We start from the raw sequence: 144,179 nt of genomic DNA on the forward strand, positions 1-144,179 counted from the left end.
GTTTACCATCATTATCAGAGATGATCAATTGAAGTTAATGGGATTTCTGAATAATAAATAATTCCTAAAAGACCAAGTAAAATAAAAAATAAAAAATTACATGTCCTGTTTCTATCTAGTCATTACATTTTGGCTGTTGTTAATTTCCACTGGGTTATTTTGTACTTTTTATTTATGTTATTTTTTAATTTTACTTTTCCTTCTTGTGCTTTTGAATTTATTAAATATTAAATTATTTAATTTTACTCTTGTACTAGTCTTAACATTTTTATTCAATTTGCTATTCCTTGTATATCTTTGAAATTTTAGTAAGCATTTTAAGCATAGTTTAAAGTTAATGTTTTTATCATCCTCCTGAAAAATACAAAGACCTTTGAATTTTTTAACTCCAACATCCCTCCCAACTTGCATGAAAATATTTTACTCTTTTAGCTCTATTTATTAGTTTTAACAACAGAAGTAAAAATTATTTTTGCTTTTTGCCATCAGTGTTTTTTAACTTTATCCTGTTAATCACAGATTTATAGTTTTGTTTTGTTTTTTGTCTCAACATTCCTTTCTGCATCTTAGGACTTTCTGATGAAATAATTTTTCTTCTTTTTGAAGTATATCTTTTAGACATTTCTTTGTGAGAATATGTTGGTAATAAAATATCTCTGTTTTTGTTTATATGAAAAGTTTTTAATTTGCTCTTTATTCTCAATGATTGTTTTCCTGTGTATAAAATATCTGTTTAACAGGCATTTTCTTGTAATATTTTCATTATTGCTGTTATATTCAAATTGCTGTTTCTCTTTCTTTTCTTTTTACTTTGAAGATTTTCTCTTGAGCTTTGTTGCTGTGAAGTTTATTAAGATGTGCCTGAGTATGGCTCTCTTTTGTTTATCCCGATTAGGTATTTTTGTGATACCTGAATGATAGGATTTTTGTCCATTTATCAATAGTGAAACATTCTTAGTCATTATGCAATCATATATTGGATTCCTTTATACTTGAATTTTCCTTTTGGAATTACGTTATACCTTTTCACAACTTGCTTAATTTCTCTTAAGGTTTTTTATATGTTTTATATCTTTGCCTCTGCTGTTTTGTTTGTGATGTTTTTTCAGATTCTAATTCACTATTTTTCTTAAAGAATTCCATGTAAATTGCCATTTAAATCTTCTATTTTGTTTTAGTTTCAATTATTGTATTCCTTATTTCTAGAAGTGGTATAATATTCTTCAAGTATGTCTCATAATTTTTACCTCTCATTATTTATGTTTTAATTCCTCTTTTATTTTTTAATACTATTAAACTTACCTATATCTCATGTCTGAAGACTGTGGATATGTTTTTCCTTCTCTCACTCTGCAGTTTTCTTTTCTTATTGTTTACTTTTTTATTTCTCTTATTATGAGTTCATGTTTCTCAGACTTTATTTATGGTATATCTTTGAGGCCTGGACTGAGCTGTGGTCTTTCAGGAAGGATTTCAGTTCATTTCTACCAGGATCCTTGAACCACTAGCAACTTATGTCTATTTTAAATTGAATGTTTGCCTTGCAGTATTTTGTACTAGGCTGAAAATATAAATTTGGGCCAAGTACAGGTGAATTCTGGGACTACGGCTATGAATTTTAAAAGATTTTTGTCCCCCATAAACCTAGAGCTAAGACAAGACACAGAAGTTTGCTTGCCAAGTTGCCTTTCTATCTGCTTTTGCAAGGTTAGTTTTTTAAAATGTTTTCAGTGTGTAGCGTTTTTGTTGGTCTTGAACTTATTCAAGATTTCAAACACTAATTGGATGCAAATACAGTATTTGTCTTCTATTCCCTGTACACAGGTAATTAAAACCAAGCTATAGTCCCTGGGATCCATAGAAACCCTAATTGCTCAGTGTGCTTGCTTACCTCTCTCTAACAGCCCTAGGGAATGTCCCTTGCTTTCTTGTAAACTCAACCACAGATTAAAGTGGTCTCTTAAAAATATGTTATTGTTTTTATATATTTTGTGATAGGAATATTTTAAGATAGTTGTCTAAAGTGTACTCATAAATTATCAAATGTGCAGAATATCAACATGATTAAGGTACTGAAATCTATGTTTTTAACCACGCAAGATATTTCTGATAGAAAACAACTCAATAATACTATTCTTTCACCAAGAGAATTAATGAAATGAAGTTTTTGTTTTAGTAGTTTCTATTAGGCAATAGATACTTGTAAACCACAGATAAAGGGTAGTATTTCCAATATATTTGTATATTGTAAACTAACTGTAAAGGTGGATTATGTGAATTTAGATGCCAATAAATTTGAGAGTCATTCGCAGTTTGGACTGAAAAAAATGTACCAGTATTATTGTTTGGCACTTAAATATTTTTGTGTGTTTGTGCAAAAATCAATTATACTACTAATATATCTGAATACTGATAGTTACTGATGTTCTGCTAGTCACTGCTGATAAAGGGCAGAAGGGTAAAAAGAATTAATGAGATGTGCCCCATACCTTGGATATATACAATCTATCAGAAGAGATAAATGGAAAGGAGGTAATACAGCATGTTATGATACACTACATCATTGATGCACATTAGGAAGTTTGAGGAGAAATGATATATTCTGCCTGGGGAAATCTGAGGAAGGTTCCTAAAAGATGCTATTTGAGCCGGTTTTGAAAGTCATTTGAGCAGTAGGAGGAAAAAGGAGAGGGGGAAAAAGGAGAGGGAGAGACACTTCAGGCAAAGAGAATAGCATGTGCCGAGACAGGAGAGATATCAAAACATTGTGTAATGTGACTCCATGGGGGGAGAGAGTGTGAGTTGTGGAGTGGTGGCCAGTGATAGATCATAGTAGTGGGATATGTGAGAGGCAGGTTATCCAGAGCATTTTTTGTTACTCCATCATAACAAGGGAAAACTGATCTCTCGGTAATGGGGTGCTATCTGGCTTAGAAGGTTTCAGATATCTAATTCCGTATGTTGACTGGCAGAATTACAGAGGACAGAGAGATTCTGGAGAGTAGAGGAGATGTACTGCCCACAAAGGTAGGAGTGAGTAACAACAAATGTTTGGATGCATCAAATCATTAATGCTTTTCTCTGTGAAAAGAATAAAACATTTTAGATCTTGTAAGAGAAAGATGTGCATTTTTATTCTTTTAAAAAAGAATTTATTTATTTATTTTTAGAGAGAGGGGAAGGGAGGGAGAAAGAGAGGGAGAGAAGCATCAATGTGTGGTTCCCTCTCACACACCCTCCAATGGGGACCTGGCCTGAAACCCAAGCCTGTGCCCTGACTAGAAATCAAACTGGTGACCCTTTGGTTCACAGGCCAGAGCTCAAGCCACTGAGACACACCAGCTAGTGCAGCATTTTTTATTCTTTTGTGATTAACAGTGTGCTTGTTTAGGAATACAAAACTTAAGCTCAACTTCTTCAAGTTTTGTGACAAACATTAATTAATGATCTAGAAGTAACTTGGTTCCAGATGATTTTAGAAGTTACTAATGATATCTTTGTTTTAATCTCTTTGATTATATATCAGGTGTTATCTTTTAGAAATCTGTAAGGTCACAAAAAAGAAATCATAGCCATCTTTTGAATCATTTGAAACATTCTTCAACTTTGTGCTATAAAATATATGAGGTCAAGAAGACTTTTAATGAGGCTAAAGTCAAGGCCAAATGTGTTTTTGTCTATTTAAAGTTATCTGAGTAATGTTTGAAAATGTATATTGACTCTTCAGACTATTTTGGAAGATGATCATTTAGATCTAATTCATATCAATTAATAGGTTGCTTGGCTAACGATTACAAAATAGGATGCACAAAAATGTTAAGGATTTCTCAAAGTAATACTTAAGTTCTGTGTGTCATTGGCAAGATCTGAAAATTGAACAGAAAGAAGCCAATGAATTTCAGTTGTCTCCTGATGTCATTTACGTTGGGGTTAGGGTTAAATAGGAAATACATACTTAGATCCAATTCATCTTCAAAAAATATACATTACAACTGAAGTGTTCCATTGAGGTTAAATGTTTGGTTTTGACATAACATTAATCCAAGGGACCTGAAAAAAAAATTTAATATAAATCCTCAATCAACTGCATCATTAATACTTTACCTCTAAATAGGAGTTCGTAAAATGCATTTAAAAACAAAGAGTATAAGATTTATCAACTACCAAGAAATTTAGAGATGGTATCAGTTACATGGAGAGGATTTGAGATTAAAACACTTTTAGCCAAGGGTATTAATTGGAGTTGATAATCATTATAGAGGGTTACTATTACTGTTATGGTACCTAAGCTAGAACATGGGGGTTGGATCCTTTGCACACAAACAGTTCACAAAACTGCTTTTAATAGTCCTTATTCTGCAGGACTGCTTGGTGGATCATGCAGTATGTTGTTATAAAATTTATGTGAACTTTTAGGTATACAGATATCAGATCAAGTACAGGTTTTATTAATGAGGCGTATTTTAAACTTCCAACAATGAAAAAAGAGGCCAAGAAATTAAATACAATAAAAAATGAAATATTTATTCTTTTGGCTCAATAATGACGTAGCTCACCATTCTTTTTAGTAATAGCAATTCCCTGCATGCAGCTCATCAGAACACTACAAGTAAATAGTTTTGTAAAATGAGTTAACATTAAATTTTTGGTTTGTGCAAAAAAAAATGATATCCTTTTAGGTAATTGCACAACTTTGCCACTTTTTTATGGCTAGAAAAGACACAACCCAAGTTATATCTCTAATAGCTTTAGTGCAGCAGGAATTAAAAAAATAAGACTAGTCTGCATAAGCAAATACTACAAAAGTTGAGTAAAAAAAACCTTCCATGAGTAAAGGGTTATATATTGAGCAACCATAATTGGTAGAAAATGATCTAGGATTGAGTTTTTGACCAATGTATCTACTATTGGTATGATAGAAAATATATTATAACAAAGAAATTCACAAAACCCAGTGTCTAACTTTTATTTTAGGAAATTATCCTTTGAAAAGCCTTATGAATTCAAAAGTTTGGAGTTGTGATTAAAAATAAAAAGCAAAAGCATAAAGTGAAATAAATTGCCATGTCATCAACCTGAAAATAATTTTCTTATGTACAAAATGCAACAAATAAAATTGATCATATTTTTACATTATTTATATTTAAACAAGTTTTGGACATATTTTTAGCAAAATATGAAATATAGGTTTTGACAATAGGCAGTATGTCGTGTGTTTCCTTGAAATCTAGAGAGGCACCACACAACACTCAAGTTAAATTAAAAATGCAAAAGTAAAAGTGCTTTTAAATAACTGTAAGCTATTCTGCTTGACACACTAGACAGAGAGCTGGTTGAATTCACTCTACCACTGACATGTGACTTCTTACCAAGACTTACGAAGAGTGGATTGAGTAAAATAGAGTAGCATAAGCAATATTAACATGCATCAGTGATAGTCTTCAAACTATTTATGTTTAATGAATGGTACAGAATACATCCCTGTTGGAAGCTCGCAAAAGACACATACACTGTGGTACATATTTGATTTAATAGAAGATTTTTTATCAGGCTGTATATATACTTATATATATATATATTTGCCCAAACATGCACCACAGGAAAAAAAAACTATTTACATAACAGAGGGTGTTTAATTGACATAAAATGTTAGCTTTGCTAAGAGCAGAAGATGGCAAAGCAATACTTCAGCAGAAAGTGGAACAACTATCCTAAAGCAATACTTTAGATATTCTATACCTTTCTAGAACAGATTATTAGATTACTTTTTCTTTGAAAGCATTTAACCAAAATTAAATATAGAGCTCTGGAACTTGGAATAAAATTTGCACTTGCTGAAACAGAATACTTTACCTAAAAATAATCCTTTAAAATTAGGAGATTTTACAGGCACATAACTGTTCAAATATAAATGAACATAGGCTGAAACACTTTCAAAATTAGTCATCTAGAAAATAATAGAGTACCTGAAATTGTTGACATTAGAATTTTGTTTCTGGTTTTGAGCTAGAATTTCATTTCTTGGACAAAACAATTTTGTCTGATTATTTGAGAAACTTTTGGGATAGGAACACAGGGATCATATACTTTCTTCTCAACTTAAACCTCATTTACAAAAATAGCGACAGAGTATTATGAATAAACTATGAATTAGGTACCAGGGACAAATTTTGTAAAAATATGGCAGATATGGAGGTTAAAAATAGAGTGGATGCAAGTACTGTACTAAAGGTGTTTGGTGTAGTTACAATGATCACTTTGCACAGCTATCACTACAGTCTAGGTAGCCATTGAGTTTCTCCTCAGCAGTGTCAGCTGGTAATGAGAACAGTAACCTTTTGTCAATGCTGACACCCTGACTCACAGAGTTGTAGTGACAGAGCGGCCACTGTCTTGTTATAGGCACTGACCATGAGTATTTGTTGAAAGTCAGTTTGGCATAGACCTCCTCTGGGAGTGCAGTTGACACGTAGACTTTACCTTCATAGGCTGTAAACAATTGATTACAAAGATAATTCTGTGTTTCTTTTTACTTTTGATTTTCCCTGACCTCTCTCCCTTTGCTTTCTTTTTCTGGTTTATCTTTCTCGAACTTTTCTTTGTCTGGCTTTGTTACACTATCATAGGAAGGAGGAGAGGTGGTAGAGGAACTTCCATCTGTTTTTTCTGGGGTGGAGTTCCCATTTAATTTATCCATAATCATGTCTTCTTTTATAGGTAAGTCAACCCTCCCTTTGATTGCCTCTTTATTGTATTTACTTGATACGTTTTTTAACCTTTGCTTTAAAAGATAACATCTGAAATTATGCTGAATGATAGCAGCAGACACCTCCTCTTGTTTGCGTTTCAAAGTGGTTGTGATAGGCTCATAGGAGACTTTGGAAGGGTTCGATGCCATGAACCGGTCTTCCATCTGTATTCGAAGGGCATCCATCTCTCCGCTCTCACCCAAAACGCGCTTTGTAAAGGCAAATAAAATGTCGAGGCAGTGGATCCGGTCTCCACTGACCATGGGCAGATCCATGGCAATGAGCTGGACTTTGTTTGGTTTTGCTATGAGAAGTGGAGGATCCAGAGCAGCTGCGAAATCAGAGAGCTTAGAGAACTCTATAAACTGGGTGGCATCAGGATCAAACTTCTCCCAAACCTCGTAGAACATCTCAAAGTCGTCCTCACTCAGGGGCTCTGCACTCTCTTCAGTAGCAACACTGAAGTTCTCCAGGATGACAGCGATGTACATGTTCACCACCACCAGAAAGGAGATGATGATGTAACTGACAAAGAAGAAAATCCCAACAGATGGGTTCCCACAGTCTCCTTTGACTGAGCTTCCAGGGTGAATTGTGTCAGGGTCACAGTCAGGGGGTGCACTGTTGAGAATAGGCGCTAACAAACCATCCCAGCCAGCAGAGGTGGTAATCTGGAACAGGCAGATCATACTGTTGCCAAAGGTTTCAAAGTTGAACATGTCATCAATCCCAGCTTCCTTTTTAACATAGGCAAAGTTGGACATTCCGAAGATGGCGTAGATGAACATGACCAGGAAGAGCAGGAGGCCGATGTTGAACAGCGCAGGGAGGGACATCATCAGAGCAAAGAGCAGCGTGCGGATCCCCTTTGCCCCTTTGATCAGCCGTAGGATTCGGCCGATCCTGGCAAGGCGGATCACTCGGAACAGGGTCGGGGACACAAAGTATTTTTCTATCATCTCAGCCAGAAACATGCCTATGGAAAAACACAGAAAACAGCTAAACAGTGAATATCTTATGCTTACATGAATACTTCATCTTGGCAAGGTCTATGAAAACACCAAATTTGTTATTAATATAAACCTTTGCTAAATATTTGGATCTATTCTCTAATTTAGCAATTAAAGATTATAGTTTTATACAACTTTTCCAAAATGTCATAAGCCAATATAGAGTTTTGCAAAATGCAACAAATTAAATAATCTCAGGTAGTGATATGGCAATTGAAGTTTATACACATTTAATTGCTGTGAACAGGTATCCTCACATATGAAATGTGCCAGTTAAAAACAAAGATTGTTTCGGAAATCTCCAAATACATTGTTTTCTATTTTTGAATGCCAATATTTTTTAGTTAGAGGAAAATGAACGAGATTATTAAACTTTAGATCAAAACACATTATGATTCTCAGATCTGATTTCCATATTACACAGCGCTCAGGCCTTGAGGGACCATCCTACAACTGCATCCTCTTTGTAATGAAAACGTTCTTACCTACAATGGAGAGAATAACCACCACAAAGTCAAAGATGTTCCAGCCTATGGTGAAGTAGTAGTATCTGAGGGAGATAAGCTTTAGCACAAATTCTCCAGTGAACAGGATAATGAACACAAGGTTGATCCGGGACAAAACCTGCGTCATGTGTTTGCTCTGGTCGTCAGTCTCCACCATCATGGTGACCATGTTCAGGCAGATGAGGATCATGATGCTGATGTCAAAGACTTGTCTGGTTACAAAGTCAAAGACCATCCCTTGGAATTTGTTCTGGAAAAAGAGAGCGGCAAGAGGAGGTTAACATGCATATTTCAAAAATAACGATCCAGTAAAATTGCAGTGGAAGTTCTTCCACAGGTGGCCACGAGATGTGTACACTTCTCACATACCCCAAACAATTCTGTGTGCTCTGTTTCTCCTCACATTTGAAAAAGAGAAAGAAACAAAACAATTTCATATGACAAGAACACACCATAATGGGTTTGTTTAGGTTCTATGGGAAAATAAAACTGAATAAGGCATAAATTGGTAGCAGTTCACAGATAATATGTATGGGCTTTGCTTGACTTTAAGAACTATGATTGTTTTTACAAATAATAATGGTAACTAGTAATCATGATTTACAAAGTAGATTAATATAGACAGACTTATAAATGAATGAACACCGCAATTCATTTTTCAGTACTTTAGGACTGATAGTATCTTCTTTCCATCTCTCTCTCTCTTTAATTTTCTGTTTAATTCTGCCTCTTTTAACTGTTACATTTAAATGACCTTTGGTAAAGCAGGATCATGCCCTTTTGTATACCCTGTACCTCCTCCTTTCATCTCCTACCCAGCTATAACTTCTCTTAAATATGTGAAGTGAAGTCATTTATAGGATTCACAAGACCTTGTCAAGTTCTAGCAATGACAGGTTTTATGATTTGGATATGATATTTACCTTCTTTGTGCCTCAGTTTTCCTATAACTTACTCATCTAAGAGGATGGATGAGTTAGAGTACATGTCTGTGAACACAATACATCATTATTATGCCTTCCTATAATTATGAAGCTCTACAAACTATGTATTCAAATATGTCCTTTTTTGTGTATTTCATGAAACTATATTGATGACATCCTATTCCTTTCCAAAAAGGTTAAGTATTTTTTAGTCATAAAAATACAGAGAACAAGCAGCATAGAGAAAGGCCATGGGTGTTGGCTGGGAAATCTGAAAAACTCCATCTACTTAAAAGGCCAAGAAGGCGCCTATAACAAGGTCGGAGGAGTAGGAATTGGCACTTTGTTGGCAGCGGTAGGGGTCACAGGGGCATTAATTAGCCTGCTTGGAAAAGTAGTTATCAGGAACCCTTAGTAAGTGGCTTTCAACTGACAGACTGTAGAGAACATTCCTCTATTTTATAGAATTTAGTAATTCTTATTGAGTATCTTATTGAATGTAGCAGTTGTGAATTGTGTTACACAATATGGACTTTACAATTAGGCCATATTATGTATTGGTGATATCACACAATATGTTCTCATCCAGAGCACTGGCCAGGTTCATCATACAGACATAAGGCTTTGGAATGTTAAAGAAAATGAGTCATTCTTACTGCTGGCCGAGGTATGGGTTTTTGAGGTTTCTTAGACCCAAGTTTCTTCATTGCATTGTAGTATTTTTTCTGTTCCTCTGTCATAAAAATGTCCTGACCTCCAAAGTAAAGACATAGAATAAAATTGGTTACAATCTCAACATGTGTTACAACACACTTTTATGAAAATATTCCTGGGTCTTTCCTTTAATCCTTAGTTTTTTAAACGGATTATTACCTTGTTTCATACCGATTTATTCTACTTTTTCCACTTACATGAAATTCTGAGTACTTTAATATTTTGTAAAACCCATAATCACATAAAACTCTGGTTAGTATAGGATCTTAATTTGATTATATTATACTTGGAAGGATGATCAGAGATCTCCAATATACTTTCATGAAGAAAAATGTTTTCTTAGACTATTTCACTGTTGACAGTTTTACTTCTTTATTCAACAGTTTTTGAGCACCTCGTGTGCACTAGACAATGTACCTGGTACCAGAATTACGTAGCCAGGTGAGCCCCTGTGTCTGTGTGCAGAAAAAGCAGTGCAGGCACTACAGAGATAATAAATCCAAGGCTCAGAAGTGGACTTTATGTAGGAGGCTACCATCAAGCTAGACCTTAAAGGATGGTTGAGGGTTCACTAAACAAAGCATTCCAGGAAGAGAATATATGCTGTGTAAAGTCAGGAAGGTAGAAGAACGTGGCTTGCTCAGAAAAGGGCAGAAAACCCATGGAGCGGCCGTGTGTGGAGCAGGAGATAATGTTGACAGTGGGTGGACAGTGACTGAAGAGTAGGAAAGTGGATATAGAAAATGTGTTATGGGAGTAAAGGAAGCTGAAAAGCTAGGTGGAGATAGTTCCTGAAAGGCTCCATAAGCACGGGTAATGCAATGGAGGCCCACTGGAGGTTTGGAAGCTGTGGTCACATTTTTTGGGTCAGAAAGACACTATAACAGATTTGCAGAGGATGAACCTAGAGAGAAGGCACTGATTGGAGCTGGAATCCTTTGCAGCTGAACTGACAGTATAGTGAATGGAAAAGAATATCAAAATGACCAACGACTATCATGACTCTGAGTCCGAGTGTCCACATGTAACAGAACCTTAGACTGGAGAAAGGTGAGAGTTGAGGAATACTCATCTTCTTTTTCTGTTGGTTGAAGTTATCTATGATGACACCAATGAATAGATTCAGAGTGAAGAAAGACCCAAAGATGATAAAGATGACAAAGTATAAATACATATACAGATTTTCTTCATATACAGGCTGAAGTTGAACCTAAATAATATGGAAAATATTAAATATTTAAAAACACAAAAAGTAATTAAATTAACAATTTAGTGAGTAGTATTATTTAATATAGAGCTACTTTTGCCTTGCCTTCAGAGAGTATTCTGCAAAAAAATTTCTTTTTTTCAAATTGGCATGACGTAGCATAATGAAAGTTTGTAATTTTTTCATTGTTCTTGTATCTGCTTCCCCATTGTGGCTTATTTGTACATATTATTTGGAGTAAATAACAGTGATATCAACAAGGAAAACATTTTGAGTCTACTATTAGTTATATATATATTTTGCCGTATTTTGAATTTAGGTTTGGAAATGCCGGCTCTTGGAGATACAGCTTTAGTAACAGAACATCAACTTTTATCATGAAAATACAGCATAAACAGATATGTTCTGAGTAATTATTTTTATTCCTATTTTTAAAATTGAGTTTCCTTGAAACTTGTCTGCTTTTATCATGGTGGTTTTGGAAGCTGCTTCCCAGGCCCTGGTTTATCATACTCCCCAGGGACAGGGAGAGACAAGTTGCTACCCCACTGAGCATCTTTCTTACTCTTAAGAGTCTCATTTACTGAATCAATATTATGTCTTCTAATTCATGCAATTAGATAACTTTTCATGTTAGATATATATTATATAATAAACATGTCAACCAAAAAATTACCTATATTAAAGTGTATTATCTTATGAAAATCATTTCTACATACAATTTTAAACATTCTGATAACATTTAATATAAAATTCTGGACTTTTCAGTTAAATTAGCACAAATATTCACCATGAAAAATCTAGTAGCTATGAATAGTATTTGAGTGATACTTACATCTCGTGAATCAACAGCTGCATACATAATGTCCATCCAGCCTTTAAATGTGGCCTGTGGACAACACATATTTGAATTCTGTATAAAAACCTAATCTAAGAATATGCATTTTACTATATGAAAATATGATAGTGTTATTATAATAACTTTTTGTACAATATTATGAAATGTTCTATAAAGAGATTAAAGTGAATTGAATCAAAAATGAAACTGAAATAGAACAAGATTTTATTTTGAGTCTGGAACTGTTTTCATTGTTTTTCTTGGAAGGTTTTCCTTTTTTTTTCTATGCTAAAATTGAACTAGATGCTTGATTCATAAAACTCCCATTTCAGTCTCAAATCCCTTTCATGCCAAAAGTCAAGATCTATGATTCAAACCTATGGGATGTTTAAACACAACTCAGTCATTTTCATGAATAATTATTGATTAGTTAATATACTGTCAATTAAATCAAAGTTATTAAACATTCTACATTTCAAAATTTATTCCATAAAATTCACATTTCCACACATTTTAGAACTATACTCTTTAGATGTTGGTATAATTAATTACATGGTTAATAATGCATTTATTTAATTATTACAATATATACATTATTATTTTAATACATTAAATTGTTCCTTTGGCAATGATTGCTGCAAAAAACTAGAAATGCATTAATAGCATAGTATTGCTCAATAATATAACAAAAAAACCCCTCAAGAAGCAGAAATATAAAATCACATTAAAACATACTAAAAGCTGAACACTAGGGAAAATACATTATAACATAACTGCACCAAAAACCTGCTCGACCTAATAAATGAATTTGGCAAAACAGCGGGATACAAAGTCAATATTCAGAAATCATAAGCATTTTTGTATACCAACAATGAAAGATCAGAAACAGAAATTAAAAAAAATACCATTTGTTATAGCAATGAGAAAAATAAAATACCTAGGAATAAACCTAACCAAGGAGGTAAAAGACCTGTACTCAGAAAACTACAGAACACTGAAGAAAGAAATTAAGGAAGATACAAACAAATGGACATGAAATATATACCGTGTTCATGGACTGGAAGAATTAACATCATCAAAATGTCCATACTACCCAAAGAAATTTATAGATTCAATGCAATGACATATTTCACAGATTTAGAATAAACATTTCAGAAATTTATATGGAACCATAAATGATGCTGAATAGCTGTAGGAATTTTGAGAAAGAAGAACAAAGCAGGAGGGATCACAATACCTGATATCAAACTGTATTACAAGGGCATTGTAATCAAAACAGCCTGGTACTGGCATAAGAACAGACACATGGACCAACGGAACAGAATAGAGAGCCCAGAAATAAACTCAAGTCTTTACGGTCAATTAATATTTGACAAAGGAGGCAGGAGCATAAAATGGAGCAAAAACAGCCTCTTCAACAGATGGTGTTGGGAGATCTGGACAGCTATGTGCAAAAAAATGAAACTCGATCACCAACTTACACCATACACAAAAATAAATTCAAGGTGGATAAAAGATTTAAATGTAGGTTGTGACACCATTAAAGTCCTAGAGGAGAACATAGGCAGGAAAATCTCAGACACTCCACGCAGTAATATTTTCACTGATATGTCCCCTAGAGCAAGGGACATAAAGGAAAGAATAAACAAATGAGACTTCATTAAAATAAAAAGCTTCTGCACAGCTAAAGAAAACCACATTAAAATGAAAAGAGAATCAACCATATGTGAAAATATATTTGCCAATGATACCTCGGACAACAGTTTGATCTCCAAAATATATAAAGAACTCACATGACTCCACTCTAAGAAGACAAGCAACCCAATTAAAAAATGGGCAAAGGACTTGAACAGACACTTCTCCAAGGAGGACATACAGAGGGTCCAGAGACATATGAAAGGATGCTCAATGTCACTAGTCATCAGAGATGCAAATTAAAACCACAATGAGATACCACTTCACACCGGTCAGAATGGCCATCATAAACAAAGCAACAAACAACAAGTGTTGGAGAGGTTGTGGAGAAAAGGAACCCCTAGTGCATTGTTGGTGGGAATGCAGACTGGTGCAGTCACTGTGGAAAACAGTATGGAATTTCCTCAGAAAGCTAAAAATGGAACTGCCTCTTGACCCGGCAATTCCACTGCTGGGATTATACCCTAAGAAGCCTGAAACACCAATTCAAAAGAACCTACGCACCCTAATGTTCACAGCAGCACAATTTACAACAGCCAAGTGCTGGAAGCAACCTAAGTGTCCACCAGTAAATGAATGGATCAAAACACTATGGTACATTTACACAATGGAATGCTGCACAGCAGAAAGAAGGAGCTTATACCCTTTGCAACAGCATGGATGGAACTGGAAAGCATTATGCTAAGTGAAATAAGCCAGGCAGTAAAGGACAAATACCATATGATCTCACCTTTAACAGGAATCTGATCAACAAAATGAACGAGCAAGCAAAATATAACCAAAGACATTGAAGCTGAGAACAGGCTGACAGTGACCAGAGGGGAGAGGGGAGAGAACAAATGGGGAAAGGGGTAAGGGGTTTGCAGAAGCAATTATAAAGGACACATGGATGCTAACAAGGGGGGGTGGAGGCAGGGGAAGGAGGTAGGGAAGGTTGGGTTGGTGGGGAGGGATGGGGGAAAAGGCAGAAAACTATTCTTGAATAACAATAAAATATGTTTAAAAAATAACATAACTGCAAAACATCTTCCTTACAGTTAAATCAAGCTTATGGTATAGGTGTTATCAACCACTTTTGTCAGATATTAATCATTCAAACAGAAGAACATCAGAGAATGATCTTACTTGAAACATTTTGAAAATGTTTTCAAAACTCACACAGTAGCCACTTACCACTTGAAGCAATGCAAGATATCCAGCACCAACATTATCAAAGTTTACTTTGACATTTTTCCACCGAGCATGTTTGCCGAGAGCCTGACAATCGCTCAAATTGTTGACCTCGCTAATTTCAAACATGTTACCCGTAGTTGTGTTAACACAATGGTAGAACTTGCCAGCAAACAAATTCACACCCATTATGCTAAAGATCAGCCAGAAGATGAGACAAACCAACAGCACGTTCATGATGGAGGGAATTGCTCCAACAAGAGCGTTCACAACCACCTGGAAGAGGAAATGAGGATAAGGAAGCTTACAAATCGTTAAAGTGGAAACCAGTCCTTTCATTTATTTAAGACTAAAATGGGTGTGAAAAGAGTTAAATAAAAATCTAGGTGGACAAGTTGTTTCCTCTGATATATTCTAGGACATATGTGTAGGGGAACACAAACAGTCGCACAACAAAAAAGCTAAAGGATTTTAAAAGGCAAAAGCTAAAAGCAAAATATGTCAAAGCATGAAAAGAAAGAAACAAAACCTGATAAAGTAAGATGGAGTCAGAAAATGTTTGTATGCTGGGGAAAAAAAGAAAAAAAAAGATACATTAAATATCAACAGAAGAAATAATCATCATTCAACAATACATTTTAATTGTCAAGAGTGTTAATGAGTGATTGATGATTTGAAAATGTGATTAAATAAACCCTTTACAAATAAGCAAAGTATTAATAATGCATTATCTGTATCCTCAAGTAAGTTGTTTTCATGGCTATGAGAAAAGGATTAGGAGTTTGCAAGGTCCTTTTTGGCCCCTATTGGTAACTCTCAATTTAAAAAGTGTATTGAATTAGGAAATGATATGGAATTTGTCTCTGGACATAAAATTACTGAATGTGTGCCCATTATTGCTATTCTAACTCTCTAAAATGTTCACTTTGGGGCACATGTTACTTCAGGAGGCCCACCTATTTCATTAAGGAGAAATTAAGTCACATTTCCTTTCATTAAGTTCAGAAGAGATTAAGATGTATTTTGAAATATCTAGGGCTGTCAGCAGTATCTTTTCTTATCTAATTGAATTTAGCTTATATTGAACTATTTTGTCAAGAATGTATATTAAATGAAACTATTAATTTTAAAATATTACAAATATCATTTTAGAAATCAACACCAAGGAATTTTAAATTGAAATCATAACCTTAAATCTAAAATGGTAATAATTTCATAGGCTACTTAAATTTTATTTCTTTTAGAAATTAAGTCAAATACACTTAAGTCAGGTTTTTTGCTACTAAATTTTTTAAAAGATTTAATTTATTTATTTTAGAGAGACAGGAAGGGAGGGTAAAAAAGAGGGAGGGAGCAAGAGAGGGAGAGAAACATCAATGTGTGAGGTATATTGGTTGCCTCTCACACACCCCCAGCCAGGGACCTGGCCCACAACCCAGGCATGTGCCCTGCATGGGAAGCGAACCGGTGACCTTTGGTCGGCAAGCCAGCACTCAAGCCACTGAGCCACACCAGCCAGGGTGCTACTATACTAAAATTTTTGTAAAATGACCGCCACAAGTTCTCTTGACGTCAAATAAATTCATAACATATTTTACCATATTTTATAGTTGAAATGTTAATTCTGCCATATGACTGAATTGAAAATGACAGAATATTTTTTCGGATTAGAGCAAATACATGTCTTTTGTTTTGTTTCATTGATGTATCCCCTCAAAAATAAATTATTAACGTGAAACCATACAACCAGATGATGGCTTAAGTAATGTCAGTAATGGTAAAAATGTGGAGTGAAAAGAACCTGAAATTTTTAACTTTATACATTTCATCTGGTGACATTATCAAGTCTCAGTAGAATAAAATTATAACGAAAAACCAAGTATTTCTTTCTTGCAGTGATCTGAAAGTCTGGAGAGCAGATTCATTCTCCCCCATGAGTGAGTCTCGAAGCCAAGGCTGAAGTGTTTTTATTGCCCAAAGAAACCACCCCTTAAGATAAAAGAAAGCTCTATGACCTCCAACAAATTCCATAGCCACGTGTCTTTGCAATCTGGATTCAACGAAGCTGACCTTTGTGCTAAACAGTATTTTGAGGGCCATTGCGAGTCAATATGTATACAATTGTGTACTTTATGTTTAGATGCATAAAATACACACTAAGGAAGGGGCCTGGAGAGGAAAATAGAAGTGCTACAGAAAAAGTCAACCTCATTCAGAATGCTCACTTAAAAGGAGATCTATAAAACAAACCCCAGGGGTTGCCTGCAGTGTTTAATTATCTTAACCCCCTTTGCTTAAGAAATATAGATTTGGTCAGAGGCTACAATTTAGTGCTGTTTTCTTGTACAACAGTTATTTTTATCACTGGCATTAATTGAAGAAGTAAAAGCACACAAATACCATTTTACCTTTCATTCATGACCAGTAATTTTTGAGGGATCGAACTACCTATTGAAGAAGAAAAACAGCCTCTAGGGTGCATGTCAGTAGTAAATAGTCATTTCAAAGTGTATAAGCAATGAAAACAAAGAAACAGGGTCACACGGTTTATGGATGTTGTTGAAACATCCTTGAACGTTCATCAGAAAACCTGGACTCTAGTCGTCATTCTGGCACAGACAACTTTTCGAATGCCTGTTTCAATTTCAGGAGTCTAGGTTTAGTGACCTCTATGAGTCCTGCTGTGAAATTTTGTAATCCTATGAAATAAATTTCAAAAGAGTATGGCACCCCTCTGTATCTAAATCATTACCTGCATTTAATTTTGATATGAATTATCAGAAAGCTTTTATTCTTCTTACCCTCATGCCTTCAAACCGGGATAAAGCTCTTAGAGGTCTTAAAGCTCTTAATGTCCGGAGGGATTTGATGGCGCCGAGTTCTGAGTAGCCGAGAGCATTGGCTACCAAGCTAACCAAAGAAACCTACAAAAAGAAAAATTATTCATCAGTCTAACAAGAAATAAACTGTTGGCTGAAGGCATAGCACATGCTGTTTACTCTTTAATGACAACCATATAAAACTCCAGACATCTCTAGGCAGCTTTTATCTTCCACATGGTGGGATCATCTCACATGGTGAGCCTCATCTCATACTATTGCTTTTCTTCCCCATGAAACAGGAACGCTTGCCCATTTTCATAAACATTTGTAAACTCCTCCAGGTAGATATTTCACCCATGCAGACCTTTTTAATATTTATATTAGGGGTATGTATATCAGGATTTGGTACAAAAGCCATATCCTCCAGGTGCCATAGATCTGTGCTTAATATCATTGAGTTTAAATCATGCTTCTCTCCTGAATTTATGCAGTATCTTGGCTTTTCATGGTGGAGGCATTTGCCATGTAATAGAGTCAGTACATCCAATGGATGGGTTAAGGGCTTCATTTCTTCAGAAAAGGGCTGTTGGAAGGGGATCTACATGAACCCTCCCTAACAATGTTTTGAGGGCAGATGAAAATAATGGACTGCTCAAGAGCACATGGTCTAAAGGGTGACACCAGAACCAGAACTGAGGCTCCAAAGGCAATTAGAGCCACTGTCCCCTCATTGTTTAATTTAGCATTCATCTCATTTACTGGGCTATTCATTTCTGTCTAGTGTTTTCTGTCACGGAAGACTGGGAAGATAGGAAAGGTTATTAGAGAACACACAGGCTTCTCTATTCTGGGCTCCTCGCCTCAGGAGGCATTGACAGCTTTTTTATGTTTCTGAAGACTTTCCTCATCCTCACAACCAGTTCCTTTATTTAAAGATAAATGGCTGCAAATTTTTCAAGACCCTGAAATAAGGAAGTTAATGCTTTGAAAGGGAAAGACAAAGGCAATGGCCAGAACCCGAAGGTACTGGCCGGTTAGGAAGTTGTGGGTTCAAAGGCTGGGAGGCACCTATCACTTGCATATAACCACCTCAAACTGATGTCTGTGTGTGTTGCTAGAGAAGCTGTGCATTCCTACTGAGTACCCTTCTTGTGGTAGACCTCACGTCATTTTGTGTAGCACAAAAACTCATGTTATTGAGTCAACTATTGTGAAAAACAGATTATGCTTTAAAGGCAATTTTGAAGTAAATAATTTTAATGATTTGCAATGTAATTAAAATTTGAAAATCATGTCCTCTATGGATAGGCTGCTTTACATCTTGCAATGATCTTCTTTAGTCATTATCTCTGTCTCAAAGTTGTCAGATGACTACTCCAAGGAAAGGTAGCAAGAGGCAAGTTGATAACTGGAATTTAGGTCTTTCATTTTCAAGTTCAGTGTTTTCCACATCAACAAACTTGTACCCAACTCTTTAATATGTAATATTTTAATCTTCATCTCTTTTGTGTCAATCACAAAAGGTACTCTTGGTAATATATACAAACAAAATCCCTATGCCCAAAACCGAGTTTTTAGTATAAATTTACATGGCTCTAGGTACCTCACCACACAGAAAATGCTATATGAAAAAACTGTCTGTGCTAGGTGTCCCCAGGGTGGGTTAGCTGACATCCACATTTTTCCACATTCCAATGGCAGCTAAGCTGAGAAGGATAGGAAAAATGCAGGAGGGATTGATGGTTCTGAAGAAGACACTGCAAGATTTGTGACTGGTTAATGAAACAAGTGATATGAATTTATTTCCCTTAAAATGGCTAAAGATAATTTTTAAGGTTAATATAAGTTAAGAGATCAAAAACATATGATTACTTCCATATAGTCAGATAATACATTCAAAATCAAGAAGCATTCCCATTAAAAAACAAATAAAAGAATATGCCCACTATCAACATTATTATTTAACACTTTCTTGGAAAAGAAATAGAAGCTATAAGAGTTAGAAAAAATGGAAAATTCATTATTCACAGATAGATTTTTGTTGATCTCAAAAAACAAAAACAGAAATAATGGAATAAAGTGAAAACTATTATAAACAAAAAAACAATAATAAAATTATTTTAGGTACTAATATATTATTTATTTTTACAGTCTGTGTATCTTTTGGAACTATTCAAACTTCAAAATATTAAAAAAAGAATAAGTCATCTAAAATATTATTTTAAGATGAAGAACATGTGAACAGGAAAAATTTCTTCCTATACTAAAACCAATTACAAATCTGCAATAATTAATGCTGTCATATTAGTAGGCAAATAAATTAATGAAACAAATTAAAACTAAATTAGACCTAAGATATACCAAGATTTAGCATGTAGATAAGAATAACATTTTCAGTGAGAAGTAAAAACAACTTAAATGGGAAACCATTTTGAGGAAAACAGTATTGGCGCCTCACCTCACACTAAAATAAGTACCAGACTGATCAAAAATTAAAACAAAATTGGCCCTGGCCGGGTAGCTCAGTTTGTTAAAGCATTGTCCTGATACACCAAGATTACAGGTTCGGTCCCCAATTAGGGCACACATGAGAAGCAACAATGAAAGCACAAATAAGTGGAACAACAAATTGATGTCTCTCTCTCTCTCTCTCTCTCCTTCTCTCTCTCTCCCCATCCACTTCCTCTCTGTCTATGTAAAATCAATAAATAAAATTAAAAAAATAAAATAAAAATGGATGAAGAAACAAAACTCAAACTATAAAACTGGAAAGAAATAAGAAAAATATTTTAATGATCTTGAGAGGAAATAGTCTTCAAGAACATGAGAAAAACCAAGAAAAAAAAAGACTGATAAATTTGACTCAATCAATATGAAAAATTTATACATGACAAAAAACAAAATCAAGAGACAAAAGCCCAAATAGGAAAAATACTCATACCACATGTGACCAAAAGTAAATTTTCTTAATATAAAAAGAACTCTTATGAATCAGTGACCAAAAGTCATTAAACAAATAGTAAACTTGCAGATTTTTTTAGACTTTCATTTTAATCTATGTTTGAACAATGCATTTAAACTCCCTATTGAAATTCAACTTGAAAGAACACAAAGTAATACAAAGAATGTGAGAACAAAGAGGAGAGTTAAAAATTATGGATATTAATGTCCAAAATACATTAAGAACTCATACAACTCAACACCAAGCAAATAATAATCTGATTAAAAAATGGGCAGAGGACCTGAACAGACATGTCTCTCAAGAAGGCATACAAATGGCCAGTAAGTATATGAAAAGATGCTCAACTTCACTAGCTAGTAGGGAAATGCATATCAAAACTACATTGAGATACCACCTCACACTTGTTACAATGGCTTTACTCAACAAGACAAGTAACAAATGTTGGAGAGGTTGTGGAGCTGGTGGGAATGTAAACTGGTAGAGCCACTATGGAAAACATTATAGAGGATTCTCAAAGAATTACCAATAGAGTTACCACATGATCCAGCAATCCTTTTTCTGGGTATTTACCAGAAAATTTGAAAACATTTATTCGCAAAGACATATGCACTCCTGTGTTCACAGAAGCGTTGTTCACAGTGGCCAAGACATGGAAACAACCCAAGTGTCTTTTGATAGAGGATTGGATAAAGATGTGGTACACTTACACAGTGGAATATTACTCAGCCATAGAAAAGAGGAAATACTGCCATTTGCGACAGCAGGATGGACCTTGAGGATATCATGCTAAGCAAAATAAGTCAGTCAGAAAAAGCTAAGAACCATATGATTTCACTCATATGCGTTATAAAAAACTGAAACTCATGGACACAGATCACAGTGTGGTGGCTACCATACGGAGGGGGTGTGGGGAGGTAGTAAGGGTAAGAGGGGGTCGGATATATGGTGACAGAGGATAATTTGACTTCAGGTGGTGGGTGCACAATGCAGTATACAGATCATGTATTATAGAAATGTACACTTGAAACCCATTCAGTCTTATTAATGTCACCCCAATAAATTAAATATGATAAAAATAACAAATCTGGACTATGGAGAGCACAGGAATGCTCACTTTCTCAACCACACAGAAACCCAAGTGCCTTCAGAAGCCAAAGGGCGCTAATGAACTCTTCAAAGGGCTCTGGACCTGGAGGCACCAGGTTCCTCTCATGTAGGAAGCAAATGGATGGCACTGAAAACAATTGATTGAAAGTCTCTCTGCAGGAAAGCTGGACACTCTTGAGTCCCCTCATCCACCTCTCTTTAGCTCTGCCTGAGAGCAGAATGGAACAATATACTTCCACAATTTACAGAGTAAAGTCTGTATTTGCAGTAGAAGTCAGAACATAAAAGCAAGAATCTACACTGTGATACCACAAAAGCCTCTTCAATACATAGTGAAATTGAGGGGTTTCTTTTATTAATAGTGCCATAGGGTTTAAATCGCACATGGACTAACTCAATATTTCTTAGAGCAAGGGCACCTAGGACTTGAGATTGCTAGATGCACACCTCCTCCCTTCCACTCCAGAATGCTCCTGTTTCCTATCTGCCAGGCAGCTGCTGAAATGGGGCTCAGATAGTGGTGAGGGCCAGGTACAAAGCTGCCATTGAAGTGGTGGCAAAGGGCTGCTGGTGAGGACGGGAGGTGGGGGTTTCTGGAGATGGTGGGATTTGGACGGCTGGGATGGGTAAGGTTTATGGCAGGAATGGAGTGAAGGATATCCAGTGTCTGTGAGAAGGAAAGAACAGTTCCTGTGCAAAGTCAGTCAGGAATGAGAGGTCATTTTTATGTAAGGGGAGTTTGTAACTCAGGGGCTGCCTCTTTCGACTTCTACTTCTATCTTCAGCTTTTACAGTTTATTTATCTGTCTCTAACTCTGCATAATTGGAAAATCCCCAATGCTCACAACCTATATAAAAAGAAATATCTTGGTCATTATGCATTTTTGTTTGTTTTTTGTTTGTTTGTTTGTTTTGTGGGAGTGGGAAGCTGGAGATAATCTACACGTTCATCCTGGGGAAAGATGAGTGAATTCTGGAGGTGCAGTACTGTGGACTGCTAAATGATGCTCAGGGACATGGGTTCTACAAGGATTTCATTTAAACATTGCAAACACAATTATTTTAAAAATGAGGATGTTCTAAGTTTACTTCCTTGTCTGAAGTTCTATAATTCAGTAATTTCAAGATGATTAGTTCAAAATAACACTATATCGTATTTTTTGGACTATAAGATGCACTGGACCATAAGACACACCTAGGTTTTAGAGCAGGAAAATAGGAAAAAAACCCTGCTCCACCACTGCCCCACCCCCCAACCCCAGCCAGCCAGGTAAGCTACATTCGGACTATAAGACGCACCCTCATTTTCCTCCCAAATTTGGGCGGGAAAAGTGCGTCTTATAGTCTGAAAAATACGGTATGTTATTCATGCTGAAAAGACAAATCACAGTACTTTTATTTATGAATGCGTTATCCTTAATCAAATACAGTACTGGGAAATACTTCTATTTATGGGGTATGTAACTATGACTCTAACCTCAGGTTTAATAATTTGGGGAAGGATAAGAATAGTTTTTGTCATTTTACGTAGTGATTTTCTTCATCTACAAAATTGGGATCATAACAGTGGATGCCTCAGTGGTGGCTGTGAAGTTTAAATGAATTAAGACAAAGGTTAGTTGTTATTAGGATCATACAAGAGAGCCCGTATCTGCTGTGAATGTCACTGTTTAGAATCCTAGCTGGCGAGCTTGTGTGGTATCCCTTAGGAAGGGCTTTAAGAAGAGCAAGAGCAGTAGACATCTTTTTTTTTCTTTCTTTTTGTTCTCACCTGAAGACTATTTTTTCCATTGCTTTTAGAGAGAAGAAGGGAGAGAGAGAGAAACATCAATGTGAGAGAGAAACGTTGGCTGGTTGCCTCCCATATGTGCCAGGACTGGGGATCATGCATGCTCTGACTGGGGATCGAACCTGCAACCTTTCCGTTATGGGAGGATGCTCCATCCAACTAAGGCACACAGGCCAGGGCACCATGGGCACCCTACTACAGGAGGTCTTTGATGAAATTATAACTGGAGGTAGGAAGAACATTTAATAAGCCATTGCTTGGTCCAGTTAGTCATAATGGTGTTAGTATTAAAGGGGGGGGGCAGATCCCCAATTCATATTTTAGCTAGTAACATGGAGAATTTGCTAATTGATTGGTTGTGAGGAGTGACAGAGAAGGAAAAGTTGAAGATGGCATTTGGTTTAGTTTTATGGATATACCACCACCAGATAAACAGGGAATTCAGGGGAAAATACAATCATGAAAATACATGATTGGAGGGGGAAGATAATGAAGGGGAAAAAGTAGGCATCATCTGGGGAGCATTCAGAAATGTGGGTGGTGGATTTAGGAAAGACTACAATTAAAAACTTAAAATCCCTGTGCTAAAAGTCATGATCTTTTAAAGAATGGAATATAGAATTTTATACTGTTAATAGGATTATCTATTTAAACCTGGTCAGTGAGAAAGATATTTTTTTTAAATTAATGATGTTAAAAAAGAATTAAATCCTTCCAAAAAAAAGAAACAAAGCTAATCATTCCCACTAGAAGACATTTACAGTAAAAGCCAAAACACATATAGACTGTTTACACAGAAGTACGTCTGGAGAGAGATTAGAAGTTGATAGGAAATGCCAATAATTTATAGTTATTCTGTTCCTTTGGGAGATTTTTAAGATAATCTAATTCCATTCACCAAAGCTCCAGCTGAACAAGAGAGGTATGCAGATAAGCAGGCATTTTACTGTTTTCGCTCCCCACTGTGGCGTGTAGGGTGGGAGCTCTCTGTCTCGTGCACAGCCGTGCTGCAAACAGCTGTGCCCCACTGCCAGACAGGGGGTGGGGAGCACGGTGCGAGAGAGGTAGCTCGGCCGCTACCAGATGTGTGACATCTCTAAACCTCACTTTTTCAGTAGCAGAATAGAGATAATGAGGCTTACATCACAGGATTGCTTAGAGGATTAATAAATAAGTTATAATTCAAAAGAGATACTGATAATACATTTTGTATTACAGGGGTTAGGAACACAGTCATTTAAGTCAGACTACTTGGGTACAAAATCCATCTTAGCACCTTATTAGCTATGTTTACTTGGGCAAGTAACAATCTTTCTTTGGTTTAGTTTCTCCATCTGTAAAAAGAGAGTGATTATGGTTTCTAACTAATAGAGTTTTTAAGATTGAATGAGTTAACATATGTAAAGTGCTTTTAGCAGCAACTTTACACAGTAAGCCATTCCCACAGTAAGTGCTACGCATATTATTGTGCTACTACTAATAATTCTAGCTTCATTATTGAGGATGCTACTATATTAAGGATAAATGCAATGCAGAGACCAGTAGATTCTAGAAGCTGCTGGCAAATGGAAATACATATAAGATGCAGAAAGTGTTCCTATTCTGCTTCAGTTCACCTCAATAAGGCAAGCAGTGAGGGTTCTGAGGAGCCCTTGAACAATCAGGAAAAAGGTTCATGAGCAGCAAACATCATCAAGGGTCTTATTTCAACCATATCAGTAACCTGTGCTGTCTGTAAAGTGGATATCACTTGTGAGCAATAAATGTTTAATGATGGTGGAATCTTTTACTGAGACTATATTTGATACATCAGCACCTTAGCATAATTTAGAACCAAATTTAAAGTTGTCGTAAAAGATGCTCACAGGAATTTTCTTGGAGATGATATTTTCACAAAAATCTTTCAGGGCCATAAGAAATCTGATTTTTTTTTCAGTAAATGATGATCATGTACTTTATTGTGGCATAAATAACAGCATCTAGAGTATAGCTTGTGTATTTATAGTATAGGATACTTTGTTTGTATAGGAAGATAGTATTTTTCTGACTTTTCAATAGGGAGATTATATATATCATACAGAATCAGAAAAAATGGCCCATCTAGTGCAGTATTCTGGCAGACAAAGGCATGGATTAAGTTGTCCTACTTGATTTTAACCTGAATTATCATACTTGCTGTCTCTATCTCTTAATCTCTGTTCTTTCCTCAATCTCTCCAATATTTCTATACTTTATCCTCATCACTTCCATGTGACAAATTTTATCCATGACACAAATGACCTCTATTTTGCTAAATATGTCATTTCTCAGCACTCATGTCACTTAACCTCCTTATAGCCTTTGACGAAATTGATCACTCTTTCTTTGGAAAAACCCAGCTCTCTTCTCTGGGCTTCTGCAACAATATCATGTATATTGCTTTTCATCTAACTGCTACTTAATCTAATCTACTGGCTCCTTCTCTTTTGCACAACTTGTAACTGTTGTAGTGTTCCCAGAGTTTGGTCTGGGCTTCCTTGTCAACTTGCATTCTCTGTCTAGTCAGGGGTGTCAAACTCATTTTCACAGGGCAGCCACATCAGCCTCATGGTTGCCTTCAAAGGGCCGAATGTAATTTTGGGATTGCGTAAATGTAACTACTCCTTAACAGTTGAGTGAGAGCTCCACGCTGCCGCCAGGTAGAAACAAGGTGCCAGGCTGGATAAAACCAGGTGGAGGGCTGGATTCTGCCCGCGGGCCTTGTGCTTGCCACCTGTGGTCTAGATGATCCAGGGTCATGGCCTCAAATGACATCTACATTCTGATGACTCCTAAGCACCATAATCAGGTCTGGCTTCTCTCCAGAGCTCAAGACGTATATAAAATTCCACATGTATTTTTGAATGCTTAATTGGTATCTCAAGCTTAGCATACTCCTCCTCCACCTATCATCTGCTTGCCCTGTGAAACCTGTTCTTCTGATCATCCCTGTTCCAGACAATGGCTTCGTTCCCTACCCATTTGATTAAGCCCGGTTGAAACAAAATGTTTTTGAAGCCTCTCTTTTCTTTGAACCACACATCCAAGTCCATTGTTAAGTCTCATCACCTCAGCCCGATAAAGTTTTCTCTTTCAAATGCAACTCCCTAATTGGCCTCCCTGCTTTGACTCTTCGACATTCTTTCCCCCTGGCCAGATGTGGTCACTTTGGGACTGTAGATCAGATCTTTGCAAAGCCCCTTCTCTGAGTTTCTCATTGTAACTCTAATTAAAATGTAATAAATAACAATATACACAACATAGAGTAAATCATAGCCTCTACATACCTTTCTGAATTCCTTTTCTATCATTCTTGCCCATGTTGCCGCACACAAAGCACAACAGTTTTCCTTCTGTTTCTTAAGGGTCCTTGGCTCATACTCATTCCAGGGCCTTCAGATTGTTCTTTTCTATTCCCTTAGGTCTTTGAATGACTAGCCCATTGTTATAGGCTGAATGTTTATGCCCTCCTTAAAATTGATAGGTTGAAACTTAATCCCCAATTTAATAGTATTTGGAGGTGGGGACTTTGGGAGGCGAATAGGTCATAAGGGCAGAGCCCACGTGAGTGGGATTGCTGCCCTTATAGAAAAGACCCCAGAGAGCTCCTTTGCTCCTTCACCCATGTGAGGTCACAGCAACAAGATGCGATCTATAAGCCAAGATGCAGGAGGCCCCCAGACACTGAATCTGCCAGCACTGTGATCTGGGACTTCCCAGCTTCCAACACTGTCAGAAATATATGTTCTTTGTAAGTCACTCAGTCTGTGGTATTCTGTTACAGCAGCCCAGCTGGCCCGAGAGACCCTACCTCATCATTTGCCTCTGCAAAGACACTTTTTTCCCTAGACAGTCTAGCTAACATTCTCTTCCTGCTCCCACTTTGCAGTCACTCCTCATCCTATTATCCTGTTTTATTTAATAGTGGTAATCACCATCTTTTATCTTATTTTTAGATTTTATTTCTTTATATCTCCATTATCTATCCTACACTCCCACAGAGCAGGGATTTTCAACCACTGCGCACAAGAATTTTTAAAACGCGCGATACCTGACTATTGAGTCAGGGGCTCTGACCTCTTTCCCTTGGATTGTCAAGTAAAAAATATGACAACAGTCAGCACAACAGTAGCTGCCTGGTGTGAATGAATCGAAATTATACTTGTATATATCTTTGGTGTGTTGCACAATTTTAGTAGTTTATGTATGCCATGAATTAAAGAAGAGAGGTTGAAAATCGCTGCCATAGAGTATAAACTCTAAAAGAGCTTAACCTGTCTTATTTATATCTCCTTTGTCTAAAATAATATGTGACATTTAAGGTGTTCAAAGTATTTATTGAATAAATGAATGAATGTTAAGAAGTTGGACCGATAGCCCATTATACTCTACTTTTTCTTTTAGGTAAGGAATTAAAGAGAGTACATTTTTTTACATGAATAAATTCCTCAAGGTTTGAAAGTATATTTCTTCTGGTATGAGGCATTTCACTTGTTCCTCAGATTTTTCTTTCTTCTTTTTTGCTTTTCTTTTTTTTAGCTTTGTGTGGCTGTTTAGTTTTGTTACTGCAAAATACCTGATGGGTTGTGAAGCCCTTTGAAGTATTATATACCTTACTTGTCCTTTCGAAACTGTTTTAATGCTACATTTACATGAGCCTAGTAGTCTGAGAACAAGTCATTGTCTGAGACCACAGTAGTTCGTGTATTTCAGTCACGGTTTTAGACCCGCTTAAGGTAATATCTTACTTAAAGATAGAGGGCTTTCAGTACCAAGTTCTAATCTCTAATCTGCTAATTCATTCTCACTAAAAGGGAAGAAATTTTTTGGACACCATTCTTTGTCATTAATTTATTCATTTTTGACATTATTTAATAGACACCTAAATGTCTATATCAGGGGTCAAAAGACACAAACATGATACAATACCCCTGCTTGTGAGAGATTTTGCATCATATTCATTTCTTCTATATGGGGAAATATATGGAAATACTAAAAGTGTGATGTCGTATTTCAGTGAATGTAAATTTTTCAATAGATGTAAATATTCAGTAAAGTTCAGAGATTTTTGGTGCTCTATCCCATTTACAAATGACTTTAATACATGACAAAATCTTTTCAAAACAAAGAAGATTCTTAAATGTATTAAGTGTCTCACCATTTCAGGGAGAAGCTAAAGATTATAAATGCTAAATCCTAAAGCCAGTCTGAAAAATATATTACATTTATACCAGTCAGATAAGAAATCTGTGGGGTAAAGGAACACTGAATTGAGAATTAGGAAATTTGACACTAATCTCAGCATTGTTAGGACAATTCTTTAAACCGAACCTTCAGTTTAGAATAAACACTAGAAAATTGTCTAGAATAAAGGCTAGATATTCTTTAAAATCCATTCCAGGTGCAGAATATAAGAATATTAAATTTCCTCTTATATATAGCTTTTCAGGATAATATAATATTGAGATTCATCTCTATTATTCATTAAAGACCAGCCATGGGAATTTGAAGTTATTTCTGGTCTATTAAAAGTGACTTGGCAGCAAAATTTCAAGTCAAGAGATTAAACACATTTTGGTTATAGAACTATGAGTATGTGTGGGGGGAAGGGGAGTAGAATTTAGGTAAATCCACACGTGTCAGGAATTATAAAAAGAATGAATGCACACATACAATAATCATTGATTCATAGTGGCAGCTGTTAAAGCTAAAAATCAAGTGCTTGTGATTGCTAAGAGACGGCTAGAGGTGCTTAAAGCACCGTGTTTTGCTGGAAGGCTATGAAGCCTTGTGCAATAGAATATCACAGGCTACAAAGTAGCAGGTGACTATCATTTTGCCCTAGTGGCTCTACATCACTTGGAATTAAAAAAAAAAAAAAAAGGCTGCAGGTTAGATAGATTACATTACTGCCAGTGTTCCTATGACTACTCACCCTGGGGTAATGAGTTTCAGAGCAGGACTCCTGGGCCTACCTCTGCGTGGTAAATATGTGATCAGCTACTGGGCCGTCTGCCTACTGACAGAAGACTAGAAATGCATTTATTTCATTGTCTCTGTGAGTATATAACTGAGTGCATAAAGTATAGGTTATTTTAATGTTATTTAATAACATGTTCTTTAGTAAGTGATTAAAGAGCAGCTTTCACAGTTCCTGAACCCAAATCTGTCTTGATTTTACTTTTTTGGGGATCTTTTTAAAATTTAATTGTTAATAAGATAAATCCTTAGATATGTCAATTAACAGAACTTTCTAGCTATTCCTGAACTTGAAGTTCTTACCTTTCAGAAAAAGCAGAGCTGTCTGCTTCTGGCATGGACATGTCTCTCTGTGTTTTCTCTTGCCACTCTCCACATTTTTAGGACCTCTGCTGTGTCCATGGGACTTTTTCTCATTTTTGTATTTATTATGTTTTTTAAAAAGGTGTCTGTGTAATTGTGTTAGCATTAGTGAAGATCTCAAAAGTCAAGATTTCAATTATAGAAATATTTTAAATGTCAAATTTATCTCTTTAAAAATAATTTTATAAAAATTACTCAGTATACTTACATCAACGATCAAGAAATCTAGCCAGCACCAGGCATTAGTGAAATAGGTTTGAAATCCATAAGCTACCCATTTGAGAAGCATTTCCAGAATGAATATATAAGTGAAGACCTTGTCAGCATATTCTAGCATGGTTTTGATCGTCTTTCGCTGTTCAATGTAAATATCTTCAAAAGCCTGTGAATGAAGAATGCTTTTATTTTACTTGAATAGCTTGCCTTTCCCAAATACTTGATAAAATTGCTTAGTGCAATACTGGCCACACAACACTAATTTGATAAGTGTTAGCTAATATCAGGGAAGCATCAAACATTGGAAAAAAATTAAGAAATTAAAACTAACAGAAAATATTGGTGAGTATATATCTTTACTGATTTAGTATGTGCTCTCTTCCTTGCCTCTCACACCAAATCTCTTTTTCAATTACTGCTACACAGACTTGCTTTTAAAGAAGTAACATAAGCTCAGAAAAATAACTGGAAGTTTTGTCAATGAGGGAGAGACTTGGCCTATTTGAACATTACCTTGAATGTTTCCCTGAATGATTCGGTTTATTTTGAAAGAATAAATTGATTAGACATAAAGAAAACAAGAGACACTTTTAGTCCATAAGTTTAGATGTGATTATTAGGGAGAACTGGATGGTATTTGATATGGGAGGTAACATAGTTACAGAATGTCTCCGTTAATGGTTATCTCAGTGAGGACATCTGTTACATAAACACCAGATGAGAAATTCCATCTGGCTCCTCATGATTCTGATTTATGAGGTCTGTCCAGAAAAAGTCCAACCATTGTTAACATAATGAGAACAGTTTGTGCGACTTCGATGTAACCTGGCAGCCAAGGAGAGTGGACTGGAATGCGCATGTGTGAACAATGATGACTTCACTGTGCTAGTCAGTGGGGGCAGTAGATGCCGTTGAGTGAGCACTTGTACTGTGCGGCTGTTGCATTCAAAATGACTGAGCAAGTAGAGGAAAAATTTACATCAAATTTTGTGTTAAACTTGAACATTCCTCCACAGAAACTATTCAGATGATTGAAAAAGCCACAGCTATGGGCAACTGGTGATTGGCAGCTTCATCACAACAGTGCGCTGCTCACGTATCACATCTTGTGCAGAGTTTTTAGGTGAAACATCAAATCACTCAGGTGATGCAGCCCCACTACAGCCCAGATTTGGCGCCCCACAACTTACGGCTTTTCCCAAAACTAAAATCATCTTTGAAAGGAAAGAGATTTCAGACCTTCAATGAGATTCAGGAAAACACGATGGGGCCGCTGATGGCGACTGGGGGAACTGTGTGAGGTCCCAAGGTGCCTCCTTTGAAGGGGATGGAGGCATCATTGACCTGTGTACAATGTTTCTTGTATCTTCTTCAATAAATGTCTCTATTTTTCATAGTACATGGCTGGACACATTCTGGAACAGACCTTGTATTCTGCACTGAATTTTGTATAGATAAAACCTGGGTGCCAGGCTCTGCAAGGCAAAGATATACCTTATCTTTTTCCTCTTACACCCGGTGTATGCTTTTGGTATATTTGGAGAATAAGCTATTTTACTGGAACCTGATTTTTGCCAATATTCATTTCACTTACCAAAGCACCACTGCTAACAAGGATCATGAAGACAATGAAAGTCTCAAACCAGTTGTGCTCCACAATGCTGTAGCAGGTTTTCCGAAGATTCCACCAGGTCTTTCCTTTGCCTTCTTCTATACTTACTTGGCAGAATGGAAACTTTTTAATACATCCTAAAAGATAAAAGTAAATGTAATAAATTCAAAAATATATTTTACTTTTTATTAGGAAAAAATAAACTTTGGTGCTCCCTCCCCACCCCAATCTCAGATCATCACTTTAGAGCGTAACTGGTTACTTAATTCCCCAGTTATCTGCAGCATCCATCCTGTATAATGAATCATTTTCAGATTTAGGTATTGAACCAGCTACCTAAAATTCAGGGAATTACTTTACCAAGAGCTGCTTAAGAATAAATGGTTTCATTCTTTAACTCTAGTTAGGATCATTTTTCATCACCAGGCTGTTGATGAAAATAGTGCCCAAGAACACATTCTCAGAGTTAGGGAAAAGCCACATGTTCAGATTACTTATTCATTTTTTTATGTGATCCTGGATTTTCACTTCCTTCTTTTCATGCACAGAAAATCCCCGTATCTTCCCAGGTATCAGCCACTGTCGGTTTTCCCAAGCTAATTTATTTTCAGTCCTGGTGCTTTTCTTAGTCACACCTACGACTCATCTAGTCAGTCAGTGTCTCTGTTCCTTTGCCCTCCCCCTCTTTGCTTTCATGTTATTTCTAACTTCCATCTACTCTTCTGCTCTAACACTCTGAGCTTCTACTCACCAGATTAAATTCAGTCACATTGAATCAGCAAATCGTTATTGATTTGTATGCAAGACACTGTAGTGGTCGCTGTGAAAACAACTGTTCTCCCTGCCAAAGCTCTACAACACGTCTACATTCCCAAACAGCCCTGGTCACAGCACAAACTAACCACGTGTGAAACTGTGAGGGATGGGGTGTAATAATTGCAGCATCTACACATCAAATCGCCACACTGACAGTGAAGTCTGAAGGATTGCTGAACCCCTTAGATGACATTCTTGAACGCCATTTATCTCACAGGGTTAACTTCACATTCCAGAAGATTAAAAAAAAAGGCATGTTAAGTCATCTTAATTACTGAGGCACAGTCACTGCTATAGTATAATCTGAAAACATAGATAAATTAACTTTTGGAAGAGAAGAGGAAAACAAAGATAAACACGTTGTCACCATTTCTTTGAACTGTTTCTTTCAAATGAGGCATATTCAGCCTCTGTAAGGAAAGGAGGAGATTACATTTAACTGGATTAGAGATTGTTTACCTTCAGTAAAACAAGCTTCTGGTTTAAGGTCTTCCTCGGGTTCAGTTTCTGCTTGTTCACCTTCTCGGGGTGGAGCAACATCAACGGTGCTTCCTTCAGATGAGCTGGTTGCATTTAATTTCTGGAAACAAAACCCCATTGCAAAGATGTAATTTTTCTTCTCTTTTATTCAGTTAGTTTGGAAATTCTCTGTCATAGTGTGATAAAATGGTAGTGATAGCATTTGACTGTATTAGCATTACTGATAATTATGCGTTAATAATTTAACATAATTGATGTCCTACTGTTCAAAACAATGTAACTACTGACCTGATTCGGACAATAAAAATTTAGACATTATTCAATGTGGGTGATTTGGAAAAGGTGGATAATACTGATTAACTTGCTCTATGATCTGTATTTATATATGAATGCCATATGAAAATCATTTACTACATTAATACTCAGGCCAACTCAAGAGTAGTTTGATAAAAGTTTCTTATGCTGGCATCCACTACTGATTATATTAATTAAAATACATCAAATCAAATTGTAATTTCCACCTCTTCCAATGGAACTTTTCAGAGGGCAAAGAACATTACCAGTTGCTGTAACTACTGTTCATGTTTCTGTAATTTTAGAAAGGGGGAATGGCTCATTAATATTAGTCACAGTCTTTATACTTCAATTTTGAGCTATATTTTTCCTCTGGCTTACATAATTTTCTTCTTGCTTTACTAGCAGAAAAATGATGGATTATCTCTTTCTCTCTCTGACCCCCCTCCCTCTTTCCCTCCCTCCCAACTGTTTAAATGAATTCAATACTTGCCAAAGATTTCTAAATGGAAATTTCTTCATAAATGGCATTGTCCAGAATCTGTGTAGACTTATTAGGAGCACATTCTTAATTCAACATGTGATCAGGCTGTGGATTTTTCCATTAAATAAATCACTGTGACATGCCACATGGCTAGGGAGAGCCACTTTGTTACAAGAATAAATATCTAATAAGTACTCTGAGATCACTTGGGGAGACATTATGGATGTGCAATGCTTTATGAAAACTGATGCAAAGACACAACACACAGCACAGCCTGGGCAATGTAAAGCTTTTAGAATGAGAGGACAGCGCGTGGACATGGTAATGGCTCCAAAGCCTCCATTAACTTTAGCAGCTAAGTGGCAGGGTCACTCTGCCCTAGCCTTCTGAAAGAGTTAATGTTTTATTAGAAAATGCCTGAATGACTCCCTAAAAAGTGCCTGAATGACTCCCATAGGTCACATTGGAGGAAGTTTTGCTCAAAATTCTCGATTTATTGAAATTATAATGCAAATGCATTTCATAATGTGAACTGATTGAGGAGTAATATCTAGATGATACTTTCTGTGATGTTACTTTGAGGGTGAGGTTAACCAGGTGCAGCTAAAGAGATTATGGAAATTACTCTGAGCCAAAATATAATTCTATAATATAATACCTCCTATCCTGGGGTACGCTACAGAGAGAACCTAGACCATCATTTTGGGCTGATGGTTCATAGGATCATTATAGTTAGTACAAGAATTTTACCATTAAATTCCTCTGCCTTTTGGAGAGGAGGGAGGCCATGACATATTTTCTTTCCCCAGGACTGTCTTTCTTTTTTTATTTTAATAGCCAGGATATCTTTATTATTTTAAGAAAACCCCAGGAAAGCTACTGCTAGATAGAATTGCAGCAGACTCAGTAACTAACTCTTTTCTTCCAATTTTACTTGTATGGGTTGAACACTGTGACACTTAATGACTGGCCAGGATACTATCATAATTGCATAATATGGTAACACTGTAACTACATATATAAAAGCAGTAAGAAAACAAATTTTCTTGAGATTACTTATAAAGTTTTATGTCTCTTCTTCCTCTTGGCCAGTCCAGGCTCAATCATTTCTTTTGAGCCCAGCCTTGCTTCACCTCCCATGAAACCTTTATTTCCTGCATGATTTCTCCACATTAAATTTTATAGAATGGTTAGTCCATTACACTTATTTGTTTTGACCAAATATCCTCATAAGTATTTTAAAATTACCATACATAAAATTATATACTTTTGTACAAATACATAAACATATATACCAAGAGCGTATACATACACACACACATACACCAAATGGTCCAAGCGTAGAATGGACACTAGTGTTGTCGACTTTACGAATGGTGAATAGATGAGTGATTGCATTTTTGTATTACTCTCATGGAGAGAATTATAGCATTTAGATAATGGCATCTTTCCTTTTTGACATATAACTCGATTATGGTCTCAACAGTTTGTTTAATTGCATTAGGAAATGTATTTCCTTCATAAATAGGAATTATTTAATTAATAATATTTTAGTGATAAGAACACATATTTCCAAAATGTTTCTCTAAAATATTGGCAGACATTTGATAAAGGAATCTGAGGGAAAATTTAATAAGTATAGATGTAAATACACCAATATACGTATAATTTCCCATTTATAAACTTTAGAAAATACACTCACCCTTCACTTTTCATTTTACCACTGTTAATATAATTGTAAGAGGTTTATTGTTTTGCATTATAATTGTCTGCCATATATTACACAGGCATCATATATTTAAATACAAATACTTATTTAAAGCAAACCTTTCACAGCACAAGTAATTGTAGCTGCTAATTTGAATGACAACTGAATTTACTGTTTACTGAGTACTGTATATATTTTTATATTGATACTTTCTTTAGATTATAAACATTGGTGAATGTGGTTAATATTTGGATATAAATAATTTTAATTTTCTAAATAGCTGTGGAGAATATGCACTAAAAAATTATAAAGAGGGTCAGTAGTATATTAGTTCACCTCTACCTGCCTGGCATTGGGAGGCATAACAAGTTTTTTGAAAACAGGCAAGGAAATATTTCTGCATGTCTTCTCAAACAATTAGAACCTACTTTACATGAAGAATTGTTCCCCTGTTATCCGTTTTCAGATCAAAAGGACAAGCTCTTTAAACTTAGTCTGTAAAGCTCCTTAAGGCATGTTCAGACAGAGACTTGTAAAAGACAGTTTGGCAGGCTAATGTTCATTTCACTAAAAAGTGTTTTGTGGGAGGGTCCTTTCCCTATGGAGGCTGATATAAAGTTATTACTTCTCAAATTAAAGAATCAGGCTCACTTACATTATAATCTTCATAGGCCACAATTTTGTCATCAGAAACTTATAAAAATATTTTATCAACTATGTAAATTTTTTAAAAGTTTTTAAATTTACTTACATTTATAAGTTAATGCTTAGACTCTCATTAAATTATAATAATTTACCAATTATGATATACTTCCTTACTGCTCTAATCACTGGATTCATAAAGAATTTTGCTACTGTATTTTTAAATCATTAATTTATACCCTAGAAAACTACTTAAGCATTGAAAATTCTATACATTGATAAAATACTATCTACATAATCTAAACATTTTCTAAGTTCAACACTTTGACATTCATACTCTGGTAAAGTATAGTTTGTGATACGTTTCATCATAGCCATACCAAAATGACTTATTTAAAAGCATGTAACTGATTTAAAAGCAAGTGACTGGTGATAAATACAAAAAAATAACTTACTTTCTTTATATTGCCATAGTTGTGATACTACAATGATATAAAAAAAGGCAAAGAAAACCTGAAATGAGTTGTTTTCATGTTAAGGAACTTGATGACTATACTAAATGACTAAAATTAATACTTGCTCTGAAGTAGTTGGAAAAACTATATTTAGCTCTATAGGCATAAACAATACAAAGCTTTCATAGGAAACCACATAGTACAAGCTCAGACTTGTTTTCTTGTACTATTTTCTTTCTACCCCTCCAATATTTTATAGCGCTTAAGATTAGACTCTTCCATCCCTTGTAGAAACAACTGAATCTACAGAGGGATGATGGCTTATGCTCCACAAATGCACACTGGAAAGCAGGTTTTAAGATGCAACATTCACCAGGCCGAATTCAGCCGCAGAACACATGCCTGGCTGTAGCAGAAGCCCAGCGCAATGCTGTGGAAGCTGCACGCTGATCCAAGAACCACGCTCTCAAAGACATGGTCCCTGAATGTGAAGTTTTCAAGGTTAACAGCAAATACCACTCATAAGAAATGACAGTCAGCACCCAAGTTTTCCCCCTAATAGCATGAACTTACCCAGAAATCCCCCCTTATGACAAAAATTGCACTTGATTTTTATCCAATTAAATAATGAAATTTAACTTTCAGAGATAGAAGAGAATGTTAGCAACTGGCCTACTTCCACTGAAATGCGCTCACATTTCATTTGTTTTCAGTCAGCTACCGAATGTTTGACTCTCACAAACTGCTGTATTAAGAGGCAAAAATAAAAGATTCAGCCATTACAGATTGCCTTTAAAATCTACTCATTGATCTCAAAACTTCTGGGTTTTGTCTCCCAAGTAGAAGAGGAGAATCTTTTTGTCATACATACTATCAGGGCCTTAGTCTGATCTTTTGGATAGGCATATCCATATCTTGACTTACGATATTTCACACGAAGAACAGGGAGCCACACAAAGAGACCATTCAGTTGCTTGTCTAAGGCGGGACGTACATGATTAAAGTCAACAGTTTTCTTTTCCGGACCACTTATTGAATGACCAAAAATAGCAACCAACTGTGCTTGGTTTGGCCTGTACCTATTTTAAATGTGCAATACCCCTGTTGCTCCTTTTATTTTAAATTAATCTTAATAAGGACATAGTATATGAAACTGAAAATAATTATGTGGCAGTAGAAGAGTAAGGTAAAGGGGCATAAGAGGACTGAAGGAAAAGCTGGTTTATCTTGAGAAGGCATACAAAAAACTGCCCTCTAAGCCAGCCTGCACTGCATTTTGGTCCTTCACTGAAGCGCTAAACAGTTCTCTGCGGTCGAAGTGGGTTCAAAATGTGTTTTTACAAACCCACCTGTGCCTCTTTTAGAGATGCCTGCCATTCAGATTCCCAGAAACATGACTAAAAAGTAATTTTTAAATAAAAATCACACAAATCACCACACAGTTCTATTTTTCATTAATAATCTTATCTCTGAATTTGTTGCATTCTACAGCTAATTCTCAGTTATTCCTAAAGAATAAGAGAGTGTGTACAAAGTGAACCTAGCAACAACCCCAAATCTATTTGGACTTTCTTTTTTCATCAAAAGCCTTGAAAATTGCCAATATTCACATGCTTTTCACTTTTGTTTTATAATTTCCATCCCAGAACCATCGCTATGCTAAGATTCCAGTAAGCAATGATACAACAGGAGAAAGTTGAGTCAAGAGAATAAACTAGAGGTTTAGTTCATCCACAAACCTACAATAATTTTGGGAGATACCCTTTACCCCTCATAAAACTATTATTAATAATCAAAAGTAGGAGATTTTTCAAGTCTCTTTTTTTCACCTGCTTAGTTGTGGGCAGAAGTCAATGTAGATCAGTGAAATTTTTAAAAATGGGTACACTGGACCCATTACTTAAAGATCAAGACACAAGGAACTTTCCTCCCCATAACAGGAGGCTTTCCTTCTTTTAATTACAGTGGTCACTTAAGGTTTTGAAGACACATGATTTAACAACTTTCCTAAACTGCATGGGAATCCAAGATATGTAGTGCCCAAATGCATACAGACTACGGCCCTTCATAGCCAAATAGTGATGATCACCCTACTCTTCTTTGAACAGAACCTTTCCAAAAAAACATGAAAGCAAACATTTTCATCTGGAGCACAAGAGCTGGATGGGTTGAAAATTATATTCACAGATCTGAATATAATGATCCGAAAATGGAGGCACTATTTAAAAAGCCATCTGAGGCTCATTTTGGTAATACAATTTACTTATAAGGGCTGAATCAATAACAGAAAAAACTGTGGTCTTAATTTTAATGAAATAAAAGCAGAGAAATAAAAAAAACGCATGCTCTCAAGTTTTCGACTATATTGACCTTTAAACATTCCTATCATGTTTTCAAATAGATATAAATCCTATGAGCATGCAATTATTGCTTTTAAAGGTATTAAAAGACTAAACTGGAAAACTCATGAGCAGAATCAGACCGGATGTTGGGTCTGCCCATCTCGCCTGACCATGCTGCAGTGTGGCACACGATTGAGCAGAGAGCAGCTGGGCATGGCCAGCAGTTCCTTGCCACGGCATGGGAAGGAACATAGCTGAGTAGCATGCAGTCAAAATTCATTTAGAAAGTGATCGTCCATGTACAACTTGCTTGGGTAACCTGGGTAAAAGTGGTGGCACGAATCTCTGGCTGGTTAAAAAAACACCAGAGCTGCACTCTTGAAGGCTCCAGCTTGGTTTTACCCCTGTGAGAAGTAAGAATGGTCAGCAGTGAAGGTCACAGTATGAGAATGCTGGATTGTGCTTTGGAATTCAACTTAATATACGATTCTTAAGAGCACTTACTCTGTATCCTTTACCTAGGAAGACAATGAAATCTTTTAAGAACTAAATTGTTAAAATCCAAGGTTATATAAAAGTTTCAAGAAATCATGATTATGGGAACTTTAAAACTGTAAAAATGAATAAAATTCTACATTAAATCTTGTCACAGTATTTGTATAATTCCAGTTATTCCAAAACAAAAAGACTATATTGATATTTTGAAATCAGTACCTTCAATTCTCTTATACTTTTTCATGTAAAGTTTTATATTTGTTTCCATGCCAGTCTGTTTACATTAATGGTTTATATATATGATACAATAGATACATATATAATATACTAAATTATAATACAAGCAATTCATATTTTTATCTCTACAAACTTCTGGGGATCATTTCTCCACAACTGTGTTGTAACAGGATATACTTTTTAATGAAAATGAATGGAAGGAGTACACTGGATAGGTTTCAGACACCATCTAAATTTATGATTAATATACTGTCTCTTCTTAAAGCACAAATGTATTAAAAAAATTTCCTTCCTTTCTTCCTCTCTCTCTCTCCTCCCTCCCTCCCTTTCTCCTTCCTTCCTTCCTTCCTTCCTTCCTTCCTTCCTTCCTTCCTTCCTTCTTTTCCCCTACACCTGTCTCTGTCTCTCTCTGTCTGTGATAAATGTATCTCTGCTGGGTTTAGCTTGTAGGTTTTTCCATTTTTTCAGCAAAGAGCATATATTGTATTTTCCAAAGCACAGCTCAATGTTCTGTTCTTACTTGTGGTCAAAAAACTAGTGAGTATGAACCAAAATGTCACTTTATGGATACATTATTTTTAATTGTGTGTATGCATGCATTCATTAACTACTAAAAAGAAATAACACAGCCAACATGAATCTTCATCTGAAAAGTGTTTAATTTCAGCAGTTTTTAAAAATTTCAGATCAAAACCGAACTTTGTTGAAATTTGTCTAAATCTTCTCTACAATGTTAGAACATGCTAGTTTTTTTTTTAAACAATGTCTTTTTAATCTTTGTGTGAGCATACATGAGAATTACCCTGTTACTATTGCAGGGTTTTGTGGGTTTTTTGATACTAATTTTAAAAACCATTGACATAAAATTTATTGTTGAGGTTAATTTTACTGCACAAAGTAATTTGAAATTTACTACACAAAATAACTTGAAATTTTATCCTAGTTTTGTAAAAGTATTTAATTTCATATTTACTTTGATTTATTTTCCCATAATATTATCTGTACATTTTTTAAAATTTCATTACATTCTGTAATTAGATTCCATGTATCCAAAATTAGCTTGATAAAGATAGAAAGCTTATTTAAAAAGTCACCCAATAATGAATTTTTGTTCGGATAATAAAATATTTTATAGGACTTGATAGTGAAGACATTGTATCTCATTATTCCAAATTTATTATTTTTTAGCCACTAAGAAGACATGACAGTGAGGTAGTATTCTTCTAAGCAATCATTTGAAATATCTGTAGACATTTCTGAGTTTCTGAATTATTCTGGGAACCAACTATTTGAGATATTTGATTTCCACAGAGCCAGTGTGATAAAATTTAAGATATCAATGTAGTGAAAGTTTCTCTATCTCCTTGTCTTTTCTACCTCTTCTAAAACCCAAAGTAGTCTTGTCCTTAGTCTTCCCTTAATTTTTCATTATCATTACTTCTTTGATAAGCTCCCCTAGTTTCAAGAGAGCTGATAATTATGAAATCTGCATTACTGAAGAGATTTCCAAGTCCTGACTTCTCACCCAGCCTCTGGGTCCAGACGCCATCACTCCTACTTCAGTGTATCCCAATGGAATTCTTCCTCTTCCCACATAAACTTCATAATCTTTTCTGAAAACATTTTCAGACAGTGACATTACCATTTTCCCAATTTCTTAGATTGTTTACTGGGTTTGTCAAATGGGTACTTAGTCTCAATTCCCATACTCACTACCCTAGTCCAGAAGTTCCTCACCTCATTCTACCAAATGATTGTTACTGCATTCCCCACCACACACCCATTTATCCCTTAATCTAAACTGTTTTATTCACTGATATCAAATAAACTTTCCTGAAACATCATTTTTTCTATTGGTTTCCCCCTGCTTCAGGACAGACAGCTCCTTATTGACTATGCAGCCAATTCCAAACTCTCTGACCTACTTCAAAGACTGTGCAATCTGAGACTACAATAATTCACGCATCTAAACCTATTTTTCCACTATTTTCTCAACCAGTACTTTGTTCATGTTGATTGTTTCACTGTCTTGCCTTAATACTAAGTTCACTCTCAACTGTGTCTTTGAGACTGTAGATTTTTGCTTTCTGCTTTCTGTTAGTATGTTTGGCCCAGACTTTGAGGCCTATTTTAATTTTATCTCTTCCATTTAGAAACTTGCTATGTTCTTGCTATTCTCAATACCTATAACTTTATATTCAATTCTGTAGGATTAAACTTTTTAATGTCTTTTGTGATTTTGTGAGTTAGTGTTAGTTTCCCCAAAGGTGTCGAGATTTCCTTGAACAGTTTTGCTAGGGCGCTCTCTTCTAACTCTTCCTTACTCTTAGTATTCAGCAGAATGTGAAGTTGAAAAAAGTGTTCAAGAAATGTTTATTAATTAATTGGTGTCTCCTCTTAAATAAATCTACATCAAGTGATGGAAAATAAAATTAGAAGTGAGTTCTTATTTTACTAGAATGAATAACATATAGGTTAGAATTGAACTCACTAGGTAGACTTTGAGTGAAATTCAGAGTAAGAACCTTATATATCATTTTGTATGTATTTTTACCTTTCCCAAAATATTTTCAAATTTACTATTATAATATATCTCAGCAGCTCTGAAATACCTGAAAAATAATCTGGAGGCTATGAGTTGTGATATTGTCAACTACTTATTACTCATACAAATTCTGTTGATACTGTTACTAAAAAAGGAAGGTTCCAAAATATGCTCAAAAAATGAGTCATCATTGGTCTGAATCTTAGGGTGTCAATATTGTACCCTCAATCTAAAACTCCTTTTATAATTCCATGCTAGACTTATTTCCTATTGGTATGTTAGAAGTCCACAAATAAGTAATTGCAAAAATTTTAATCCTGTTCTCTACAACACAGTATTGCAGAATTAATAACATTAAGCTACTATTAGGACATCCTATGAATTCTTATACTATACAAACAATTTTTCTTTCTTTTTTTTTTAATAACTAGTAATATGACAGTAAGAGCAGCTTTTCAGTCTACAATTTAATTATAATCCTCAAGTAGAGCTTTTCTAAGTACTTCTTAGTATTTTCAAATTCACCTGGAAGACCTTATAGATTTGCTTATCACTGAATGGGCATAATATAATCAGTGTTATTTGTAGTTTTCTAATATGTATAACACTTTCATAAATAAATAATATACTACCATAGCCAATAAGACTTTCAGAGGTGAACAAAAGCTACATAAAACTTTCACATTAAAATAAATTATAGCAAAACCTTATAGAAAGTAAGGAGGTGACACCTCTACAATGGTCAATAAAAATATGGTTCATTGACTTTTCTAAAAAGCATAATGTAGTATAGAATAAAACATTAAATAACATCTCTTTTTTGGAAGGTCATATTTTTTAATTGGACTTTCAAACTATCAAGAAAACGAATATACTAATCATTGAAAATGAAGATTTCTTATGGAAAGTTGGAATTTTGTTGAATGAATTTCCCAATAAAGAATATCTCATACTTTTCTAACATTACCATCTATATGACTTTCAATATACTTTAAAAAAACATAAACACAATGAAAATACCAAATAATCATATTGCATGGTTGTTAAAAGAAATACAACACAAAGTTTAAAAGCATTCTTACCTCCTTGCTTTCTTCTAGTTCTGACTCACTGCTGAACTCTTCAGTATTTAAGTTTTCAAAGTCAGACTCTCCAACAGCAATTGGCACTGTTACAGTGAGGCTGGGGTTGTTTATGAAGGACATGTCATTTTCATCGATTACATATTTTTCAACGCTGCTTCCAGTACCTACACCACTGGTGGTTCCATTCCTATCTTTTAGATAATTAAGCTCTTTGCTTATTTCGATTCCAGTGTTATTGGATGTGCAGCTGTCTATTTTGTTGCCTTCATGGATTTCTATAACTTTTGGCTTTCTGAAAAATGTTGTAAGGAAACAGTCCCGTATCTTATTTTTCACATAATCAATTCCCTTTTGCATCCTTCCTATTGCAATCTGGAGATTGTTCATTTCATTATCATCATCAGTAGCAGCAAGATTGTCAGAGCTAAATGAACTCAACAATAAGGCCAGAAAGAGGTTCAGAACCTAAAAGAAAAGAGAAAATTTGCTACATTAATATTGAGGTATGCATAAATATAATAGCTTAAATAAGAAACTCATAGAGAAAGAAATTGAGAGAAACATCAATCAGCTGTCTCTCATTACCTACCCCAACCTGGGACCGAACCCAAAACCCAGGCATGTGCCCTGACTGGGAAGTGAACTGGTGACCTTTGGGTTTGTGGGACAACGCTCAACCGAGACACACCAGTCAGAGCATCTTAGAAACTTATAGGTCTTTGCTAAAAATAATTCATCAAACGCTTACTATATTTCAGACACCATGTCTCAATTACACACTAATGAAGGACCTGATATCTTCTACTTGCTTTAAGGGCAAAGTAGAAAAACAGGCTTGTCTTTCCTACTGAGGACAATGGGAAACCAGAGCTTGTAAGTTTTAAATTGTGTCTACTCATGGTTGCTAGTGAAAGATAAAATCCCAGTTGTATGGGTTCAGCCAATGAGAAAAAAATTTTCATTTTAGTAATTTTACCAGTTTGTCTAGGGAATGTCTGGCTTTGTGTTTATTTTTAAGATATTGTTTTTTTAATTTTTAAAGAAAGGAGGGAGAGAAACCTCTATGCAACAGAGAAACACTGATCAATCAGCTGCCTCTCAAATGCACCTCAACTGGGGACTGAACCCACAACTCATGCATGTGCCTTCACCCAGAATTGAGCCGACAACCTTTCACCTTGTGGGATGACACCCAGCCAATGGAGCCACACTGGTCAGGGATAGCTTTGTGTTTAAATAAATTATTTAATTATTTCATGGCCTAGTGATATGTTAAGACAATACACTTGAAATATAAATTCCTTTGTCCAATGAACACAAACTTTTATAATAGCAGAAACTTCTAAATGCAAATTATATAACACATTTCCCATCAATATGCTTTGAAATTTATGTGTCCAAATAGTTCAAAGATGGAGGAAAACTAAAAATCATTCCAAGGCTTGGGCTAGACTTGTATAATGCAAATTACTTCTCTCTTTCCTCTTTTTGACAGAAAATATGAGGAAATCTTAACTCAGAATATCACTGGGATACATGGGGAAAATTATTTAATTAACTGATAAACTATAAGTAATAGTGGAATAATTAATCATAGCTGATACAAAAGGAAATTTATTTAAGGGAATGTTTTTAGCTTGAAATGTAGTTATTGAGTTTAAGAAAATGTTACATTTTGGGAAGATACATGCAAATCAAAAACCCCAGTTTCTTTCCTTATTTCTGTGTAAGATTTTGTTCAGAATCTAGAGCTTCTTAATTTACTATTCTGAAAAAAATATTGCCTGTCCACAGATATGTACAACATGCTTTTAAGCATCCTCATTTGAAATGTATCTCTCAAAGTAAAAGTCCAGTATGATGGTATCAAAAATTCTTTGTCCATACATGATTGAGAAATTTAAACATTAAAAACAAATATACAAACTGTGCTTTTACATTAGTGTTTTTAAATCAGACCTAAAAGTATATCTTTCAAATTCAGTCAACGTCTATACATATGAATAACTTAAACTGTAATAATTTATTTTTCTTTAAGAAAGCAAATACAGGGAAGAATATATTTAGTCCTCTTCCAGCTTATTAGGATAATTACAATATATAGTTAAACTGTAATTGAATAACAATAAAAATTAAAAAAAATAAAATGCTCTATTTCATTGAAATTTGCCTTCAAAATTTAGTAATATGCACCTTACTACTTGAGTAAGCAAACAATATGAACTCTAAATTTACCATGAACACTTTCTATAGGTGAGATAGTTGTATTTGTAGATTTATTGGAGATTATCATCTCATCTTATTAACCATATTTTGTTGTTATCAAAATAATACTAGGATAAAAATAATTCAGGCTATGCAATATTATGATAGTTAGCCTTGATTATAAAAACATTTCTTTGAAGGAAGAAAAACTAATATTTTCCCCAGACTTTCAGATAGACCTCATTTAATCATCACATCAACCACAATATTTCAGTTTTATTTATTCCATCTCAGAGTTTGGAGATTTGAGAGGTTAAGCAACTGGCCCATGTTTAGAGTGCCAGCACTAGGATTTGAGTCTAGATCGTTGATGATAAACCAGAGATATGTCTACTGTGTCAGGCCACCTCTCTAGCCACTGTCTGATCTTGTCCTTAATTATGAATGTTTGTAACACATACATACCACCAGGTTTCCAATCACCATGACCAACATGAAAACAATAAGGCACATGGTTTGGCCAGCGACCTCCATGCAGTCCCACATGGTCTCTATCCACTCCCCACACAGCACGCGGAACACAATCAGGAAGGAGTGGAAGAAGTCGTTCATGTGCCAGCGTGGGAGCTTACAGTCGCTGTCAATCTTGCAGACACACTCTTTGTAGCTTTTTCCAAACAGCTGCATGCCGACCACGGCAAAGATGAAGACGATGATGGCCAACACCAAGGTGAGGTTTCCCAGGGCCCCCACGGAATTGCCGATGATCTTGATCAGCATGTTCAGTGTTGGCCAAGATTTTGCCAATTTGAAAACTCGAAGCTGTAATCAAGTGAAAAGCTACTGTTAGTATTAATCATGATAAAATTTTGGAAGTTAGTTAGATATCATTTTATTAGTACATCATATTGTAGACCAGCCTCTGAGGGATATAAAATTGGATACAAAATCTCAAAACATACTAAACAAATTTAAATCCAGAAAAAGTGTTAATGTTATTGCAATTAGAAATCAAATCATGATATTATTTAAATGCAAAAATAAAAAAGATAAAATTTGATCAAACATTTCTGATTCATCAGCAGATACATCTATGAAAACAATTTAATATTTTGATTAGAGACATTGTGAACTTAGTCAACTAATGTCACCTTCATACTATATTTTCAGAGTAAAAAATAAATATTAAAACATGAATTATATATTTTAATGCACATTTTAAAAATAAAAGTAAAATATTTTGATTAAAAAGTTATAGAAAGCTTACTTTCAATTTGAAAAAATACACATTCTGCTTAATTTACAATAAAAGTTTACATATTTTTCAATAAAGTTTTTGCAGAACTCAAAAAAGTTCATTTCACCATTGTTTAAAGTGCTGATGGTATCAAATATTTCCTACATGTACCTTTGAAGTAGCTCCCACTAATATCAGTAAGATTGATACAAAGCTAAGATTAATTGGGGCCTAAAATTTTTATTTGCAGTTCTTTATAGACTTTAAAGCAAAAAAAATGTTAAGGAATTTAAAACATGATTTTAGAATCACATAAGTGTTTTTAAGTTTGCCCTATATAGCTAATAATTATGAAGTGTTTCAACTATTTTTATCATTCTTAGAAAATAGTCACACAACTGTAAAGAGAACCTTTATACACTTTCTTAGAATACCGCGTATATTGGTGTGAATTTAAAATATCTTTAAAGGTAAATAATTAAGTAAATACATATTAATTCACTTTTCAAAATAAACTTTTCTCCTAATGAAAGACAAAAATATAAACATTCTATGCAGATACCAGTCTGAATGATCTCAGTACAGACAATCCCTCCACTTTGGACAGGCCAAGCTCCATCAAACTGAGGCTGACAATAATCCCATCAAAGATATTCCAGCCCTCTTGGAAATAATAATATGGATCCATGGCAATGATCTTGAGAACCATTTCCGCTGTGAAGATCCCAGTGAAGACCTAAAGTAAAGAAAGGTGACAAATTGATATGAGTTTAGCATTTCATTTCAGGGAAGTATTCTAAGTAGATTTATTTTATAGTGAGCCTGATAGATTTCCAGGAAAATGTTGCATTTAAAATATTTTGTTGTCTTAGCTGGGTGCTCAGCTGGTTTGAGTGTCACCCCACTACACGATGGCTGTGGGTTTGATCCCTGGTGAGAGCACATGCAGGGATCAACCAATGAATACAGCAATGAGTGGAACAACAAATCATCGTTTCTCTCTCTCTCTGTCTCTCTCTCTTTCCTTTTCTCTCTCTTAAATCAATCAATAAAAAAATAAAAACATCATCATTTACATTTTAAATTTGTTACTAAATAATCGCTGCCCTTTTCAGTAAACTATGCTTCTACTTAATCACAATATACTTTTTTACTATTTTTGCATTAGGGACAAATCTATATGCTATTGGAAATTACACAAAAAGTATTTTAAATTTAGCAAAAACCATAATTTGTTCTTGATTTTTGTTTTTTTAAGAAGCATCATCTTATTTCTATTACTCTATAAACATTCCTGAAAGAAGACTGAATTTGCCCCAAATGTTTTATAGTAACAATCTGTGGATACCTGCCTCAGAATTAAGGTTAATGAGTTAATTTAGCGAGGCACTGCAGATTTAATTGAAAACAGCAGGAGAAGATCCTCAGTATGCGTACATCATAAGTAAGATTAATAAATTAATTGAGTGGTACGGTGATGTCTATTTGACAATCGAATGAAAAACAATGAGGCCCTGGCCAGGCAGCTTGGTTGGCTAGAGCATCGTCCCTACATGCCAAGGCTGCCTGTTCAATCTCTTGTCAAGGTGCGTTCATGAGGCAACCAATGAATGCACAAGTTAGTTGAACAACAAATCAATATTTCTCTTTGTCTCTTCTCTCTCTAAAAATCAATTAAAAATTTTAAAGAGTTAAAAATTTTTAAAAAATTGGAAAATTGAAACCAACTCAAAATTTGTTTCTTAAGCTCAAAACCATAGGCAAAGAAACCCAAAGACATGAAGTTATGAAATTAGCTTTGCAAAAAAAAAAAAAAAACCTTTTAAAGCAACTCTCATTTTTAACCATAAGTAAAAGCTGCATTTTTTGACTGTAGAGTCAAACTTACCATTTACCAAAGTAAATCAGCTTTTACCTTGGAGGAACTCTGTCAAAATAACAGTATCAAAATCATTTAGTTTTGTAAAAATTTTATTAATTTACAAATCTTAACTCACTCTTGCTAATATGTAAATGCAGCTAACATCACGTTTTTCCAGTCACAGAAAGACCTGAGGGAAATACCTATCCAGAAAAAAATATCTTCAGTTCATCATTTATTCACTCAAATGGAAATAAAATGGATTTCAAGCAAGTGTGGTACATGAAAATTCAGATATAATGTGGGTTGCACATTGAAAAATGATGTTTTCATTTTATAGAAAGACTCACCATGGATTTTTTCCCCTGGTGAATGTAAAATAACTTCTGATTTATACAAGTATTTCATATGTAAAGTTTCAGAAGCAGCTACTACTTGAATCAGGCAGCTTAATTATAGAAATATATTGAATTAAACTCTGCAGGAAAGAGAAACTATCCAGGTTAATTATTTGCAAATACCTCTTCCTACAGGAAATCATCAGGTATTCTTCTTTAGTTCTTCTGAAGTAACTAAAAGATATCCTTCCTTATAAAAACCTGTACCTTAAACTTACATTCCTTCACTTAAAATTTAATCTCAGCATTTCTCTTTAATAGTAACATTTTATTTACAATTTGAAATTTAAAATCACAGCTGTTTATAACTTTAAATGTTTTCCATTTATGCCTAAAAATCAATAGGATTGTTTTTGGTATATTTTAGTCTAGGTTTAGCATTGTCATGAGTAAAAATTTTTAGAAAGTCTTCCTCACTCAAGCTAAGGTCAATCAAGGATACTGAATATGATGCCGTTTATGTAATTTTAAATCTCCAACAATTAATGCTAACAGCCCTGACTGGTGTGGCTCAGTGGGATGGGCATGGTACCAAAAAACAAAAGGTTCGATACCCGGTGGGGGCACATGCCTGGGTTTTGGGCAAAGTCCCTGGTTAGGGGCTTGTGAGAGGCAACAGATCCATGATCCTCTGGCACGTCCATGTTTCTCTCCTTCTCCCTCTCCCTCCCTTCCCTTCTCTCTAACAATAAAAATAAATGAAATCTTTAAAAAATGCTAACAACAGAAAGAATCGGCAACCTCTGGATGTATACAGGATTACATACATAACACCCGTATGTGGTTTACAAACAATGCTAATGTATGGTTTATAAGCATACATTTATCTGCCTTTAAATTTCTGTATCAAAAAGAGTTTTTAAAGACTCAGACAATTAACAAAAAAATATAGAGTTTTTACTGTTTCAACTAATTATATCTTGTCTACCCCACAAGTTTTCATCTTTGAGACTTTGGATAATGTGCTTCTGTAGTCATTTTAGTCATTCATTCATAAAAGTTTCTGAGCATCCAATAAATGGTAGGTATCATGCTAGCTATAAAAATACAGTAGCAATTAAGACATACAAACCTGAAATTGCATAAAACCGGTCCATTTAGGCTGATAGATTTCTTATGGACAGTGAATGTACAGGCTTTCTAAACCAGCTTCTTTAATGAGGAGGTAAGTTTAGTGAAAAGTTACTGGTCTATTCCATGTGATGACATGTGATAGTAAAAATGTAATTGCTAAGGATGAGGATGAGAGTCAGCTGTGAGTCTGGACCAAAAGCAAGAAATTTGGGGCATTTTAGAGTTGTCTGGGGTGGGACACAGGAATTGGGATGATCAAATGTTAGGGATTAACGTCTCGATTCAGGGATAGGAAGGTTAAATTGGTTGAACACCATTGAGTATTTACTTGGACAAAGAGAGAATTTCTGTTGATTTGCATTAAAAAGAAATGTTAATTCAAAAGGCCAAAGTTCTCACATTGATCATTTTGCTCTACGGAACCTCTAGTTGCTCAGACTGATGTTCCATTTCTCTGTACTGTATATATTATGTAACTGGAGCCTTTTGCTCCACTATTACTAGTCTCTGTTTTTGATGGTTTTAGTTTTATTATTCCCATGCCTTTTGAACATGCTTCTTTAAATATTTGTTGTTGATTTTTTTCATTTTGGATTAAATTGAAATATATTTAAAAATAGTGACAAATTATTTTATATTTGTGAGTTTCATTTCCTCATCTGTCAAGCGATATTTATTGAGATGATTTATCAGGTCTCTGTCTAAGATTCTTAGACTTCTCTCACTGTTGTATCACTTAGCAAATTTTATTCAGAATTTGGTATACGCATGATTATTGTTACGTAAGAGCCCTATTGCAAATTGTTAGTTTGGAGATGACAAGAGATTATTATGTTATATTATAGCAGGGAAGGAGTTAGAAGCAAAATAGCACTCCATTAATGCAAGAGGCATCCCTGGTGAATCCCACGATTTGGCTCCCATGTGTTTTATCTTTCAATAAATGAGTCACTGTTTTTCTTTCAAAGAGTTATCATATTTCTGAAATTTTAAATTAATGTCCTATATACCACACCATTTAATTAAAATACTTTAGATAATTGTGTCACTTTAGGATTTTATTCCCAAATAGCCTATAAGATCCTTAGAACAGGGACCATGTCCTGAGTTCCCTTCTGGGTTTAGCAGAGTAAGGACATCACCTTAATCACTGGGTGTAATGCGAGTTATAATAATAAAAGTAACCAGTTTGTAGGAGCTTCAAATCTTTGTCTATATTCCTTGGAGAAAGAGGTGCAAGTGAGTTGGAAATGGTTGTGTGATGAAGGGGTTGTCCAACCTTCTATGATTGTTTGGAGGATTTCTTGCTTAGACAATCCCCAAGGTGGGTGCTCGGGCTTTATAGTGGTCACAACAGAATCAGAAACAAAAAGAAAACAGAACATCTGAGAGAAACGCAATAAAGATGTGAGGTCTCTTGATACTCAAATTTATTCAATCTAATCAACAGAGAGAAGTGATGTAATTTTTATATGCTCCAGGAACAGAATGCAGAAGGGAATACACTAATCTCAGACTGAAAGTTGTGGCAATTACTTTATGGGGCTTTTTTAGCTAATCAATTCACCCTCTATGATCTTATTTATGAGGCAGTATGCAGTTATTTGAACAGTAATAAACCAGTTCACAGAAATTCTAAATTTATTTCACTGAGCAAACTATAAACTCCACAAAATATGAAATGCAACTATCCAAGATATATAATATAATCAGTCAGCTAAGTACCCATGATATAAGGAACCTTTACTTGTCTATCTACATATGAAATATATATTTTATAAGATATATGTGAGATATGTAGTATTTTTCATATATGAACATTTATTACAAAGTTGTTCATATCAAATAATATCGGAGAAATTAAACTTTAAAATTCTTTAGGAATATAAGACATTATTATTAATAATAATAAAGAGCTATCAATCAATAGAAACAGTTTATATATGCTCTATTCTTATGGTTAGAAATAGTTAATTCAAGACTGTTCCCTGCCATGTATGCTCTTCATTAGTGACGGGGAAACAAAGCTGTTTCCCCGTCACTAATGTCAACTTGCTAATGGTTCTACCAGTCATCAGTCTTCCACCTAACTTCCCTCATTCTCTTTGTTGCTGTTCTTAAAGTTAAAGAATTCCAGAACTGGAGGGGCATGAAAAGTTATCTAAAACCACTCATGAGAAAACAGACCCAGAGATCTAAGTGACTTTTTCAGGATCATCCGGATACCTAGCATTGGCATTGGACTTGGACCCAGTTTTGGGGCTCTGGTCTAGTGCTTTTCCATTTGATTATCCTATAATCCAGCCTCTCTTATCCTGTGCTTCCATGCTCAATTGCTTCAACATTGGAATTCTATAAAACCTCAATTTCCTGCTTCACTCTGATAAATATCTTCCTTCATTTGTTCAACTTCCCTAGCACCCCAATATTATGGGAAAAATACAAGAGCTAGAGCAGAGTTGTTTTCCATCATATTTCAAAGGTTAGTAGCATACATAAGAGGAAGGAAATTGTTTATTAAGCACATGCTAGATGCCAGACATAGTACTAAGTGTTTTCACATTACCTCACTCGACCTTCACAACAATTCTGGGAGGTAGGTATTATTATATCCATTTCAACAACAGAAAACAAAGACTCAGATGTTTTATCAGATTTGTCCAGATGCTACATGACTAGTAAGCATTGGCAGTGAGATCAAACCCAGTTCCACCTGACTGCAAAGCTCCTGCCCTTTCAAAAAACTTGCTACCTGAAGCAGCCCTTTTGGACAGGAAACAGTGAGTTGGTTATTTGTTGAGCAACAACCACATAAACACTGTTAGAGATACAAAAAAAATGGAATATGACCTTAGCCATCAAGTAATTTACAGTGGATTTGCAAATCAAGAATTATGATAAAACAAAGATACAAGAAAGTGTTTAATATGCAATCATGTTTTATTCACAAATGCATTTGCATTTAAGAAAAGAGTGTTTAATTGGACTGAGTGTCATTAGAGGAGATGAAGCGAGACCTGAACATTAAAGCATATGAAGAATTAAGATGAGGTGATGAGCCGAATTCTAAATGTGACACAGGCAACGATGAGATATTTTCTGATATGTCACTATATAAACATTTGCGTGGTGTTTGTGTGGTGTAGTGACAAGGCTAGTCTGATGGGGCCGATGGTGACTGATTAAGAAACAATGGACAATAAGATGGTCTAAGAAGGATGGGTTTAGATGGGGTGCGGGGAGTCTTGAAAACCAGCAAAGAGTGTTGATCCATAAATACAGAAAATAGATACTTTAGCAAGGTAACAGCATGTTAAGTACAGAGAACTAGAAAAATTATTTTAATAGTAGTTATAGGATTAAAAAAGACATATCTTGAAAGAAGTAGTAATGAGCTTTTATATCAGTGTGTATACAAGAAATAAGGGGAAAACAAGTCAAAATAGCTGTAAGATTCCTATCTTTGAGGCTGAAAGGGCACTACTAGAGGTATCACACAAGTGAAGTGATATTTGTTAGGATTTTTAATAAATTCAGGGAAAGATCATATTTCAGCTCTTACATGTTGTGTTTAAAGTTGTCCCTGAGTGCCCTGGCTGGTGTGATTCAGTGGACTGAGCACCAGCCTGCAAACCAGAGGGTCACAGGTTCGATTCCCAGTCAGAGCACATGCCTGGGTTGCAGGCCAGGTTCCTGGGAGGACGCATGCAAGAGGCAACCACACACTGATGCTTCTCTCCCTCTTTTTCTCCCTCCCTTCCCCTTGCTCTAAAGATAAATAAATAAAATATTCAAAAAAAATAAAATAAAATAAAATAAAATAATATGAAGTTGTCCCTGAGCAAAGAGCTAGAACACTGGAAATACAGGACTGAAGCACAGCTTATATCACAACAGTAAATAATTGCTAGAGTTACTGGTTACATAAAAACATGGAGTGAAAAACATAGCTGTGATAGGTATAAGAAAATAAATTCAGAAAAGGAGGCAGAGTTGAACTGGGTGGAAAAATCAAGGAAAAATTAGGAAAAAAATCAGTATCACAGGTGCCAAAGATGAAGATCTCAAGAATCTGGTGGAGTTCTACTGAGACTAACGATTCAGTGAAGTTGAAACCACTTATTGAGGTAGATGTTTATGCAATTTGATTCATCTGTCTGTCTAGTACTTCTTTTCTACCTTCTATTGGGGTTTGGGTCCTTAAGACTGCCATGCTTTCATATGACTCCACTCCAGCCAAGGCTTATTAAAGAAGAAGTGAACATCTAATCCCAGCTGGGTCAAACAGAGTCCTCCTATCATGAGAGTATTTGAACTGAAACCGAAAGAGAGAGCCAGTCCTTTTTCAGTGCAGATGCTGCAAGATATAAAACCAGTGAGTTATGGCTAAGCACGTCTCCTGACTAGAGACACAAGATGCAATGAGCATTTCAGCTCCATCCAAGTCCTTGGTTAAAGCAATTTCCTGGAGCTCAACTACAAAATTACCCTTTATGTGGTGTGGTAGTTTATCATTCCTTTCTATTCCATGAGTCAGGTTTTTCCCCCTCTTAAGTTAGTTTGAGTTTGTTTCTGTCTTGTGCCAAAAAGATAGGTCTTGATTAATAAACTACATAGACACTTTCCTTCTTTATCCATTCCAAACATTTATATAATTTAGGAGGAAAAGTACATGTCGGCACATACATACATAGATGCCTGCTCTAGTAATTTGAACCAAAGTATGGCTAAATTACAAATGCATTTCTGCCAACTATTCCTTCTCTGTGTGAATACAACTGAAGTATTTTATTAGATTCTCAATGTTCAACACATGCACCACAAGAATTTTTAAAACATGCAGTATCTGACTACTTAGTCAGGGGCACTGACCTCTTTTCCCTTAGATTTTCAAATAAAAAATAACAACAGCCAACACAATAGCCATCCTGTGTGAATCAAAATTATATCTATTTTTGGTCAGATCAGCAAAAAAATATAATGTAACTTTTGGTGTGCCACAGAATTTTAGTAATTAGATTATGTGTGCCATGAGATGAAAAATGTTGAAAATCACTGTATTAGATAATTCAATTTAAAACTACTCTGCTCTCTTTCTTACAGAAATCAGCCTGTATGTTCCTCTCAATGGACATGACCTCTTCAAAGGTCATGTGTTAAAACTTAATGTTTGTGGAACTAGAGTTACATCGCATGGTTTCTCTAGACCTATATGTCCAGCAAGAATGACAATAAGGCCCCGGCCGGGTAGCTCAGTTGGTTAGAGTGTTATCCAGATGCACCAAGGTTGCCAATTCAATCCCTGGTCAACACACGTACAAGCATTAACCAATAAATGCATAAATAAATGGAACAATAAATCTATGTGTTTTTTAATCTCTTTCTCTCCCCCTCTAAAATCAATTTTAAAAAAAGAATGACAATAAAAACTTTAACAAGTTTACAACGGGTCAGACACCTTTATTGATCAGCCTGGACATTGCTCCAAAGAATCAGTGTTCAAACTAGTTGAATTTTAGACCTTATCACTGACATTCCCTATAATATTACTTCACACTTTTTTCCCATGAAAAAAGAGGATATGAGTTTTGTTTCAGTGCAGCACAGATGGATTTCTTTTTCCATCTACATCTCCTACTCCTGCCCAAGGAAATAAGTAAACTTCAAATAAACTTACCAGGTTTCCTACAGTCAACACACTACTGAATTGACCAGTCATTGGATAGTGCTCCATGGCCATAAAGAGGGTGTTTAAGACAATGCAAATAGTGATGGCAAGATCAACAAATGGATCCATAACGATTAAATTCACAAGATGCTTCACTTTTAACCATGCATCACAGCAATCCCAGATCAAGAACACATTGGCAAATCTGTACCAGCAGGGTGGACATTTCTGTCTAGATTCTTCAAGTTCTGGAGGATTAATAAACAGGAAGAGTAGTAAATAACATTTAAAATGAATTATTGTGCTCTAGATTATATATCATTTGATAAAATCGATGCTTCTACTTGGGGAATAGAAGTTTATATAATAGCTTAACACACTTGAGAAGACAATCCCATTAAATATTTTCATAAAATATTCATTAAAATGTCATAAAATAGGGTTTATTTATCCGTTAATTAAATACAAAAACTAAACACTTTGACTTTAATATTTTGCTTCAAACTAATTTCATTACCATTATAATAACTTAGATAAATGTTGATTAAATTGCTATATTCTCTGTATCCAAACAGAAATTTTTATCAACTTTACAGGAATATTAAGCATGTCAAACAATGTTATTTACTTTGAAAGTACCTTATTGAGAACACTGGCTAAAGCTGTGATGCTTATTAATGTGTGTGACTTATTCTCTCCTCTGATTGTCTCCACACCAGCATCGATCTTGCACACAATGAGGAATATGTACTTTTTTAGTATAGATTCAGACCCAAATCTACTTCTGGTGTATTTTCTTATGTGTTTCAGAATTTTAGCCTAATATGTAAAAAAATTACTAGCTATTTTAATGGATGAATCCTACTACACAATAATTATGTGACTCTTCATGTATCCAATACAACAATAGAACAAAATACAAAATATAATTGGTGCTTCTAAAGAACAGATATGACTTATATAATTGACTTACACCTTGCAGTACTCATGCAATATCCTTCTAAACTTCAAGAAGTGGGGACTTATTTAATGAATGAACAGGGACTGATAGTTACTTCCTATTCCCTTGGGTCAAAATCAATAAGCATTGTGTCAGCTCTCCTTTGTAGCACTGTAATGGTTTCTGTGAATGTAGGACGGGAGGCAAGATCTTTTTTTAGGGTCCCTGTTGAAGTGGAGCACTTATTTTGATTTATTCCAACTCATTCATATGCTTCTCAACTGCATCACCACCTCCTTTCCTGGAAAACAGACTGAAGTTTGAAAGAGATGTTTCTTTGTTCTTCTTTATACCGATACTTAAAAAGGGACGCATTTACTCTAATTGCTGAAGGAAAATGTGACATAAGGGTAAGTCATCACTGATATAATATCAAGTGGGAACATATCATTCTGCAGAGAAGATAAGGACCCAAGTCAAAAAGAAATAAGAACAATATTAGTGTTTATAATTAATGTGAACGTAATGGGTCCATATATCATCTACTTAGGTCTATTCTACAGTTCTGATCCTGGGTAATTGACTGTGGTAATTTAAAGAGAAGACCTAGTTCCACAAAGCATATGACCATAAAAAGCTGCCTGTCTCACGGCCTGCTCCTTACCCTCCATTGTGTTGGTCAGGATGCTGGCGATGCTCATGGCTCTTTGCCTTCCAGAGGAATCCTCCAGAAGTTCCATTGAAATCTGGTAAGAACTTAGCCTTCTCTTTCTGACTTCTGTTTCAGTGGTGGTGCCCTGCAAACCAAATACTGATGGCTCAAACCACCCTTTTCAGTGAATAATACAACACCACATAGCATTTCTTTGGCAAATCATGCTACATGCAATTTTTCCAAGTAACAATTTTCAAGTAATAATAAAATACTGAATTTGTTTTCAAGTTATAAACAGTTTTTTAAATTATCACAGGTGATTCCCTTTGACAAGAATTCATCAGTTAGAACACAATTGTACAGGGCAATTATATTGCAGAAGCTGCTCGCATTTTCAGGGAAAATTTCATAAGCATGCTAATGTCATATATTGTTTCATTTTATTCAAATTCAAATTGTTTTACTGATTATTTCAATGATTAATGATCAGATCAATCTCCCCCCCGCCCCCAAACAAATAAGGATTATATAGTCCCAAGGCTAAATTCTTTCACTTGAGGCTGTATTGACAATATTGACATACAGGGGCCAATTTTATTCATGCACAAACACAGGTGTACAATGAAATGTGTGTGCTTTCCTGAGATATTCTTCAACATTTCTATGTGCCATTTTGTAAGAAATAACATTTTAGAGTCATTTTAATAAATATGAAAACATTTTAGAGTCACTGAAATATTGATAGTTACATAAAAACTGCCCATTATCTTCATTGCTTATTACAATGTTTAATTTAAGTATATGAAATTTCCAGAATATGAATAATTAATTATACCATTTTGGGCGAACATATATCTATAGTAATGATTTGGTTGTTAAAGTGCTCATTATTTTCTGTGGGTAGGTCTACCAAATTTGCAGATATGAGTTTTATCCCAGGTTGTAAAAACTGGGCTCTTTTAACCTAAAGCATTTGAAAGCTAATAGTCCCATACAGTTCAATTGGTCTAACAAGTCTGTTGTTTTGCATTCAAGATATTATATGTAATTTTTAAGGACTTTCATTTTGGGGAAGCAGGATGGTAAAACAGGCTAAAGCACCTAGGCCTTGATTATTTCAAATTGGTGTATAATGTCAGTAGTAGCTAACTTATTATCTATTATCACCTCTGGCAGTTGTCCAGTAGGTGAGGTTAGAGCTGATGGTCCACCCACCAAGGAAACCACACCATTGCAATCCACAGTGCTGTGCATCTTCCCACTGGCTGGAAGCCCTGGCACCATCCTGGATGACATACTGGCCTGACTAACGTTACTGTTGCGTCGCTCTCCATGTCTGTGGGGCACAAACAGTGAGTCTCTCCTGCTCTCGCTGTCTTCAAATGTACTGTGCTCGTCATCAGCAAAGTCGTTTTCAGAACCAACATCCTTTGCCCGACCTCTGAAGCTGAAAATACTTGTTTTGCTATTGCGTCGTGGGGAAAACAGGGAGCCACGGATACTTAACAGAGACTGAGGAGAGAGCAAGGAAGAAAGGAATGGGGGGACACACAGAATTATTTAACAAAAGTCCTAATATTGCAGAATCTATTTGCTTTTGGAGTTAAAATAGTCTTGCTCTTAAACACACGCAATCAAGTTTATGGAGAACACATATATTTTGGTATATTTGTTATAGATCACAATGCAAGTTTAAATATAAAGTGTTTTTTTTTGTTATTAAGAATCCCGATTTGCAGTTTACTTTGTGCATGACCACTTCCTTTAATCTTCATCTAGTACTGTGAGGTGGATTTTTAACTCATGATATTATAGGGTTGGAACCTCATGCTGAAGAGGACAAGTGATTTGTTTTCATTTTTTTTGGTGGGAGTGGTGGTTAAACAAGTAGCAGGTGGCTTTCACACCCAAATACTATGGTCTGAAAGGGCATACAACTTGGGAAATTATAGTTTGACTTAGACTGTAGGCTAAGATTTCAAATATTTGACTTACTAGCAAATATTTTACGTCTGGATAATGATTTAAAAACAAAACAATTATCTCTTCAGTTGCTTCTTTTGACTTCTAAAAGGAAATTATTCTTTTTCTGGGCCTGCTTGTCTCTATCCACATGGGAACAGAAGTCATGTAATTTACCTATGATGCTGTCTTCCAAATTTGCTAACAGTTTCCCAAATGCCTAATGACGATTCGCATTATTTGAGAGAATGTATATCGTATTAATGACAACAGAGCATATTTCTAAATTGCTATGTAAACTATTTTCTTATTTAACATTTAACACAGCTTTAAAAAGTAAGACAGATATACATGACTTAGAGGGTAATGTGGAAGACAGCTTATTCTTCTGATCTCACTTTAATTTTATTAAAAGGAACTGGATGGTTCAAAATCTCTTTGCCTTCCATGTACTCACCAATAAATCAAGTTAACAGTTTCTGGTACAGGAAAATGAGGATTTAGCAATAAATCCCTTCTTTCACTTTTTGGATAGGTGTTAAACTAGCAGCACAAAATAATTCTGTGTTTATTCTACCCTTGATGAGAGTTTTCAAAAACATCTTTACTGAGTCTGCAGAATCTTCGCTTATTCCTTTCCTCCTTAACTGTGACATTCCCTGTAGCTCCCCCACCTTTGTCTCTCACGACCTTTCCTACGGCTCTGCGGAGCCAGGGTAATATGTGTACGTACACATACCCACACATGCATACATAGCCACATGCCAGCATGGAGATGCCTGGACCTTCCCTCTCTTTCTCCAAGCTTCACTGTAAAACCAAATAAAATAACTTCAGTGGAAAAAACATAGGAAAGGCAGACTCCATCAAATTTATTCTGGTCTCTCTGCCTAATTAGGTCATGTTGATTTTTTTAGGCCCCATTTGGAGCTTTTTTATGGCTTTTCCCAGACTACAAAGCACTGAAATAATCTTTGGTGCCCTCTGTCAGAGTGAGGTTCTGGGAAGAGACTGTTCATTAAAAAATGTGCTGTTGCTCTGGGTTTGGTTAGGATAGCCCCAGGAATTACTGCCTGCCTGGTCTGTCCTGCCTGCGACTGTGCCTGTCGCCACACAGTTTGTGCAGCGGGTTGTCTACTCACTGTCAGCAATGAGGCCGATCATCCATTCATCAGACTGATCAAGAAATTGGACATTGGGAAGACATTAATTCAGCACCCCCCCATAAAAATTTTAATGATTTTAATCTCTTCAGACTCAATTTAAATTATCAGTGTAATATTGGCTATGTTCAGACTTGTTTTTGAAACTTTAGTATGTATTTTTAGGTCCTTGCTTTTGGAATTGGAACTCAGTAAGCAGGGGGTAAGACTCTGGAATTTGAATATTCGCCACACATTCAGGGTGGTTCTATGCAGGCGGACCTCTCCTTACTCTCAGAGGAAACTAACTTTGTCTTACATTAATCCCTAGGACGGTTCAGTGTAATCATCTTAACATACTTATGTGCAGAGATTGCCTTTGGGAACTGAAATTCCGTATCCATGATATTGGTTGGGAGTATTTGATGTATGCTATGTTCAGAATGTACATGCTTTTAATTTGCATGTTTTTATGTCAGAGTGTTTTCAAAGGCGTTCCAGATCTTTGAGTTTATTTGAAATTCCTATTCACTCTTTGGAAAGTATAATAAAGGGTGTGAGCACAACTTTCAGGCAGTAGAGGCTGAAAAAGAAGATAACAAAAATAGTATTCAGAGAAAAGAAACCAAAAATAACACACTAAATGATGCAGCAGAGTGGAGGGAATACCCACAGCTGTGACAGTCCTTTCTCCAGGGAAAACCAGCTGTTGTGCTTCAAGGACCAAAAGATCATCTTTCTTTGCCTCAGGCATGCCAAAACAAACCCCAGGGTTTTCTGTTCCCTTGGTCCAAGAAGGTAAATCTGAACCCCCTTTCTTAACTTGCAACTACAAAAAGGAGAATGGAAGAAATTCAGTCTGTAAAACACAATGCTGCACGTGGGGCTGAACTAGGAAGGAACTGGGAGAGGTCAAGATGGAAGACCATGCAGGGAATTCGAAGATGTTCAGTACTTGTTAGAGATACCTACTTAATAGCATTTCGAGTTAAATATATGTACCGTATCAATGTTTTCAATTAGTCAACAATTATACTTCATTTTAGCTACAAAACTTCTGGTTTAAAATGAATTGTCTCGGTGTCTCAGAGATTTACTTTTCATTGTATACCTTTAAACACTTTTTGCATGTTGTATTATGAACATGTATTATCTATTCAAAAATAAAATAATGTAAAGCTCCTCTGGTTTGAACACTATACCCTGCCCACCTTACGCTTCCTGTCCCCACTACCTTCGTGGGTTCTCTTTCCCAACAGAAAGAGTCTTCTGTTTGTTTGTTTGTTTGTTTACAAAACAAGAAACTATAATTTGCTCTGGTACCTTTTTGCTTGAGTTGAGTTAACGATCTCTGTGTCTTTTAGAGAGGTGTGTAAAAGAAGCCTAGTAGGCTTTTTCTTTTAATTTTTAAATATCTCCTACCTACCTATCTATCCACGTACCTACCAATCTACCTAGCTCACTGCATCTCCATCTACAAATATAAAATGAATGACATATAATATATGTTTATTCTGATTCTGTTTTTAGTATTTAAACTCTGGCTGTCAACTAATTTCCCTCTGCCGTGGCCTCCCTGTGGCTCACTCAACACAGGCCTCCCAGCTGCTCATGGAGCATTCTGACACGCGACCCTATCAGGGGCTTAACACTTGCTGGAGGAGCCTGGAATGTTCTCCCATGAGGGAGGGAGCCTCTTCCCTTGCCACCTCTAAATCTTTGCTGAAATGTCTTTTTTACAGTGAAGTTTTTCCAAACGACCCTATTTAAAATGTTTACCTCCAGTTAGTAACCCTGATCCTCCTTTCCTGCTTTTATTGATTTATTCCCACAGCACTTATCACCTTCTAGCACAGTCCATAGCTGATTTATCTTACTTATTGCCTGTCTCCACCTTTAATAAGAAGTTCCATGAGGTCAGTGAATTGTACACTGTAGCTTTTGTTCACTGAGATATTTTCAGTATCTAGGCCTGTTTCCATCACAGAGTAAGTGATTAATACTGTATATATTTGTTGGTTGGCTGATGAACTAATCCACAAGTTTTTATTTAAGCACCATGATGAAACAATGGTGGACAAATAGTGTTTAAAAAACATGTAGATGTACTCATGTAAATGCTGCTACTATGCATAAACATTTGTGAGTAATTGAAACTACTCAAATTTCTAGTTTTCCTCATTTGGAATTGATTTACCCATTTTAACTTAACAAGAGCTTTACTATTTTTCATATAGGTATTCCATATATTGCTTACTCTCCCATAGCTGTTTAAGGTGGATGTTATTATCCCATTTTACAGAAATTTAACAAAGTAAAATGGCTCAACCAGGGCCACAGAACTAATTTGGAACTGAAGTGTGAACACAAGCTTTGTGACATCAATCATGATGCTATGGTGTCAAATACTACTACTATTAATAGTTTTAATAATGCTAAGATATATCAAGGATGACGGTTTAAGCCAAAAAAATATGGTCCTATAGAGGTTGAAGTTAAACCGAAATATGTTATACTGATGTACTACCCTGCTTTGTGTTAAGCAAGATAGTTGTTGGATCTCTTGATACCAGCATTATCTGTAGGAAAATGATTTTCACCTTATAGCTTTTTGTGTGTGCATAACTATTTGTCCTAATATGAGAATTCAAGTTATAAATTATTAGTATAGAATGAAATTTAAAAAATATTTACATACTCAATAAAGATTATAATTTAAACACCCATTGATAACTTGTATATGCCTTTTCCTCCCAACCCAGGGCTAAACAATGAATTTTGTACTTATCACTCCAATTTTTAAAATAGTTTTTGTTCCTTATAAGGAGGACATCATATGCTTGGTTGATGTACATTTTTTTGCTTTAATCATATAGATGCTTTAAGGTCTATATAATTAATCTTAATTATATAGAGTGTCCCTCAAAACATTAGAGCATGATTATGACTCAGATTACTATGATTAGAATAGTTAATAATTTATAGTACATGAAATTTTAATGGAACCAAATAGTGTTTAAAGTCAAAACTGTACTTATCATAAATTTATAACTATTTATTCTTTATATAATAGCAAAAACTTATTGAAGAAGAAAATTTGAAACTATTTTTTCTCTTTGACTTGAAAATATGCTGAAGAATTGGTTCCTGACATTAAATCAGAGCAAAAACAGACTATTTAATTCTCTTCAAGAGCATTTATGTCAAAATATCATTCTAATATCACAAATGACACCATATCAGTATAATGGAGACTCGCAACAGTACAGTTTTCATATCAGAAAATGGAGGCAAAATCCAGAGACATTTCTTTTCTAGAGTTATACATATGTTGCAATCAAGACCACAGATAACAAAGGCAGAAACCCAGAAAACAAGAAAAATTCATTTGAGGTCTCAGAAAGAAAAAGTTAAGCAAAAGATTGCAAAACTGTCTCCCTGAAAAGTATAATAGATAGGTTTCACTCCCTACACTCCCACCCTCCCAAAAAGCAGATGAAAAAACATGGTCTCAAAATAGTGCAACATCTAAAGCTGATTACCTTAAATTAAAAGTTAATGGTTTAATAAAAGTTTCATTTAAAGATTATGTATGATACAAATTTAAATAATTATATTGGATGTTATTTACTTGTCCCTCATTTAAATCAGATATTACAAGAAAATAGCAAAACATAATACAGCAATTAAAAAGCAACAGCAATGACAAATCAATCGGAGCAATTAGTAGAAAACCGTACCTGATGAGGGGAGTAGAACTTCTTGTCACTAGTCAGTCGGTTTCCATCCATGGAGAAAAGGAAGCTTCTTCTTTTGACACTGTCTTCGGATTCAGATTTGGGAAACCTGTCTCCCTCTCTGTTGCTTCCTTCAAGACGCTCCTTCTGTCTTCTTTTCTTCCTTCTGTTCCTCCACTCCTTAGCACTTTTGGAGCTTAACTTTGATGCTTCTGAAGAACTTTCCAACAGTTCTCCTAAACCACCTATTCCACTGAAATCTCTCGAAGCAGCTGACGCTGCTGCAACTGCCTGTTTAAAACAAAGCGAAGCACTATTAAAACATATATGAGACGGCACAAATGTTGTCTAACTATATGTGAAAGTTATGTCTTCTGGTCATTTCCTTGAGCTTTACTACAAGAGAATTAATAATGACATGATTTTGCATACTATAAAGCAATATGCTAGCCTATGCATTAAGATAAGAAAAGTCTGGTTTGATAGATCTTCTGGAAAGTGTGTGTGGTTTTTTTTCTTTTTTTAATCTGTTGAAATTACCTTCATTTCAGAGACATTTTAAAAGCAGATGTTTCTTGTGGTGGTTGCTGGTTACTATTGCAACTCCATGCATAGGATCGTTTCTTCCAGCTGTGATTGTGAATAACTAACGGAGTGGTATTTTTTTCCTTCTAAACCTAGGACAAAATACTTTTTTCTTTTCTTTTTTTGTGAACTCAAAGCATTTAAAGTGTTTACTATTTTATCTCTAGCTAGAAGTAGTGGAGATGTATTGGCTAATTTATCCTCTTACTTCATTTGAATTATTTATTACTATAGTTCACTTTCTTAGGGACATGTTAATTTACTACATAGCACATTTAGTTTTATTTTTTTAATTTTATAAATTATTATAACATTAAGGATGTTCCTGTTCTCATTAAGTATATTCCTCTTTTCAAACATAATTAAGGAAGTAGAAATGATTAAATTGTGAGTATATTGTTTCAACTCTTTACATATGCCATGACTAAGTACAAACAACTCTAACCTATCTACCGTTTTGTTCCATCTTTTCCACCACCTATATATTAGACAGGAATTTTGCCGTGCATTTTTGTGCACATTGATGAGAATGCCACCTGACATTTAAAAAAAAGGGCTCAGCTACCGTTTGGTACATAAAGATGAAAAAAAGGCATCAAGCTGTCAACTGCCTGAGACATTGAAACAGGGTTGTAGGAAAAATAGAACATACTTAACTTTAATTTTCAAGATCTCATAAAAAACTATGTCAGAATGATCTATACAACAGAAACATGTTTTAGGAAAGAATGAAGGTAAAACTCATTTCTAACGCTCTGACATGTTGCACTTTATGTTTCGTCTTTCCTGAGGAGAAACAAACTCTCCTAAATAGCTTTTATTTCTTATCTCAACTTAAAAAAAAAAAAAAGTGTTACAAAGTTTCTAGAATTAGCATGATCCCGGTGATGTCAACCATTGTATAGTACTAAATATATTTGTTGAGCTATGTGTTGAGCTAAGCAACACATAAAATATAATACAGATATCTGTTTATATTGAATACTATATTTATTATGAAAACCCAGATCCAAAACTTGGCATATGACCATGCCTATTGTTTAAATGAAACATTAAATCAGAACCTGGATATTTATAGAATTGCATATAGTCAGCTCAACTTTTATTGAATTATTGACCATCAGTATCACTTCTAAGATCATTAATGACATTAAATGAGAAATATTAAGGGCCCTTTTAAAATATAAATAAGTTTAATGTAAATATGTGTAAACTAAAGTGAATAAATGAAGACTTATCTGTAGCAAGTTAAATATTTGTGCTTGATACAGAGGATATACATAATATACACTGTTGAAAGAATGAATATACATAAATTCCTCTTCATCCACATAAAGTCCTTAATTCACCTTTCCACTTTGTATAGACACAAGCATGCAACATGCAGTGCTAATCATGTACTGACTTGCTTGTCATTAGAAACGAAGGAAGTTGTGGTAATATTCCCTTGCCATAATCCTGGAACTCGTGTTCATTTAAATCACTTCCGGAATTTGTTTTGCATAAGACATGATTTCCCTACCTATTCTGGGTAACAGTTCAAATAACTCAAAACCAAAACAGATTTCTAAGGCAACAATGGTAACCTTCGGACACAACACATTTTCTGTGTCACTCCTCAGCGTAAATCTGTCACTTGCTCCATTTCCAGTGATTTGACGATCCCTCAAAGGCAGATGTTTCCTGTCACCTCCCATGTCTGTGTACCTGTTTATACCTAGCTCTGTGACATGGCCAGTGCTCTGCTTATTTATCCTAATAGTGCTACTCTCACAACTGGCTTGCTGAATTCCTCTTGTAACAAGTAATAAACAGTCCTTAATAACTACCCAGAGAATAATGTTTTTTTCTTATAACATCGCTGTGTGATTCAAAATAGTCTCCGTAACCCATTGTATCTGTTTTTATAAAAAATAAAACCATATGACTGCCTGTGATTATACTTCATTTTAAACATAAACATCCAGTTTTAAAATCCGACTCAAAACTATAAGACATTAACTATATCTGCTTCAATTCTATTCCTAATTATATTAGATCTCTTAAATGCCACTGTTTCTAATTTTATCCTAAAGCTTACTCCTACATTTTTCTATCAGACCACTATACATTATGGGATATGCTATGCTGGGCAGTATTAAACATTTAGAGATCACAAATTAAATACTAACACAATTATGATAATCTATGACAACACTTTTTTTCTTTGTTGGGTTTTGTTTTTCTCTGTCTTTTAAAGCTGCATTTGATTTATGAGTCCACTGAGCTGAATATGTCATTTTTTTTCCATGTCTAGACAATGACTAGGACTAAGAGGTCCCTCAATAGATGCTAAATAAAAATGGACGTGATGTTAGGCTCCATGGAGTCATTGACTAGATAGTACCTTTTTAAGAGTCACAGGTGGTTAAAAGAATCAAGTTATATTGGGGCAACCAGTGATCTGCTGGGGAGACTAACCCTCCTTCTCTCTCTGTCTGTAACCCCCTGCTCTCCTTCAGTCATTGGCTACTTACTGGTTACGGTTACCTGTGTTGTTAATAAGAAACTAAAACTGGTCTGGTACCATGGCATCCAAGTCAGTATTAAGCCACAGGTATCAGCTACCGTGGGATCAGTTTAAATTTTTTATGTATAAAGCTAAAGCTGAGTTAAATCCTGATCTGATCACCAGAATGTAATAATTGACTTTATATGAAAAGAACCGATATGTTTTGGCTGACCTAATCAATATATAGATAATTAGGCTCCTTAGGCTTCTATTAGATATAGTGCACTGTGACTTCTTTTAAAAGATTATGCTCTTTTAGTTGATGCCATATTTTACCTTACCTTGAAGTGGCTGAATTTCAGAATACAATCTTACTCTTATGTTTTACAGGATGTCTGTGTAGCATTTTTAAGCACATTGCTGTTTATTTTAATAAATGATCATAGAATAATCCAATGTTTTAAAATAAAGTTATATCTAATTTGTGAATATTTATGACATCTATTTAAAATTTTGAAATAAGGAAATTCTTTGCCCTATATATGGCTATTTGATTTTATTATCTTACACATGTGTTTCATTTGTAGTGATCTGAAATTGACTCCTAACTATAGTAGAACTGTCTGGCAAGAATGAGGTATCATCAACTTTGTTTATAGCTTTCCACGTAACATCAATAAATACAACCATGCTACTGCTCTGTACCCAGTGGTAAGATGTAGACAGCAAAGCCATCGTATTTAGCAAATGCTAAGTATAGGGTTGGGCTGGGTAACCAGCTAAGCAATTCATTGTTAAATGTGTGTCTCACCAATAAATGCCTCAAAAAAAATCTAATGTTATATGTTGTACCTCTTCAAAGTCACTTAGTATTATTAAAAAGTTAAATTTTGAAACTAAAAATTCCAAGAGTAGACTGTCATTCAAATAATGCTTAAATATCTGGAACCATCTAGCTGAAAAAAACCACTCTATATCAGAAAGTCACTATGTACAAAAGTTTTGTGTACTTCTGTTTCTGGCCCCAAAATAGCAACAGTAATCAGATTTACTCTCCATCCTGAAAAAACCCAATAAAACAAACAGAATACATGTAGCGATGGTTTTGAAGACACTGAATAAATGAGATATTGGGTAGAGTATTCAGAAGGTTCTTCACTAAATAATAGGGAATAATTCACCTTAAACTAAGTGCTGCCCTAGTTCTACCTAACAAATCTCCTAAGGTCTGGAGAAGCAAAAGGATCGAAAAATTTTTAAGTAATGTAACTATGTCCCAAAAAAGCGATCAAGAATTTTTATAGGAATACAAAACTATTAGAGCCCCCAAAGAGTAAAATTAACAGTTTCTAAAATGCAATTGAAGATTTTTAGGAATGTAAAAAAATCAGGAATATATGACTAAGAATGAAGAAAAGAGTTAATTAAAACTAATATATATCATACATATTACAATTACCAGATAAGGACTTGAAACAGTTTTTAATAACCTTATTGTGTGTGTCTAAATTGTTAGAAACAAGAGAGATATAAAAGAGATGCAGATCAACCTCTTAGAGAAGGAAACCACAGTGTCTGGGGTGGAAAACACACTGGCTGGGAGTAGTGGAAGATGTGACGCTGCAGGAGAAGAGTCGATGAAGACGATAGCAATAGGCGCTATCCAAACTGAAAATACCTAGCTGATTCTGAAGCTCATCTGAAACTACAGAGGACCTAGAATTGTCAAAACAGCTTTGAAAAAGAAAAACAAAGTTGGAAAACTACCACTATGTGATTTCAAGACTTATCAAACAGGTACAGTAATTAAAGAGAGTGGTATCGGTGTAAAGAGAGACAAATGAATCAATTTAACAGAATATAATCCAGAAATAGATCCACTCACATATGGAACACTGACTTTTGACAAAGGTTCAAAGGCAATCTAGTGGGAAAATGAGTATTTTGTTCAACAAATAGTGCTGGAATAATTACATACCTATATACAAAACAATATCAACACATAAATCACATTTCACACAAAAATTAAAATGGGCCATTGACCTAAATATAAAACACAAAACTATAAATGATTTAGAAGAAAAAATAGGAGAAAATCTTTGTGATGTTGATTTGGATAAAAAATTTTACAAACAACAAAAGCATGATCACATAAACAAAAAAAGGTTTGATAAATTGTACTTCATCATAATTAAAAACTGTTATTTAAAAAAAAATGCTGTTAGGTCCTGACCAGCATAGATCAGTGGGTTGGGTATTGTCCCAGAAACTGAAAGGTCACCGGTTTGATTCCCGGTCAGGGCACATGTCTGGGTTGTGGACTGGTCCCCAGTTTGGGAGAGGCAACTGATCGATGTTTCTCTCCCTCTGTTTCTCTCTCCTTTCCCCTGTCTCTAAAAATAAGTAAGATCTTTTTTTTTAATGCCCTTAGGTGGGTAAAAAGAAGTTACAGACTGAGAGAAAATACTTGCAAAGCCTATATATCATAAAGGACTGAAAGACTCATTCCCAGAATATATAAAGACTATTCAAAACTTAACAATAACTCTGCATGTGCCTGACCTCGTCAAAACTTAATAGTAAGAAAACACACAGCTCAGCTCATACAATGTCAAAAGATCTGAACGTGCACTTCTCAAGAGAAGCCATACATATTGAAATTAAGAACATGAAAAGATGCTCAATCATTAGTCGTTAAGAAAATGCAGAGCAGCCATGAGATACTCAGAATAATGGTAAATAAGCCTTACCATGCCGAATGCTGGCAGATATATTTGAGGCACTCTGTCTCTGACATGAATTAGATTTCACTGTCTTTCCATGATATTTAGCTTTCAATTTATGTTGTTTTTTCAGTCAAAAACTGTTATTCTGTCTCTTATCAAGACATGTGCCCCAATCACCATGCACCTAGCCCAAACAGCCTTTATTATTAATGAGAATTTAAAATTTGAATATAATAGCAAAGGCCTTCCTGACAGCCTTATAAAGGATGCAGAACACACATTTTGTGTTGTAGAAACCCCAAAGAATGTTTAAGAGAAGGTATACATGAAGTTTTCTTGTTAACATTTTAGACTAACTTCAGAATAAAACCTCAAATGATGTAAGTAGTAAAACACAATGGTTGGAAATTTCAGTTATGTATCTTTTTCACATTAAACTGAAAATCAGCCCTGGCTGGTGTGGTTCAGTGGATTGAGCACCTGCCTGAGAACCAAAGGGTTGCCAGTTCGATTCCCAGTCTGGGCACATGGGTTGTGGGCCAGGTACCCACTAGGGGGCGCATGAGAAGCAATCACGCATCAATATATTTCTCTTCCTCTCCTCTTCCCTCCCTTCCCCTCTCTAAAAAATAAATAAATAAAATATTTTAAATAAATAAACTGAAAATTAGATTTCCCCTCAGGTTTCATGAGACGATTGTGTTATTAACCTGATCCTGAATGTATTTTCTACCCCCAGCTAATTTTCTTAAATGTAATGTCCAAAATGTTCTTTGACAAACTTCAGAAGCAATTTTAGCTTGCTTGTTTCTGATGAGAATGCCTGTATAGCAAATGAAAGTCCAGTTCCAATTTGACAGAAATATTCCTACTTAAAAATGTAGTACTACTACTAATAACACTTTGTTTGTTATTACTCAGTACCTGAGCTTCTTCCTGTTGCTTTTTAAGCTGTTCAAGCATCTGCTGAAATTCAGCCTCTTTCTGCTCTGCCTCTTCCAAGGTGGACTGATTCTGCTCCTCATAGGCCATGGCCACCACAGCCAGGATCAGATTCACCAAATAAAAAGAGCCCAAGAAAATCACCAGGACAAAAAATATCATGTAGGTTTTGCCAGCAGCACGTAATGTCTAGGAGGAAACAAGGATCATATCATGAGTATTTATATGTCAGTAAAGACCTGATTACCATCACTAGACAGTCAGAATGTGAATGCTTTTTAGCATCCAATGTATTTCGGCCAAGATTTTTTGGTGTCAAAATGTGCGTGCACAAGTACAATTACATTAAATAGTGAGGCTTGACTGTAGTGTCATTTGATGTAAACACACACATTTCAAATGAGTATATATTGCATGTACACTTGAGCCCCACTAAAATGGTTTTCTTAGGATCCACAGTGCAGGACAATTTACAAGTGAGAACAGTATTTTTAATTCCTTTCAATGGAGCTCCACTTCCATTGCAGCCTACTCTCCACACCATCTAAAAATAACATCATTCTTCCCTCCTCTTCTAGTCACAATTAATTATAGGTCTAATTAAAAAAATATGTATTTGATTTTTAAAATCATTTCACATGCTCTTTTTATTATCTACAACTAGATTATAGACCCAAAGTTGTAAATATTCTTTGCATCCTTAACAGACTAGTAGAATGCCTTTCATACAAGAAACTGTCAATATATGTATATACTGACTGAATGAACAATCGGGATCCTGGACACACTTGATTTAAACAGGGCCATCCTCTGTATTTTAGTGTGTTATAGATAAGTGTCCACATTTCTCATTTCATGCATGCTCACAAAATTAAATCTCATGCATGTTAATTTTAACCTTACTCTGGTGGCCTGAGTGCTGTGTCCCCTGACCCCCTCCCACATTTCATGTGTTGAATTCTTCATGCTCAATGTGATGGTATTAGAAGGTGGGGCTTTGGGGACCTGTTTAGGCCATGAGGGTGGAGCCCTCATGAATGAGATTAGTGCCTTATAAAAAGAGCCTCCAGAGAGATGCCTTATCCCTTCCACCAGATGATTACATGTGAGAAGGTGTCAGTTATGCACCAGAAAGTGGGTGCTGGCCAGGATGTGAGGATGCTGGTGTCTTGATTTTGTACGTCCTAGACTCCAAAACTATAAGCAATAAATTTCTGTTATTTATAAGATACCCAAGTGTGTTATTTTGTTATGTGAACCCAGATGAACCTAAACATTTACCAGCTGGTAAAGGTTCTCCCAGTAGTCTTGAGTCATGAGTCGAAACAGAGACAAGAAAGCCCAGCTAAAGGTGTCAAAGCTCGTGTAGCCATAGTTGGGGTTCCGACCAGCCTTCACGCAGATGTACCCTTCCGGACACTGGCTATAAGAGAGAGCAATGGAGCTGGGGTCAGCAGAGCAACTATTGTTATTTCAATCAATGTTGCTGTCTGGTTCATCTGCTTGCCGTTCATTTTCAGAACGCTTCAGATAATTGCTCACAGTGAAACTCTTACCAGACGAAATTTATTAAGAAAACCAACAGAAAATTTAGGTGCAGGGAGTCAGGTACACAGTCATTTAGAATGGCAGGGAGGCAGCAACCACACTTGTGTGTCTGACACTATCGATATCCTGCTTTTACAAAATGGCGAGGATCAACAATTAAAAATGAAAAGCCAGGAAACAACCAAAGGGTTGGGAACTGCTTAGTGAACTTCTTTCAACCCCCTTTGTAGCATTTTCTAAGAGAAAATTTATATTTTAAAACAATTTTAGGTTTGTAGAAAAATTGCGAAGAGGCTATGGAGACTTCCCAAATATCTCATGCCCAGTTTTTCATATTATTAACATCTTATGGTACATTTCTATCAATATTGATACATTATTATTAACTAAATTCCATACCTTATTAAGATTTCCTCAAGTTTTTCCTTAACATCCCTTTTTATGTTCTAACATTCCATCCTGGATACCACAGCACATTTAATTGTTATGTCTCTTGCGGCTCCTCTGGGCTGTGACAATTTCTCAGACTTTTCTTGTGTTTGATTACATTGACAGTTGTGAGAACTGCTAGTCAGGTACTAATTGGGTTTTGTCTGTGTGTGTGATTAGATTGGGTTATGGATTTGGGGGAGAAAGACCAGAGAGGTAAAATATCATTATCGTCACTTCACATCAAGGCTACAAACTATCAATATGACACGCTGTTGATGCTAACTTCATTACCTGAGTTGAAGTAGTGTTTTGTCAGGCTTCTCCACCGTTAGTTTACCCTTCTTATTTTCCTATACTGCACTCTTTGGGATAAAATGTTTATGTGCAGCTCACACATAAGGAGTAGGGAGTCATGATCCACCTTCTTTTGCTTTCTTTCTTTCTTTTTTTTTTTTTTTGGTTGAACAATAAATTTTTTAATTTAATTTTTTATTTTTAAGTATATTTTAGTGATAATCTTATTACAGTTGTCCCATGTTTTCTTCCCTTTATCCCCTTTCTGCCCCACACTGCCCCCATTCACTAGTATCCCACCCCCCTAAGTTCATGGCCATGGGTTGTACATATAAGTTCTTCGGCTTCTCTATTTCCCATACTATTCTTAACCTCCCCTTGTCTACTTTATGCCTACCAATTATGCTTCTTATTTCCTGTAGCTTTTCCACTCTATTCTCCCCTTCCCCCTCCCCACTGATAACCCTCTGTGTAATCTCCATTTCTGTGATTCTCTTCCTGTTCTAGTTGTTTGCTTAGTTTTTGTTTTTGATTTTTAGGTTCAGTTGCTGATAGTTGTAAGTTTGTTGTCATTTTACTGTTCGTAGTTTTTTATCTTTTCTATTTCTTAGATAAGTCCCTTTAAAATTTCATATAATGAGGACTTGGTAATGACAAACTCCTTTAGCTTGACCTTATCTGGGAAGCATTTTATCTGCCCTTCCATTCTAAACAGATAGCTTTGCTGGATAGAGTAATCTTGGATGTAGGTCCTTGCCTTTCATGACTTGGAATACTTCTCTCCAGCCCCGTCTTGCCTGTAAGGTTTCTTTTGAGAAATCAGCTAATAGTCTTATGGGAACTCCTTTGTAGGTAACTCTTTCCCTTCTTCTTGCTGCTTTTAAGATTCTCTCTTTATCATTAATCTTGGGTAACGTAATTATGATGTGCCTTGGCATGTTACTCCTTGGGTCCAATTTCTTTGGGACTCTGGGCTTTCTGGACTTCCTGGAAGTCTATTTCTGTCACCAGATTGGGGAAGTTTTCCTTCGTTATTTGTTCAAATAAATTTTCAATTTCTTGCTCTTCCTCTTCTCCTTCTGGTACCCTTATGATTCAGATGTTGGAACATTTAAAGATGTCCTGGAGGTTCCTAAGCCTCTCCTCATTTTTTTGAATTCTTGTTTCTTCATTCCGTTCTGGTTGAATGTTTATTTATTCCTTCTGCTCCAAATCATTGATTTGAGTCCTGGTTTCCTTCCCTTCACTGTTGGTTCCCTGCATATTTTCCTTTATTTCACTTTGTATAGCCTTCATTTCTTTCTTCTTTTTGGGACTGAGCTCCGTCAATTCTGTGAGCATCCCGATTGCCAGTGTTTTGAACTCCGTATCAGGTAGGTCATCTACCCCCTCATTGCTGAGCTCTTTTTCTGGAGTTTTGATCTGTTCTTACATTTGGGCCATATTTATTTGTCTCAGTGCACCTGCTATATTGTAAGGGGTGGAAGCTTAGGGATTTTCCATGGAGAGGCAACCCTCTCAGAGAGGAAACAATGCTGCTTGCTCACTCTGCTCTAGCCCCACTTTCCAAAGAACTTTCTTGTGAGTCTAGGTGTTTCTCCCACCTTTGCAATTCCCATAGTATTTTACAGCTAGAGGTTTTGAGTTTTTAGTTTCCATGTCAGCCAGCCCCACCTTCCCAGGGGTACATCACCTTGCCTAGGGTCCTCTCTGCCCAGCTGCCTGTCTCTGCCCCTCCGACCATTCTGGATGAATGTTTCTTTAATTCCTTGGTTGTCAGAGCTCCATGCAGTTTGATTTTCTGGCAGTTCTGGATGTTTATTGTTTTTAAATTGATTGTTGTCCTTCTTTTGGTTGTGTGAGGAAGTGAAGCATCTACCTACTCTTCCATCTTGGCTGAAACTCCATGATCCACCTTCTTAAGAGCAGAGTTATGTGCATAAAATATTTGGAATTCTTCTGTGTGAGAAATTTGTTTATAATCTCTCATTCATTTATATATATCAATGTTTATTTATATGAGTATGTACCATGGATATTCAGTTTCTACTTTGAATTATAATCCTATTTATTTATTTATTTGTTTATTTATTTATTTATTTATTTATTTATTTATTGCTAAAACTGTTTCAGTTTTGGCTATTGGGAACCTTCAGTTGATTCCTGTATCTCCTTGACATCACTCCATGGCCATGTGTGGTTTTTTATTGTTCTCTTTGTTTTGTTTTTTAGCACTTTCTTACCTTCTGAAACTACAAGATGCTCCCTTATCATGTCTTATATTTCCTGCCCCAGTGCTAGAATCAGCCATTTCTCCAAGGACCACTTGTTCTTTTATTGGAGAATGGTATTAGAAACTGAGAAAAATATGTATATCTGTATGTGCATATCCTTGCTCTGTCAGCTGAGGGCCTAGAAGCAAGGTCACCACCTTTGCAACAAACACACTTAGCACCCAGATCTTGGTTTCTAATAGCAGGTACATATTTCTGTGTGTACGTATCTGTGCCTAGACTAACCTAAACATGAGGTCATGTTCATCTCTTCAACTCTATTTTGTTATCACAGGATCTTTAAAACTTCTTTTTTTTCAATCTTAAACCTCTCATTCCAAAAGTTAGAATCCTGGCTTCTATCATCTGCTATCTATATACTTCATATGTATGCATAATTATTTCAAGGTTGTTAATTTATACTACCATGAGAAACAGCTATCAACTAGAGTGCAATTCCTTTTGCCTTTAGTCTTATAGTATCTCCTCATTTCCAGTTTTTTAAATTAGCACCTCTTTCCCCACCTCCTTCACTGAGGTTATTTTATACAGTTTAAGCATATTTAGAGAATTTTGTCACCTTCTGTATTTTAACCTGGAGTCCTCCAACCTCACAAATGATTATTTTAAATTTGCATACACTGTTCATTCTTTGTGCTGTAAATGTTCTAGAACTTTTGATAAATGCTTAATGTTCATCATTCTAGAATCATACAGAGTAGTTACACCACCCTAAAAAATCCCCTACGCATAACCAAATCAGCTACCCTGGATCCCTGAAAAACACTGACATTTTTTCAACCATCTCTATTATTTATCTTTTTCAGTATGTCATGTAATTGGAATCATGTATAATATTGCTTTTTCATATTGACTTTCTTTGTCATGTAGTAATATGAATTTAAGTTTCATCATTGGTTTTTGCAGTTTGGTAGCTTCTTTTTATCACTGAGTAATATTTCATTCTATGAGTATACAACAATTTGTTTATCCATTCATACAGCAAAGGACCTCTTGATTGCTTCCAGTTTCTGGCGATTATGAGTACAGCTGCTATAAATACACACCTGCAAGGTTTTTGTATGGACATACATTTTCAAATTAATTGGCTAAATACCTAGTAGGGCAAATTGCTGGGTTGTATGGTAAGACTGTGTTCATTTTGTAAGAAACTGCCAAATTGTCTTCCAAAGTGGCTATACCATTTTGCATTCCCACCAAAAATAAATGAAAAAATGATGGTTGTTCTGCATCTTCATCAGCAATTGGTATTGTCAGTTGTTTTGGATTTCAGCCATTTTAATAGGTATAGTAACTCGTTGCTGTTTTAATTTTCAATTCCCAAAGAAGTATAGTAACTCATTACTGGTTTAATTTTCAATTTCATAATGACAAATGACCTTGAGCATTTTCTATATTCATTTGAGCCACTGTATATATTCTTCTGTAATGTGTCTGTTCAAACTTTTTGCTCATTTTTAAGTCAAATTATCTGTTTTCTTGTTGTTGAGTTTTGAGTGCTTTTTATATTTTGGACACAAATCTTTTATCAGATATGTGTTTTGCAAATATTTTCTCCAGATCAATGGCTTTTCTTTTAATTTCTTTTACAGTGTCTTTGAAGATCAGGAGTTTTTAATTGTAATAAAATCTAAGTTATTTTTTCTTTCATGGATTGTGCTATTGTTACTTTAAAAACTCATCATCAGCCCTGGCTGGGGTGGCTCAGTGGACTGAGCACTGGCCTGCGAACCCAATGGGTCCATTCCCAGTCAGGGCACACACTTGGCTTGCGGGCCAGGTTGCAGGCCCCCAGTAGAGGGTGCACAAGAAGCAACCACACGTTGATATTTCTGTCCTTCACTTTCTCCTTTCCTTCCCCGCTCTAAAAATAAATAAATAAAATATTTAAAAAAAACCCCCTCAAATCCAAAGTCATGCAGATTTTATTCTTTATTTTTGTTTAAAGAAGCATTATCATTTTGTATTTTACATTTAGGTCAATGATCAAATTTGACTTAATCTTTGTGGAAGGTGGTAAGATTTGTATCTAGTTTTATTTATTTTTTGCATATGTATCTCCAATTGTTTCAGCACCATTTGTTGAAAAATCTTTCCTGTCTCTATTGAGTTGCATTTTCTTCTTTGTCAAAAATTATCTGACTACGTTTGGGTGGACCTACTGTTTTTTTTTTTTTTATTTTGCTTTCTGTTCTGTTTCATTAATTGTATGCTTATTATTTCCCAGTACCATACTGTCTTAATTATTGTGGCCTTATAGGAAGTCTTAAAATTGAGTATATATCTTTAGAATTTTATTTGACATTTAACAATAGAGCAGGTGTCAATTTTACCATGTAAATTAGCTAACTCATTCTAGGTACTCAATAAAAGGAAGTGATTATTTAATTGGAATTAAGTATGCATTAGCCAGCCTTACCCAAAATTTTATCTAGTCTTTTACATGAACCACAATAATGAAAATTAATAGGTAAATGCAATAAAAGCTTATGGTGGAACAGGTGCTAGTCCAAGTGCTTACTGTGTAATAGGTTATCACCATACTAACCCTAAGAGAGGCAATATTACTCTCCCCATTTTAGAAAAAAAGGAAACTCAAGTACGGATAGCTTAGGACACTTTTCCAAGGTCAAAGAGTTTATAAATGGTGGAGTTAGGATTTGAACCGAGATATGTATGAGCTCTAGAAGTTACACCCTCTACCAACAGAGGTTGGGGAAAATATCAGGAAAAAAAATCCCCTAATCTTCATCTTTATGACTGGTATATGTTTTCAATAACACACTTAGATCTTTATGGCTAACCCAGTTTTCAATTTTCTAGGATGACTCAAAATATGTTCTGTAATTCTGTGCTCTAAGAGTCACTTACTATTTCTATCCTTTGGTTTCCAAAAAATTCACCCTCTATCCTGACTTAAAATTAATTTACAATGCTCTCAGGAAAATATGTTAAGTATGAGAGACTAGCAGGAGGACTAAGATACTGCAGCATCTGTTATGGTAGAATTTGACCAATAAGAACTGGTAAGTGTGCAGACTCAGAGTGGAGCACGCCCTTGACATACATCTGCCCCTTGGCTTCTTTGCACACACAGTTTTATGTATAATATTATAAATATCTTAACATTTCAAGAATATTAAGTCTCTCAAAGCAGTTTCCCAACTGGGCTTGCACCTGAAGACTATGTTATATGGTCTGGATCTTTTCCAGCCACATCAAAAGTTATTCCATCAACATATACCCTCACCAAGCTGCCCATCTTATGTTTCCCTCCCTGTATTTTTTAAATGGCTCTGAAGTGTTTATAAAAAAGACAGACTTTAGGCCTTCACACTTTTGAGCAGTATTGAAAGTACATCTTACCTGTGAGACTTTGCAGAAAAGCTCTTCACCCAGAGGAGTGGTTTTAATGCCAGTTCTGAGTTTAGAACTGCTAGCAATCCAGTGAGACAGAAGGTACTTCCCAGGTAGGCAGCACCTTCTTTATTGTACACATGCAACACTACCCTTATATATTTTTTCTCATCTGCTTTTCCCCAAAGTGCTCTATATCTTTAAAAATCATTTGTTCCTTACCCTGCATCTGAGCCATTTCCACAGAGTAAAGGGTCTTTTTGTCCATCCAAAACATAAAAGTGACCTGTTGATATAAAGAAAAAACTGTTTTATTTCATACCAATCCTATTGACATTAGGAATAATGAGAGTTTGACTATCTTGGTTATTTCCAAAACGGACACCAATAAAGTATATTTACAAAAATGGCTTCCCACCCACAGCCTCAACTATTTATAGTTGAAAACTCATTCAGCAACAGTTAAGGTTAACAATGTGGCAATATTCCTTACTGTCATCTTCAATGTAATCCTTCCAGTTAAATGTGCTCATTGTTACATTAACAAATGTCCCGTTTGAATCCATTGTGCCGGTAAAGAAGGAAGTGGTGTTGCTTTCAAAAGCTGAATCGCTCGGGGGCCACTGCAAGCATTTGTTCCGCAGGTTGCCCATGAAGAGCTGCAGCCCGATGAGCGCGAACACGCTCAGACAGAACACGGTCAGGATCATGACGTCGGAGAGCTTCTTCACCGACTGGATCAGGGCGCCCACGATGGTCTTCAGGCCTGAGGAGAGGGAGCGAGAGGTCAGCTGAGGAGAAGGGCCATCCCCGCAACGTCCTCTTTCTAGTCACATACATTCTCTTTCCCCCACCAAACACTTGTTCGGCTGCTTAGACGTCTAAGCTTTAGGGGCAACTAGATGCTTTGAGAAATGGATGAAGAGCAGATTTTATGTATGAACAGTGTGCTTTCTGGAGGTTAAAAAGAAGAGGGTAAAGATCTAGGCAGGCAGTTTTGCATGTGTGGTTTTACATGCTGCCAAGAACGTGAAAAGGCAAACTTACAATTACTTTTTTATTTCAGATTTTGTGTTTCATGAGGCTATTTCTCCCCAACCCATTTTTTATACTAGCTTTGCAGTAGAAATGATTTGTGAAAGAAACAAATTTTAAAATGATAAAAGCAGCCAGGTGCATGCTGTTTAATAATAATCTCTTCTCTAAAAAGAATATCCATTTTCAAAACAAATCTGCAGTGAATGGCAACATCCAGATCAGTTAGTAAAGCCATGGTAGCAGAGCTATTTTATGAATGAAAAAGAGAAAACTTTACATCATAAATGCCCGCACTCGAGAGAGAAACAGAGACAGAGAGAGACAGAGAGAGAGAGAGAAAGACGGAGAGACTGAGAGAGAGGGAGAGACTGAGAGAGAGGGAGAGAGAGGGAGGGAGGGAGAGCAAAACTAGTAATTTTTTAATAGACATCTCATGCAACTCTGTTAAACTCAAAGGCTGACTTGATAAACAAGCATGTAATTTCTAAAATTTTAAGAACTGAACTGCATTGAAAAATCATTTAGCATTCTCGAAGGTGACAAATACGAATAATAAGCAACAAGGCTAATGTTATAAGCGTGATTTTAACTTAAGTATCATTCGACTATTCAGTCAGCCTCGGCGTTTAACCCCGCTCTCACCTGGAATGACCGAAATTGTTTTCAGTGCTCGGAGAACTCTGAACGTTCTCAGCGCTGAGACATTGCCCAGGTCCACAAACTCTGTCACATATCTGCAATAGGGGTTCACACACAAACACAACAACACACAAGAGAGGTTGGAGATACAAGGGGCCTACCGCCTTATACCAGTTTCTTCTTACCTGGAATTACAGAAATAGTTTTCAGAGCTCTCAAGACTCTGAAAGTTCGAAGAGCTGAAACATTGCCTAGGCTTACAAATTCTGTTACATACCTGTAGAATTAAATCAGAGTTATTGATAGTTTTGGCAAAGTTTATATTAAATAAAGAATGAAAGCTGTGCTTGGCATATAAAGCCCCTTGAGTTTAACAAATGTAATTGTAGAGCTCGAAGTGCCATATGCTAAAAGTCGCTTCTAAGGAATAAAATTTTGTTGCTTTATTTCAATGTAATTTTTAGTAATGTGAGCAAATTTATTTGCAAAACTAATAAAAGTGCAGTTGGTGGTATTAAATTATAGTCACTGAATAACTTCATTTTGATGAAGTAGAAGACTATTTGATATGAAAGTAATTCCATTTTTTGCTCATTTACCAGATAAATGTATCTTACTGTATGTATTCTCAAAATATATGGAACATAGCCCTTGCCGGTGTGGCTCAGGTGGTTAGGCATCATTCCACAAAGAGAAAGGTCACTGGTTCAATTCCCAGTCAGGACACAAGCCTGGATTGGAGGTTCGGTCCCGAGTTGTGGGGCGTACAAGACGCAACTCATTGATGTTCCTCTCCCTCTCTTTCTCCCTCCCTTCCCCTCTCCCTAAAAATAAATAAATAAAATCTTTAAAAAATATATGTGAAACATGTAGTTAATTTAGCTAACAAGCATAATCTACATTTAAAATATGTCACAATGACCTGATTTCTGCCGCAAATATTTTTATTTCTTTGAACTGGACGGTTTGTCAAAACTACTCACGCCATCACAATGACACTGAAATCCAACCAGTTCCATGGGTCGCGAAGGAACGTAAAATCTTCTAAACAAAATCCTCTCGCCAAGATTTTTATAAGTGACTCAAAGGTGTAGATGCCAGTGAATGTATACCTAGGAAAAGCATCCAAACAAAAATTAACGATTTTGTTTGAACTGTTAGTATACATATTTTCAAATACAGCAAATCTTATTTTTTGTGTGTTTTTCCCATTCACTAAAATTTTGTTCCTATTTTCACCTATCAAAAATAATCTACTAGTTTAATTAATCTTACAAACCTGGGTAAAGGGTTAAACTAAAGAGATATTTTCCCCAAAGAATAGGATCTTGTTTACTACTTGGGTTTTAGAACAATAGCTTCATGTGTTTTATGAATAATCAAATTGATTGAAATATAATACAAGCTATATAATGCAGTTTTTAAATTTCTAGCAGCCAAATTAAAAAAGGAAGAGGTGAATTTGATTTTTATTACATTTTAATTAAACCAATATATTTAACATATTATTATTTCAATCGTTAAGATGAGCCATATTTTAGTTTCAATGGTCACGTAATATTTGGTGTCTCCCTCATTGGAGGGTACAGCTCTAGAGGTAACATTTCTTGAGTTTGTTTATTTATTTAAAAAAGATTTCACTCAAATTTCCTAATGATTACAATTATTTTTAGGAATATTTTATATGTCTAATCTAGAAAATAAATTTAAGAGTCAGGCACGGAGTTATAAAACTTGTTTTCTCTCTCTTTATACACACTTATGTATACATATATATAATCACCAAAAACTTTTCAATTCATTAGTGTTTACGTGTGTGTGTACACAATTACCAAATTTCAGAGGCAAAAATCCCTGAATCTAATCTTGAACCAGCTACTCTCTCTGTGCAATTGGGCCAGATCACTTAGACATGCTTCTTTCAAAATCAGCCTCCAAAATGGTGAAAGATTTTTCCATTCCCTGCTTGATATAGTGCATTTGTAGCCTTTCCTTTTCTGTGTTGACAATATAAGTTATTTCCGTGTCTTCCAAAAATAGTTGAAGTACTTGTTTTTTAACATTGTGTTCTTTTTAAAAAGAGCAATTTAAGTTTATTCTTCAGGTTATTTCACCCAAGCCATAAAGATTTGATTTACTTTTATTAAAAATCATATTTTCCAGCCTACTAGAATTTTATATATGAAAACAGTAAAAATTTTCTCATACAAGGAACAAAGAAATCAGAGAAAAATGTGTGAAGATATCTTCACATCTAGTTTTCCTAAGAGCATTCTTCCTCCTTTTTCAACCAATTTAGTTGATTTCATAAGGAATATGTTTAATTGCTATCTTTACTGAACAAGAGCTGACTTTACTAGGAAGAGATATAATTTGCAATGTCAAGCTTATGTTTACTAGTGTTTTAGGTTCAATTCTTTGTGTATTACACATAATCGTGAAGACATTTGTGTGTGGGGAGACAGCTGGCCTTGTAAAAGGCTGTAAGAGACAGTTCACATGTATGTTCTATTTATCGTATTAGTGGTTGGTGCCTTATGGGCTATATACGCACGCAATTATAACTAATCTGCAGTTACTAGGAGTAAGATTAAAAGTCCTACTTCATTTCCTTCTTTTTGGAAAAGTAAGAAATTTTGTTGGGATATTTGGAGTACATGGTGAGTGTTGATAGATATTTAAGGAAGAGATTCCTAGAGCTTAACAGCTGAGACACATTGCACAGAACAGGTGTTTGCCTATTAGCAAACTAGATTGAGCAGGTAAGTGAGAGTCAAGGACACCTTGATTTCCCTTGGCGCTCTGCCACTAGGCTTCTAATCGTCCTATTGATTCTGTCCAGGTTTTTTTTTTTCCTGGGTAATTGTGACGTCTATAAAAGGGCCCTGTCTCACATAATATGACCCTCACTATATGCAGTGTGGTCCTCAGGCCATATCAGCGTGTGCCACCTCTTCAAGCAGGGACTGTCTCTGCTAGCATGACTTCTGTCTTTGTGTCAGAGCTGAGTTGTCTTCTCCTCATTGAACGTTGGGTTTTGTGGGATTTTTTCTGTAGCCACTGATATTTTGATTGTTTTCCTACTAGAGATAACTGGTCAGGAAAGCTGTGAAAACTTTTCCAAACAAAAGATGTAAGTCAAAAACATTTGTAAGGCCAACATTATTTTGATAATGGACATTGTCAACTCCAAAAATGACTTTAAAAGAGAGACCTGCATATTCTAGTGATAATATTCAGGTGTCATCTTTACCTATATTTTAATAATGTTATATAAAAATGAGTTGTATACATGTTTAAGTGCTTCAATAATTTGTTGAGAAAAGTATACACAGAATACTTTTATATAGATATGTTCATTTGTTAACCTCCAAATCATAAGTGGTAAGTGAGAATTTTGTTAAATGGCTTGCTTCAATATAAAAAGTGGATTTTTCTACTAACTTGATTTCTAGGGAGCATTTCCAAGCTACTATAAATAATCTTTAATGTGTTAAATCACTGGGGAATGATGACTTAGAATTGTACAATAAAGCTTCCTAGAAATCTATAAAAATAGAAATAAAAGTGACAGTACTTATCATACTGTCATATCTCCTATTGGGCATTACTTTAAAACTATAATAGTAAAAAATCATACTAAACTTTTTTTAATAAACCAAATACCTAATTATTGTATTATACTATACATGAGTAGCTTATATAGTGTAAACATTTTGTTTCACTAAAAAACACATGCTTTTTATCATGAATAACCTTATATGTGACATAAATTGGGGATTAATGTTGATCTAGTGCAGAAATTGTGTTATTTACACACAATTTTCTCTAGCATATTGATGTTTTGAAACAATCAGGGGCGTCTTTTCCTCACACTTACACAGAACATCCTGAGCAGTAAAAGACATTAAGACCAAAGCAGCAAATTGACAGAAGTGCCTTCTTTAGTGCGAGCAGGGGATAATTTAACATGCCCAAGAACTAATATGCCTCTCAAAATATTCAGTCAAATGTTTTACTTTGATGACCTCTCCCAAATGTCTCCAGGGTCTCCCTCTCAAGGGAGAAAGGATAAGGTACAGAGACTGAGATTACAAAGGAGTTGCTAGCTGTGATTTTAGATACAAATGTCTATAGAAAGTTGACTGGACCAGTGTCTTTTCATTGGGATTATTATTGTTTTTTTCAGTGTTCTAATTACAAAGTTTCCTAAGTTTTGAGTGATCTTTCCTTTATCGTCTTTTCCTCTTAAGCCCCCCTTTTTTTGAGCATGCTTTTGCAGAGACGTTTTATTTCTTTTATGGAACACATCTACGGGGATTTATCATACATGCTGCGTCAAAGTAAACTATATATTTGAATATAAATAAACATCTAAGTAATTTAAATACCTAAATGTATTTTTCTTAAATAACATACAATCAAAATGCCCAATATACTAATATAGAGCTAAACACCTAAGTGTATTTTATCACAATATAACAATAATAGCCCTGACTGGTGTGGCTCAGTGAACTGGGCATTATCCTACAAAGCAAAAGGTCACTGGTTCAATTCCCAGTCATGCCTGGGTTGCGGGCCAGGTCCCTGATTAGGGGCATGCAAGAGGCAACTGATTGATGTTTCTCTTTCTCACAATGATATTTCTCTCCCTCTCTTTCTCCCTCCCTTCCCTTCTCTCTAAAAGTAAAATAAAAAAAAATAACAATAATAGTGTACTAGAATAAAATAATTTTATTCATCAAATCACTCAAATGGTCATTGTATTTCATCTAAAATATACAACTATGATTGAATATTAACTTTCATACTAAATTATTGTTTAGTAGCTAGTGTATACTATTTATAGTGTATACTATTTCACTATACTATACTATACTATAGTGAAATAGTGTATGCTACTTCTTAAACAGATACTATCTTGAATTTGTTGAGGAAAAATACTTACCTCATAGAAGAAAAACTCCCCTAAAGAACTTCCCTTATCTTCTCTCATATTATGCAAATAATTTTTTCTTAGAAGTGTTTAGCCTGACTTCAAAAAGTGGAAACCATAAGTCAGGCCATAACCATAAGAGATTGCTAGAGAATCTGAGTGTGCATTTCTCATTGCAAGAAGTCACTCTTACTTACTCTACATTCTTTGTCCAGTCTGGAGGGTTACTCAAGGTCATAAATACACAGTTGGTCAAAATAGTGCACATGATAAGCATGCTGAATAAAGTAGATTAGTTAAGGAATAAATGCTAATACATTATTATGGTCATTTACAAATGATCCAACACACACAAAAATCAACACAAATTACCTGTGAAATTAGTCTTATTTATGATTTGTTTTAAAACAATGGCAAAAATAATAAGAGACTTTAAAACCTGCCACATGTTCTTGGTCCACTCTTTTTACACTTTACATCATTTCTTCACGAAACTGATTTTAAGAAGAAGAGATCTTCATTTGGAGCAAATGGGAATTTTTTATTCCAATCAGTTTTGTGAAATTGCACTGCCTGGGGAAGTGACCCCTCTTCAGGGAGGTTAAGTATAACAGACGTAACTTAAAATATCCACTGACTGACACAATGTTAGTGACCACAACATAAAAGGCCTACGAATGGATAACCTAGTATAGTCAAGGGTTACACTGATTGCGGATTCTCCTGTAACGTGCTACTCCAGTAATCTTATAGTGAATAAACAGATAAACACTATTTTGAAGTCTTCCTGAGAATTAATGTAATAATTTCTCTTAGCTTCTCAATCCAGACTTCATTCTCAGGAAGCTTATGGTTATTTTGAAGTGGATCTTTTATTTTTATATTTTGCCATTAGGATGTGTCCCCATGGTTTTGTGCATTATGCACGGGATTATTTTACCCATTATTACACCCGTGGTATGTAATCATTAGACTCTTGTATAGAGAGAATCCTTATTTTTCCCTCAAAAATTTGGGCAAAAAGTGCACATTATATATGGCAAAATACAGTAAATACTTTCCAATATTAAACCATAGAATGAGAGCATTTAAATGTACCTCAAAAGGTTTTCAGTTCTATTTGCACTATCTCTAGGGTAACCAGTCTTCTGTCTCTCTGTTTGTTTTAATAAAAGACTATTTTGAATCTGCCCATATGAAGTGCCTATTCTTGAAACTGCCTCAAAGGAGCGTGCTTCTATTTTATCCTTACTTATTTGAAAATTTTCTTGAAATCCACACCTATTCTGTTTTTTTTTTTTGCCTATGCTTTTTGACTGTCATTGTAACTAGTTCAGATACACAGGCACAGAGCAATTTAAAAATATTTACTGAAGGAAGGAAGGAATGAAAGGAGGAAGGGAGGGGACAGCTGGACCTAAGAGCTGAAGATGCAGAACCAATTAAGGCAAGAAAAAGTTGGAACATTTAGTGATAAAGATTATAATACAGTAGACTGGGTTTCTTCAGCAATGGTTATATATGGTCTAACAGAGGTTGATAAAGACGCGAAGGAGCTTTGTTGTTGTTCCTACGACACACTGTGTTCCATTCACACATCCACTGTCGTAGCTGCAACTTTCCTTCTAGAGTCATTCGAAAACACAATAGTCGTTTTATAATGCCACAGTCATTCTGTAATATAAAAGCCGATAAATATAATAGTCATTCCATTATTTTTACAAATAGAAGAAAACAGTGAGAACAACAGGTTAAACAACAATTTGCCATTAATCTCAAAGAAACACTATGTATACTTTTAAAGAAAGAATGACATTTTGTAAAAAGTCAAACACTGGAAGCAACATTTAGACAATTCACATGAAAAGGATATGAATGTACCAAAATCTTAATAGCAATTTTTCTAACAGGGTTTAGTGGAGTTAAAATGTACAGGGCAGAGGTGGCACTGAATCGGAAAATTGCCTTCCCTTTATTCAATACTATAAACGTCTGGAAAAGAAAACAGGAAAGAAAGATTAGGCATGTGGCTTATTTGAAGAGCTTACACCCATGAAGAACTTTTACCTGATTTGTTTGTTCAAACTTGTTTGTTTTAACCAGTTGGTATATCATAACCAGAAACATGGTCGATGTTTATCCCCTATAATAACATAGTTACAAATAAAATATGCCTTATCATCTAATCTATCTCTAGAGTCCAACTTTATGATACAAATTAACATCCTACACAAAATTTTTGCCAAGTTATAAGGTAACTTTACAGATTCCAATTCTATTTAAAGCTTACCATCTGTCTACAGCTTTGGTAAGTTTTCAGTTTATTCTGTACACGTTGCTATTAAAATAACCTTTTATAAATATTTTCATTACATCAAGTCTTTTAATTCCAATTTTCATGAAGGCTCTATTTTTCTTACGGCCGTTGGCTGACTTTAAAGTGTTCAAAACCCGGCTTTGCTGATTCTAAGGATCTGCTGGTAACACTGAGAAGGGACAGTTACACTGAAAATTGGGCAGAAACCTATAATCATCAATTTTTATAATCTTTTATAATCTGAAACCTATATTCATCAATTTTGCATCTAAGCTATGCTACCCAATGATCACCTACCACGTCTCTCTAGGATCATCTTTTATTTTTTTCCCACCAAGGTAACTCTGCTCCAGCTGATTCAACCCACTTGTCAATCCCACTCACAGCCTGTCAACTTCTCCTTCTGACTCTGAAACAGTGTCATAGAATCTTAGGGACCTGACAGGTCATTGGAAACTCCCTTCCACTCCAGGCCTGTAACAGACCTGACAAGAAGATTCTACCTAAAATGCCCACTGTGGAAAGATTCTTAGTCCTGTGTGTATGTTAGAATTTCTGGGTGAATTTAAAATCTCCAGTATTCTGAAGGATGGGTGCAGACATGCTTATGTTTTAAAATTTCCTCAGATGATTCTAATATCCAGCCAGGGTTCAAAATCCCTACTCTCTGGGAATGTCTTCAGCTACTAAAATCACATCTTTCATCGTATCTTTCCAAACAAACTGCACTGCCGGCTGATCACTCCCTAATTGTTTTCTTTACCAGTTAAGTCTTGTATATTATTTTGCACACATTGGCAGGTTGCTTGTAATTAGAGTTAAGCAGCAATTTACACTTAAGACTCATTTCACTGAGGACCAGGTTAGAAGTTGTCATAAATCATTGAGCATAAAAAGTATGCAATCTTTTCCTCCATATTTTTCACAGTATTTAATAGTGTTGTTTGCAAATAAACACTTTTTAAAATTAATATGTGTTTACCTTTAGGATGTCACTTACCATAAGACATCTTTGTATTCATTTACTTAAGATGTACCCTTTAACTAAGGGCTGTGTCCTATCCATTCATGTTCACTGAGAACATGCTCTGTTTGAATAGGTAGTCAGAAACATTTTTATTGTGACTACAAAGGCAGAGAAAACAATTTCTCTGTACATTTGTATTTAAGACCACGGAGCCAACCATTACCTAACCAGCCTTTTTTTTCTTTTCTTTTTTTTTTTTAATGACCTGCACTCTATAAATTTGAACAATTCTGTGAAGAGGACAAGTAAACTGCTTTTTTATTAGCATTGAGATTATCCAGAAGGGACAGTGAACATTGGGAAGACTAGCTTTGAAGAACAAACACATTATAGGATTTTCTCGAATTCCCATGATTAGATCATCTAACACAGTCAAACAGTCCGGATGCATTTAGGTAGTCTCTGACAGCGGTAACACGCGACCTTCAACAGAATTCAGGGTGCATTTGCTTCTACTTTTCAGAAATAATTCCCTGAAAAAGCAATTGTCGCCTGTGACAGTAGAAGAGGATTTTATTTTGAAAAATATCCCAAAACAAAGTGAGTGGAAAGAAACAGTTTAGACACAGAATCCTATGCTCCTTCTGCAGGATCAGCCTACGGGCACTTATGGGATAAAACGTGATGTGCCAAAGGCATCTTCACTGAACTTACAGGTTCTGGGGCAGAGCAGGCCTGAAGAACAGAATGCCAGTTTATTTCTGGAAAAAGAACACCTAACACAAAGAAAACCTTGAATCCTGAGATGTGAGGAATAAAATACTAATGTCCTCTATAATAAAAGAGTTATTCATAGATGTACCTAAACTGAAAATAGTTGAGAAAATGATGTAACTGGAAGAGGGATAAATAGCATCAGTTCCAAAATCTGGTCTTCGAGTAATAAATAATGAGGTGACTTAAAAAAAAAAGACTATATATTTCTACCAAGGTGATGAATATTATAGCTGGAAGAATGTTAAACTGGTCCATGTCCGTTCTGGAATGGTGTTGCTTTTTTTGTCTTTTCCAGGTAAACACACATCTTATATAGCTTTACAAAAATTGTTACTACTTAGTACATACAATTATGAGTAGGAAGGACCACATCAACCAGGAAATTCAAAATATTATACAACTAATTTTTTAATATTTTATTTTACTATATTAAGAAACATGTATAGTTTTGCTTAGTGGTAAGAGCTCTGGGTCTGGAGCCTTACTACCTGGGTCCACATCCTGAATTCACTACTTATAACGTGTGCTCTTGGGCAAGTTACTTAACCTCTCTGGACTTCTCTCTTCATCTGTGAAATGATCCTAACATAGAACTGGCTCCTTGAATATCAGACGAGCCAGGTTTGAGCTCTACTAAAACAGTGCCTGACAAAGCACGTGCACAACAAATGTTAGCTATTATTATCACTGTCCCTGTTCTTAAGTTATTTCCTGGTGAACTTAAATGCCATTAAAATATACTGTGATGCTGCTCATCTGGTTAAATTAGGTATGTAAATGTATCTTTAATGGCAGCAAACAGTTATATAACATTTTACAATTTTAAAATGACTTTCACCTGTTTTATTTCAGAATTGACATAAGCTTCATACCATATTTTAAAATTCCAGAACTTCTCCATTAGCTTCTTACATGGGCCCCACTCATCCTACGAACCACAAACTACACTTTTCTTCAATAGCCCCTCAATCTTCATCTTTATAGACATTTCATAAAAGAAAGCAGTGCAGCCAACAGTAATGAGAAAACCGTCTATGTTTCTCAAAATGGGTCATAGTCACTATGAATAAACCCAGGTCCAAGACCGGTTTTCTCAGACAGGGAGGCAATAAAGCTGACTTTGTTAGCACAGAGAGAACGACTCTGTTTCCAAGCAGCAGGCTCACATTAACCAAGCTTGAAGCCTGACATATAAAAGCATAATACCAACCTGCTTATTTACAATGAGATATATTACTTTCATATGGACTGCAGTAATCGCAACGGCATAACAAGCACAATAGTTCATTTTGGGCAGATGTATGGGAAGACAAATTATAATAAGAACGTTTTTTGTTGAGGTTGGAGTCTAAAAAAACTGAATTAAATAATTCAGAATGTTTGTCATCCCAGGTAGCCCAAAGCAGCCCCCTATTTTGGGAGGAAAATAAGTGACCTTTGTTTTGGGAGGAAAATGCTCTCAGGGATACTATTAAGTATCTATCTCCGCCGGCAAATGCTAGTGTCAATCCTTAGTGGTCTCCCCATTAACTTTTCCAGTTCCCTTTCTTAGAGACACTCCCTTTCTTTAAGTAGCAAAGGCATTTAATCATGTCAGGGTAGGCGATACCCCTGTCTCTTGAAGGTATCTTTGCAAATATATACTTTTCAGAGGGGAGTTGTGTCCTGGTTTCTTGGGGGATGTCTCACTGTCATTATTGTGTGTAATAGCACAGTAACTCAATTTCAAAAATTTCTCTATCAGTTCTACAGAGAAGTGCTGGAATAAATTACTTTTAGAAATATATGAGTATATACTAAATGCCACCTTTCATGAAACTCGTTTAAAAGGAAAAAAGAATTGTTTAACTACTTCATTTTGTTTTATGGCTTCAACCAGAGCATTTTAAAACTTGCTGCTCCAAGTGTGGCAAGCGAGTCCCACCCTGAGGCTCGTTGGAAAAGCAGCTCTCGGCCCCGCCCAGATCTAAGGAACCAACACCTGCATTTTAATGACGTTCTCGGTGTGGGTGGAGCATGCAAGCCGGACGAGCAGCCCTTTAGAGCAACAGGATAGGTCCCCGTCTGCCTGGCTGATTGTCGGTCCTGCCAGCTATCACTCGTCTTACAAAGCCAGGCTGCGCACTGCTTAGCTTAAAGAATGCATTTTCACTAGCCATTTTCTAAAAGGGGGCTGACTTCTACTAGTAAATGAGTTCAATGTCTTCTTTAATTTCTAACCCATCAACTCACGGTGATATTAATTTATCTTTATTTCTACATAAAACTTGTTTTTATGCTTGTGAATGTGAAACATAAATCGTGGTTACAAAATACCAAAGGACTTGATTAAAAAGCATGGAATCTATCATCGTTTAAAATATATATCCTATAAAATGCTGCACAGCTGGTTTAAAAAACTAGCTAATTCTGACAAAATTATGTGGTTATTCTAACACCAGTAACACCAAGGCAAATAAGAACTAAAAAATAACAACATCTGCCCATAACTCTTCTTTTGCCTGGCTACAGTTTTGTACACCCTGTGCTTAAATATGTCAGCAATATCAGATGTATTGCTTTGTTAATGTCAATTTTAATTCTATCTCAATTTCTGTGAAATTGTAGAAATAGTCCATCTCTTCATATATCTTCACTGTTGCCAAATCTTGACCGTTTCTTGTATATGTTCCTGCTCATTACAAAATAAAATTTTAACAGAAAATTGTGATGCATTATGTATATAATCCTGAGAAAAAGTATATTAACGTTAAGTGTTTAATTAAAGACTTTACTTCAGAAGTAAAACTAAACTTTCAGAAGTATAAAATCAACACCCACTTTCTTACTGATGTAGTATGGGTCCAGGTCCTCCAGCGGCTCTGACACCATCCCTGGAGGGATGTCTCCATAAATAAATGGAAGGTTTTTTCCAGCTTCCAAGTCACTATTTGGCTTTGGTTTGTTCTCATCATCGTTGTCTTGCTCTCTCTTGGGGTTCTTGGCTTTCTCTTCTGCAGCACGTTTTTCAATAGCAGCAAGAGATTCTCTAGTAAAAAGGCGGAAGCTGTCAGGTCCCGGGGGTACCAGCAGTGCCTGTGCCATCTTTTCATCCTGCACATTTAATCACGTTTAGCCTCTTGCATAAGAATTCCCTGCAACAGGAAACAGGTGAGAGTTAGGAAAGACAGTGAGTGAGAGGGATTGAGAAAATCAGCCAAGATGTTATTTAATGTTTCTTCTAGTAACTTTTTAAAAAGTATAAACATTAAGTAGTGCTTTTAGGGCTGCACTACAAATTTTAACTTGGAAACATCATCGTTTGATCTAATTTTCAATAAGCTAACTTTATAAGTCTATCAAAACTCTGTCATAAGGCCTTTGAGCCAAGGGATTTTATAGCATACTTTCGGTAAAAAGAGGAATGCCAACAATGCCTGTCAAAAAACTTGAGGACTCACATTTCTCTCTCTCTTTCTTTTATCACATCCTACTCTCCAAAGAAATATTGATGACATGACAATATTACAGACCGAGTCATAAAATCTCAGGCTGGGATAGAAGTTTTGTTTGCCCCAGATGTTGTTCGGTTGTCACCACCATTGACCATGGGCCCTCGAGGCAGGATCTGACCCTCAGCAGGGACAGGGAAGTCAAAACTCTGTGTCCTTTTAGCTTTTCATTCTGGATCCTCCTAGGGCATCTTCTGTGGCAATACAGAATACAGGACAGGGCCAAAGTAGGTTTACAGTTGTTTGTATAGAAAATAATACAATAATTAATAAATAATAATACAAGAATAATCTCTGTGTTTCGCATACTCACAACTGTTAACCTACGTTTGCCACACCCTTTGTATTTGCTTTCTTTTCTAATCTGCTGCTCTTTAACTATTGCAAGATGATTCTCAGATTCTTTCTGAATCTGTATTGGGTGTTGTGGTTGAAAGCATGGACTATGGAGCTAGACTCCCTCTGTCCTAAATCCCTGGCTCAGACACTGATGAGCTGCATGATTTTGCAAACTGTAACCCTTTAGTGCTTCAGCCTTCATCTCAAACATGGGATAAGAGAACTGACTCCCCACATTACTGTAAGGAATAAATGAATTAATTTACCTTAACTGTCTAGAATAGTTTCGGGAATTAGTAAACACTATTTTAGTGTTGACTATTATAATCTAATCATCCTCAATTCCTCCACCCATTACTTTTGTTGTGGTTTCAAGCATTTTCACAGTTCAAGTCACTCTTCTTTAAGTACGGTCTTGATTTGCTGGAACCACAACCGACCACAGAGCTCCAGCAGTGAACTGGGAAGTGCAGAGTACAGGGGAGTATTCACACACGCCTACCACCTGGCGGGGGAGGAAAGGCGAGCAGGCAACACACACAGTGGTCCTGCTCAATCTCCCAGAAGACAGAAAAATTCGATCTGCTAGAAGTGTAACAGAACTGTCAAAAATACAGGAAATCAGCTACATAAATTTGGAAACATAAGTTAACAGTTATTTTATTTTGCACTGTGCCAAAAAAATCACATTTTAAAAGTCAAGATAGAAGATGGAAAACAATAACAACAAAATACGAGTACATCAATCATCTTGCAGAATGATCTAAAACCATGGCATCAAAGCAATCATCCAAGTCATCTGTGACATTTTCCCTGTCCCCAGCCGCTCATCCAGCCTCTGCCCCCACACTGTTACAGTCTCCACAGTAGTCTATCCCTGAATGGCTTTCTAAGTCTTAGCAGTTTGTCGCATGGATAATGAGAAACTCTAGATCTTAGAGTAACATAAGAAAAATTATATAGGTTTGTATGGTTCTTGAGTTTTTAATCAGGGTTACAGGTTTCCTGTTCTGTCCTAATGACAAAAAGGATTGTAATAGCTGTTTCTTTCACTGAATTTGTATTTATAATATAATGTCATTATACTTCCTGATACTATGAGGGTATATTCTAAATAAGTTATAAAATATTAGATTTGTCAAAAACTGTGGCATTTTTCCTACTAGTTCTGAAAAAGACCTGATATGAGGGGGAACAGGGCTTTTTCCTTTTTTTTTTCTTGGTACTTCATTGAGTGGTGTGTGAATAGAAATGAGAAGGTTTGAGAAGAGTGATTCTGTTCTACTCCAAAACAAACAACTATTTATTTTGTGCCTTCTAAACTTACAACGGAATTTCTGTTTTCAGCTATTTTATGTCAGGTTTAACGGCCACATAATCAATCCAGGTCTAGGCTGTGTGGAATAATCACAGCTTTTTACTTCTGAGTGTGGAAGGAGTTTGCCCTTAACTGTGAGCCTTTAATACCCAGAGATGTGCAGTTCATCTGGCTCTCATCACCTCTCATCACATGAACTGAATGGATAAGGTTCTTCTCAAGTGCTAACTGGAAATGAAACAGCATGACAAACATGTCTTGAGAAATTTCTTTGAAACATGGTTGCTTTTTTATGGGAAAAGAAAGGTACTTTTGTACTTGAGCTTGAAATGATTTGGGTTTCTTTATTATTATTATTGACAAAGAAAAGAAAAATATGTAATAATTGGAATCAGGGATCTGGGTTAGTACTGAGTCTGTTACTAATAGCTGGCCTATGTCATTTAACCTTCCTCATCGTCAGTGCCATCGAAGTGCCTTGTCAAATATGTGGCAATATTTTGCCATACAGAAATAACTAATTTAATTATACTCATTTAATTGGAGTCTCCTGGTTTTTAAATTTTAAAATGAAATTAGGTTAAAAATAGTTAATGTAGAAATCTTTCAATAATCTTTGGAGATGACTCTGGTTTCTCTGAAATGACATGGAACAAGGACTGTCACAAAATCATGAACATTTATTTAAAAATAAATAGTTCTTTATTTTCATGTTCACTTACGAAGCCTAGAATAAAAAATTTGAGTCTTGGTCAAAAGGAAGTAAAGAAGTCTCTTTGAAATTCCCATATTATTATTTCTCAAATCCTGAGAAACAGGGTAGTTCCTGCCTCTCAGCTTTTCCTCGGCAAGGGGAACTATTTGATCGGCGGAGACATTACAGATTACAGGAAGTAGCGTTTCTGGTGGCTTCGTCTGCAGCTTTGCTGTTTACTCTCATGGTTCTTCGGAAGTTCTACTTTAATTTGAATTCTAGTTTAAATTTTTTCCTTCTTTCTTGTTCTTCATGAACTTATTATATGGAGCTCTTACATAATTTTATATTCCTTTTAGAGCAGACTTTTAAAAATTAATTTCTACTGATGTCTTGGTGTGGAATATATATTATTAATGAATATATGTGCATTATAATTTATTAAAATAGATCAAATTTAATATACCAAATTTTCTCCAGAGCTGTCCTTTCAAGGACAAAAAAGATAAGAAAGGAAGATCTGAGATGATCTCCAATTAAAACCAGTGTCCGTGTAGGAAGGTGTGTGAGTCAAGCAAAGCCATCCTCTGCTAATCAATAAAAAAGGTTGTGGTTCAAAATATCCTATTGTAGAGATGAACCACAGCATTTCAAACCTGGAAGGGGATTAAGATAATTTGTTCAGGAAATATTTATTGACAGAGAACTATGAATCGATACTATGCTTAGACTAAGCACTTATGGTGTCTTCCCTTAAGGAGCTGACAGTTTATTGAAAGAGACATGTATTTATACAAATAATTATAATGCAGTTATATGCAGCTGGCTACTGTCTGCACTCCATGAAGGGAGCAATTTATTGAGCCCAGGGAAGGGAGGAAGGGGTATGGATCAGGGAAGTCCCCCTGAGGAAGTGACATTGAGGAAGGTTTTGTAGACTATTTGGGATTTGACCAATGAGCTGTGGTGGTGGTAGATGGGGGAGGCTTGGTAGGAAGACATATCTGTAGCGACTTGTCTAAGCAGGAAGACAGGGAGTGCATGGACCTAGAGATAACAAAGAGCAGGGGAGTCTGGGAGGAACTATAAGGAGTTTACTCTGCATGGAGACCAATGTGCCTAACAGGGAGTGGTAAGAGAAAGGATGAGAAATTGAGGCAGGATACAGATTACTAAAGGTCTTACAGAGAACACTGAGGTAAGCCATGGGTGGGGAGTGACACGGTCAGTTTGAAGATTAGAAAGATGATGGCAGCATACAAAGTATAGAGAGGTAGGGAGTGATCCTAAAACTACGGTTTTCAAAAGTGTTGGTTTCTAGCCCTGACTGGATAACCCTATTGATTAAAGCGCCATCCCAATATGCCAAGTGTGGTTTTGCTCCCTGGTCAGAGAATATACAAGAGGCAACCAATGAATGCAACCAATGAATGTGGAATAACAAATCAATGTTTCTCTCTCTCAAAAGAAAGTTCAAAAGTTTTTGTTTCAGCATCACTTTATACTCCTAATACTATTGATGATCTCAAAAGAGCTTGTTTATGGGGCACTTATCTATCCATATTTATCACATTCCAAATTAAAAGAAAAATATTTTAAAACTTGTATTAATTAACTTAATAATAAGCCCTTGTATCTTTACTTATAAACAGATGTTTAGTAAAAATAACCATATTTTCACTAAATAAATTTGTTTTTACATTTGGGTAAATTTCACTGTCTGGTTTAATGGAATATGGCTAGTTTCTTATATCTGTTTCTGAGTTCAATCTGTTGAGATATATATGCTGTTTTTAACAAAGTACATTAAGAAAATCCTCACACATATATGTAGCTGGAAAAGGAGTATTTTAAGTTAATTGTCTTTTCAGGCAATTGTGGCTACTGTTCTTGGATACACAGCAAAACTACGAATGGTAGTTTCTTAATTTAGTTTCATAGTGGAATTTAAAACTGTATCAATGAATTTTAATCAATCTTGCCCTTTGAGTGCATTTTATACCATCATGCATGAATAATTTAGAAAATATTGGCACATCTTTATACATATTTTCCAAACGTGACAAATTTCATTACATAACATTCAAAACTCACATTTGTTAATATCATCACTGATCCTCTGAGAAAACTCATAATGTATTGGGAAGCTGTCAAGCTCCCAGTGGCAGGTAAAAGTTTTCCAAAATCCCAATTTTCCACTTGAAAGCTCCAGTTTTGAATGTCAACAAACGCTGTCATTTGCTTTTCCTGAAGTGACAGGCTTTTCCTTTGCCCATTTTTTGAGAAAATATCTGCCAAATACCTGAGTCTGAATAACCACGGTTTGTCAGCTCTTCTTTCAAGTGAAAATGCTGTTCCATGGGCAAGTGTAAGTGGCTTATTTTGCTCCTGACTCAGACAGTCACACAAGTGCTTTTCCCTGAGACAGTCGTGATGCTTCAGCATGCAGCAGAAACTCTTCGTGTGTTCTTCCCGTCTCATCATACAAAATATGAAAGGTATGTGTTCTTCAGGCTCAAGATTGAAAAAAATTAAAAACATGCACTGCTTCATCAATGATGTTCTTAGGCGAACTGGCGTTTTTTTTCTTACCTAAAGTGTGTGGTAAAGGAAACAAGAGCTACTCCTGAAGTTGGATGCTGCTGCTGTGAGTCCTGCTAAGCCATTAGCAGTTTTACCCTCACAACTTTCGCAGCATCGGTACAAATGCCAGAACAGTGGGAACAGGCGAATGCTATCTTCATGTTATTAAGAAAATAATTTAGACCTTGCAGCCCGCCCCCCGTCCCTGAAAGGGATTCAGGAACTCCCCAAGTTGTCTGCAAATCACCCTTTGAGTACAGCTGCTCTAGAATGAAATAGACCCCACAGACCAGAGAAAAGGGCAAGAAATTTTGACCAAAGCTTTACCATTTAAGAGCACATAGCCTTAGCAGTCAGAACTGCATTCAAGTCCTGGTTCTGCTACCTTCTAGTAGTGTGACCTTGGACAATTGATTTTATTCTTTATAATCTTTAGGTTACCTATCTGCACATTATCTGCATTATCTGGATATATTGACAGCACATACTTCATAGACTTAATGACAAAATGCACCAAGATGGGGAGCACAGTGCCTAGAAGGTAGTAGGTCATCAGTAAATCAGGGAGTAAAGAAACCATGGGCAGAGGACTGTTTTCAAGGCACAAGCAGGAGAGAGAAAATCATTGAGGTTTTGTGATGACATGATATGCGGTGTGGGAAGGGGAGAAGGAAGAGTTATGGGATTAAGCTCATTCCCAGATTTCTAGTTTAAGCCACAAGTTGTTATTAACCCAACAGATAAGTGGAGGTTTGTAGGTCATGATAATAAATTCTGTTTGTTATTTATTTAGTTTGAGATGCCTGTGAGACAACTGGGACTGGGTATGTAATTAAAATATGGGTCTGAGACTCAGGAAAGCCATCTGGTCTGGGGAAATATTGATTAAAAAATCAATGGTTGAAACTGAAGCTAAGAACATGCATCACAATGTCTAGGAAAAAATTGGAACGATGAAGAGATAGAACTCTCGTGACTACCAGTTTCTAAGGAAAGGGTACCAGAGGGTATTAGACAATGAAGTCAGAGCAGTTACATGAATGCCAAAGGATGAATATCTGAGATGCCAATTAAAAGGCATACATTGGATGTGACAGTTAGTCCAACTTCCTGCCTTTAAAGTACATGAGGTACAGGCGCAGAGAAACTAAGTTATCTTAGCTGAAATGTCTGCTGACAAATACAAATTATTGTTCTGAGGCAAAGCATTTTCTACACATTCTATACTTGACTAACTTTTCCTATTATATTTGACATTTTTGTCTTGAATCTTACTATTGTAAAGATCTAAGCTATATGTAAATAACTACAGAAAGACAGATTTGTATAGTTCAATTAAATTTTCCAGGATCACCTATCTGTATGCTAATGTGCTAACATAAGCTTCTGAAACTATATGAAACAATATTCATTAATGAATCAGAATCTGAAAAAAAATGGCATAGTAAACATTTGGGATATGCTGTGGCATTACTGAGGCAAAGACAAGTTTTTCTTTCTTTCTTTTTTTCCATTAGTCACATAGCCTGTGAGTTCTCATCTTGCTGACTTTTCCAGAATCACAGTTTGGCAAATTGTATTGGTCTATAACCTATTAGTAACCTTTAGTAAAAATAGTCCTTCTTTCTCTCTCTCTCTTTCTCTGAAGGAGTTTTGATGATTATGTTACAGACAGAAATCAATTAGTTCTGGTCTATTGCCATGGAAACAAAGTTATGTCAGAGGCTGTAAATTTGCCATCTTCAAAGATAAAAAGTTGCTTTGTGTCATACAATTTAAGAGATCAGAAAAAACCCCACAGTATTCTTGATGAGAAAGTGAGTTGTCAGGAAAAGACGAGGTCCACTACTGAGCAAGGATGCTGTGTCTTCTGGTTACCATGAGAAGCAATCATCATAAGAAAGACATAATCTGAAGACAGGGCGGACCAATTAATTATCCTCATATTGAAGACAGGCTTTAATATTTTCAAAAGGAATTTTCACCTTGGGTTAATGATTGTCAGGTATTAGTATTTACCTGACTGATAGAGTCTCGGGCAGCACATGTGGCCAAGAGCGCACTACCTTATTGAAGGCATCCAGAGAGCAATCGGCACATTGTGGTAACCGCTGAACACTCTCCAGAGCACAACTCAGTGTTATTTTACATATTTCAAAAGAGTTTTGAAACAATACCTACTCATCTAACTAGGTGGCTTTAAAGATTAAATAATAATAGATAAAACTATTGAATGATTACTAGGTATCAGATGCTGTGTCATGTAATTTATGCATATTAATTTATTTAATTACTCTTTTAATCTTATGAAGTTATTATTATTATTATCATTTTACAGATCAAAAACTTAAGGGCAGGTAGGTTAGATAACTTAATCAGGTAACAAAAGTAATAAGTCAAGGAGCCACAATTTGAACCCATTTGGTTCAGGAAATAGTCTTGTCCCGAAGACTACAAAATGAAATTTTTAATTTATGTTTTCTAAAATGGAATTAGTATAAGTCAGCTACTCTATTTAGAGGTTACTATATAGAGAGCCCAATGTTATGAATGGGGTGGTGCAGCCTAAGAAATATAGCACTATAGTCCTCACCTTCGTGGTAGTGTAGAAGATAAAACAAACAGGAATGAATCGATAATAAAAATCAACTCCACATTTAACAGATACATGTTCACATGTGTAGTAGGCACTTTGGAGTTATTTAGAGGTAAATTAAAAGCCTAGGCTAGTTTCTTCTGCATCGTATACTTCCTGCTGTCAGTGTGGTGTCAAAGAATGCAGCATTACTCTCGGCCTGAATAAACCTACTGAGGAGGTAAGTATAGCAAGGCCATCACTATGCCATGGCCAAGTACAACTGAAATCTAGACTTTCTCTACCATCATTCCTTTCCTAATAGCAAAACGTATGACTGTCTACACATAATTATTATTTATTGACTTGCTAATTGTTTAATAAGAGAATCTATGTCTCCTTTTCTCTACCTGGACTCAGTCTTGCCCCTGGAAAACGTAGCTGTATGAAAGTATGAGTTCATCTCCGTCTTCAGAAAAATTTTCATCTCAGAAATATATTAGCTTCTAGGAGATGAAGTTCCCTGTGACTTTGTTCTTACCAGGCAGCTATAGCTCGGAGAGACAACTGCAAACTAATGACAACAATTAAGCTAACATTGTAACAGACAAATCAGCAGCATTGGTTTCATTAGCTCCTGAATTTTTCTCTTGTTTGTTTGTAAACTGAAATTGTTCAACTCCCCAACATCCATTCCACTCCAGATGCCTCCTCCCCTCCTCTCCTCCTGCTAATCATTGGTTAAGGAAGAAACATCTGGTTCAATTCTAGTCAAGAAAAGGTGAGAAGCCCACCACCTGGGTGTCTGTAAAAGGGTTCTTCACTCCTAAGAAATAGACCAAGGAGCCAGAATTCCCTGCCCTCTGGACCTTATTGCATCAGGATATGATACATCACACTACTCTGGTCAACTTACAGTCAGAAGGGATGACATTCTGGGGGCACAGCTGACACACTGAGGGTGGCAGATCACAGAGGCAGGTCTGCCCCTGGGCTCTTGATGGATCACTCTGTTCTTGGACCCAAACAGCCTCTGTACTGCTTGTTGTGTTCAATAAACATTTTTTGTTGGCTAAGACAGATTTAGACAGCTTTTCTAGCTGGTAGCAGCTGACACACCAAACAGATAAATATTTCTTGGTTGGTTCAAACACTTGGCCAGTCCAGAGCCAACTTACAACCAAATACTAACCACTTATTTGGATATCTTTCGCCCCACGGAAAATGGTGAGCTATAGATCCAGTTGCCACATAAATATGAAATTCTAGTAAGTACAATCCTGGCTTATTTACTAAATACACAGGATGAATGTATTTCTTAAAATAAAAATAAATAAAAAGCTAGATTTGTCTCTCTTACATCAGTAGCCCTTGGCACCATTCAATTCCCAGGTCATCTCTGCCCTGTATCTATCTATATTTGCCTTTTTGGAAGAACAAAGTAGCCAGGAGGGAGGAAATCATTGCTCTGTCTTCTCTTTGTCCTGATATAACTGTCTTTGTTAGCTAATAGAAATTTTAATTTACGTTTCACAAACACAAATTTTTACCCCCTAGTAATTTAGGTACCTTAGATAGTCACAGCACCTTTTTCCGGAAAATCTCCAGGACACTTCTGAGAATTATCTCATTTGTTCTCATGCTATCCCTAGAAGATACTCTGTATTTTTATTCCAGTAAGCCACTCTGCCACAAATCCTTGACAGATATCTCATCCCTGATGAACTCTGATGCGGCTTGGTGTCAGCTTTCTTGGTCCATTATCTGTGTAGAAAGGGAACACAGGTGACGTTAGTCCAGCATCTTGGGCATTTGGACTGAAGCGGGTGCTCTGGCTCTGGCTCTGGGCTTTCGTACTTTGTTTAAACCAAGCCCTAGGTCGAGAAAGTAGAACTGATGCAAAGCAGGTGGTCTCACTCTTGCAGGCAGTGTGCCCAGGGTGCTCCAGGAAGGACGGGGCCAGGAACCACTGCCAGGATACTGGGTTGGGGTGGGGCTCTCCTTTCTTCTTTGGCAGCCTTGATTCAGTGACTCCTTCCGAGGGCGTGCTGGAGCTCCAGCGTATCTTCCTGTATATCACCTCCTACTTCCCCCCCCCCCTCCTCCCCTGTTTACTTCCCTTTTGCTGCTTTTCTTCAAATGCCAGAAACACCAAAGAAGCAGACCAGTGGAGTATGTGGTTACACTGGTGTCGTGGGTCAGTATTTTGTTCCTTTTCAGCTCCTTTTCCTCTCTACCTAAAACCCTGTTTGATAATATGACTAGGATCAGACAAGTGAACTTTATTCAGTGGCTTCTAAGAGTGAGTTTTTGACAAGCAGATGTGAAAAAACAGCATACTAAACTAAGGCATAACATTAACCTAAGCACAAATATCTGATGTTATGCTGTCAGTTAGAACCACGAGCAGTGGCTTAGCCCAGTTAAACTGACAATTATTTCAAAAAAATAATGTATGTCATTTTAAAATCAGCAATTGATGTTTAAAACAATATTTATTTTAATTCACTTATACAATGTCCATAGCTTAACTGGTCATGGATTCTCAGCAATAAATCTCCTTTTATAATTTACTATGACAAAAAAACACATTAAATCTCACGTTTTAAGTTTATACATACTTTAAAAAAAATCTTTGACTCTTGATGAAAACTCACTCCTAAGCCACCAATCTTTTCTTGAATCTGTTATCAGAGTGATTTCTCTAAAACATGTATCCTACCATCATTACAAATCTGTCAGTGGGTCTCAGTGACTTACAGTCACTTTAGCAAAGGGTGCAAGCGTCTTTATGATCTGTCCCTGCACTTCCTCCCCACCTTTCACACATCATAGTAACACAGATCTGGCTTTGGCCCATTCACTAGCTGCATGGCGTTGGACCTGTTACCTAACCAGTCTAACCTTTCATTTCCAATCTTTAATGGGGATTATAACACCCAGTGAAACAGGCCTGGTGTTAGAATTAAGTGAGATTACATACACAGAGACATAAAGTCGCTTGTACACTAACTGGTATAAAGTAGATTTTCTTTAAAAGCTGGAGGCTTTGATAGTATTAGAGGTAGGAATAATAATAATGATAATAAGATAACACTATTACAGTTATTATCATTATTCTCTATAAAATGGAGTATTACTAATAATACCCACCAAACAGACCCATCCATCAGAACTTAAAGCATTAAATTATTAAATAATGTTATAGCCTTCCAATAAATGTTAGTTCCCTCTTTACAGCCACAATCTTAATAAATGTTACTTCCGTTCCCTTCACAGCACACAACTAACTGGGTTTTAAATAGCTTGCTCTCCTGCCTGACATATGTAAGGAGCCTAATGTTAAATCACCAAAATGTCAATTTAGAGATATCTCCAGAATGTTTGAGGGGACATAGGGCGGGTGAGGTAAGGGAGGCTGAATATTAAACAGGCGCTAAGAAGATAAGGTGAAGCAGGAGAGTGGATTTGGAGAAAGCATCCCAGAAGGTTCTGATGTGCTTGCGTTCTCACTCTTCTCCTTTCGCATTGAAAATCACTGATTCACAGATCAGAAAAATACATCTCACAGCCTGGGCTCCAAATGCAAGAGATTTTTTTCCAATTTCAAGAATCCATGGGAGATAGCTGTGATTTCTGCATATGTCCTCAGGCTGCTATTTAGGCCTCGTCCTTCAAGATGCATTATGTCTCAACAATACCTCTCACTTACTCATCTTTAAAAGCAGACCGTGGCTTACAGATTAACTGTAATGTGAAGTTGCACTACCTGCATTAATAAGAGACAATCAGGATTCTTTAAAGCAGTTCTGAATTTCACTTGGGCTATTTGTTAAAGAATCAGATTTTGGGGTTCAATCTCTGGAGCTTCTGAAAAAGTTAGCTGGGGCAAGGCTCAGGAATCTGCGTGTTAGACAAGCCCCCTAAATGAACGTGGTGCAGGTGGCCCATGGATTACCATTTCAAAGGGCTGCTCAGAAGAAGAGTAGAGGCTTCCTAGGAATAGGAGATGGGGGCTTATGCAATCACAGCCCCACTTTCTCTCACGTGTCCTCAGTGAGGACGAAAGAGTGGAAGCCACGGGATCACAAGGGTTTTATTTTGTTCTATTTTAGGGGGAAAAAAGCAATTGCTAAAGGCTGTATATAAAAGGACAAACTTTCTTCAAGACCTAAACTGAAGAAACTTTTCTTAAGACATAGCCTAAGGGGAACTATGTAACATTGCTTAGCAGATTTCTTAAATTTAATTAAAAAAAAAACCCATGCAAAGCTTTATCAAATAAGTCTCCTACTGATGGCTAAAATTAGTTAAATTCAGTCAATCCCATTTAGAAGGGGATGAGACAAGATAGTTCAGTAACTTTACTTTCCGATTATCTAACATAGTAAGTGTTGGAACTGGAGATTCCCCACAAAACGGATAGCCTGCCTTTGAAATGGCCGTAACAGAATTTCAGCATTTTCGAAATGAAGGGGAAGTTCATGCCACAAGTGGGGAAGTGAGAGCTCAAAGAGCATGACAGAGGCTACTCTGAAAAGGGTAGGTATCACTGGAAAAACCTTGGACAAGGTTGTTTTAATTTTATTTTTCTTAACACATTTTTGTTTTTATTATTGATGTTATTAACTATATACTAATATCAATAATTGATTTTTTAGAGATGAACTTAATTGTTTATATTTTGCGTTATTTAGTTTATCCTAACAGTTCATTTTTCCTTTAAATCTCCTAGCCCCCACCCTTTTAAAAAATTTTTCTCTTACTCCAGCTCCATTGTTTGTAGCCATCATGTTGCTTCTGTAGTTTTTCCTTTAACTATTTTTGGCCATTTATGCTATCTTTTTTTGCTTTCAATCCATTTTATCTTGCTTTATGCTGACAACATGATGTACCTGCTTCAGAAATTTCCAGATTAGACCATTTCTGTAATGCATTTGGCTGTAAAACTCTGGGGACTCTGCTCTCTGTGCAAGGGCTGCAACGGATCTGCAGCTGCTCGCTGAGAAACTCCCCGGCTCCCTCAGCAGGTCCCTGGCAGGGCTGCCCCGTGGGGAAGGGGCAGCCTTCCATCTGAGCGGAATGCTGGTTGGTTCTTCCACGTCTGAAATAGCCCTACCCCACCAGCTGCTCATCTGGCTTGAGTCACTTATCAAGAAGATAACTGCAAATGGCTAAATCATCAAGAACATTACACAACGAAATACTAAACATTTGTCTTGTAAGCAAAGCATCCATCCACTTCTTCTAGTGCTCCAGACATTCTCCTGGAGCAAACTGACCATCAGGAGGCTTCATGGTGGTCGAGTTAATGCAAAATCTGGGATTTCTTTCCTTCAGTTGCGCAGAGTTCATTCCTGCCTTTACTCTAAAAATGTTGCACCCCAGAGGCTCAGAGCTAAACGCACATCCTAAAAAAGTAAATTCATTAATCCACAGTCTAACAGTTTTATCATCTACATTTTCTACATTTTCCTTGCTTCAACTTCCTATTGTGCATGGATTTTTAAAAAATGTACCACTTTACACCAGTTTTCAAATAAAGATGTGGAATATAATAAATAAAAGTCCAAATTCTCTAAATGTGATTTGAAAGATTTATTTGTTCTTAAGCATGAGTAGATTCTTCTTATAAATAGACCATTTTTTTTCTCAAGGTCTATACTGAATTTTATAATGAATAGAAATGTTAAAACTTGAACTTGGAAGCCCATAATCACCTGGACCATATGGCCTACTTTTATCCAGCAGTCAGAGTGATTTGGGGAAAATAGAAATCAACTCATGTTATTTTTCTGCTCAGAAGTGCAGGAACTACTCAGACTCTTACAGTTACCAATACTGTAAAGCCTTATGATACAGCCTTCCAGCCACCTAGCTGGAGTCATCTTTTCCTGCTCTCCGCCTCTCTCAATCCTCTCTAGCCAGACTGTCTCCTTGCTGTCCTCTGCACCTGCCAAGCCCACATATGCTGTTGCTTCTCTCTGGAACACTCTTCCTCTAGATAGCTGAAGGCCAAACTCATCTCCTTCAAGTCTTGGTGAAAATTTACCTTCTCAAAGAGACCCACTGTGCTTCCCCTCTGATTCCTTACCCCACAGTAGTGTTTCCATGGCACTTATCACCTGGGTATGTGTCATATAACATAATTATTCACAGTGTTTATTATTCATTTTCTGTCTCTCCTGGGTAGAATACAAGCTTTGTAGTAAGGAGGACATTATCAGATATCTGTTGAATGCAACTACTTAAAATGAATCCTGTGGATGCCCTGTTCAGTGTGGTGGCCACTGGTTAACAAATAGTAGTTGAGCACTTAAAATGTTGTTAGGGCCAAATTTTGAAATGATTACATTTTGGACATGTTGGCTTAAATAAAATATAGCATTAATGTTACTTGTTTCTTTTGTCTCTTTTTCAAGTTAGCATCTAGCAAGTTTCAGGTACCTATGTTGGTCTCATTATATTACTTTTGAATGGTGCTGGTCTAGTAGATACTTTTCCCCTACCCCTTCACCGTCCTTCCCGTGATCAAGCCCATACACAAATGCATGAATTAAAGAAAAGGGCGATCCGCTGCTCTGAGATTCTCTAAGAGGGAAGGCAGCTCTCTCTGAATTGATAATTTCTCGGTTTTACTTGATCAGAGACTTGTTTTTGTCCTTAAGTAATCAGATTTTGGAGCAGGAAACACTATAGTGAAAAAGCTACTTTGTCCATAAGAAAACACCTGTGTGCACGTATGCCTGTGCATACACGGAAGCCACGTTTAAATCTGAATACTACAGACCTATAAGGAGCTTTCTATTTTGAAATGAATTAGCATCATGACAAATAGACAGCAAACGGCATTCTCAGACCGATAATCAATCTTTGATCGGTATTCCCACTGTGATATCAGTTTCGCTTCAGCCGTAATGTCCCTCTAAGTTGCCCTCAGCTGTGTTTCTCCTGCTTGCTGGTGCCGTGTGCTTTAGGCAGTTTCTTTCCAGGCAACCACAGACTGTTTACTGACTGTAATCAAAATGACAGCGCACTGTTTTCACAACCGGGTGTTGAGTTGATTGCCTTTTTCAATTGGCAACCTGAGGGAACTTTAGAACTTGGATCTTGAGGTACAAATTGCATTACTTCAAGATGGTGGTGCTTATGTCACATGTTTCCTTCACTCCTTTGAGGTTTAAAATACAGAGGATGGAGTTTTATCGAGCCTGCAGTAGAGAGGCTGTACTCACTGCCTTCAGATCATCGCTAGTGGTAACTGCAACTGAAACGCAGGTTGATTCAGGTGGGGCTGAAGTTCAGATGTCACTGATTCCTTTTCAGCCAGAAAACAGTCATCTCAAGGGCCTTCTCTACCAAGCACAGCCCACAAATAGATGGCTATAGTGCAATCAGCACAGGCAGAGACAGTGTGGCATAAAAAAGCATTCCCTGCCCCATCTTTTTAGAAACACATCTTCAAGTTTTTGCACAGCAAAGGAAATTATCAACAAAATTAAAAGACAACCCACAGAATGGGAGAACATATTCACCGATACATGTGATAAGGGGTTAATATCCAAAATGTATAAAGTACTTACAAAACTCAATACCAAAAAAATCAAAAGCAATTAAAAAATGGGCAAAGGACCTAAACACACACTTCCCCAAAGAGGACATACAGATGCCAAAAGACATGTGAAAAGATGCTCAACGTCATTAATCATCAGATAAATGCAAATTAAAACCACAATGAGATATCACCTCACACCTATCAGAATGGCTATCATCAATATATCAACAAACAAGTGCTGGCGAGGATGTAGAGAAAGAGGAACCCTTTTGTTCTCTTGGTGGGAATGCAGACTGGTGCAACCACTATGGAAAGCAGTATGGAGATACCTCAAAATATTAAAAATGGATCTTCCTTTTGACTCAGCAATCCCACTTCTAGGAGTATATCTGAAGGAACCCAAAACACTAATGCAAAAGAACATAACACCTTTATGTTCACTGCAGCATTATTTACAATCACTGCAATACAGAAGCAGCCCAAGTGTCCATCAATAGATGAGTGGATGAAACAAGTGTGGGACATTTACATAATGGAATTCTATTTGGCTGTAATTTTTTTTTTTTTTTACCCATTGCAACTGTATGGATGGACTTGGAGAACACTATGCTAAGTGAAATAAGCCAGTCACAGAAAGACAAATACCATATGATTTCACTCACATGTGGAATCTAATGAACAAACTGAACTAACAAGCAACACAGAGACAGACTCATAGATGGAGACCTGATGGCAGCTAGTGTGGTGGGGGGAAGCGAGGGGGTGGAGGGACTGAGGAAAAAGCAAAAAGGACTCACGGACATGGACAACAGTGTGGTGACTGCTGGGAGGAGGGGGTGTATGGGGACTAAATGGTAATGGAAAAATACAATAAAGATTTAAAAATTAAGTTAAAAAAGAAAAGATAAGGAAGAGAGGGAGTAAAATAGAAGAAAAGGAATGAAACGTGCACTTCAGATAACCTGCATTTAGACTTGTCTTTGCTATCACTTGCTATGGCATTTTGAACACTCAACAGCTTTGCTGTTCACTGTCCACATTTGTATGGAAAAAAAGGGAGATGAGAGAAACCAACTAGTTCACTTGCAGTGTGTCCTTTATCTCTACAGCTCTAGTCCACTGTCCAAATTGTAGGGTGCTGTACTAGGTAGACTCCAACATTTATCCCTCCTGGTAGGGAATTTTCTGAGGGCAAGGCAACAGCCTTATACTCTGAACAAGAATCATTGAATTCTGACTAATCATGTAACTGTCTTCATATCCAGAATACTTTGTGCACTAGGGGCTTGCTAGTTTTAAATTTAAACTATGTTTTTTGATGAGTCAATTTTATGAATGCCTGGAGTAAAGCATAGCTGGAACGCTGGTTGCTGAAAAGAACTATTCCTCGAATTCTCTGTAACTCTAGGTATTCAATTCTGATACATGATTCTTCATGAAATTGTAGTATTTGAAATGATAAGTCACTTGGTCAAATCTCCCCAAAATAGGGTCTTTCGAAGTAAAGAATACATGAAAATATATTTTCTAGAATCTGAATTCAGTACCCAGAGAGTCTGTATTTGCCCTTCAGCCACTGAGCACATCGTTGGCACTGAAACAAGGGCCTGCGTGCTCTGCCCTGAGTTCGGTGTTGATCGTGCCACTTGCAGGAATGCAAGCTGGAAGGCCTCTACACACCAAGGCAGGAGGGGTTCGGCTCAGTGCTCAATTCTTTCGAGGCTGAAGGAGGGCCAGAATGCTACAGGTAAAAGAAAATTCCATAACGTAATTTTTTCCTCAGACAGGGATTGCGGCAACCGAGCTGCTACGGAGAGGCGTGGCCGGTGCTTGTCTGTCTGGGCACTCCCCAGCCTGGAGGATCTAGCAAGTAGGACCCTGGTGGCCAGTGCAGCAATCTCTGGGAGAAACACAAGAAGAGCAGAGGGGAGAAGATGCTAGGGAAAAAACGCTGGAATTTGTGGAAGTCCTACAACGCTCCAGGTGTGCCACCTGAACTGTCTTCTCAAGGACGTGGATAAGTCAGGATTTCGATAAAATTGCCTGTACAAAATGAGGCATTAGGTCCACTCAGTCTTTAAGTGCCCCACCTTTTAAAAATTAATAGACTTTTATTTTTAGAGTAGTTCTAGGTTTACAAAAAATAAATTGGAAAGTACGCAGTTGTTCCCTCATCAAGTTCCCTTTTTTGTCTTAAATATTTAGTCTTCACTTTTTCTTATTAAAGAAGAAGTTAAGAAAGTAAGTAGGAAATATTTGTCATGCATAGAATTTCTCAAATTTAGCTTCTGAAGGATATGGACCGGTGGGGAAAAGTGTAGTATTTTGTGATTAATTTTGTCCCACAGACTGTTGTCTGACACGCGGCACCACTATACTGCGCTGAATGGATATGTTAAAGAAATGTGTCTTGCAGTGACTTGGGATACTTTTAAGACACCAGGTAAACAATACGTCTAACAAATGTGTGAGAGAAAGGCCATTATTGTGGCTTTGGTGGTATCTTAAATTTTGTGTTAATTTACATAGAGATCTGCATCAGGATTTGGAGGTGCTCTGCCGCTTTTTATTCACTCCTCAGCGTTGCCCTTTCCCCTTCCCAAATGTACTAAATGGTTCTGAATAACAAGTTGGAAAGCTTTTCCCCAAAGAATGGAGATAGTTCTCACAGCTATCACCGTGTTGGTGGAGGGAATGTTATATTAACAATAAATGTTTTGCCCTCTATACTGACTAAATAATTTAAGGTGACCCTTCTTCAAAAAACATTCTTTCTCTGTCAAAAGAATGTCAAAAAGCATTCTTATTAATATTTTACCAGCTTGTTATTTATATTTTCATGCAGACCACCTAAGTACTTTGTGTATAACGGGAAGATGTAATTTTAAGTAAATGATGCAAACCCAGTTTGAGAACCCAAGGACTGTTTCATGGACATATATCGTAAATACACCTTCAAACAAAATAATGCAATTCCTTGTTTACCACAGATATACCAGCCTCCTGCTTCAAATCCTGAATATTTTCATCTTGAGATTTAACAGATCTTTTCTACATAGTGATACTTTCACTGCCCAGGTTGACAGAATGGTAGAGGTTGTGAAGAAAGCATAGTTAAGTAGAAATATTAAAGGATGTTTCTCTAGAGGAAAGACTTTAGGATATAATCTGCTCTGAAGGACAAAGAGGATTATTTTATTAAAAGTTTCCACTGTATCATCCCCAGCTGTGGAAAGGACTTCGGGAACCAACATGGAAACGAAACTGGGGTGATAACCCAGCAAATGTCTCCTTAAAACGTAGAAAAAGCTGACTCACCTTAGTAACGGAATTCCTGTTACAAAATGCAATTCATTATTAATTCCATTTAGCTATTAGATTAATTCATTTCTCTCTTAGGAATCCCACTTTCTGAAAATAAATTTTAAATGCATTTTGGCTTTAACAAGTTTGTTGGTTTACAAATCTGCCTTTTCTCTAAATCTGCCACAATTGCAGTTTTGAAAATTAGAAATCAATGTTTTGTTTCCAGCTGGATGACCTATACATTCAAAGAGTATCTTTCAATAGACACTCTTATTTGATTATTTAAGACAATTTTCAAAGGAACAATTCATAAAGTACAGAATTTAAAAAGGGCGTGTCTCTGACTTTACCAATTGAAGTTCATGGATGCTTATTTCTGAGTGTGCATAATTGTTTGTATTGTTAGTTTGCACAATATACCATAACTAGCAGCTGAGTCAACTTTCACAAAGAGTTAAGGGTAGGGAATTGACAATTTGAAATATAAAACTACTTACACATATAGAATAAATACCAGCTTGTTCAACCAAGAGAGAAAAGAACATGAATGTATTTTTTTTTGTTATTTTCTTAAGTGTTTGCATAGCCTCTTTACTTAACATGAGCTCACTAATTAGCATTTAGAAATTATTTTGAAAGTCATTTCTCAGCTAATTTTCACCTCGCTAGTTAAGCTTCCATTAGCTCCGTTTAATTTTCTCTGCCTTCCTCTAGTCAATTGGTTCTCAAACCTGGCTGCATATTTGAACTATACTTGCAGAGCTTTTAAACAAACAGTGATACCCAAGTCAGCCCCAGAGCGTCTAATTCAATTGGTGTAAGATGGAGCCAAACATTGCTCTTTTTTTTAGCTTTGGAAGATTCCATTGTGCAGCCAGAGCTGGGGGCCACTCATCATGTTTTACCTCTTTCTCTTTTCTCTCAGAATGTTTGCAAGTCTATTTCCCTTAAATTGCTTATTTTCTCCTATCATTTTTATTAATGAGGTTTTAAAAATCTAATGTTTTACATTTCTCATTTTGCTTTTTTCTGTTTTTCCATCTGTTGTCCAAGAATTCCTCACTCTAGGCACATGTATTTGATTTGCATTCTTCTTTAACACTAGCAAGTTTTTATGTCAATGAAAGAGAATCAATATGATGGTGAATTATACTTTTGTCAGTTCTTCCAATGCTAATATAATAATATAATTTAATGTTTAGTATAAATATATAAAAATTGATAGTAAAGCCCAATTGACTATGATTAAAGATATTTTAGAACTTTGAGACCATATCGGACTCAATAACGTGTAAATACCCTATATAATAGTTTTATCATTTCACAGCTAAAGGATATGTTTGCTCTAAATTTTAAGCTTTAAAGACAAATTTCAATAGTTTCAGAACAGGGCAGAAGTGAGAATATCACATACTGTACAAACCAGCATGTCTGTAACAAGATACCCACAGCAAGGGAAGCCTTACAAGCAACCAAAAGTGGGGAACGAGAACTATGATGATAAAGTTTGGGGATGTAAATACCACTGGGGAAAAGAAAAGAGGCATTGAATATTCACGGATTTGAAATGAAACACATGGACAAATGGCGGGCAGTGCGGGGAGCCCCGAGTAGCAGAGAAGAAGTCATGAGTGCCTGTGTGGCTGTGCCTCTAAAAACGGTCAAGCCTTCTCCTCTTCCTCTTCCCTCACTGGTAAAGTGGGGGCTGGAATGGCCGTGGAAAAACAACTCGGCCCCAAATCCCCTGGCTGTTTCCTGCCGGTAGGTATGTTTTGTTGGATGTACCCAGTATTGTAAATAACTTGAAATAGATGACATTTAACGAGGAGATCTTTAATAAAAAATCTGATTTTCATCTTTGGTGAAAGCGTTTGATTCAACAATCTACCGGCCCTAAAAAGGAGCTTCCTCTCCTTAGAAAGGGCCAGGACTGTGAAGTTCCTTCGTCCCAACCTGACTGGCTTCACTTACTGTTCTTATCTGCTTTGCTCAGGTAGGAAGTTGGGTTTGTTTCATGGGGAATTGATTATTAAGATCATTTGCAATCATGATATAAATTCCATGAAAAGAGACTGCCCAGCGTACTTGGTTCAGGTAGAATAAAATAACATATAAAGAGGGAAAAAAATGTCACAAGCAAAAAATACCAAGGAGACCGAGGAAGTAACAAACTGGTAACAGGTTCTCGAACACAGGCTTAAGCCCATAAAATGTGTCTCGTTGACCCAATGCAAGAATGTTTGGGGTTCTAGTGCAGAAGACAATGTCACTGAGCAATAATAACTAAGATTTAGTGAATTATTCCAGTTTGAGCTCTTGGGAAATGAAAAGGACAAAATGTTCTGTACAACCCAAATAAGAATAAAGTATATTCTGAATATTAGGAGATTAAAATTCCCAAAAGTGAGCTTCTTGGCAGAAAGTGGCCAAAGTTATTTAAAGAGTGACTTCCCATATTTGAAATTCTCCCATTGAATAAAACAATATTAAACCACTGTTTAATAATTGAAGGACTGTCATTCCCCTCACTTTGCTCCAGCACGGAGCTTAATCACATGAAGGGCCCCCTCTATGCAGCCTCCAGAAGGATGGAAACCTAATTGAATTGTTACAGAAATAACTTCAGTCTTTCAAAGATTTCTCTGAACTAGAACAACCCCTGAGAATTCCCTTATACAACCACCTGGCATATGTTTATATGCACTGAATGTGGGCACTATATTTATTTTATATGTATGATATATAACATATAAGTACATGTATTTATGTATAATATACAAGTATGTATATTTATATATAATACATAAGTATGCATATTTAATATCGCAACACTGCTTGCAAGTTACTTTGCAGTTGTTCTCTACTCATATTATCTTGGGCAGAAACTTTTAAAAATACTTTTCATAGATCGTTTACTACTTGAAATTCTGGAGAAAAGAGGTAGACTATTAAAATCAGTCACTTACTTGACACATTAAAACTTGAGTCGGTATTTATATAAATTTTAAGGAATTTAGATAAATAAATTCTACTGAGCCAAATTATGTGTCCAGATGTAGATTTGGATTCCAGATACCAAAGAGCTGGTGCCTGTCAGGCAGTCCAGGGGGCAGAGTATGTCTTTGCTTAGCAAGAGAGCAAGATCTTATTTATTCCTGTTTTATCAAGTAAACTAAAATGAACACTATTCTGCTTTGAAGTGTGTATCTACACTGAATATACCCCATTAAAGTGTTCCAAAGTTTGTATCAACTTCACCCCAGAGTGAAAATATCAGGTAAAGCTGGCAGCACTAAAAAGTCGCTTCCCGAGGGAAGATAGACGCATGAACGTGCAACCCAAAGTAACCATACGGCTGACTTTCATCCTTCCCAGATTTTATAACTATCCCAGAGAGCAGCCTATCTCAGGAAGTAGTAGTTCAGATGCCGGGTTCTATATTGAGTTGCCATTAAAATTGTTTATGGGGTAAAATTCAAGTGGAAGCAAAGGTGATTTGCAATTGAAATGAATGTAAATTTAAAACTAGATCCTAAAAGTACAGCAGTATGTTTCAGGGGTAGGTGAGTAATTCATTCTCAAAGTTTAAAAAAGCTGATGAAACATCCATCAATATTAAGCTGAATTGAATAATATATTTTTAGATGACAAATGAAACATTAATTTCCAACCTTCCATTAGTTCACAATGCATGAATGACAATGAGAAATATGTAATCTGCCCAGCTACCCATGTACAGAAATTTCACTATCTAGTCACATGTTCATTCGTTGGTGGGAAAAAAGGCATTTGTCTTTATATGCTTACACTTATGAGTGCTTTCAGTTAACTTCAATCCTAAAAATAAAGAATTACAAGAACTGGGAGCGACCTCGTGTCAGGGAAATGAAGTGGCAACAAATTCCAAGCACAGCAAGCAGAGCATTGTCTCGCTGAAATTATCTTACCCTCCTTCTCCCAAACTCTTGGCCATCTCAGATCTGTCTAATCGTGAGCCCATTAAGTCATTTTGGCTGCCAAGAAGATGAAACTGACAGCACAGTTACTTGAGTCAGTTTAAAGAGGCCCAGGGTGGTTGAAGGGAAGAAGGAAGAGCCCTGGGGTGCTCCCGAAGATCCCAGTAGCACACAGCTGTCAAGAGCACAAAACTGCACGTAGAGAAAGCCTTTGGAGGGAAGCAGGGATTTTGCAGCATGTCAACGATTTCAGCAGGCACAATTGGCCTTTCCACCTTTCTATTGAACCATTAATAGGATTTAAGCAGTGGAGAGTTTGTGAGTTGATCACATGGCCAGCACAGGCAGTCATCTCAGGGATTAGGCTCTGTGATTTGATGATCATAGTAGAAGTTATTTGACATTTAAATGTAATTCTTGGTAATCTAGATTTTCTTTGCAAATCTTCACAGAAAACTTTTGCCTAATAGGTCTATCCTATTAAGGCACAAGTGAAATAATGACTCTTGCCCCTATTTTGTTTTTTAAAAAAACCCTTTTAAGTGGAGTCCATGTATACCATTGGGCAAAAGAACAGTCTTCTAGAAGGTGTTATGGGAGTTCTATAAATTCTCCAGGAAATGTCCAGACTGTTAGCACTAATTGATATTATTACAGGGAACACATTTTGTTGTTCATTCAGCAAGGGCACTCTTCCAAGTTGAGAATTATTCACTTTTCCACTGCAGAATTCCTTGGCAGTTTCATTCTCGCCTTCCTGTTGTGGTGGAAGATATTATAACTTCACCACCAATAATAATACCTGTTCTATTCGGTGAGGGAAGGATGGCAGGGGAGGGGGTCATTTAGTCCTGTCTCAGGACATACAACAAACACTGAACAGACATTGTTTTATTTGTACAATCCTGCAACATAGGCATTGTCATGCCAGTTTTATAGATGATGCAATAAAGGCTCAGAAAGTTCAATACTTTGTCAAGTGATAGTGGAGCCAGGATCCAATCTGCCAGCCCTTGCTCTTAAAACCACTTCTCCCCGTTGCTTCCTGGTTGTTAGCACCACAGAAGGAACAGGCCCAGGGCCTTGAAACTCCCCGTGTTTCCCTAGACCCAAGTCGCCTACGCCGTTAGTGGCCATACACACCTCGATGAGAGTCAAAGGTACCCCAGATTACAGTTAAGTGAGAAATCAATTGGTGGCAATCCACATACATCAGAATCACAGATTTTTAAAAATGAAAAGTGTCCTTATACATCTTTAATTCTAAACCCATCTTTTACAGGCAAGGAAAATAGGCCTTCGTGATACTTGGTGTCTTTTCTAAGGTGACAAAGCTCAATTAGTAGCAGAACTTGAACCCAAACCTAAGACTTTCAGCTCAGTATTCAACCTCTTTATCTCCACTACACCAATAAGTTACAGTGTTATTCTTCACCTTACAAATGAAGTCATTATTAGATTCTTCTTAAAAATAAAATATACAGACTTATTTGATATCCCTTTTAATCAAAACAGTTGGATTTCTAAAAATTTTCAAAGAGCACATGTTGTGACTAACTTTGTATACATTAGCTCTTTACATTGTGAATGTATATATAAACAAACAGCTAAGAGAGTATTGAAACTAGACTCCCCAAATGGCTAACATTCAGGGCCACAATGAAAACATTCATTCATAAATGTAAAACACTTCCATAGAGACCAGCTCTGGTGTTTACACAGAACAAAGTTACTCACATTCAGTCACCTGTAGAGAAGCATGGCGTGTACAATACACACAAGTCAATTAACATCCATTTCTGGGAACCCTTTTCAAAGAGACCGTTTTCTTTGTATCCTGTGGTAGGAGTTCTGAAATATACAAGACCCAGGGCTTTTCTCTGAGGCAGCCGCTATTTGATCATTTTTTAAGGAGTGGTATTGTCGTTACTCATTCTAAAAACATTAAGTGAGAAATCAGTATTTTTTTACCATATCATTAAAAATTACAATTGCTTTTAAAGCAGAAGCCTCAAGTTCTATTTTTAGGCCCTTCGGATCAGTACTGACTGGAAACCCAGGTCGAATCAGAGGTCTTTATTTCACGTAGGGCACTTACTACTCGCAGTGATCGTGATGAAATGTTTCCGTGCAAATCCCTGCAATTACTTATGCCTTTACCTTTGTCCTCCTGTGCCACACTACACCACCTGTCGTATCAAAAAACGTGCGATATTTAAAGTCCTTCTTTCAATTAATACCTATAGATTTTCTGCCAATAATTTCTTATTCTAAGTATGTGATAACTAATTGAATGATGCATTTGTGGTTATGCTATAAGATATTTTAGAGAAAATATACAAGATACAGATGATAGATGAAGTAAATAATTGTTTTTTGACTAAAGTGGCTCTCCCTAGTAATTAATAATAGTAGTAATAATAATTACAACAACCAGTTCTTAAATCTATACAGGAAAAACAACAGAAATGTATCAAGCTTATGAGACAATTCATTAAGAAGATATAATACCCTTTAAGTCAATAAATTAGAAGATAAATACTTAATATAGAAATAAGCATATTAAAATATAAAAGATATTGCCATTACAAAGCATATAGGGATCATTTTATTATTATAAAGTTAAAGCTCTTTTTAATGGTTAGTATTGGTTATCTTCTTCCCTCAGTGAGAACAGTGAGAATAGATTTTGGTAAACAAGATAATGTGTTTCAAACAGTCAAACACCTCTATATTGTTATCACTCCCTATATTCAAGGCCCCTTCAAAGCTGTTAAATGAAAGACTAAAGCACAAGGACGACAGTTCCAATTTCACTATACACTCATGTTTAAAAATATTAGACACACTGGACATTTAAATAGAGATGTTCAGCCATGAGATCCATTAGGTTAGCTCCATGTAACAAAAAAAATACTTTCTCTGAATACAATGAATCGTAAACATCTGCATGCTTCTGAAACACAGATCAGTAAAGCCTACTCTGTACCATAGTCACCATTTCTAGACAGAGGTTCTATTTCTACTGAGAGAGAAAGGAATAGTAAGCAGTTTACACACCAAACGATGCCTTTGGTTTCTGTAATTTACATCAAACCAACATTAGGCTAAAAATAGCAGCATGAAGATGATTTTAAAATAAGAAAAATGAAGTGGTGGCTAGATTCTATGGTGCAGATAATTGCATGTTGTGCCAGCTTACCTGATAAAACAGAGCCTTAGGGATCACAGCATAACAAAGCCCGCATCCAAGATGGTTAGAGTGTAGTGCCTTCCTTTCCAGTTGTTCACATTTTTGTCCACAGAGGTTTACAGATTAATTACAATGTTTTTTCTTTGCTTTCTCTGTGGACAAGAAAACAAAGAGACCTTTCGAGAATCCTCTCTGCTATGCCTCCGCTTCCTGTTCTGAGATTCACTCTATGGTACCCAACATTTATCAGAAAACAGCCTTGAGGGGGAGAAAAAAAAAAAAAAAAAAAAAAAAAAAAACCCTGACAGAAACCAACGTGGCACCGCCATCTACTGGCAGACACACAAAATTGAACAAAAGGAAAACCAATCCCCTTATTCTTTATCATAAAGTAAAACATAATTGATCTACTGCATATGAGTATGTATAATGAGACCCTTGAATACTCAGTTATGGGTACCTCACTAATATTTTTGAAATTTTCATAAATTGATCCACCCATAAAGTACTACAGTAAACAAAACACTACAAATTCTGTTAGAAAACTCAATTTTTAGATTATTTTACACCCTGCATGTGGAGTTTTGCAGTATCACTCTGGTGGCCTGAGAACTGTTGCTGGCCATGGGATGAGTCACTCCTTAGAGAACAGTGTGGTACACACGCACTGTGGTCTTCTGTGTGGCTTTTGGGAAAAACATTGTAGGAAATAACTTCCGAATGTGAGAAAGTATTGTAAACTTCATGAGGCCTAGATAATTTAGATCTCTGGATTATTGTGGTTTGTGTATTGACACAAGGAGCAGTTGAAATATATCTTACATGAGACAATTTAGTGGTTATATATCATTATATATATGTCTTTAAAATACTTAAGAAAAAGTTGTTTATGAGAACATTGAAGCACACAACAGATAATCAAAATGAAAATGACTTATCAGTTTACTAAAAGGCATTTCTGAACTAATCAAAGTACTTTTCTTTCATTTGACTCTTCTTATTTCCTTTAGAGCCAACAACTATAATTTATTAGTTTACTATGAATTAAATATGTTCATATGGATGGAACACCTTCATTCATGTGAGGCGCTATATTGGCTTTGAAAAGGCAGATATAAAAACACAGAGCATCTGTCATCGAGGAGATGTATGATGGGAGGGGCAAATACAGACGATACCATGTTTTGAAATCGTGTGCTCCAGGAATGTTTTTTACTTAGTTTTAAATTCTAGCCCCTCTGTTGCCGAAAGGCAGAAAAATAAATGTAGTCAGTTCCAGGTAAATTGAGCCACTTGAGGCTTTCCCCAGGGATTTGGGGTTTATACTAAACCATAGCATGCTTTTTCTCTTTCCTCTTCTCTTCTCACGTGGACTGATCTGAGTCCAGGAATATTCGCACATCTAGAGAAAGCAGAGTGTGGTCCTGGCCTCCGGCTCTTCTGCGTGGGCATCCAGGGAAGTGTAAATCCTGTGTGATTCCTAGGCTTCGTCCTCCCTCCACACAGTCACTCGCTGACGTGCCCATGTTCCTGTGTGGGCCCAGAAGTCCCATCCCTTCAGTTTTGCAGGGCAGTATATCCTCCACCTCCTCAGAACCATTCGTTACCTCAGGGTTTGTTGGCTTTTCCTTTCCAATAACTTTTGTCCCAATCCCTGGGGGAGTAGGAAAAAAACAGTAGCATCTTTCCATGGTCATTCTGGGCTATAATTTGTTGACCTAAGTCCCAGGTCCCAAGTACCCCATACTGCCATCTTGGTTCTACTGTTTTCATCCAATGGAGTGTAATGTGTTCTGTGGGCTTCCAACAAGTGAGGCACAGTCTCTATTACATTACAATATTCCAGTTACTCATCATTTTACCTTTTTAGCTAATCCCGGGCTAGCAAGCCACGTAGGGGGTCCTTATCAGAGACCTCAGTTGGATTGGGCTCCCTTGTTTCCTCACAAGCTTCCTTTCCAACCTCAAAAGAGTTTTGCTTGTATCTCTGTCTTCTGCACCAGCAGTAAACTGGATCCACGGGTTTTCCTCTCCATCTTTCTGTCTTATATCCAATTTATTAGTTTGCTAGGGCTGCTGAAACAAGACACCCCGCTGGGTGGCTCAGACCAACAGAAATTTATTGTTTCACAGTTCTGGAAGTTAGAAGTCCTAGATCCAGGTCTGAGACATATAGAAGAAGGATCCCACTTCGTCACTTTCAGCTTCTGGTAGCCCCCACATTCCTTGGTTTGTGGCAATGTGACTCCAACATGCCTCCACCTTTCCAAGGTGTTCTCCCTGCATCTCCTCACTTCATCTTCACTCTGCGCATGCTTGTCTTCGTGTTCAAATTTCCCCTTCTTATAAGGACACCACTCGTCTTGGATTAGGTCCACCCTAATGACTTCATTATAATTTGATTACCTCTGTAAAGACCCTGCTTCCAAATAAGGGCATATATTCTGCCCTTAGAGACAGACACTGGGGATTCGGACGTCAATATATCTTTTTTAGGAGGGGTGGGGGAGGACACAATTCAACTCATAATGATTAGACTCAAGCCTTTTAAATTTAAAACACAAGAATCTGATGATTCTTTTGTATGTTTCCCAAGACAATTCCACTTAGGAAGTAATAGCCCTGGTATCTGGCCAGAATTTGGGGAGTGGCTGTGGAAGAGCCTCAACAACAGTAACAACAGTAACAAAACCACCATTTACTCAGTGCTATTCACCAGACACTGTTCTAAGCAGTTTACATGTTTGTTTAAACCTAATCCATAGGAGGTATTATTACCCATGTTTTACAGATTAAGCAAATATGGAGGGAAGGAAAAACACATTAGTACTTCGAATGCCATCTTGCCCCAGGAGCAATTACAGTCCGGAAAGATAACCGCTATGACACCATCCTGAACCAAGAGCTGGAGGAACAGAGAGGGAAGGAGCTGCCACACATTTAGTACGTCACAAGCTTCTCACACATTTAGTGTGAAAATTCATGACATTGTACCATTTCATTGTACAAGTTTTCTGTCATGAGATATTTCTATTTTCTAAGAACTTTGACCTATTTTCTCTAGTCAGAGCCAAATTATCCCTGTTTATTACTACATAACTAAATTTCCATGAATTCTGCCAGTCCCTAGTATTCCACACAAATTTCTCCACTAATAATAATACTTAAAGTATATCCATTCTAACACCTACTTTGAGGACTTCATATACTTAGAAGTTTCCTGGTGATGTTTTCTGGGAAACTGATTCTTTTAGATTGATTCTAAGCTCTGTGTGTGCATGTGCGTGTGTGTGCGTGTGTGTGCTATATTCAAGGTAGGCATTTAGACAGACAGGAGCAGAGCAGGGAGGATGGGCCAGGTACAGAAGGTTCCAGGGCAAAAAGCCCTGGGTGCCTAGCAACGTGCAAAACTGGGAAAACAAGGACCTTGCCCCCATGGTAACCTTTCCTCCCCTAGCATGTCTCTGGTCATGCATTTTAGAACCCTTGACCTTTCATATCACTGGTCATGCAGTTTGGACCCCCCCGACCTTTCTTCCCATGACATGTTGCTAGTAATGCCATAGATCATCATGGAGGAGGGGCACGGGGCGACTCTCAGGCAGGCCCTTGCAAAACCACTCTTTAATCATTAACTCCTGTGGTCAACATCTAGGCTTCAGTTGTTATTTCAGCTCCAGGTACAGAAATGCAGAAAATCAGACAAATGATGCCATGGCTGACCTCAGGACCAGCTGCATTGACTAATGATCCCCTGAGGGCCCTGATGCTGACCAATCAGTGGAGACAATGACCCTGAAAGGACACACCTAGAAAGCTAATGAAGATTCTATTCAGATCCTCCCCTGGAACTCCCCTAAAATCCCCGCCCTGAAACACCCTTAGGATGGAGAACCCAGCGGCTCTCCCTCTCCGGAGCTTGGGGAGCATGTCCATGCCTTTCCCATCCTCTTCTTCCTCCTCCCAGGTGTGTTACCTTTATCTTTCTCTCTTTCTCCTAAGCTCCAAGGGCCGCCCGTTTTTGTTTTTTTTTTTGCCTCTGTAACGTATTTTTTAACCCATTTATTCTATCGTTCACTTCTTCCTCTGTGACTTTCTAAATAAACGTTTGCTTGTATTTGATCTTGGTTCTGAATTATTTATTAGCTGGAATTCAGGTACCGAGGTTCCTGAACTGAGGTCCAACTGCTGATAACGTTCTGGTGCCTTTATTACCACCAACATGTTAAAGTATAAACTCTATTCTGAGGACAATAGGGGGGAATTATTATGGGATAAAGTTAAAATTTGAGGGAATACAAAGAAAAACAATGCAGTTCTATAACAAATTCAACAGATAATAAAAAACAACAGAATTATACAATTATAAAAATATCAATATAAATGTAAATTATAATCTATAACAAATTCAACAGATAGAATTGACATGTTAACATAGAAATATTACTCTCATCTAACTCATAGATACATTGCTAACATTTGTAATTGCTCCACTAGTTCTGTCAATGAGCAATGATTACTAATCTAAATATTTAAATTTAATTTAGCAATTCTCTTTGAAATTTTCCTAGATATCTTCCTCTCATTGGCTTCCCCTCCCTGACAATTTGGAACAGTGCTCCCCTAGGTCTAGTTCAAACCCAAAAATAATATAAATGTAAACCTGAAAAATCAAGACAATGCATGGAGCTAAGATAAAAACATAAATACTATATTTAATGTCTTAGAAAAATGGAGAAATAAAAGTATATTGCATTTGTGAAATGAGGATGAGATACCTTGGGAGAATATTAAAATATAATAAAGAGCTCTCATAAGTTACATATATATAAATATGTATAGATAAATCATAGATGTATAGATATATAATAGATATGTATAGATATCATAAATATGTATAGATATATCATAGATAAATAATGCAGGGGAAAAATCAGTAGGCAGTTTGGAAGAAAAAATTAAGACATCTTTAGAAAGTTGAACAAAACACAAGAATATGAAAATGTGATTTAACAAAGATTATCAACCCCCAAAGTAAAATAACAAGTAGCTGTATTACAAGAAAATTTCCAGAAATGAAAAGGCTCACTAAGTGTTCAGTTGATGGAAAAGGACACACACTGAGATGCATTATAAAATGTATGTGTGCTATAATAAAATTTAAAAAAGAGACGCATCAAGTTTTGACAGTTGTCTTTTCTTGGGAGAGAAAGAAAATGAAGAGTAAAATTTATGGAAATTTCAGGATTTTTTCTGTATATTTCTATTGTGTTTCAACCTTGTATGATTTTATATGTGTATTATTAGTATATTTAAAATACATTTATAATATTAGAAATACATTAAGTATGTGCCTTCTTGCCATTTACGTTTATTTATCCCTCAGTTTAAAATCTACTCAGAAGTCGGTATGATTCTATCAAGGCTCAAATATTCCAGATATAATAACTGTCAAAATATTACTTAGTAGGCCTGATTAAATTCAGTACCTTTTATATATATTTTTCATATCCTTTTCTTTGTTTTAACATAATGCCTACATAGTAGGTATTTATCTGTTACGCATACGATGGTATTGTGTCACTGTTTATAAATTGGTGTATTATTTACTTCTTTGATTTAGAAAGCCAGTAATGAGAAAAGCCTTACATCTAATACATAGAACAAGACTGTACTCATTTTTAAAAAGTAGGTAAGTTTACCCCAATTTACCAATTAACAGTGTAGCAACTGGTGGGACTCTATATCTAACTGCAAAGTATCAATTTAACTACAGTCTTTGAATACTACCTTTCATATTACTATCCACATTGTTGGAAGTAGAATGCCATGTATTCAAATGACTATATATTCTTAGATTATTGTCAGTGCCCCCATTATTCACCATGGGGTTTCGTTACAAAAAGACAGATGTGAAACACATAAGGTCAGGTGCTGGAGACACACTTCCCTGCTTCTCTCGGAAAAGGTCTCTGGATAATCTGTTTACCATATGCACCCACACTCTCCACTCTAGGGCTTTGTGACTAAGCAACAGACCTTTTTTTTCCTACACAAACTTTGTTAGTGTGATGCTGTCAGACAGTCGGATCAGCTAAGCTAAGGGAAAAATACAGCGTTGTTTTTCCATGAGCCCTTAGCATTTATTGCTAATTGTAAGCACTTAGAGGAGACTTACACAATTCACTTATACAATCTCCCATTCTATCTTCTAAAATTCGGTGGGTGCAAGTGCTATGTCCAACTGTATGCATGATTAGGTCATTATGAGAAAAGTTAAATTTGTAATTTAATATGCTCCCTTTTATTGTTAAAAATATTTGCTAGAACTGCCATCAATTTTTTACTGTTTGTTTAGCATTGCTTAGTGCTAACACAATAAGATGGGAAACCATGCTTAGACAACGTATTTTCCAAGTCTAGAGGGTGTAACCCTTCGAAAAGCTTATCTTACGTAAAATGTATTTTTATTTAGTTTATTGACTTTAAAACATAAATTGAGCCAGTTTGAAAGTTTACCTTATTGGTGGAGAAATAAAATCAAAGGATATTTTGATTAAATTAATCACAATTGAAATTCTCGTAGTGTTTCAGAAATAAGAACCCTATTCCCGTTTACAGAGGAGATGAAGGCAACTGTCCGATGTGCTGTGGCAGAGAGAGAGGCTGCTGAGAGAAGCAGAAGATCGGGGGCAGCGGGAGGAATTGGGAGATGCTCTGCGAGGTGAGTGTTGGCCTTGTCTTCATTTTAGAGACGTAGCAACCGGGCTTCAAGAGGTCAAGTAACTTGCCCACGATCGCCCAGCTCGTGGATACGAGACGGGAATGCCCCTGGGTACTGAGCTTTCATTTTTTCAGTAAAGGATTTGGTGGAAGACCTGGTTTGCTGTCTTTTAGCATTTATTATGTGTAGACATGTTATTATAATTGTTAAATGTCTTAGATTACCAAATAGATTGTCTCATGAAAGTTTAAATGTTTTTTCTTGCCTTTGTAATTTCTAAATTTTCTGATGTGGTCTCTTGTACACAATTTTTTATGTTTTAAATAATTATGGAAATGAATGGGACAAAACCATAAAATAAATTACACTAAAATATCTCCAGGAGGAATGGCTATTTTCTTGACAGGAAAAGAGACAATGCATTTTATAGTGCTGCAGCCTTTCTAATCTGACTCCTAATGAAGCAGCTTGAAAAAATTTGGTAAAATTAAGAACCACAGACAGCAGGAGAGCTCACATCAGAAGTAGTTAGTTGCTACGTGTGGAAACAATTGTTAAAACGGTGAGGGCAGAGGTTATGGATAATGATTCTCAAATGTGACACAAATGAAAAGGGTGGCAGTTGCACAGTTGCTCAGAGTACAAATCCCATAAGGCAATGCTAGTCGTGTTATACTTTTCAAGCCTAGATAACAGAAAGACAAAGAGGTAACTTTAATCATATAAAGTGCGGTTCTATGGAGGAAAAAAATCTGTAATTTACCATAGTTACTCAATTGTGTGGATATATCTAAGCAATTCTTATCTTTCTCTTGATATCAATACTAAGTGTCAATCTTTTGGGTGACACCTGAATTTTTTTTTTTTTTTTTTTGGTAATAGGCTATCTCTGGCAACACCAGCAGTCTGTCTTTTTTTTTTTTTTTTTAATCTCTATCTGGAAAATAATAGTACACTTACTTTCCTTGTTCCTCCAGCTAAAGACAATAATTTGCCCCAAATTGGCAATGTGCAGTCTTCTAGAAAAATCTTCCTCTCTGCTACCCAGCTAGACAGGTGGCCCTGGCTTTGGTTGCTGTTGCTATGGATCACTGTACACCTGGACCCAATTGTTCCGTCTCAAGTAGAGCAGGTGTGATGAGGGTGGGCTCTCCCCTGGGATGTAAATGAAGATAGCTCAGTACTCTGTAGTCTCACTGAGTGGGTGGGCGGGCACAGGCTATGGGAGACTCAGGAGGGAGCCAAATAGAAGGGGTGTTAATGCAAACACAGACTTTAGAATCTAAAATAATTCCTGGCAGTAAGTAGGACCTGGCAGCCACTCACACAGTAGTTAAATGCTGGTTAACACCAAGCCAGGTGCTCTGCATAGGCTGGACAATTGTTAAGCACTTGGATAAATATTAGTTGTTGGTTTATTCTCACTGTTTTAAGAGTGTTGGCTTCCCAGCCTTTAGTTAGATACTACTGATTTACTCCATACGGTCCCTCATTTATTATTTATTTATTCATTCATTCGGGTTTCAGCACACAGCAGAGGAAGTAGCCATGTTAAGCAAGGCTGCAGGTTACTTGATCTAGGTAGATTTAAACATAAATAAGAGTGTACAGCCTGATTAGCTCTCTATCTCTTAGGGGCTGGAACTTCAAAGTAAGAATCATGTCATTTATCTGTGCTATTTGACTATTATGATAGATCGAGACATGGTCAATGTGTTTTATGTAAAAATAATGTAATATTACCACTAAAGTGTACATGGAGAAAGGGCATCTCACCTTCGAAGTTTAAGGCGTAATTTGTGACAGGAATTTGGATGTTTTAAAAGTATTGAAGGTTGAGTTATGGATTTACTCAACAAGTATTTATTAAAACCTTATGATGTACCACTCATTCTGTGGATGGTGTGACACAACTAAGAATAAAACATGGTCCCTGACCTCAAGTTGCTTCCAGACCAGGGAGGGAGACTGACAACACAGTACTTTCGACACGGAGCGCATGCGAGGACAAAGGTATTCACGGGTGCTGTGAGGCTTCTTACTGGGACTGCCCTGCAGAGAAAAGTCATTCTTTCTTTTATTATGTGAACTAGAAACAACTTGAAAACTGGGATAGTGCACTTTTTAAAAAAGATTTTATTCATTTATTTTTAGATGGAGGGAAAAGGAGAGAGAGAGAGGGAGAGAAACATCAGTGTGTGGTTGCCTCTCCTGCATCTACTACTGGAGACCTGGCCTGCAGCCCAGCATGTGCCCTGACCAGAAATGGAGGTGGTGACCCTTCGGTTCACACACTGGCACTCAGTCCACTGAGCCATACCATACAGGGCGGATATTGCACTTTAAGATGTATAAATGTCCTGAAGTCACTCACCATACACAGAAAGGTCTCTGTGAACTATATGAATGGGTGCTTGTAATAAACTTTTTCAAAGGAAATCATGTGACCATATTGACAACATGTGTGTTTTAGAGCTCTGCAGATTCTGAGTGACAGAACCTCTCTTCAAAAGATATAAGACAAAAGGGGCAATAACAGGCTCATAAACTAAAATTTGTAGGAGCTAGAGTTTGGGCTCACCTGGGTCCAGGTCCTGAAATGATGGCATCTAGAAACTTTCCCTCTGTTTTGGCTCCATTTTTTTCCTGTACTGCCTTTCCTCTGAGACAGGCTGTCTGCACCTGGTATACTCCTGAAGATTTTGGCTTATATTCAACCAGATTCAAGAATAGTGAGAATCTGTATGCTTTATTACCAAGTGCACCAGCAAAAATCACAGGATCAGCTCTGATGACCTCTGATTGGGTCAAGTGTCCAGTCCAGACCAATCACAGGGGCCAGGAAGATGTGTTGCTCCAAAATGCCAAACCTGGGTCACGTGCCATCTTTAGAGCAGAGGAGAGTCAGTCAGCTCACACAGCTCAGCTGAACTGAGAGCACCTGTGGAAAACTGGGGTGCTCTTACCAGAAGTGAGAATTGTGCTGTGCAAACCAACCACCAAAGCCCCCTGGTTTTCTTTTTCAATTAAATTTTTTATTTTGAGATTGTCATAGACCCACACTTTTTTCATATTAAAAAATAACATCGAGTTGTTAAACTTCCCAAGCTACTGTCTTGGAACCTTCTGTTTTAATAAGTTACTAAAGGCAATTTCCAATTTGTACTTGAAATCAACATCTCTATTTCAGAACATGGAAAGAGCCCTAAGTTTCTGTTTTGCTACTAAAACTCTCTGTGATTTTAGGCAAATCATTTGAACTATCTGAGTCTCAGTGTTCTTATCTGAATATGTAGTAATTTTTCTGGTCTTACCTCTCTCACAGGATTGTTACCGAGATAAATAAAATGACAATATGGTTTTTAAACTATACACCATGGTTATCTTTTTTCATAAGCTTTATTTTCAAAACACATATTTTACTCAACTTTGAATAAAGGTTTCTTTCCACAGTATTATTTCTATGTCTTATACACACATAGAAAACTAGATGAGAAACCTACTGCCAACATCATACTCAATGGGCAAATCTAAAAGAATTTCCCTTAAGTTCAGGAACAACACAAGGGTTCCTTTCACCACTCTTATTCAACATAATACTAGAAGTTCTAGCCACAGTGATTAGACAAGAAAAAGAAATAAAAGGCATCCAAAGTAGAAAGGAGGGAGTAAAACTGTTATTATTTACAGATGACATGATAGTGTACATAGAAAACCCTATAATCTCCACCAAAAACTATATGACCTATTAAGTGACTTTGGCAAAGTAGCAGGATACAAAGTCAATATTCAGAAATTGATGGCATTCTTGTACACCAACAATGAAGTATCAGAAAAAGAAACTAAGGAAAAAATTCCATTTATTATAGCAACAAGATAAATAAAGTACAGAGGAATAAATTTAACCAAGGATGTAAAAGACCTGTACTTGGAAAACTATAGAACACTGAAGAAAGAAATTGAGGAAGACACAAATAAATGGAAGCATATACTGTGTTCATGGATTGGAAGAATTAACATAATTAAAAGGTCCATACTACCCAAAACAATCTATAGATTCAACACAATTCCTATTAAAACACCAATGGCATATTTCACAGATCCAGAACAAACATTCCAAAAATTTACATGGAACCATAAAAGACTTTGAATAGCCTCAGCAATCCTGAGAAAGAAGATCACAGTAGAAGGGATCACAACACCTGATATTAAACTATACTATAAGGCCACTGTAATAAAGGCAATCTGGTCCTGACATAAGAACAGACACTTAGACCAATGGAAGAGAATAGAGAACTCAGAAATAAACCCATGTCTCTAAGGCCAATTAATACTTGACAAAGGGGACACAAGCATACAATGGAGTAAAAATAGTCTCTTCACTAAATGGTGTTGGGAGAACTGGACTGGTACATGAAAAAAAATTAAACTAGACCACCAACTTACACCATACACCAAAATAAGCTCAGAAATTGATAAAGGACTTAAATATAACTCATGATACCATAAAAGTCCTAGAAGAAAACAGGCAGTAAAATTTCAGTCATCACACATAGCAATATTTTTGCCCATATATCTCCTAGGACAAGGGAAATAAAAGGGAAAATAAACAAATGGGACTACATCAAGTTAATAAGTTTCTGCACAACTAGAGAAACTATTGTCAAAATAAAAACGAAACTGATTGTATTGAGAGAACATATTTGTCAATGATACATCAGACAAGGGTTTAATCTCCCAAATATATAAAGAACTCATATAACTCAATACCAGGAAGACAAACACCCCAATGGGGATAGAGGAGGGGGATAAAGGTGGAAAGAAGGAGAAGGGACTAGTCAAGGAACAGGTATGAATGACTCATGGACTTGGACAATAGGGAGGGATTGACTGTGGGAGCGGGAGGAGGGACTGGGTGGAAGAGAGCAAAGGGGGAAAAATTGAGACAACTGTAATAGAACAACAATACAATATTCAATTTAAAAACGGGAAAAGAACCTGAATAGACCTGTATGTTCTCCAAGGAGGACATACAGAGGGCCCTGAGACATATGAAAAGATGCTCAGCATCACTAGCCATAAGAGAGATGCAAATTAAAACCACAATGAGATATCACCTCACACCTGTCAGAATGGCTACCATTAATAAATCAACAAACAACAAGTACTGGTGAGATTGTGGAGAAAAGGGAACCCTAGTACACTGTTGGTGGGCATGCAGACTGGGGCAGCCACTGTGGAAAACAGTATGGAATTTCCTAAAAAAATTAAAAGTGGATTTGCCTTATGACCCAGCAATTCCACTGCTGGGAATATGCCCTAAGCATCCTGAAACACCAGGTCAAAAGAATTTATGTACCTCAATGTTCATAGCAGTGCTATTTACAATAGTTAAGTGTTGGAAACAGCCCAAGTGTTCATTACCAGATGAGTGAATTAAAAAACTGTGGTGCATTTATACAATGGAATACTACACAACAGAAAGAAAAAAGGAAGTCCTACCCTTTGCAACAGCATGGATGGAACTGGAGACTATTATGCTAAGTGAAATAAGACAGTCAGTGAAAGACAAATAGCATATGACCTCACTTATAACTGGAATCTAATGAAAAAAATAAACCATCAAGAAAAATAGAACCAGAGACATGGAGACATGGAAATATGGAACAGGCTGATAGCTGTAGGAGGAGAGGAAGACGGGACGAATGGTGGAAGGAAGGGGAAAGAACTAGTTAAAGAACATGTATAAATGACTCATGTACAGGGACAATGGAGAGAGGACTGACTGTGGGTGAGAGGGGTGGGCTAGGTGGAGAGGGCAAAAGGGAAGAAAAAGAAATTGGGACTACTGTAATAGAATAAACAATTTAAAATCTGCTTCAAACAAATAAAACATTAGATGTGCTAATTCAGCCTCCTTTACTTTCAAGAAAATTAAGAATTGGCTTTTATACTCCTCTGACTCCTCTAGACTCTTCCAATAGCTTTTATTGCTTCTTTCTTATTCATTTGTAAATTAGCCATACTCATTCCATTATTTGGAAAACTTTGAACTAAGATAATCATTCTGTTGGTAGCTACAGGGTTACTAAAGTGCCTGAACAAATTATCTGCAACAAATTCCATTCAGGAGCCTTAGAAATAAGTATCCTTATAGACATAGTGACAATGTTCCATGGACCCTTCTACACACAGATTTTTTTCAACGAATGCCCATTCTGTTTTTGATCTACAGTTAGGAGTCTTTGGATGCAGAGGACAAACTTTATATATTGATCTATGTAATTTTACATAGGAAAGTTGATCATCTGGTGATTTTGTTATGTGCGGAGGTCCTGGAAGCAATCCCCAGCAGATACCAAGAGACAAAGAAGTTTGTGGGAAGTCAAAAGCTATACTTGGCTTTGCTCTGTGCAGGAAGTTAGGGCCTCTAACCCTGGTGTTATTCAAGGGTCAACTGTAAATACTGGACCATCAATTTGTTTACAGAATATTCACAGTCAAATAATACATTGAACAGACAAAGCTCACAGAGTATGATTTTAAAGGCAGCTCTGCTTTTATTTCCATCATTTTTTTTGCTTGAAATTAGGTATTTATTTTATTTCTTCTTTATTTTTATTGTTGACACTGTTACAGATGTCCCCATTTCCACCTTCTTTGCCCATCTCCACTCATCCCTCACCTCCCCTTCCCTCTGTCCATCACCACACTGCTGTCTCTGTCTATGAGTTATAGCACATACGTTCCTTGGCAAATCCCTTCACATTCTTTCATTTGGTCCTCCCATGTCCTGCTCTTTCTGGCAGCTAAAAAGAGTATACAGTGGGAGAATTTCTTTCCCTGCTCATGGTTCAAATTTGGGGCATGCCCAGTAATTTTTCTGGTCACTCTTAAGTAATACAGTCATGTGGTCTTATTTTGTCACAAACATATTCTCAATTTTCTAACTATGTATCTGGACCCAATTAGAAAATGAAACTTTGAATTTGATTTAAACTTAAAATTTTCTCTCCCTCTGGTGAAAATTGAAAGGCAGTCATCTCTTTACCCTCCTTAAGATTCCATCTCTCTTCCCAGCACACCACGCTTGGGCCCTGACCCTTCCAGGATTGGACACAGGTGGAGATGGAAAGTAGAGAGAAGGGAAGTCCTTATGTGGTTGGTAAGGCTTCGCCATCTTGACATCTCTGGAATTACCAGTGTTTAAAGGTGATACTTTTAAAAGTGATTCTTTAAAGGGAATATTTAAGAATACTTGGGGAGAAAAGGCATACAACTGTAATTGAATAACAATAAAAATTTAAAAAAAAGAAGTAAAGAAAAAAAAAAAAAGAATACTTGACTACCCTTCCCTTCACAAAGGCATCCACATTCCCAGAAAAATGTTTCTCGCTCAGCTCACAGTGCTGTGGCAATCCACTTTACACAGAGTAGTGTTCAATCTCATTGCTTTTTCAAATGGACATTTGAAAGTATTTAGAAATGGTTCCAGATTGTATAAACTCTTAAATATTTTGCCTAAGAATTTCTGGAGATCGACTTTAATCTCAGTGCAGAAACCATCTCTCTTGTTTTGCAGAAATAGCATTTGCAAAGCATCATTTTAGATTTTTCTGTGCCCTCCTCTTTACTAAATACTGAGGACTTCCATTATGTTCCATGATTGATCCCAATGAAACCCCTCCAGCATGGTGGTAGAGCTACCTCCATGCTTCTCTCTTAGTAGAAGGTGTGTTTAGGACTGAGAAGCAGAAGGTTTTATAATAATCCTCTTTGAAAATCCCCTCTGATGTCCGCAGACCAACATTTGTCTCTTTGATGTGGATGAGCGGTTTTGAGAGTCTTGAAACTTGTTTCAGACATGGATGTCTGGAATCTTCTTTGGAATACAGCATTGCATTTATTAATTCTTGGGGGGTTATTGAAAGTTCTAAATAAACATCCTTATTCATCTATCACATTTAACCCACACTTATTTTATCACTCAAAATCCTTTGTAGTGTGCTGTTGCATCTATAGAAAGCCCCACTGATTCATGTACTTTTCAATATCCCTGTAATCTATTGAATTTTCTACCAGCCAAGGTGATCAGGCACTCCAACAATTTTGTCCTTGCTGTGTTCCTCTGTTTAAAGAGTATTCTTGTAGATCAATTAGATAGGAGGGCTTATATCATCACTGACAAGTAGCATGATGTAAGTGATAATAACTGACGATAATGAAGTTTATGTTTTTTTCCGTTAAGATTGAGTAGCATGATCAATTTTCCTTCACTAATTAGAAACTTGTCCTACAAATTCCCACATTTTTGGTAGTAACTTTTAGAACAAGTGAAGATTAAGGAAATGGCATTTGCTTCTTAACTTAGTTGCTGTTAGTAAATGAGAAGTGAAAGGCCTTACACAACACGTAGACAATTTGTCAGACAAGTAACAGCCATAATTGTGAACCGGAGCGCTTATCTCTTAACAACCACCTCCCGACCTCAGAGTCTGACATTACTAAAACCACACAATCAATTAAACTCTTGACCCCTAGTGATCTAGACAGAAAAGTTCTGCCAGAAAAAAAGTCTATTCTTTTTATGGTGGGTTGGCGACAAAAGAAAGATTAATGATTGAGTTGTATACAGTCTTCGATTTCACACATGTGTGTGCACATACACACAAGCGCACACACACACAATTCCAACTTGGGAAGAATATTTAAATAATCTCAAGAAACTCCAGTCTTAAAATTCTTTGTGTCATTACAGAATAACATGCAACTGCTAAAGAAGAAAGGCATTGAAAGACACGATTTCATAAATCATAAACTTGGGGGAAGTAAATGAGGCGGCAAAGCAAGGGCACCTGCCATTTCTCCTTCACAAGTTAAAGGAATTGCATCTAGTTAACACCTTATGTCTGGTGGACAATCTTCAGTCCATTGTAAGTCTGGAGGTCGATTGCAGGAAGAGGCATTGAAGACAATTTCCTAAAAGCTTAATTCACAGGGTACGTCCTAAGCATTAGCAAAAGCAAAGACCAGGGCATTGTAGGAGGAAGTAAAATGAGATTGCCATTTAAGAAACCAAGTTTGTAATCGAGTACAAGAATTTAAAGTGCAAGAACTAAGACTGCTTTCTGAGAGCTATCACTTATCTGATAATGTTTTCCCTGAGCACTTGCAAATAAAAAGGTTTCTTTAATGCAGTGCTATCCATTTATACATTTTACACAGAGTTAGATCAATCACATTAATAGTCAACATTATTTGGAAAGAAAAGATGTTTGCTAAGGCAGCCTCAATTTATGATGTAGGGGCCTTAGCTGTCTGTGAAGATGACTGCCCAGTTTTTTCTTTTGCCTGCCAAGAACAGGCATTTTAATAACAGTGACGTGAAAATCAGTCACAATTATTTGACCTCAAGTGACAGAATACCCACCCATAATTGGCTTAAGGAAAAAGTTTAGTAACTTGTAGAATTGGGTCATCCAGAGGGTGGTATGGCTTTAGGTCAGCCTTTAGCCAGGGGATCAAATGAAATCACCTGGACCCAATCTCCCTTCCGGCTGTCTCCTTTTCCTTCCTCATTGGCTTTATTTGTAGATGTACGCTGCTCTCTCATGCCAGCACGGCCTCCAGGAACTCCAAGTCTGTGTCCTCACAGCTCTAGTCCAGTTGGCAAGGAAGTGTGTCTCTCTTCAACCCATTCCTAAGCTTTGACATTTTATCCATCGGCTTTGACTGAGACTCACGTATAATCTGGAACCAGGATTGGTGGCTGGGAATATAGGGTTTTGACCAATTCTAAGTGGCATACCTATACCAGAAGCTAAAGACAGTGCCAGTGTCACATGGACTACAGGTAACAGGAGCTTGTGCAAGAAAGATCTCTAGAGCAGAACTAGGGTGTGGTCAAAAGAAGGCGCAGGGATGTGTGCCAAGTTGCAAGTACAGCAAGTATTCGTTATAGATTTTTTCCTTGGGAGTCAATCCCAGAAGAGCATGGTGAAGCAACAGCAGAGTGTCTTTTGATGACACCTAAAGGAACTAAAATTTCACTCCTTAGAAATGGTTCCTTGAAAGATACTGTCTTGTAAAGAATATGACTGTGGCAGCTGAACACCGAGGTAAGCGGACAGCCCCTCTCCCTGGCCAAAATTCAGATACATTTTTAGCAAAAACTCTCACAGGCACTCTCACTGTTAGGCAGTGCTTTCCTATGTCTTGCTGTACCTGTGATTAAAAACAATAAAAACTTACTTGTAAGTAGACCTTGCAATTCTAAGGTTATTTTCCCATTTATGATTTCATCCAAAATATTCCCCAGGACTCTACATTTTTATTTTTCAGATATAATTGCATTAAACCTGATCAACTTCATTCTAAAGTTAGATTTTTATATCCAAGTCCAGAGCTTTATATTTGACTCTCTTAACCATTCAGTTTTCCTTTGTTTTTATAAGATTTAACTCATTTTTCCAGCATATTGAGGTATTTTAAGGTCTAGTTTCTCATGTAATAAACTCATCATAAGCTCTACATTTTCCTCTCCCTACCCTTCTACTTGCCCACCCATCTGCCATGGTTTGTACTTAAATCAAAAATTTCGGTGATTTTCCTATGCCATAGTCTTCTCTACTCAGGGGGTTCTATGCATCCCTGAATTCCAGACTTGGAAGCGTGCACCCTAGGACTTTGGAGCTCTAATTTCTGATCTGGATCTGAGTTGAAGATGGCAAGAGCAAATTGGGAAAGGACATAGGAAGAAAGGACTCCAAATTCCCAACATCTGGGTACAATGCAGCAAAGGAAGGAAACAAAGATATTCAGTTTGGGTAAGAAAGAAAGAAGATTAAGTGTTGCCTAGACATTGTGCTTGGCCTGTGTATTTTCTGAGTCTAATATTAAAGATAGTAACAGAAGTGATAAACTTTCTTGTTTAATCCTTGACTACTGAAACTTTGCTCTACCCTTACTATCTCTCAGAAACCAATTTCCCTGTGTTCACCAATGTCCTAAATTTACCAAATGCAAGGACATAATTTTGTGTTTACATGACTTGATTTTTCTGTGTGCTTTTGAACTCTTGATTCCCTCTTTGTGTAATTCTATTCCCTGTTGTATTTGGTGACTCAGTCATCATAGTGATTCTTGTCCTACCTCCATAATCCTTGGATCCAGTCTCTAGTAGTCTAAACTAGAAACCGAGAGTCAACCTAAATGTTTCCCTCAAGTATATTCTTTCTGCAATGCATAGAATATTATTTTTAAACGGCTTTATTGAGAAATATCTTGCATATTTTACAGTGTACATTATGCAATGATTTTCCATATATTCACACAATTGTATGACTATCAATACAATGAATATTAGAACATTGTTATCACCCCAATAAGAAATCTCATATTCATTAGCAGTCACTTTCCATTTTTCCCAACTCTGCACCCTTGCATCCCCAGCCCCAGGTTGCCACTAATCTACTTTCTTTCTTTATCAATTTACCCATTCTGGATGTTTTATTTAATGGAATAATACATTATGCAGTCTTTTGTGACTGGCTTCTTTCAGTTAACTTAATGATTTCAAGATTCCTCTATTATATAGTATATATCAGCCTTTCATTCATTTTAATCATCAAATAATATTCCATTGTAAAGATATACCACATCTTACTTATCCATTCATCAGTGATGGGCCTTTGGATTATTTCTACGTTTTAGCTAATGAAAACTTCTGCTATGAGCATTCCTGTACAAAATTTTGTGCGAATGCATTTCTTTTTATTCTCTTTGGTACATATCTAAGAGTAGAATTGCCAGGTCATATGTTAATTCTAGGTTGAACTTTTGGAGAAACCGCCAAACTGTTTTTCAAAAAGACTGCACTATTTTACATTCATATGACCATGTAGAAAATTCCAATTTCTCCATATCCTTTTAAAAAATATTTTATTATTGTTCACTTTTAGTTGTCCTCATTTTCTCCCCATTCCTCTCCCCTGCCCTCCCCACCCCCATGTACCATGTTGAATCCTCCCCTGTTGTCTTTGTCCATTGGTTTTGACCAGCACTTGTATTTTTTGTCTGTCTTAAATGTTATAAATATCCAGTGGGTGTGAACTGGTATCTCCTTGTGGTTTCAATTTATATTTCCATAACGATTAATGAAGTTGTACATCTTTTTCTGTACTTACTCTTTATTTGAATATTTTCTGTGGAGAAATGTCTATTAAAATTCTTTGCCCATTTTTAAATTGAGTTACTTGTGTTTTAATTGTTGAACTATAAAAGTTTTTTTAATATATTCTGGTTACAAATTCCTTATAAGATACATGACTTTCAAATATTTTCTCCAATTCTGTGGATTGTTTTTTTATTTTCTTGATAGTGTTCTTTAAAAGATAAAAGTTTTTAGTTTTGATGAATCCTAACTTACTGATTTTTCTTTTCTTACATGTGCTTTTTATGTTGTATCTAAGAAATCACTACTTTAATGAAGATTTACTTCTATCTTTTACAATGACTTGAAAAGATATATGCACCCCTATGCTCATTGCTACATTATTTACAAGTAGCCAAGATAAATGAATAGAAAAATATGTGATGCATATATAATGGAAGATTACTCATCCATAGTACTGAATGGAATCTTGATATTTGGGACAATGTGGATGGACCTAGAGGGTGTTATGACAAGTGAAATGAGTTATACAGGAAAGACAAGTGTTGTATGATTTCATATATATGTGGAATCTTAAAAACAAAACAAGCTGGGTTCTGGCTAAGATAGAGGCATAGGTAGATATGCTTCGCTTCTTCACGCAGCCAAAAGAAGAATAACAACCAATTGAAAAACAAAAAACAACTAGAGCTGCCAGAAAAATCAAACTGTACGGAAGTCCAACAACCAAGGAGTTAAAGAAGAAATGTTCATCCAGACTGGTAAGAGGGGTGGAGATGGGCAGCCAGGATGGAAAGGATGCACAACAAAGCAGCGGCAGACTGGGTTGGGTGAGGTGGCTGCTGGCATATGGGTGTCCCACACTCATGTGCGGATAAGCCAGGAGGGACAACTGGGGAGAGAGACAGACCTTACAACCCAGGATTCCAGCTTGGGGAAATAAAGCCTCAAAACTTCTGGCTGTAAAAATCTGTGGGGTTGCAGCAGCGGCAGAAACTCCCAGCCTCACAGGAGAGTTCATTGGAGAGACCCACAGGGTCCTAGAATGTACACACACCCACCCACCCAAGAATCAGCACCAGAAGGGCCCAATTTGCTTGGGGATAATGGGGGAAGTGACTGAAAACCGGCAGAGAGTGGAGCAAGAAGCACTGTTTCCTCTTGGACCCCACAACCACACACAGCACCACAATGCAGCTACATGGGTTGCCCCACCCTGGTAAATACCTAAGCCTCCACCCCTTAAAATATAACAAGTGTGCTGAGACAGAGAAATATGGCCCAAATGAAAGAACAGATCAAAACTCCAGAAAAAGAATTAAGCAACAAGGAAATAGACACCCCATGAGATGCAGAGTTCAAAACACTGATTATCAGGATACTCACAGAAATGATTCAGTATGGTCACAAAATGAAGGAAGAAATGAAAGCTATACAAAGTGAAATAAAGGAAAATATACAGGGAACCAACAGTGAAGGGAAGGAAACTGGGACTCAGGTCAATGATTTTGAACAAAAGAAAAGAGTAAACATTCAACTGGAACAGAATGAAGAAACAAGAATTCCAAAAAATGAGGAGAGGCTGAGGAACTTCTGGGACAACTTTAAAGGTTCCAACATCAAAATCATAGGGCTCCCAGAAGGAGAAGAGAAAGAGCAAGAAATTGAAAGTTTCTTTGAACAAATAAGGAAGGAAAACTTCCTCAATCTGGTGAAGGAACTAGACATGCAAGTCCAGGATGCTCAAAGAAGATGGATCCAAGAAGACATACACCAAGGCACATCATCGTTACATTACCCAAGATTAAAAACAAGGAGAGAATCTTAAAAGCAGCAAGAGAAAAGGAGATAGTTACCTGCAAAGGAATTCCCATAATACTGTCAGATGATTTCTCAAAAGAAACCTTGCAGGCAAGAAGGGGCTGGAAAGAAGTATTCCAAGTCATGAAAGGCAAGTACCTACATCCACAACTAGTCTACCCAGCAAAGCCAGAATTTAGAATAGAAGGGGAGATAAAGTGCTTACCAGATAAGGTCAAGTTAAAGAAGTTCATCACCAAGCCCTCATTATATGAAATGTTAAAGGGACTTATCTAGGAAAAGAGGATAAAAAGCTATGAACAGTAAAATGACAACAAATTAACAATTATCAACAACTGAACCTAAGAAAAACTAGAACTAAAACTGAGCAAGCAACTAGAACAGGAGCAGAATCTCAAAAATGGAGATCACACAGAGGGTTATCAGTGAGGAGGGGGAGAGGGAGAATAGGGGAAAAGGTACAAGGAATAAGAAGCATAATTGGTAGGTACAAAATAGACAGGAGGAGGTTAAGAATAGTATAGGAAATGTAGAAACCAAAGAACTTACATGTATGACCCATGGACATGACTAAAGGGGGAGGGATGCTGGTAAGAGGGGGGATACAAGGCAGAGAGAGAGAAAAGGGAGGAAAAAATGGGACAACTATAATAGCATAATCAATAAAACACACTTAAAAAACCAAACAACAAAACGGGAAGAGATTCATAGATACAGAGAACAAACTGATGGTTGTTATAGTAGAGGAGATGGGGGGGATGGGTGAAGTAGGTAAAAGGGATTAAGAGGTACAAGCCTCCAGTCATAAAATAAATAAGTCATAAGGATGTAATGTATAGCATAGGGAATATAGTCAATAATAATGTATAACTTTGCATGGTGACAGATGGTTACTAGACTTATCAAGATAATCATTTTTTAAGGTATATGTAAATGTTGAGTCACTGGTGTACACCTGAAACTAATATAATATTGTATGTCAACTATCGTATACCTCAATAAAATTATTTTAAAAGATTTATTTCCCTGTTCTCTTCTAAGAGCTTTATTTAGTTATTAAATTTAGGTTTATGATCCACTTTGATTTCATTTTCTGTATTATTTAAAAAAGGTGTTCAATTTCATCATCTATATGTGGATATCCAATAGACCCAGTACACTTTGTTGAAAAGACCAATGAATTTTCTTGATACCTTTGTCTTGTTTTTAAATGCTATATATTATAAATTTTTAAATTTCTCTTTTATCTATTCTTTTTTCATACTGTTGCTTCTGCCTTAGGATCTTATTAGTTTTCACTAGGATTAGGGAAAATGTGTGTGTGTGTTTGTATGTGTGTATAAACCTTGTCCATATACATCATCATGTTTTTGTGAAACAGCCTTTATTCCATAAAGATTTAAATGTTAAAAAGGAAAATAATCAAGCTCTGGCTGGTGTGCCTCAGTGGATTGAGTGCTGTCCTGCGAACCTAAGGGTCACAGGTTTGATTCCCAGTCAGGGCACATGCCTGGTTTGCAGGCCAGGTCCCCCTGGTAATGGGTGTGCAAGAGGCGACCACACAGGGATGTTTCCCCTACCTTCCCCTCTTTCTAAAAATAAATAAATAAAATCTTTTTTTTTAAAAAAAGGAAAATAATCTGAAGAAAAATTCTTCAGCTTCATAAACTGAGACTAAATTCTGAGAAACCACCTTTTGATTTGTTTTTTAGGAAACAAGTAAATGAGGGGGAGAATACTGGGTACCCGAAATGAAGAACATGATCCTATTAGAGGGAAAGAGTCTGGGCCATGAAAATGAAGTTGTATAGAGCAAAGAAGAGCAAGGACATGGCAAACTTTTTTTGCCTGTATTGTGTTTTGGGTTCAAGAATTAGACAGTCTTTTAAATAAAAGATGTAAATGAATCTGTTAATATATCAGAAGGGCTTATCTGAGAATATTTATGATATAGTCCTGCTGGAAGACCCATAGAAATGAATAGATTTTGTATCCCAATTATACTAAAAATGTGTTTCTTTCTCTAGCCAAAATATAATTAACACAAATAAACCTTCTTTATAGTCCATAATAGCATTTATATTGATATTACAACATTCCATACCGTAACATTCATGGAATGTCTACTCTGTTCCAGGCATTTTTTACTGAAAATTTTAACACTTTTTTACTGAAATATTTTACATTTTTTTAACTGAATACTCACAACCTTACAAGGCAGTTACAGATGAGTATCACAGAGGTGTTAAATGATACTACAAAGGTTAAGTAAAAATTTGAACCAAGTTTTCACCCAAGGGTTGTCTTGCACCAAAACCTACATTCTTTCCTAGCTTGGGTACACATAACAATATTGACCGTATTCTGTTATTAAGTATCAGAATCAATGCCCCAAAATGCATTGTTTAGAGAAAAGAGGTATGTGGGCAAGGGTATTCAGGACAAGTTAAAAAGAGGCAACTCTCTAGCCAATCCCTAGGAGGATAATAAAGGAGAAGAGATGAAAAGAAAAGGTGTAAGAGAAGTGGTGGAGGTGTTCTACCATAAAGAATAGCATGGCATAGAAAAATAGTCTCTTAAAACATTTAGTCTGGGTTTCATGCAAGATTGCTTTCTGATTCGTCACTTTGGGACAAATGTGCTTGCCTGAGTTCATAGAAATTGTATTTTCTCTGCAGATACCTTTGAGCCATACTCTGAGATGCAGACATATTTCTTGTTGGAACCGGCTCTGCTAGCATGCTTGGATAAGCAAGATTATTCCTCTAAGCCATCTGAAATGGAGCCGAGACACCACTAAGCAAATAAGAACACACAAGAATGGAAGAGACAAACATTTATTCCATCCAACTAGTGCTTACATTAATTTAATTAATTAAAGCATGAATGAAAACTACTTACTTGTGTGCTGTGGAAAAGCAGCATTAAACTAGCCCTTCCCCCGAGGAGACACACTGCAATTGTTGGTTATCATTCTGTTTTTAACCTCATTACTTTCTTTGTTAAAAGCACAGCCTTTTTTTCTCATGTTTTCTACCAGTTGAAGTTAGGTCAGTGGCCAGAGAAGAGCTTTTGCTTGATTCACTGATGACCAGCCCCTACAGTAAAGCAGGGTTTTAATAATGCAATTAATCATGAAATTTGTCATCAGCCAAGATCAAATGCATGCCCATTTGGATAGTTGGAAGACAACTATCTAAATGGAAATAAACAATATGGGGATTATCTTTTACCTTTCTGAAGATCTTTTAAGGGCTTCAGTTCCCACTTGGGATTTATCTAATCAATGTTCCTCAGCACCAGTTTTATTTCCAATTTTCTTTCTGCCGCATTTCTTCTGGGGTTTCAGTGGTAAAATTGTTTTTATTGAATCAGTTCTAAAGATGGATGCTTCAGGATTCCTTGAATTATATAGAAAAATTAAGACTCTAAATGAAATTGTTCATTAAATAGCCTTTTGCTCAACATCTGATGCTGGTGGCTTGGTTCTGGGTTTAACCTTTCAATGTCTGGAACAACTTTTTAATATGTTAGTGGGATTTAAATGATCTCCTGTCTTCATAAGTCTCTCTTTTTTCCAAAAGACCAGAAAGTGTTAAGTCTCACAAATGTAGAACAGAAAGTAATGGGGTATAGGGAATGATTTAAAACTGAGACAAACTTAAAATGAAATTTAACTTGAAAATAGTTGATTATGACTTGAGTGCCATAGATGGAAAATATTTGCCTAAAAAATTTCTTGGTAAGAAAATTAATATGCAAATTATTAGTTTAAATATACCATCAAGTTATGTTTAAATAAACATCAAATTTATTTAAAATTTAGACTGAGTGGGAGGCAAGAGAGCAAAAGTGAAAATTTACTGATAATTCAAATGGAGGTTATAACATTTTTCCAAATTTAGCATATACTTGAAGTGATAAATTCATAGAACACATGTTCTGAAGGGCTGGGAACAACCACCAAAACAGCAGGTTCTCAAATAACACCATTTCATACAATGTCATTTTGTTATAACGTTGATGAGAAAAAAAGTCGATTCCCATCTAGGGCCACTGTCAGCATGGGTTTTCTCTGCTGATTCCAGTTTCCTCCTGCATCCCAAAGATGTACATCTGAGGTGAACTGGTGTGTCTACATTGTCTCCATCTGAGTGAATGTGGGTGTGGGTGCACCTTGAAGTGAAAATGGGTCTTGTATAGCGTGGCTTCCCACCTTGGATCCTAAGCCATCGGGATGGGCTCCAGCAACCCTGTATTCCTAACTGGAATAAGTGTGTTGGGAAAGAATTCTCTAAATTGTTTTTATTACTCTTTCTTAAATGTATGTATATATAGCTTACATTTATTTCAATGTTTAATATTAGAAGCATTTTGGGTCTTTATTTAGAAGTTTGTTGATGTCTTCATGACCAGAAATATGCCATAGAAACTTACCTCTTGTTTATATAGATTAACCAATGGTAAAATTGGTTTTGTTATATATTGTTTCACTTAAAGTTGCAGTTTCCAAGAATCTATGGACAACAATAAGTGAGGACTTACTGTAGGTTTGTGGTGTGAAGTTGTATAAGTATACTGGTATATACTGGTATACACTTCAGTTGTTTTACCTGAGAAACCTCTCTTGATCTCCTCTTTGCTTCCAATCTTGCAAGAGTTGCTCTGTCATCTGCTATAGTTGCCTGTATTATAATAGATATCCCACTCTGTGCATACCTTGGTTTCATTTTTCTTCTCATCTATCAGAAGTTGAACTACTTTAAATAGACATTTTGCCTTGTTCATCCTTGTGTCCCTAACACCTAGCACAGGGCCTGCTAATAAATGCATAGCCAGTTGAAAGGATTGGTCTGGATATTCTCAGACATTTTGGGATTGCCTTTATTTAAAGAGACAAGACAGGTTGGAAATATTTTGTCCTACCTTTTTAAGTCCACATGACTAGCATTTAGAGGTGCGAGTGA

At 36.2% G+C, this 144,179-nt stretch overlaps 1 protein-coding gene and 1 long non-coding RNA gene across 10 annotated transcripts; one reads left to right on the top strand and one right to left on the bottom strand.

The window, feature by feature from the left end:
* Positions 1-3,200: 3,200 nt before the first annotated feature.
* On the bottom strand, positions 3,201-118,716 carry SCN3A (sodium voltage-gated channel alpha subunit 3). Of its 9 annotated transcripts, XM_045187345.2 has the most exons (29): positions 118,505-118,716; positions 117,401-117,491; positions 102,055-102,249; positions 92,306-92,619; positions 87,298-87,416; positions 85,622-85,711; positions 81,472-81,600; positions 80,492-80,583; positions 79,305-79,577; positions 79,034-79,097; positions 72,168-72,309; positions 70,869-71,075; positions 64,146-64,433; positions 58,469-58,813; positions 57,311-57,443; positions 55,716-55,954; positions 47,268-47,441; positions 45,934-46,290; positions 43,261-43,728; positions 32,956-33,076; positions 31,663-31,817; positions 30,061-30,234; positions 17,614-17,736; positions 14,816-15,088; positions 11,945-11,998; positions 10,975-11,112; positions 9,845-9,949; positions 8,245-8,515; positions 3,201-7,725 (listed from the first exon to the last, which is right to left on the bottom strand). In XM_045187345.2, the coding sequence occupies exons 4-29, from the start codon at positions 92,567-92,569 to the stop codon at positions 6,530-6,532; spliced, it is 5,994 nt and encodes a 1,997-aa protein (XP_045043280.2). In that variant the 5' UTR covers positions 92,570-92,619; positions 102,055-102,249; positions 117,401-117,491; positions 118,505-118,716; the 3' UTR covers positions 3,201-6,529. The 9 variants fall into 9 exon arrangements, with proteins under 9 accessions (XP_045043280.2, XP_045043279.2, XP_024435568.2 ...); XM_045187344.2 differs by lacking the exon at positions 117,401-117,491 and having other exon boundaries at positions 102,073-102,249; XM_024579800.3 differs by lacking the exon at positions 117,401-117,491 and having other exon boundaries at positions 58,613-58,813.
* A 5,928-nt stretch (positions 118,717-124,644) lies between these two features.
* LOC123478649 (uncharacterized) lies at positions 124,645-128,565 on the top strand. The gene is made up of 3 exons (XR_006653920.3): positions 124,645-124,716; positions 125,117-125,219; positions 127,374-128,565. It is a non-coding gene; the product is annotated as an uncharacterized lncRNA (long non-coding RNA).
* The last annotated feature ends 15,614 nt before the right edge of the window (positions 128,566-144,179 follow it).

The sequence above is a fragment of the Desmodus rotundus genome, chromosome 2 (assembly GCF_022682495.2).
Source record: "Desmodus rotundus isolate HL8 chromosome 2, HLdesRot8A.1, whole genome shotgun sequence".
Lineage (NCBI taxonomy): Eukaryota > Metazoa > Chordata > Mammalia > Chiroptera > Phyllostomidae > Desmodus > Desmodus rotundus.

Coding starts and splice junctions, on each gene's coding strand:
- SCN3A (XM_024579795.3), bottom strand. CDS start 92,569: ATGGCACAGGCACTGCTGGTACCCCCGGGACCTGACAGCTTCCGCCTT. Junction 55,955..57,310: donor CCTGACCAACACAATGGAGG/GTAAGGAGCAGG, acceptor TTAATCCTCCAG/AACTTGAAGAATCTAGACAG. Junction 7,726..8,244: donor GGTTATTCTCTCCATTGTAG/GTAAGAACGTTT, acceptor GTTTTTCCATAG/GCATGTTTCTGGCTGAGATG.